The 110,031-nt window shown below is 35.3% G+C and overlaps 2 protein-coding genes across 2 annotated transcripts in view; both read left to right on the top strand.

Annotated features, from left to right (window-relative positions):
• Positions 1-34,576: 34,576 nt before the first annotated feature.
• Positions 34,577-103,762, top strand: LOC108732815. The gene is made up of 4 exons (XM_018463784.1): positions 34,577-34,888; positions 88,972-89,179; positions 101,263-101,393; positions 103,005-103,762. Exons 2-4 carry the CDS (start codon positions 88,978-88,980, stop codon positions 103,251-103,253), a joined length of 582 nt encoding a protein of 193 aa, XP_018319286.1. The 5' UTR covers positions 34,577-34,888; positions 88,972-88,977; the 3' UTR covers positions 103,254-103,762.
• Positions 103,763-104,688: 926 nt separating this feature from the next.
• Positions 104,689-110,031, top strand: part of LOC108744022 — a 69,708-nt gene continuing 64,365 nt past the window's right edge. The window contains exons 1-3 of the mRNA XM_025978443.1: positions 104,689-104,929; positions 106,456-106,793; positions 107,149-107,241. Of these exons, the coding sequence (XP_025834228.1) occupies positions 104,859-104,929; positions 106,456-106,793; positions 107,149-107,241 (502 nt within the window). The 5' untranslated portion in view covers positions 104,689-104,858. The remainder of the gene's footprint in view (positions 104,930-106,455; positions 106,794-107,148; positions 107,242-110,031) is intronic.

Genomic DNA, 110,031 nt, shown 5'->3' with positions numbered 1-110,031 from the left:
AACTCTTAACCGGTGAGGAGCGTACAATTCGTACAGTACTGCACGGAAAAATAAACCATTTTTTCTACTAAAATTGCATAGCTCGAATGTGCTGTTATTGGTACCAATTACTACTCAGAATATCAATGAGATGTGCATTTTTATTTGAAAACATATTAAAAGCTTCAACGCATGTTTTCGACTCGCACTACTATCCATAATTGAACAAAACTTTTGGCAGGTACTGTACGAAAAAATTTTGTTTAATGAAGAAGAGTCGAGAATATAATGAGCTTTTTTCTCCCTACTTACGATTTTGCCAGCGTGTATCCAAGACATTGGAACGGGCACATCGCTAGAGAAAGTAAACGAAGTATACCTCAGGTTAAATTTTCCCTTATTAACCTAAAGTAGTTTGTAGTGGATGGAAAATTGACAATGAATTTTCACATTAATATTTCATATTAACCACTATTAATAATCAAAAATGTCTTTATAGAAAATAGCCAAATTCTTTAAAACAATGTAACAAATAATATTCAAAAAAAATTTCATTCAAATTAAAACAAAGACGTTTATATTTAAATTTAAAAACAAACATAAAAAATTAAGAAAACACTGACATTTAATAGGGGTTAATATCAAAAATTAATGTGAAAATTTAGCAGCAGCAACAAATTTTCTCTCATGAATGAATTTTCACATTTATATAAAAAAATAAGACTAAATCTAATGCTATATACAATCTACATCCTAGAGCTTTTACAGGATTCAAGCTCCTACAAGGGGACATTAGAAAGACTGCATCAAATCAAAAAATTATTTTCGAAATAAGATTTTTTACGTTTTACTTTTAACCCAAAAGCTACCCTATCTTATCATTATCATGGTCCCTGGCTTAAAAGATTATATCTTTTAGCAGTAAGTGAGGGAAAAGTGACTTCTAAATGTATTAGGAAGCTTGGCAACGTAAATAATTAATGCTCCTTACAAATTTACGTTGTCGATTTTCGAATGTGAAGTGAATATGTTCGAACAGTAGTTATTTTAAATAAGGTTGAACCAATTTAGCGTAACATTGGCAATAAGTTATATTCCGTGGACATTCTCGTTTAGTTGGATTGCCCGAATTCCATTTTTCTTCACAGCGGGACATGTCCAGGGATATAATGTTAGTTCGTTAGAACAAGGAGATTTATACGCGTTCTGGAATTCTAACTGCAAGAATTCGAGCTAAAATGTTCAAAGAGTAATAGAATTGTTCTTGGAAGCTATAAATTCACTTTCAATTTCAAATAACGATCACATTTTTCTATAAAAGAAAATCAAATTGTATTTTACCGATTACAAATATCATTTTTCCTTCGTTTTTTCCTTCCAGAGATTCGAGTCTCTCGTTCAGAGACTGGATACGAAATGAGAATCTCTCTATGAGCGACTCAAGTCTCTCGTTTAGACTGGATACGAAATGAGAATCTCTCTATGAGCGACTCGAGTCTCTCGTTCAGAGACGTTAAACAGCTTTTTTGACAGTATCTCGACAGTCTCTCTCAGCGACACCAGAGAGACGAAGACTCGAGTCTCGCTTTCAGAGACTCTGATAGACTGAACATTTTCATCTCGGGACGTCACANACTAACTTCGTCCCAGGAGATTGACTCAGCAAGATCTTTACGTTTCACCCTCTCCCTCTTTGGTTACTCAACAACCGGCTGCGACCCCGTCAGAATTTATCGAGTTTAAAGCTCTCTTTCCAGAATTTAAATACCTACATAGTGACCCAACGACTAGTACGTATTACGATCATGGCGTCTGTGAAATATGTAAATCGTTATTAACATTTCAAGGATGTGCGCCATCGAAGCCGCCTTTATTAATTAAACCGTTCTTATTAATTGCACTCCGTTTTCGTATTATTTTAATTACGTATATATTAATATTAATATTGTGGTAATACTGAGCCAATCGAACAGTAACAAGTGCAGATTATTACAAATCATTACGTACAACTGACTTGTCTACGCATCAGCTGTTGGCGAAGGTCGCAAATAGGTATGTGTGTTTCAACGAAAGCCAATAATATAACGCGGTAGCTGTTTTTAACCATTGACGGCTCGTTAATTGGGGCACATTTTGAGCACGGGCACACACGAAATGCAGTGTACAGTGCCTCCAGATGTTACCCTTTAAATATTCCGGAATACTGATCAGACATAGTGTATGACATTGAAGAAGATTTTGAGTTGACAAATATCTTAGTAGTAGTACCAGAAGAAGATATTTGCTTTGCAAGTAAATACATTAATACATAACAGGAAATACGTCATTTCAAAATCATTGGACTGATTAATGTAGCTGATCTGAATAACCTGATGCTCTTCGCTTGATCACACGCTTCATGTCAATATCCTTTCAGATCACGTTATTCAATTTCATCGAAGCGTTCGCTCTGTTGTCGTGTTGCGCGCGTCTGACCCTTATCCACCGAATATCCGCTATTTGGGGCTTCGTTTATGTCAATTTATGTAAACATTATTTGGAAGGGAACCCGTAGCCGTTTCCATTTGAAAATATACGTTCGCTTTTCTTGCTGTATCGCTGGTTCGGTTCTGCCACAACCCGATGCGGAATTGGTCCGCAAACATCGTTTGAAATATGATAAGAAATGTTGCCTGGTGGCGTTGAGGAGGGAAATGTCGATAAATTTTACTAAGAAACTTCTCAAGTGAAACGGATACTAGCAAAGAGCTAAAGCAGATGTGTTGGGCAAACAAATTAGTAACCCCGTTCCTGCAGTAATTTGTCAGAGTTTAAAGTAAATAAAACTAATACATCAGACATTTACAGTGAGTCCAAGACGAGTTAGAAATTGTTGACACGCTATTTGGAGACTAAGTTGTCTTCGGCATGAAAAACTTAACAGAAATTGTACCGAATACTACACTAAGAGTGTACTGAATACTTTCTAACAGTTAATTGATACGGATATGACGCATTAACAGGTCACGTTCAATATGGCAGCTGTAAATTTTTTTTGTAGTAATACCGAATAGCACGGATTGATATTAATACCGGCGGGTTTCCATACGCACCCCATTCGGGGTGGATGACACATATACTACATCACCGCGTAACAAAAGAATTTCGAGAGTATTCCATATAAAAATGAAAAATTGTAGAGAAAGTTCTACAACCATACAAATGCTGACTGGTCAGCTATTGAAGCCAGTCGATACATTCCACTAGTATAAACAATCTGTATGTATTCCCTAATAACTATGAATTGATATGGATATGACACATTAATAGGTCACGATCAATATGGCAGCGGCGATGTCCTTTGTAGCGATACCGAAAATCACGGATCGATATTAATGCCGGCGGTTTTCCCTTTCGGGATCATAAATTATACGCTGGATGACACATATACATCATCGCGTAACAAAAGAACTTCGAGAGTTTTCAATCAAAATAAAGAATTATAGGCAAAGTTCTATAAACAAACAAATGCTGACTATTCAGCTATTAAAGGTAGTCGGTACAGACCACTGGTATAAAACATAACAATAATTGCAAATATAAGAATGAATATCAAATAAATAAGGTATAGTGCGAGTTCAATAACCATTCTTGCATTTAGAAATCTTTTTCCAATATCCTAGAGGAACAATACATTACGTGTAATGTACATATAATGCGAAAGTACAATTTCCATGTTCGCTTTGTGTAAATACATCAGTTATTTCTACGTTTTCCACCTCTCGTATGTATTAGGGGGCCGTTCCGGTGGTAAATTTGCAGCTTTTAAGTAAAATGAATAGGACGGTGGGAGGAGGGGTGTAGCAAGAGCGGCGAACAAATTAGTTTTCTTGCTGTAATTTGTCAGAGCAGTATGTTAATAAACTAACTTCGTCCCAGGAGATTGACTCAGCAAGATCTTTACGTTTCACCCTCTCCCTCTTTGGTTACTCAACAACCGGCTGCGACCCCGTCAGAATTTATCGAGTTTAAAGCTCTCTTTCCAGAATTTAAATACCTACATAGTGACCCAACGACTAGTACGTATTACGATCATGGCGTCTGTGAAATATGTAAATCGTTATTAACATTTCAAGGATGTGCGCCATCGAAGCCGCCTTTATTAATTAAACCGTTCTTATTAATTGCACTCCGTTTTCAGACAAATCAAGACGATTTTGATTCAATTGCTACACTCTAAATACATTTCTTCAAAATGTATTTAATTAAAAATTAAAATTAAAAATCACATTAATAAGGCGAACAAAATAAAGACCAACATAATCCAAGGAAATCATAGAAAACCATAGACCAGAGTTGGGTGACCCAGAATCACTTCCAAATGGTAAACTATAATCTAGATCAGTGATTCCCAACCGGTGGTTCGCGAACCCCTGGAGGTTCGCAGTGTTTGCAGAGGGGGTTCGCGAAAATAATATTGTAATGGCGGATTTTGTTCTGTTTGTTAAGAAATCTGTAATAAATTTCAATATTTTCATTTCTTTTTTCCTTATTTGTTTTTCAAAATTACTTCATCAATATCAAAATATATCAACAATTTTATACATTAAAATTTATTCCCCTTATTCAAATAATCAAATACTATTCTCTTTTTATTACAAGCATTTATTTATATTTAAAACATTTTATCAATGTGATTAGTGTCATGTTCTGCTTTACATTTAAAATCATTGCAGCAGTTTTCCCTTCTACGTAAAATCTTTTTTTACAATACAATTGGAAATCAATATCAAATTAAGACAGTTTACTACATTTACATCATTTTAGTCTTATTAATGTTTAAATATGAAGATTGGAAAAACTTCAGTCCCTGAAGAAGGTAACTTTGTTACCGAGAAGTGACTCGGACAACTACAGTGTCGTGTTTTGGCATTGGGGTTTTGAGCTATTCTGTTTGTTTTTATTAATGTTTCATTTAAATGTTTAAGGATTAATATAATTTATTACTTTTTTTTTTACTTGTCATTAACGATTACATAGGGGGTTCGTCAAATTTTTTCGGACCTTTCTTTTGGTTCGCGAGGAAAATAAGGTTGGGAAACACTGATCTAGATTATACCGATAGAAAAGATATGCGATGCGCTGCACTGATGCGCCTATATTAAGATAACTTCGTATGGGTCAAATTCGGAAGGCGAACCCGCCAATAAAAATTGTCGGTTTGGAAAGTAGCAGAGTACTTAGAGATCCAAAAAATAAAACAACTCCTTTCAGTAACCATCATGACTTATTCTTTTTAGAAACATGCGACAACAGAACATTTTGTATTTAATTTTAAAACAAAATTATACGCAAGAACAAAAAAATAATATTAAATCTGGATAATTATATTGGAATTCCTGTTTGAAAATTACTCCAGTCTTTGTCAGTTTTTTCTCATACACTCCGATGTTGAAAAGAAAATTATTTTTTGTAAATGTTCCTTTTGAAACATATTCTAAAGCTCTAAATTTAGGAATAAGAATCGTCTACCTATTTAATAGGGTCAGAATTTTTTCTATTTGACTATTAATTTCTTTATAATTTGGTTTAAATATTCAAATTATCCGATATTTGAATATTTGTAACTAAATAAGTATTGGTAGTCAAATATTCAATAAATCAAATATGATTTGAGTACACTAAAGCATTTTGTGAATGAAGGGGACATTTGTCGGCGATCCTTATTAAATTAAATATATTATATAATTAGTAGAATCCTTTCGTTGATGTTATTTCCGGTATATAGATAAAAATTTGGTTTGTTGTCAGTCACGAGTTGGGACAGCAATTTCGGGAATTAATGTAATAATAAAGACATTAGGGCGAAACAACGGACTGTTATTAATGGATTTATAACAGCGTTCGTGCATCGACCGCCCCAGTGAGACGCCCGAAAATAATGCGTCGAACGTGGAGACAAAAGGGTTTTAACGTTAACGAGCCAACTGGACCCTCGAAATAATAAAGGAGCAATACAATAAGAAGGAAAATGGCATTAGAATTTCGTGATTTTCTTTTCCTGACAAGATTTTTCAAGCGTGACATCATATCCTGGTAGAAAGCAAACGGAAAGGCCATTGGAAAGATACGTATAAGTTGAGCTGATATAGTTATGGTATATTATGTCATACTGTACGTTTTCTTTGGTATTAAGGACTATACGGACACCAACGGGAAGTTATTAGTTGCAGTATTACAATTACAAGATTAGTGTGCTTAGATTTGTAGATGATATACCAATATTAGTATCTAACAAGGAAGAGTTAGAGAAAGTTTTATAAACATAGGAGACGAAAGATTTTCGGTATCTAGGAGGTCAAAAAGTCAGGACGGAAGGAGTAGTAGAGATATAAAGCAGAGGATAGTGGAGGATCCAGTCGGCTCCAATAAAAAAAAAGGCACAAATCGAAAAAGATTGTTAAAGGTGTATGTTTGAAGAGCGGCGCTGTACTGGGCGGTGATGCGGCAGAAAAGAAAAGGTCAAAAACGTGTTTCATTCCTACCAGCCAGTAATGCTGGTGGGCGGGCAGTCCCTCCGGACTACGCCGGAAGGTAAGGCGGAAGGCCCTCTTCAGCCTGCTTTCAGGAATCGTGGGAATGGGTGGGTGGTGGTTCGGGTGAGAAAGATGAGACGGACGAAATGAAGACAGAAGAGAATGAAAGATTATTTATCTGTGAAATATTACTGCCCCAGCATTTGCCTAAGTGATCCAAGGAAACCACAGAAAAACTTGGACCAAGGCAGACGGACCCGGAATCGAACCGGCGTCGTCCCGAATGCTAAGCAATGGTCTAGATCAAAAACGTGATGTTACAGGCGAATGATGAGGATACCGCGGATAAAAAAGGATAGAAATGAAGGGGTATTAGAAAGAATAGGAGAACTGATGACTATGGAAGTTTACAAAAAGTAGACGAGATAGGTTGGTAGGACAGCTTCTCAGGCATGAGGGTCTAGTCAGAGACATATTAGAGGCAGAAACAGCAATTAAGAGACGTAGAGGTAGACTTAGATTAGATTTTTGTTCAAATAGTTAAGGATGTGGGATGTTCTAATAGTTTTAGGGAAATGCGAACATGAAGACAGGAAAAAGTGGAGGTACGTGTCCAACCAGTTTCAGGACTTACCACTTTATGATGATGATGCATGTTTAAATTTCTACTTATTTAAAGAAGGTTTATTACCCGCCCAAAATATAGAACGCTTAGATGGCATATAGAATAAGTCTTCGTCATCTTACAACACTGCAAAATATTGAGTGAACGAAAGTCGATTTAAATGAGACGTGAGCCTTCCAGACTAGGCAGTAGATGTGTTCACTTCTGATTTTTGAAGAACTTTATTGATGGATTTCAGGAAAAAATAATACTACTATAAACATTAAAAACCTGAAACAAGCTGAAAGAAAAACGCAGAGACGAACTCTATTAAAGATTCCTCCTGTTCCATGATAACGTACCCGTCCATATTGTGGAAGTTTCAAAGGCTGCAGCTACTGAGCGCAGTTTTATTGTTATATCAACTATCTCTCGTGTCGTCAGGACATGGGCTAGTCTGATTATTTCCTATTCACAGCCGTATCACACGACGATATCGGTGCGGAGTCGCAACGACAGCGTGTCGTTCGTGTGTATCCGGCCTAAGTCATTTTGAAGTTTGTAATACTGCTACACCAGAGGCAGCTATCAATTCGAATAAATCGCTACTTTCAATTCCGTTTGCATCGTAGAGGTACAAATGTGTTTGTAACGAAGGTAAAATTTAATTTCGTTTTCCGGTTTTAATTGGTTTTAAAAGAGATAATATAGGGTTGTTCGGAAAGTCATTTCGTTTTTTCCCGACAGAGGATTTAATTGTATTCTTTTGCACCCAACTTCACATTTAAGCCGTATAATTTTTATATGCTTTGAGAGCTCATATAGCAAGACTTGTGTGTGAAAAATTCCAATTAATTCTACGCAGTAGTTTTTGGTTGGTGCCCTTTTAAATATGGAGAGCGATAAGCAGCATTTTCGACATATCTTACTGTTTTACTACAGAAAGGGTAAAAATGCTGTTCAAGCCAGAAAGAAATTGACTGATGTGTATGGAGAAGGTGTGTTGACAGTACGCCAGTGCCAGAACTGGTTCGCTAAATTTCGATCCGGCAATTTTGATGTCGAAGATGCACCACGTTCGGGAAGGCCGGTTGAAGCTGATAAAGACGCGATAAAGGCATTAGTTGATGTGAACCGGCGAATAACAACACGTGAGATCGGATTGAGGTTAAATTTATCAAATTCAACAGTTTATGACCACTTGAAAGGCCTGGGATTATCCTCGAAGCTCGATGTATGGGTTCCCCATGTTCTCACAGAGAGAAATCTGTGTCGCCGCATTGACGTCTGCGATTCGCTTCTCAAACGTCACGAAAATGATCCGTTTTTGAAGCGCATCATCACTGGGGACGAAAAATGGGTTGTATACAACAACGTCAAACGCAAGAGGTCATGGAGCAAAAAAGATGAACCGGCTCAAACCATTTCCAAAGCCGATATTCACCAAAAAAAGGTGATGCTGTCTGTTTGGTGGGATTTTAAAGGAATCGTTTTTTTTTAGCTTTTACCGGATAACACAACGATTAATTCGGAAGTCTACTGTCATCAGCTGGACAAACTGAATGATGCACTTCAACAGAAAAGGTCAGAACTAATCAACAGGAAAGGTGTAGTGTTTCACCAAGACAACGCGAGACCTCACACAAGTTTGGTCACTCGCCAAAAGCTTTTACAGCTTGAATGGGATACAATGCTACACCCACCATATTCTCCAGACCTGGCACCATCGGATTATTATTTGTTCCGGTCACTCCAAAATTTTTTAGACGGTAAAACCTTCACCTCAAATGAGGAGGTCAAAAACCTCCTCGATCAGTTTTTTGCCAGCAAAGACCAAAAATTTTATGAGCGTGGAATTATGCTACTACCAGAAAGATGGCAAAAGGTGTTGGACCAGAACGGTCAATATATAATTTAATAAAGTATTTGTTTATTATACGAAAACTGTCTTTCATTTCCACAAAAAAAAAACGAAATGACTTTCCGAACAACCCCATATATAGAGAGAAATAAAATGTCGGATAAGTCTTTTTGTGTGTATTGATGCCGCGGTCTAGCAAAGGTGTAAATAGTTGTTTACTATCCTTATTTCGCATTGTACCTATGTGTAATGTAGGAGGATTAACCGCGATAATCCTTTCTCTCTGTGCACCTAAGCGGTTGTATGAAGCCAAATACCTACCACGAACCGCAAACCCTCGTATACTAAAGTGAGATGGTGGAAATCCACAAATCTATTCAGTTTGATGAAAATTACACATTTGTTGAAAGGATATTATTGATTCGAGAATGTTGGATGAATGTTTTTTTCTCTTTGCTCTACTTCTAGTGTAGATGGGATCGGGTATTAGTAGGTTAAATTAGTATCTGAAACTTCTAGTTATTCGTCATATGACAAGTGACAGAATTCAGTTAACTATATCTAACAGATAATATATTTTTAACTACAAAACTATTTGAATAAAATTTTAACACATTAAAACTAGGGGATGAAAAACTGAATTAAAATTTTTATATACTGATAACTGATAAGTATGTACAATATTTTTGATATAAATATTATTATTAACACTTGTGAGTTATAATAACTTGGAATTTGGAAAGGAATATTCAAGAATACGCGACCTTCTTCTGTGTGCGAATAAGTGGTCAAATATCTCTCTTTGTTTTAGTTATTATTGTACAACAGATAAATGGCAATTGTAGTAAAATTTTATTAGATATTTAAGGATAGAATCGCGGAAAATATACATTGGCTTCCTAACTGTGTTATTTAAACAATCGATGAACTACAAAGACACTTGTTCAATGTACCGAACGGAATCGTTTTCTTTTATTTAGCACATGAAGAATGCGTATTCAAACGATTTAACAAGATTTTGGGACATTTCCAAGCAATTGTGTTTATTTATATAGAACGCTTGCTGGCGAATGTTTTCAAACAAGTTAAAGTTGTCATTTTTGGCACAACCGAATTGCACCCCCATCTCGTAAAACTTTTGTAAGCTAAACAGCAGTTTCCAATAGGCTTAAGATTCAACAGGAATTGCAAAACTCGACTTGCACCTGGAAATTTTGACATACAACTCGAAATTTCAATAGGGAGTCAAAATTTTGAGTTTTAAGTCGAAATTATGAGCTAAATGCTGATGCCTTCCAAAGACTGCACAATTGGTCTACACCTGCTAGACTCCCCGTGCCTACGCCTTTGTTGTTTATAAAGAAAATTTCATTTAATTCATCCTAAACTTACACACTAACTCACAGCGAGTTTACCTAACAGTATTTTAATTTAATTAAGTTACTGTTAAGGTCATTAATATTATTTTATGTAGTTAAGAGCCTCGAAAATTAGGTGCTTCTTATAGCAAGCTACAGTTTTGTTTGGCACCGTTCAGGTAGCACTGCTGCGATGCTGGCCGCCCACAGGGTAATAATTTACTGTTTTAACCCCTTGCAAGGGCATGTAGAGGTGGTGTAGGCATCACCTGCAGAAGACGAATGAGCGGTGCGTTACAATCGGAGGGCTAACCATTGCCGCTACCGATTCGAAAGGGCTTTGTCATACAGATATATTCGTTTGCCAACTGGGCTGTTTTGACTGAGGTTATGTCTCGTTTGCGAGGGTGTGGAAGACAAGACGATGCTTTTCATCTCTCATTAATTACGAGACTGTCGAATGAGAAGAAGGTTCAAGAGATGTAAAATAAATCAGTAAAAGTATGTCACTCCTTAATCGAATTAACCGATCGATCAAATTGTGTCCTGTGATTGGATTGCGATCTGGTTTTGTGAAATTAGATTCAACAAGTGTTGTTAATAGCGCACTGGCATGAATGTTCGACGTCACTCCAAGCCGACTGGGGTTCAGTTCCCGGCTGACGCTACGCTTCTTTTTATACTTAACTAGCGACCCGCCCCAGCTTCGCACGGGTGCAATGCTGATACTAAATATATTTTTGTTTTGTTTAGATTAATATCGAGGAGGGGAAATCTCCAAAAGATACCCCCTGAACATACTAAATATACTACAGAATGTCTTTATATACAACATTCACAGTTTTTTTTGTCATTAGACAATACAAACCGGCCTCCCGGCCGGTACCGCCGCAACCGCTATGTCCCTGCATTTTAAATCTGTAATTTCTTCGAAAATATTCATTTAAATTACATGCTGTAAAGGGCCATATTGATCTATATTAAATGCACAATGTATTTAAGGTACTTAATTGGATAAGAATTAATGCTGTATTGCTTACAATCGCTTCGTAAATAAGTCATTATTTCTCATAAAAAGTAAAAGATAAAAAATGGTTATTGTGGGTTATCCCTAAGAGATAGACATATACCATCCCGGACTTTTTTGTAGACGCTTTTAAGATGTACAATAGTGTAGTACATTGTTTTGATCTATCTCGTAGGGTTCAGCCAGCGTTTGCAATGTAAACGCAAAAATGTGTTTATTTACGACATCACATTAGAAACCTCTAAAATTATCAGTGTTTCCTTAGTATATTATGCATGTATTATACATATAAACCTTCCTCTTGAATCACTCTATCTTTTAAAAAAAACCGCATCAAAATCCGTTGCGTAGTTTTAAAGGTTTAAGCATACATAGGGACAGACAGCGGGAAAGCGACTTTGTTTTATACTATGTAGTAATTAAAGTAAGCAATGCCAATGATAATTTTTCTTACCTTTTAGTCCCTAAATACCTAAATCCAAATTAAATATTTATAATTGTAATGTGCAATTCATCATTATTATGCTACATTTTCTTCAATGTTCCTAATCAATTTTCTACATACACGAATACATAGCATTCAAGTACGTGTATGGTGTTTAGTTCAGTACTTTGGATTATGAAGTCTGCACAACTAAGTTTATTATTAATTCGGGCCATTAATTCGGTGGAAGGAACTGCAGGAAGTAAGTAATCACGTTATCAGGCAGGGATGCATCGGGATGGAAATTTCACCCATGGAAACATCCTAGGTCGATAGGATTAAGCATGAGGTTAAGAAGCTTGCTTATAGTGTAACACGATGCGCCAGTATGAATATCTTAAGCACACAGTATGCAATTACCGAGGTCGTTCGCTCAAAAGTTACCTTTTCGGTAGAAAACTAATTAACGCTGATGTCACAGCATGCCAATTACACATCCCTATATAATTATTGAAAGTTAATTTGATTTAGGTTATTCCCGTTCGAAGACTAACGACAAATGCGACAAATTTTTGCCGAAAACAGTTTCGAGTTCTGACCCTCTTGGTCTTCAATCGAGCCCACCCAATTAGCGCAGTTTGCTCTATCGTTCGTTCTAGTGTTTCACAGGATGACCGCTATTTCCGGACTGAGTGGTCCGATCTCAATGGGAGTATTATAAAAATTTTCTAGATATAGTATGCTCTGCGTCAAGGATAAAAGCGCCCACCTACGGTGTTCCGTTTCGGAGTTGTGACTGTAGAAAGTTGTGGCCAAATGTTATTTTCGAAATCGAGCATTAAATGTTTAGGAGAAGATATCTGACGAACTTTAAAGATAGCGCAAAAATTCTATCACCAGCGGTTGGCCCGTGCCTAAGTGTACAGGAAAAATTTAATTTCGAGGAAGAAAAAAATTAAAATTTTTTAAAAATTTAGAATTTTTCATGCAGTTATGGCTGTCGGAAGTTGTGGCTAAATGTTATTTTCGAAATCGAGGATTAAATGTTTAGGAGAACATATCTGACGAACTATTAAAGATAGCGCAAAAATTCTTTCACCAACGGTTGGCCCGTACCTAAGTGTACAGGAAAAATTTAATTTCGAGGAAGAAAAAAATTAAAAATTTTTAAAAATTTTGAATATTTTATCAACACCGAATGAGACCGCATACGGCTTATATCGTTCGCACTGAGACGGGGCATCCGTCTGTGAAAGAATTTTTCCGATAGGTCCTACCGTTTTCCAGCTACAGCTCGCAAAACGTCAATCTTAGGAGCTGTGCGCTCGCAAATGGCCGCGGTTAAATATCCACAGCTCCGCAGATGTACGTCCGATCCGTACCAAGCAGGGCTCGTTCGAAGCGCAATGAATGCGCCAAGTTTTCCACGAAATCTGTTTTAAACTCTGACACTTCTGGTCTGCGCCAGAGCCGACCCAATTCGCGAAATTTGCTTTTTGTTCGTTGTAGTGTTTTTCTGAGACCACAAGATGACCCCTATTTCCGGACTGAATGATCCGATCTCAATGACAGTATTATCAAAATTTTCTAGAGATAGTATGCTCTGCGTCAAGAGTAAAAGCGCCCACCCACGGTGTTCCGTTTCGGAGTTGTGACTGTAGGAAGTTGTGGCCAAATGTTATTTTCGAAATCGAGCATTAAATGTTTAGGAGAAGATATCTGGCGAACTATTAAAGATAGCGCAAAAATTCTTTCACCAACGGTTGGCCCGTGCCTAAGTGTACAGGAAAAATTTAATTTCGAGGAAGAAAAAAATTAAAATTTTTAAAAATTTTGAATATTTTATCAACACCGAATGAGACCGCATACGGCTTATATCGTTCACACTGAGACGGGGCATCCGTCTGTGAAAGAATTTTTCCGATAGGTCCTACCGTTTTCCAGCTACAGCTCGCAAAACGTCAATCTTAGGAGCTGTGCCCTCGCAAACATGGCCGCGGTTAAAAACATTGTGATTTAACGCTGCAAGATAAATATTTGATTTTGTACGGTAACAGACAAAGGTTCACACTAACTCGGCACGTTTCTAGTTTTCAAAAACATGGTCATCAAAAGCTTTTACAGGTGCTTCTAATTAATGCTTCTTGCAGGACACGTATCTTCAATAGAATTTAAAAAATTAAAAAATGGCCTTCAACAAGCCTTAGAACAAAGCTTTATCTATCTTACTACAGAATTTCAAACCTCTATTCCAAAAATTAAACTCATGATACCTGGAACCGATAAGCATGTTTTTACTCTACGGCGCCTGTACTATTAAATCCCTTTAATGTATCGGCATCTTTTGAGTATGTACTGTACTATTAATTTTAATTGTTAATTTTTCAACAAATTGGTTTTATTGTGATACATTTTGGTTTTATTTTGGAATCTTAAAACGTATCCTCTATGATTCTATAGTAATTACCATTCCATATCCACGGTTTCTGTATTCGCGGCATATTTATGGAACATATACCCCGCGAATAAAGAGCTTTTACTGTATATGTTCATTTCTAAAATGGGATGCAGATTATTAATGCCATCGACTTTGGTAATCAGACTACTGATTGATTGGCAAAATAACGAACAAATTGGTTAATTGGTAGAATGATAAACTAATTGACAAACAAAGATTCTCATCTGTAGGCAGGTATGAAGAAAAGCGAAAATATTCGTTCATAAACAAGCACGCAGCTTCAAGACAAATAGAGCTGAGAGACAGACCATCAAAAAAAGTTAATTGGTAAGCTACTAGACACAATATTGTATCATTCAGACGAACACGAACGTATTGCAGGGCGTTATATTACTGTTTTTATATTAGTGCCTGGCATAGCTCAAAAATTTTCATAAATTTTAAATTTCTTGAACTCTTTAAAGACAATTTTCTATAGCTACGTAGTTCTGTATTTCTACTATTGATTTTTCTATTTCTTTCTAAATAACTCGTTCGTGCTTTGATTTTAGAAATAGACATCGAATATGTCTTTTACGTCAATTTCTTTGGCAACCTTTAGAACACTCATAAAATAGAAATATACGAAAGGCTTTCAGCAGTTGAATTTTTAATGCGTCTGTTTCGACGCTACATGCAACTAAGTACTCACGTCGTCGTTTCTAGTTCAATCCGATATAATGGACTTCTTTATAAACTAACGTATACTTAGAATAAATTAAATTAAGTCGAATCGAAGTTAGTTCACTTGAAATCTGGATTTTTGTGCAACGGATCGACTTCCTCATACACACTACAGTATTTATAATATTTTTCTACTTAACAGTTTTCGAAAGTTTGTGGTTTTTATTTCTCACTAACAATTGAATGCTGGACTTGCTCCGATTGGCTTCAAACAACTATTAACTAAATATTTGAAGACAGAGAAACCGTTATTCGTTCCTGAGATAACCTAAGAGATGTTAGTTCGTGTTATGTAAGACTAGATTAGTTAGATCCTTCCTGAAAATAGTTACTGCATCGATTGGGTTCAGAACCCGAGTCCACACGCATACTAGGCGAGTGTATTAACCATTGAGCTATTCACAATGTTGTCTAGATACCTTCTATTTCAGTTAGTTTAGTGTAAAGTGATCTAGAGATCTAGACCGCTAGACTACGTGTAACTAACCGGTTATTTTTTTTTTTAATTCAGTTGAATTCATAGCAGAATAAACTGACTTTTGTACGTAGTGTGCTATTGTAAGGAATACAGTCGGTAAAAATAGATTGACGCTATTAATAAAAGCAGAAATTCCTACAGGATCTGACTCCAAATGCATACAAAAAAGCTTTCACTGCATGAGCTAAGCCGCAAATGAAAGGTTAGTAGATAATACGATAATTAAGAGTTATTTATGTTGTTACGATTGATATTGAAATTTGTGTTTTTAATATCTGCAAGAAGATTGTTCGGTATGACGTGGCCTCGAGAATCTTTTTGACAGTTAGCATAAATCGGGGCGACATTTCGACGCGGAGACTTTATTTGGTCTTTTTATGACTGACAAGCGTGATGCTGAGTTCACAAAAATTCTGGTGAAACGTTTCGTAAACTTTCAAATCGCGTATGCATACTTTATGATTCAATATAAACTTATGCTCAAGTTGCACATTTTTCAAGAAGAATGCCACATCATTTTGAAAGAAAAACTATTCAAAAATAAGAAAACAAAAAACACTCACCATTTAAACAGTTTGATTCGTTGAAATAAACCAGTAACTGCAGTAGAACATTCTGAAACAAAAGTAAACACATTGTCAAACCAAACATTTCTTATAGTATGACAGGGCATGGAAAATAATTAATTAATATTGGTGTTGTCTGCTAGCTGAAGACTCATTTTTTCAAGGAAATTGAGTAAACAGGTGATTTACGACACCCTTGACATTTTTAATTATTTTTAGTGGTTAATACTATGAAATATTAATGTGAATTTTTTAATTTTCCATCGGTTACTAGCTATTTTATAGGTTAGGTTAATCAGAGAAATTTTTTCTTCTTGCTGTTGTCACACCCCCCGCCGAGAATCGAACCCGGGACCGTTGGCTTTACTCACCAATACTCTAACCATTAAGCTGCGAGAGATGACAACACCAACCACGACAAACCGAGCCTATAAGGTTACAGTTTCGTCGATTTTTTACTTTTAAACATTTTCCGTACGTGTATAGAAATTATTTTCAATACTTGGCAAAAAATTATTGCTAACCTTAAGTTCGTTCTTTTTTTTATATGGTCAAAAGTAGCGTTCAAAATAAATTAATAACAAAGTGATACTTTTCCTAAATATATGGTAACAGTAGATATATAATTTACAATCGTTAAATATCAATTTCCGGTTGACATTTACCATAGTCGCATATATCCATATACCATATATTTTAATACATGTATGACAGTGGACTCGGGATTGGTCTGTTTTATACGACCGCAGCAAAGGGTGCCGCCACGTTTGATGTAAAGTACGGGGTGGGAAACCAATAAATGTCAGTAATACAAGCATTCCGAAATATTTATTACATTTCAACCTTATTTGTTGTAAAACGGCTAAAAGGAAACCGTAAATTTAGGAAAAAGGACGCACGTTCAAATATTTGACTTAATGTACTGTGGAATATTTTGGAATGTTTTTCACTTGGTAGAATGTTACAGCCACTTTAGTTTAATAACATAAAAATTGGAAGCTCAATTGGCCCTTTAGGCCTTTATAGTTGTTCCATACTGTTTTTAGGGTTCGGTACGTCCGAATGAAAAAGGGAACCCTTATAGGGTCGGGTCACTCGTGTGTCTGTCCGGACTGGTTAAGTTCAAATTTAGTACACATTTGAAATTCTGTGATCCAAACGCGGACGTATAACGTAAATAAATTAATTTTGAACATAAGGGTCATTTTTAAGGGGGGGGGGGTCAATAGAAAATTAAAAAAAAGTTTTACAAACTGTACCGTGTGACATGTCAAATGGAAGGGCCTGTTGTAAGGGTGTTAAATATTCTTTTTTTTATAATTTTAGAATTAATAATCTTAAAGTTATTTTGGTTATCTCCGGAACAACTGAACCCGACACTGCAAAAATTACAGAAAATAGTTCTTTACTTACAGATTACATGAAGATTAATAAAAAGTCTATGGTCTGAACAAAAGCTGGTAAACAGAATGAAAAACAGAACCCTTGTAGGATCACTCGGGTGTTTGTCTGTCCGTTTGTTTATTTATCTACTTGCTAAAAATTCATACACTAAAAGCAATTAGGCTGCATGACGTCATATGTACACTAGTTTAGCGTGTAGTTTTCTTTATAAAAAACGTAATGAGAATTCTATAGTATGCACAGGACATAAGTTCATAAAGCTTACAGTTTGTCCAATTAAAAGTTTTAACAACTTCTTCTTTGTTAAATCTGAAGCTTGCTTTAAGGCAACAACCCCTGCTCCCGCGATCGTAACGGCGGGGCAAAATGACGTTTCATTAAAAAAATATTTTTTTTGCAATAAAAAGCGCGGAAAACAAGGGAAAAGTTTTAAATGCCTCTGGGTCTTGTTCTTACACCTGAGAATTGCTAAAATAACAACAATTCTTGAAACACGAACAGGCCTGTAATGTAATACAAGGGTGTCGGTTTTAACTCGAGTTTAATGTGATAACGTTGACGGTAAATGCGAAAAAAGCAGACACCTATTTCGAGAGTTTAGTTTTCTTTATTGTCGAGAAAGTTTTCGCGAAAAGGGAATTGCCACAAACAGACGAAAAAGGATTCTTGATGCTTTTAATGCTTTTACTTAACTTCATTCTACTACATGTACATATATGCTGACGAAGTTTCTTAAATAGAAGTAAAGGTTCGTTACTGGAACCATTAAGCTCAAACACAGTACTCTTAGGGTGCACCTTACGTTACTATATGTACATTCAAACTAATTTTCTCTTTCTTTTTTGTTTTTCTGTTAATTTAGTTCAGTGTTTTATGAAGATGTCGAAAAAGCCCAATTTTTGACGTATTCGAGGTTGCAAACTAGTAGACGGGTTAACATAATTGATTAATGCGCGCTGATGAGATCCAAAAAGATCGCGTCTGGCAGTTTCGACAGAATACAGGCCAATTCGAATTACTTTATTCGATTATGGTAACGTGCCTATCACGTTGAGGTTAGCTACGCCGGGATTCGTTTCAGGAAGTCGATATCCATATATTTAAATGGACCTTGTTGGAGCATACGTAATCCTAAAACGTAGCATCGAACTACAGATGGCGTTTACCGCGCCATTTGTGGTAGTTTCTAAAACGCACTGTTAAGACAGCAGATAAAAGTTGGTCTGTGTTCTGTTGGAGCTGCCTGCGACGCGCTGATGAGATCCAAAAAGATCGAAATCGCGATCCGCGTCTGGCTGTTTCGACAGAATGCAGACCACTTCGAATTATTAATACTCTTATTTAATTTATTTAGTCTAACCATTTGTCTAGTACTAAATTGTTTGTTTATCTTAGATGTTCGATAAATAATCGGCAATGTTTACATTCTCTATCCATGTAGCTGCAGAGCTGTCATTGTAGCACACTATTCGGAGTTACTTACGTTGCCAATTTACGCACAGGACCGGCTTCAGATTGTAAGTTATTCCAGTGACTATAATTTCATTTCAAGACCGCAAGGAATTTTCAAGTTAACTATCAGCAACAGTATATCGATTCGAAACGGAATTGGCTACGTAAGCAAATCGGAAATGGTCGTTTTCTTTGTCTATTTAACTACTACGATTACTGGCGTATGGAAGAGTTGATGCGCTGATGCGAATCTAAGATGATGAATTATTCATTTTCTTTATATTCGTTGCAGCATTCTATCGAGTGTAAGGTCCAACGAGATTTCTAAGAATAAATAATGCACATGTGCATGTCGCCGTTTCTTCTCTAGCGCCTTCGTTATCTCTTTAAAGAAATATTCGTTTTTCGCATTTTGATTTGACGCTCCTTTATACGATCAAATCAGCCGAAAGATAGATAGCACGTATTATTCGATTTTATTAAAGTGAAAGATATTCTTTCTAAATTTTTCCCATTTTTCTCTCTCCAAAATTATTTCGAAGAACTGAATTCATATCTTATTTAAATCAAACTAATAATATGCATGAATATTTTGCCCGGATATGAACACTTTCGGAGATGGACTTATAATTTACAAAATTTAGAGTTCTAGCATTTACCGGGACCTTCAATACCTTAACGGCATTAGAATAGACAATGTATCGCTTTTAGTTTCTCTGAAAGCATCTCTAGAATTCTCAAAGGGATGAAATGTGTAAGGATACGTTTATGTAGAAGATGCAAGCTGCGAGTACAGCAGAGCTAACAGCAACCTGTGAATAACGACGAAGTCAGAGCTTTTTGAGCTTTTTGAGATGTAAAGGTGAATGTACATGTAATGATGGATTTTGAAGACGAAATACTGTTTTCATTAGGAGCTTTTAAATTATAACTATAGAAAAAGTATCGATTAATACGTCGGTGTGTGGCACATATAATAAATAGGAATTTTTGGTGTAATCCCATTTCGTATTGCGTAAATATTCTACCGAAAACGACAGAATTGGGGATAGTTGGATTTGCTTTATAGAAAAACACCGAACAATTATACTTCATTTACTTTCTCTAGCGATGTTCCCCTTCCAATGTCTTGGATGCGCGTTGGCAAAATCGTAGGTAGGGAGAAAAAAGCTCATTATACTCTCGACTCTTGTTCATTAAACATACTTTTTCATACAGTACCTGCCAATAGTTTTGTTCAATCATGAATAGTAGTGCGAGTCGAAAACAAGCGTTAAAGCTTTTAATATGTCTTCAAATATAAATGAACATCTCGTTGATATTTTCAGTAGTAAATGGTAGCAATAACAGCACATTTGAGCAATGCAATTGTAGTGGATAAAATGGTCAATTTTTCCGTGCAGTACTGTACGGATTGTACGCTCCTCACCGGTTAAGAGTTTGGCCGAGAGTTGTCTCCTTCTTTTTCTGGCCTAGTGCTGTTCTTTTCTACTTTGCGCCGGTCAAACTGAAGGTCACATCGCTACAGAAAGTAAAAGAAGTATAACAGTCTAGAAGCACGACATATAGTAGACTGAACCGAGCCATTGGCAATTATGCACCTGATTATTTTAATTTTATCTTTTTAGGGGTAACGGTGAGAAATGAGACGGTACGAAGTGCCAATAAGCCGAATTTTTAACCGATTGTCGATTTACACAAAATAATAATTTTGTAGTCCCGATTTGTGTACGGATGGGAAACATGGACGGGGAGCGCGGCGGAAAAGAAAAGTGGTGTTACAGGCAAATTATGAGGATACCGTGGATAGAGAAGGTTACATATTAAGAGGCATTAGAAAGAACAGGAGAACAGAGGACTCTATGGAAGTCAATAGGCGAGATAGGTTAGTAGGGCACCTTCTCAGGCATGAAGGTCTAGTCAGAGACATATCAGAGGCAGAAACAGAATTTATGTAGTGTACAGGTAGGCCTAGATTAGATTACTGTTCACAAATAGTTAAGGATATAGATTGTTCTAGTTTTAAGGAAATGAGAAGATTAGCTTAGGATAAATAGGAATGGAGGTGCGTGTCTAACCAGACTGACGACCTGAAATGAGAATTCAGAGTTGATCTCCAAAAAGAATTTGGCAGCAGCTATATCACCGTATGCAAATTGTCGATTCTTGCAACGCCTTAAATTTAGGGAAGATATTTCCAGAGACAACGGCCAGGAAACCGGAGCTCAAAAATACATTTAAGAGCAGCCTACACATATTTACCTTCAATTTAATCTAATCCAACCTAACCTACCTTATTTATTGCAAATAAAATAGTTTTGGTTGCAAGTTCTAATTAAAGTTGAGACTCGTTCGTGTAATTTACGTCCTCGACATTCATTTTATTCGATGTTAATTTTGCGAATTGCAAAGAGTGTTACGTGACGTTTGGAGAGTGCAACTTTCGAATTTAATCGGATTTATCAGTCTGATGCATTCGTTATATTTGTCGGTTTCATTAGAGCCAAGTTCCGCGTCAGAAATTTTCCATACGATAAACATAAATAAAGTCACAATGTATGGAAGGCAACTGCGCCAGTTTATTAAAGTCATAGAGGAAAGCACCGATATAAACGCTCCAGTTGCTGTTGATTTTGCAACACGTTCCCTCTGCTGGAGAGTGTGTGTACGAAGGAGACAGAGCTTAAAAAGCCTTTAACCTAATTTGGCGCCATAAAACATATACAAAGCTGATGTGCATGGCTACCTAACCCATCTACGGATTATGCACAAACTGTCTCACTACAGCGATCAAAGACAGTCTTCAACAACCAACGAATTACGGCTAAAGTGTCTCGTGGTATATTATAGCACATTCTGATGTACGTAATGTAGAGCTATTTTATATAAATATGATGAGATTTGCACACGGTTGAGAATATAAAGATTGTCGAAAAACCCCAAATTTTGACGTATTCGAGGTCGAATAAAATAATTCGAAGTATTCTGTCGAAACTGCCAGACGCGGATCTCGATTTCGAACTTTTTGGATCTCATCAGCGCGTCGCAGACAGCTCCGACAGAACACAGGCCAACTTTTACCTGCTGTCTTAACAGCGCGTTTTAGAAAATACTACAAATGGCGCAGTAAACGCCATCTGTAGTAAGATGCTACCTTGTTGAAGCATACGTAATCCTAAAATGTAGCATCGTACTACAGATGGCGTTTACCGCGCCATTTGTAGTATTTTCTAAAACGCGCTGTTAAGACAGCAGGTAAAAGTTGGCCTGTGTTCTGTCGGAGCTGTCTGCGACGCGCTGATGAGATCCAAAAAGATCGAAATCGCGATCCGCGCCTGGCAGGTGCAGAGCATTCATTGTAGCACACTATTCGGAGTTACTTACGTTGCCAAGTTACGCACAGGACCGGCTTCAGACTGTAAGTAATTCCAGTGACTATAATTTCATTTCGAGATCGTAAGGAATTTTCAAGTTTAGTATCAGCAACAGTATCTGCTGACTATAGACACACTGTCTCACTACAGCGATGAAAGATAATCTTCAACAATAAACGAAGTATTGCCAAAATGTCTTGTGCTATATTCTGATTTATAAGTTAGGTCTTAAAAGTTACCCTGTGAGTACGCCCCTGTCTATTTTAGATAAATATGAAGAGATTTGAATACGGCTAGTAATCCTGTTAGAATTCTGGGAAAATGTCAAATTGGCACATATAGGTTCAGTAGTAAAAATTGCGATTGATTTATATTGGCCAAACGATACGTATGTTAAAAAATAGATTACAGGAGCTGCAACGTCGTTCGTTATCTCTCCACCTATCCTTCCTGCTATATTTAGGTAAAAGTTGTTAAATATTGTATAACATAACATATACAGGCACTTAATAATTACCGTTTATTATAAGAAGGATTATTGTTAAAAAACATTCAAAACAAATATAAAAGCTTTCAAAAAACTAAAGTATATAAGCCCTTTTAAATCATCGGGATATGCATCGTAAACAACAGGACAAACAGAGCAGATGTAAAGCCCTTTTCATTGTAATTAAACCGAGAGTTATAAAGTCAATTTAAATGCATCAAAAACTTGTCATGCCTTCCAGATATATTTGCAAAAAAAGAAAAACGTCAAACAGAACGTAAAACAACCAGCCACAAACAGACGTATAAGTATATAATATATGTACATAACGAATGTAGATAAGTCAGAGTAGAGGGTGCAGTGCCTGCATAGACTGACAAAAGCGACTACAAAGCACGATATCACATCAGGTACCCGTGCAAACACAAAGCTCGCGTGTTTAACCTTGTTTTCAGAATAAATGACACTTTTCATTCTTCCTAGGCCGCGTATTAACCATTGTGAAACGGGATTTGTGCGAGACATTTGAGCTAGGAAATTAACCTAAGCATACACACTAAATAGATTGTGCCACATGTTAGTTTTGAACGGTTTAAAGTAGTAAAAATAAAAGATTAATAGGGTTTTGTAACTTAAAAGATATTTATCCACAGATATATCATTTTTGAATAGTTACAACTAACAAACAAATCAAGCCTTTGAGACAAGAACACTCTAAAAACCTGAAACGCTAGCATCAAAAAAAAAAACTTTTTGGTGTCTCATTCCCACCAGCCACTAATGGTAGTGAGCAGGCAGTCCCTCCAGACTACGCTGGAAGATAGGGCGGAAGACCCTCTACAGCCTTCTTTCAGGAATCGTGGGATTAGGTGGGTGGTGGTTCGGGTGAGAAAGATGAGACGGATGAAATGAAGACAGAAGAGAATGAAAGATTATCTGTTGAATATTACTGCCCCAGCGTTTGCATAAATGATCCAAGGAAACCACAGAAAAATTTGGACTAAAGGCAGAATCGAACCGGCGTCCTCCCGAATGCTAAGAAACCTCTAGGTCGTGCCTAACGTCAAAAGATGACACTGAACGTTCGAAGTAGTGATGTGCAAATCAATACCAAGATTGACCCGGAAAATAGGGTGAATGGGTTCCTTTTGGAGATAGTGGGAATAAGTTGGTGGTGGTTGGAGTGAGGAAGATAAGACGGACGAAACGAAGGCAGAAGAGAGTAACTGAAATGTTCGGTGGGTCTTACTACACAACAATAACATAATTTAAATAGCGAAGAATTACCGTTAAGACAGTTCGATCGGTTTTTTTAAAACTATCAAGCAAGTAATTATTTATAAATTCAATGTTGATCTTACGGTTTTCAATAACAATATGATGAGTAACACTGTTTTATCAAACGTGGCATGAGGTAAATGTTCTTTGAACCTGTTGAGAATTGAGCGCCCAGTTTGTCTAACATATTTCATTCAACAATCTTTATCTATCATATATCATCATATACACCCGATTTTAAAAAAAAAGAATTTTATTCTTAGCTTCACCAACAAGAGTTTAAATGGAGTTTGAACTATACGCAATTCGATAACCAAATTTACCTTCGAGTCCTTTTGTTGTCCGTCTCTCATTGAGCCTCTCTGGTGTCGCTGAGAGAGACTGTCGAGAGACTGTCAAAAAAACTGTTTAGCGTGTCTGAAAGAGAGACTCGAGTGGCTCATAGAGAGAACCTCATTTCGTATCCAGTCTCTAAACGAGAGACTCGAATCTCTCAATAAGTGGTGTCTCGATAATCATGGTTAAAATTTTCCAAGTTCAACATACGAGGGTGGATTGATAAGTTTCCGGCCTAACCAAGAGATGACGCCACTAGGCCTACCTTGAGGTGACATTCTATAGTACCATCCTTGGATAGCTTGTAGCTATAGTTTCAGCCCGATCTCCTTGCTAGTGTAGGTTTGACAGCACGCTGAACAAGACGCCTCTGTGGTTTTCGTAAAAATGGAAAAGCAGGAAAATCGTGCTGTCATCAAATACTTTTATTTGAAGGGGTTAACGCCGAAGGAAATTAAAAAAGAGATGGACTCAACACTGGGGACATCCTCCCCGTCATATTCAACCGTTAAGCAGTGGGTTTCCGAGTTTAAAAAGGGTCGTGTGAGCACCTCTGATGGGCCTCGCTCAGGACGCCCCGTTGAGGTCACAACTCCAGATATGATCGAAAAAATTCATCAAATAGTGCTGGGAGACCGCAGATTGAAAGTGCGTGAGATAGCTGAGACCTGTAAGATGTCATATGAACGTGTGCAACATATTTTGCACCAACATTTGCATATGGAAAAGCTCTGTGCAAGATGGGTGCCGCGTTTGCTAACAGTCGACCAAAAATTGATTCGAAAAAACATTTCTACCGCAAATTTGTCATTGTATAAGCGTAATCCAAGCGAATTTTTGCGTCGATTCGTAACCGTTGACGAAACGTGGGTCCACCACTACACTCCTGAAACCAAAGAACAGTCTAAACAGTGGATTGGACCAGGGGAACCAACTCCAAAGAAGGCAAAAACAATTTTTTCGGCGAACAAGGTTATGGCTACTGTTTTTTGGGATGCAAGAGGTATTATATACATTGATTACCTTGCAAAGGGTAATACTATCACTGGTCAATACTACGCAGACTTATTGCAACGTTTGAGCCACGAGGTGAAAATTATACGACCTCATCTGGCGAAGAAAAAAATCTTGTTTCATCACGATAACGCACCAGCGCACACGTCAATCGTTGCGACGGCTAAAATCAACGATCTAAAGTTTGAATTGATGCCGCACCCTCCTTACTCTCCAGACCTAGCCCCGAGTGACTATTTTCTGTTCCCTAATCTCAAAAAATGGCTTGGCGGTAAGAGATTTGCGGACAATGAAGAAGTAATCGAAGCTGTAAATGGTTATTTTGAGGAGCTTGACGAATCAGTCTATAGAGATGGCATTAATAGACTGGAACACCGCTATGAGAAATGTATCAGCCTTGGAGGAGATTATGTTGAGAAATAAAAAAAAAAAATTTTTAAAAACCTTGTTTTCCTTGGTCAGGCCGGAAACTTATCAATCCACCCTCGTATTTCAAAGATCCCAATCTTTCTTGCGAGAGACTTGAGTCTCTCAATTTTTCAGTTTTATTCATTCAGTCTCTCTGTGAGAGACTCGAATCTCTGAATTACTATTTTATCGTTCGAGTCTCTCATACAGAGACTGTGAGAGATCCATAAAAACACCTAGACAATAACTGAGAGACTGTGAGAGACGCTGAAAGTCTCTGAGAGACTGAAAATTTTTGTCTAGGGTAAGGACTTTGAAACGAGATTCTTAAATTTTATTTTGTTGACTATTTTATCAATAATATAATATTAGAATTGCAGCTGTTGTCTCTGTACTTGAACGGGTCCAACTAGTAACTAAGTGAGACTATTGTTACGTTTTCTGTAGAAAGTTATTCATGCATTTCCGCCTTTATTATGATTATTAGGGTCAGCAACATAATCTCGTCCTTCCATTAGGACCGCAATTGATCCCGTGTACCTTTCTAAGTCTCCCGTGATGAGATAGACGTTAAATGTGGCGAAAGATGAGACAAGAACTCTTCTTACGTATATACATACGATTACAAGCATAATACCCCCTTTCCCAACTTATGGAATGCATAATTTTCCACATTCTTTACTTTTATTTCAGTCGTCATTTTAACATTTCTTGTACATTTTGATTACCAGGCTTTGCTCCCTCTGGACGCTATAGACCTGGACTCACTTTTATTACACGTTCTCATTAATTTTGTAAATGCAGTGGAATTTGAATAAGCTGAAGCTAACATTGTTCCAGGTCACAGGAACTGAAGTAATCAACATTTGATAAACTACTTTGTACGTTATGTTAATACAAAACTACTCAAATTTTTATGAAATTTAGTATCAATCACTATAAGAAATGTGAAAAATTATTGTTACGATGTTGTTTGAGAAAATACTGAGCAGGAATATCTAAAAGAAAAACAAGCATTCATTGCAAGTTAATTAATTTTTTCAATTAATTTTACCTACCACAGACAATCTCAAATTAGGAAACAAAAAATGTTACTGCTGTCACGCTGTTGCCGGGTATTGAACCCGGGTCCTAGGCTTTACGAACCAATGCTCTACGATTAAGCTACGAAAAGTGACAAGAAAAAGAACAGATATAGTCGGCACGATCAAAATTGGCAATGTTCGCAATAAACTCCCTGTGAGAATGTCCGCTGCAATTCCTACCTGACATCTCTTTTCTATGTTGTCGATATTCCTTACAACGTCTGTCGTGAGTAAAAGCAACCGCTCTAGTTTACTTATTTAGTAAATTGAAAGAAGAAAGTAAATGTGACAGTTTCATTATGGTCTATGCCAATTTTTAATGTCCTAACTATACGTATTTACAGGTCGGACGAAGGAAGCTGGCGAGCGGTCGCGCAGGTACTTGCCCATTTATGACTTATTTGGGTAAGTCACTTGGAACCGATACACAAATAAGCTTTCAGTAGGCGTAAATTATAGTATTAATACAGATAGGACAGTAGCGTACTAGAAAATAATGTAGAAACATAACTTACCAAAAAGAAAAAATAAACCTATTGCTTTTGTTTTATAGTTAGTTTTCACATTCACTCTCATCATGGGAATCTCTATCACTGTCACCAACATCAACAATTTGTTCTTCTGTTTGTTTGTCTATTACTTGTTCACGGATTCCTATTTTTAAATACTTAATCTACGCCCCTGATAGGGATACTGAAGAATGAGGGCTGCAATGTTTATACCTAAAACTGCCTACTTTTGCCACCGCGCCATTTTAAAATTTTCGCCAGCTTCCAGCGTCAGACCTGTACCTAATTGTGTATATAGGGCATAGAATGGTCGAACCAACGTATAACCATTATTAACAATGATACATTTTAAATATTTATGATCTGTAATGGGTAAAATTAATTAAAAAAAATAATTCAGATTAATGCATTGAAATTAATCCTACAAAATATTTAAAACATAAACACCTTTGAGTTTTCGGCTTTGTGCCATAGATACTGAAAGTTTTTGAGATTAACATGTCCTATCCAGATCGTGTTAGGTCTAATATAATTACTAATTTTCTGTTGTGCCTATTGGAATATGTATATGTATAAGCCTGTGATGTATGAAATGGGAGACAATAAAGGAATTAGTTGCTCATTAGATTTCTGCGTAATTATAATTGATAGAGACACAAGCGTGTGCCTTGACTAGCAAAGTTAAATTTCGCGCTGAATTATGTACATGCATATAAGTACTTCGAGCATGTCCCTACAGGCTATACAGGTGTATATATATACATATTTATTCCTTCGTTCCCCTATCGAATTTGAATAATTCCCGAACAGAATTTCTCCGCGCATTGTCGAGCAGCTTATTATAGAATAAGAACGTTGCCTACGCTAAGCAGATCGCTCCGACAATAATTATCTTGATTAAAAGCCATTTAAACCTTTAATTTTTTATAATTAACGTTACCTAACGCAATTTAAGTAACACGACGCAGGAATTATAACGAACTTTCGTGAAATCCAATCGAGGTACGAGCTAAATCTGAACGCGACCTAATCTCAATATTCCCTTCGGAGTAAATGAAAAAGAAGTGTCTTTAAATTATTTTTTCCTGGATCTCCTTTAAGCTCAGTCATTCTACATACATGTTGGGCCCGTTCAGATTTACTAATGCAGATCATACACGTTAGAAAATATTATTTGCGGGTTTGACTAATTTATTTAAATAATAATAAACCCATTATCTATCTATCTCTTTATCTATTCTTTTGTATAAAAATACCTGGAATGGAACCTGTTACGAGAGGTTCCATCATCCGCTAATAACAATTGCGTATTGCTAATTTGCGGTCGAACTTGTATTTACATAAGCGAAACTGACAGCGATTGCAGACAATTTGATCTGAATTTAAACCACATTTACCGAGCAAATGTTATCCGATACGATACACACTAGGACCCGTAATAACAATGCCTCTTGTTATGATTTTTGTCATTTACATTACGTTGTGCAGCATAATGAGCCCACGAGAAATCGATAATGCAATTAAATATGGTCATAAACGGCAGATTTAGTAATTAAAGTAGGCGGTGTTGCATATTTCAAAGTGGTCGGATTTAAAGTAGTCCAGCCGAATTTATGCAAGTTAATTTTGTACTAATTAATATTTAAGACCTTTTTAATCGCAATGGTGAAACAAAAAGTAGTTTAAATGAGTTAAAATTTAAATAATGTCCTTATTCTAAGCAGTGGCGGCTCGTAGGGAGTACACAAGAGAGCTCAAATTGAAAAGGAAACACATAAACCGTAGTAAAGCCTAATTTCAAGATTAATTTTCTATCTTAATTATTGAGTCTGTTTAGATCTTTGACCTTTAGATCGATTCGTCGAGAATGTTGAACTTTGTTTAAAGTCCGATGCTCGCAATATGTTCAAATTCTGCTTGTCTACATTTCTTTCTCTTACAAATTAATTGGTGTAATGTTATTCGTTTTTCTCTATTAGTGTCCGCTGCAATTCCTACCTGGCATCTCTCTTGTATATTTACGATATTCTATACAACTGCTCTAGTCTTGTTAGCATCTCATTCTGTTACACATTAATTGATGTAATGTTATTCCTTTTTCTTTATTAGTGTCCGTTGCAATTCCTACCTGGCATCTCTCTTGTATGTTTACGATATTCCCTGCAACCGCTTTAGTCTTGTTAGCAACTCCTTCTGTTACACATTAATTGGCGTAATGTTATTTCATTTTCTTTATTAGTGTCCGCTGCAATTCCTACCTGGCATCTCTTTTGTATGTTTACGATATTCCCTACAACCGCTTTAGTCGTGTTAGCATCTCCTTCTGTTACAAATTAATTGGTGTAATGTTATTCCTTTTTCTTTATTAGTGTCTGTTGCAATTCCTACCTGGCATCTTTCTTGTATATTTACGATATTCCCTACAACCGCTCTAGTCTTGTTAGCATCTCTTTCTGTTACACATTAATTGGTGTAATGTTATTCCTTTTTCTTTATTAGTGTCCGCTGCAATTCCTACTTGGCATCTCTTTTGTATGTTTACGATATTCCCTATAACTGCTCTAGTCTTGTTAGTTAGTTAAAAAAGGAAAGTAAATGCGACTTTATGTGTCAGATTAAATGAGCAAGGCCAAAACTTAACACGCAAGACCAAGATGAAGACCAAGACCACGAAATACGTATGAATATAATGTGTCTAGAGTCACATCAACGAAATTCTTATAGGTATGCATGATTCATACCGGATTCCCGTTTAAATGAACTGCTTTGTCTCAAAGTAATTTGAATAGATTATCATTTTGAATTAATTTCCAGTTAAGGGTGGGTACGTTCTACGTTTCCATTCGTTTAGTGCACCTCTTTCATTGAACAATCGTCTTATTCGAACGAGACAATACGACTACTTCTCCTTAAAAGGTGTACTATTTAGCACTCAGACTCTACAACATCCTGTAATTACATTTTCGTGCAAGAAAGCGAAGTCCTTACTCCCTCTCTTGTACTCATTTTGACACGAAGTAACTCCCGAATGGGGTTGATTCGTTTCTCAATTTATTGTTAGAAAACAATAAGAACAATACCAATTAAATTTACGTATTAATATAAATACATATTGATATACTCGCCGAACCCGTTTAAATTTGAACCGATTTTAATCGTAATACTCCGTACTGTGACCTAACCTAATCTCTTCGTTTAAGTGACTTTAAACTTAGATCTACCTTTTGATTAGATGTTTTAATAGTTCAGAAGGTCGTAACATCAGAGGAGATAGTTGCACCGATTTTCATTACAAGGATACCATATGTTATCGTTTATTATTTTAACATTCACTGCAGATTAAAGACATCAAAATAGCTACTGTAGAATCATTGGAGATAGTGCTTACGTCATTAACATAGAATGTACAAATCCAAAAAATAGTAGCAACAGTGAACTGGTGCTGTTGTGATTTGACATCCACATCTAGTATCGAGGCTGAAGATGATGTTATGTGGTCCTAGAACGGCCTGAGGTAGAGGGGTTTTAGTCGGTAAGCCTGGGGAAACCTTTCTGGGGAATCTGACACACCCAGTCGTACGGACGGCTGGGTGTCGTTTGAAGATTTCCCCTCCTCTACGAAAACATAAAAAAAAATCCAGCGTCGGAGATGGAGGAAGACCTCTGAAGAAGTTCGCCACTCGTGAGAGCGAAACGTTAGGAAGCAAATCCAAACCGACAACGATCTCTAATCAGTTCAACCCAGTGGTCCCGAAAGCATTTACCAATTGCAACAATGCATTGAACTTACTAGTAATTCACAGTTTTATGTGTAATCAAGTAGGTTTGCATTTGCATACACCCTGTATACATCTAGGTACCAGTAAAACAATAGCAAGGGCGTTAGTTCGTCGATCCCTTAAAACAAAAGCAAGTTACCGCTTAAGGTGAAGAGATCTTATTTCCCTCTCTCTGTTTCTCTATCTCTCAGCTTCTTGCCGTGAGCTTAACAGCCGTCAACCTTTTAATACAACGAAAGGATTGTCGTCACTTGTGATTGTTTATTGTAACAATAGCGATTAACTTCTGCGACGTTTCGAAAACCGAGAATTGTAATAACACTTGAGAACTCATTACGGTTGCGGTCTTCTGCAGCGGTTAAAGACAGCCCCCAGATTGAAAGCAGAAATCAGTTCGACGAACTAAATGAAAGGGTGAACAAGTTTGAAACATTCCTGGAGATTATTTGTGTAATGTTGTAAATCAAATCTGCAGATTACTAGGAACTACAATAGAAAGAATTATTAAAAAACAGGAATGGAGAATAGGGGAAAGAATTCTCAGAAGGTTGGGATTAAAAGAATGTACCTGTTCGGGATATTGGTAGACTGGACAATGTACGGAGTGGAAATATGGGGTAGGAAGAAAGAAAAGAAACCGAAAGGATTCGAGACAGATATAGATACAAGATGGGTTTTAAAATTAGGTAGAAATACACCGAAATACCTTCTACAAAAGAAAAAAAAAATGAAAACAGAAAAACTGGGCTTAATATATTCGTTAAAGTATGAAGAAAATTGTTAAATTTGGAAGACAATATGACATTAGATGAATGTTTGAAAGTTAAGGATAATATAATATATCGCATATTCAAAACGTAGAAAATAAAATCACAAGGGAAAGATCGAAGAACGAAATTTCTCAGTGGAAAGAGAGTGGTCAATCAAGCACTACAAATGGAAATTGGAAAAGATACAAGTGTATGGAAAGAGTTGGAATACAAGAAAATATGAAAAGAAGGGAAGAAAAAACCACATTATTTAAAACACGAAAGAGCAAACAGAAAAAAACGAATTAGTTTTTACAGCATGATTTAGACTGGGAAGAAGAAGAGAAGAAAATATGCTGGTTGTGTAAGTTGGAACGACAGACATTTCTACATAATTTCTGAGAGATGTGGAATAAGAGGAAGTGGTGTAAAAAATGGGAAATTCAAATGGAAGGAAAGGATGGTCTAAAAAGGAGAATGAAAATCTTACGGAATATCAGAAGAACGAGAAAATAGTATTGGTCAATCGTCGAATCGCCGTTAGAGAAGTTGCTAAGGACCTGGCTCCTGCCATTCGATTTTTACCGATGATTTGGGCATGAGATGGGTCCCTGAGAAATTTCTATCAAAATTGCTCAATTTCGACCAAAAACAGCATCGCAATTAACATTGCTAAGGAGTTGTTGACCACGGTGTGCGACGATCCAAATTTGCTCCAGAGGGTCATAACTGGTGACAACTCATGGGTTTATGGTTATGACGTGGAAACCAAAGCTCAGTCATCCCAATGGAAACTGCCGCACAAACCAAGACCGAAAAAAGCGCGCCAAGTTACGTCGAATGTGAAGGTTTTGCTTACAGTTTTCTTTGACTGCAGGAACATGATGCATCATGCGTTTTTGCCACAGGGTAGAACCGTCAATAAGGATTATTAACTGCAAGTTATGCGTAATTTGCGTGAAGCAATCCGCCAGAGACGCCCGGATTTGTAGAATAACAAAAATTGGATTTTACACGATGATAACGCCCTTGCACACATCGTTGCTTGTGCGCGAATTTTTGGCCAAAATCAACACCCTAATAATGCCGTAGCCACTGTAGTTCCTAGATCTGGCCCCCTGTGACTTTTTCTTGATACCGAAACTGAAGAGGCCCATGAAAGGACGACGCTACGCTAGGATTGAGGAGATAAAGACGGCATCGAAGAAGGAGTTGAATAAGATCACAAAAAACGATTTCTTGAAGTGCTTCGAAGATTGGAAAAAAAGTTGGCACAAGTGTATAATATCAGGTGGGGGTTACTTTGAAGGTGCAAAATATTCATGAATAAATAAATAATTTTTGAAAAAACACAACATTCGCGATACCATTTGAACAGACTTCGTATTATTTGATAACAAAAATATTAAACAATTTGTTCAAGCGACCCAATCTTTTATTGACTGTATACTCCTACGACGATATTTTTCAACTATGTTCGACATCATCGGGATGACCTATTTTAATAAATCCGAAGTACCGGTATAAGCAATATCGAAATGAAAACCAATAAATACAGGAAAACACAGTTCAAGCGTAGGCGGTGACATTTTCGTTATTGTGAACTTTCCTTCATTTTTAAACGTTCGAGAAATAGCAGAGGAAGTTATTTTGGAGATTGATTTCGATATAACATAAAATTATTATTCCTGAACTTGCTTATTTCACTCCTTCTGAAGTTATTTGAATTTAATTTCCTATTTTACCCTTTAGATGAATCAGTTTGACCCAATTCAACGCACAACCTATCCTAATCCCTACAGTTTGCATTTGCCTTTTTTCGTTAACATTTCCACTGTGTTAAACCCTTATTTTAATTCGTTTTTCTTTCCTTTTTTATGCGTTGCAGTTTAACGAATGTGTTGCATCCCTTAATCTTTTGTGGTAAATAAGAACAATAGGTAAATACCTGTATCTTTTTGGATGCTTTATTAGATATCATTGGCACGCTATAAGGTGTCTGTATAAATCATCGAGCCCATAAAAGCAAGTTGATATACTATCTACTAGTTATGGCAGTGTATTGCCACCTACTAATAGCTGCTGTTGTTGTTTCATATGTTAGGTAAGGCTTTAATAAGGGGTTAAGGGGTATCTATATGTCGAGATCCCTTATGACCTGCTGATGAGATCTAATAAGACCGAAATCATAATCACTTAAGATAAATTACTGATAAAATATGTTTTTGGGTTGGGCAAGTTTGAAACCTTAGTATTAACGATTTTTTAACAGAAAAACCTGTAGTATCAGCCAGGATTGGATCCGGCGACCTACAGCTTTCAAAGCAGTAGTCTTACCTCAGGGCTACTATCAATTGCCTGTTTATAAACTCCGTATATTTAATGATAAATCTTCTTTTGGAAAGAGAAAAATTGATTTAGCAGAAGTCAAAAATTTAAGGTGAGATAAAGATTTAAGGGGCGTCTTTTCTAGAAACTACGTAGTTAGAATCGATACCCAGCGAACTAATTTCTAATTAGAAACGGTGTCAAAAATTCAATAATTAATGGCCAACGGGGAACGCGGTAATTAAGGCATGCACTGAGTGAGTAAAAGTGTGGGCACTTGGAAAAAAGTTTGGCGTTTGCGCAATGGCCAATATCCTCCAAGTTCGATTTCCCTGGGACTGACTGGAGATTCGCGAATCGCGTTTAGTAGTTGGCGGAAACTTGATAGGAAAGAGAGGCGCGAGCGTTTCGAAACAACGGAAGTTGACTGACTAAAACTCGAGCGCGTGTCGTGAAAATTATTATTTGTTTATTTTACAAAGAGACAACTGAGACAATAAATTAATTCTGCAATAAAAGTGATCTATAAGACACAGATAAATAATAAGTGTGTGGTAAAAAAATTGAATTGATTATACAATGAATTATGTGCTTCAAAAGCAGGTGATTGTTAGTAGGAAAATGCCGAAAAGTTCCCAGCTGATAAGCCAAATGTTTGAAGACTTTTTGTGAGAAATTAAAATGAACCAAAGGTAAGAAAACAATAAGTTCTAGAAATCATATCTTAACAATAAGTAACAAATCTAATAAGACTGAAAATCTGGAATTGCTTGACTTAATTGCATTTCTCTAAAGAAAATTGATTTTGACTTGATTTTTGAATTAAATTTCAGACGCATTAACCCTTATTAAAATATATTTCTCCCTGAAGTAATATTATTAAATGTAAGCCATTCTGAACTCATAACAAATGAATTATTTAATAACTAAACGAGTTCAAAGTGTTTTACCATTAACTCGTTTCATGTAATGACTCCAGAGACCTCAGAACACCATTCTGTAGGCTCGTATTTTAATATTCCTATTATGATTCCAAAATAAACACTAAATAGTTTCATTTGGTTTCGTTATACGATTAAAACTTTTCTTTGTCTGTTTCATTAACTCTTTAAGTAGCTTTTCGGTCTCAAATGAGGCTTTTTGAAATGTGAACAAACATAAATATAATCTCATTGATACAGTCAGGCCTTTGTTCTTCTCCGGTCTCCATAAACTTTATGATGATAGATACACGTATATACATGAAAGGAAATCTTCGGGAAGTGCAAACTTTGGCAAAGATTGGGATTGGGGGAGAGAACTATTTTAATAAATCTCCATCAAAACCTCGTTTAGAAGATTTACTTTATGCGAATCTGTGCCGGCGCTACACGAGATATTAAAATGGCGAAAATCTCGTTGCTTTTTGTTAAATGGGCGGTTTCAAAAAACACTCGACATATAAAGCAGCCCACAGATTCGTTTGATAATATGAGGAAATTTAATCAAAATCCCAACACTTAATGGATACCTAAATATCAACAAGGACCTTTCAAATCTGCAGGATTTACGTGATTCATCCTCAACGCACTAGAACATTGTAAGGTTCGGTTAGGGTAGTTCAGATACAAAGTATCTATAACAATCTTTGAGTCCTTTTGTCAAATGTGGAATCGTTCTTAATCCCTAAGTAATGTAAAAAATATAAATTAATTGGGTAATTTGTTAGAACCGGATCTATTAAGTAATACAAAAATAAAAGTTACTATCAAACAGTTTAAGACAGAATGTATGTATTCTAATAAATTACCAGAAACAATTGACGGTTTTATTAATTTAGAAAGCATAATAAAACATTTAAAAAGTTTAAAAATTATTAATCATCAAAATATTGATTATGCTGTCCTATCAATTCAATATTTTTAACTTCGTTCTGATCTAGACGATTATTTCAGGGCACTGGGATTATGGGAGCTGTTTCAATTTTGAAATCGCTCCGTAAGCTTTTGATTAACTTTAAGAAAGTGTCTTAAGGCCTTAAGTTTTTCCCATGATTAAGTTGGTTCTTCTCTAACTTTTGCAGCATAATCTGCAGTTATAACTTCTAAACTTTTCTGATGAACTTTAAAGATAACTTCGCTCTCGCGATGAAAAAGCATTACAGATTGAGGAAAAACAGAAATAATATAAAAACAAAGTTCCATTTTCGAAAACAACGGGATGTAATGATTCATATCAATCAGCAAAAACAAAGAGCAGAAAAAACTATTTAAAAAGTCTTTTCCGTCGCATGGCGCGTAATACACTCGTCGTGTCGCGTCGAAAATCCAAAGAAAAGTCTTAGAATTCCGTTATCCATTCAACAGATTAAAAAACAGGGGGCTATTTTGTTTAGTGTTATCCTGTATCGTACACTAAGCTAGTAAACCGTCTTGGCGCATAACACTTACATATAAAATTGATTTACGACCGCTTGCGAAAAACGCCGACATCTTAAGTTAGATAAAAGGACTGATCGTACTGGATGGAATATGAGTTTTTTGACATATTTATGACATTCAAAATGTGTTAATATCTATGGTTCTTGCATGGAAACCTACTTTGTAATGAAAATTTGTGCAGCTATCTGCTCTACATGACAATATTCGATCATAGATACGCTGTAAGAGTGACTATGATCCAAATTTTGACGACTTAACCAGTATTGTTTAATAAATAATGAAATATAGGGAGATGTATGACAAAGAAGGAGACAAAGGGCCGATCTATTAAGCAAGTTTCGTTACGCCCTTGATTTCCCATGGCATCGTCGTACAAATTATGTTACAGAATGGTCGCAGTACGAATCTAACACCACCTGGAATACAAGGCCAAAATGTTGACATGTGACGTCACTACTGGGAGGCCCATGGTATTAGCTTCGTCTTTCAGCTAGTGCTGGCTAGTTACAGTAAACAGATATCAAGCAATGGCTAAATAGTTGCCGTTGCTTCCTGATGATGATACTGCAAATGAATGTTAAGTTTCTTTGACCCTTTTGAGATGCAATCAGCGACAAAGGGGGTTTATTAACGGGGTTAGTCGCGACACTCTAGGGTGCTCAAGGCGTATAGCGTCCCTTTCAACGTAACTCACTTGTACGCGCTTTCGACCTGAAACAAATTCCCGAATAAGGTACCGGCGAGCGAATGCTTTTGAAAGAAACGGAAAATCAAAAGAAATCGCTCGTCGACCTTACCCACACCTATGTATTTATTAAATCGGATCAGACTTTTAATGTGAATGCCAAAATATTTCTGCTCGTTTAGAGTAGCAATTATTTACTTACAAATCTGTGGTAAAAGTAACATTGGTCGAAATCACTTTTTAACATCCCCTATTTTTATATACACCTATTATGGAGATGAAATTTTCTGAATTTTCTCTTTGTCATTGGAGAAACAGCCAGAAGAATAAATACAAGATGTATTTTTCTTTTAGTGTGATTAAGATTATCTCAATTTAAGCAAGAATTCCCCGAGATAAAAATATTCAGTCTCTCAGAGTCTCTGAAAGCGAGACTCGAGTCTCCGTGTCTCATCGAGTCTCTCTGGTGTCGCTGAGAGACACTGTCAAAAAAACTGTTTAGCGTCTCTGAACGAGAGACTCAAGTCGCTCATAGAGAGATCCTCATTTCGTATCCAGTCTCTGAACGAGAGACTCGAATCTCTCAATAAGTGGTGTCTTGATAGACATGGTTAAAATTTTCTAAGTGCAACATATTTCAGAGATCCCAGTCTTTCTACGAGAGACTCGAGTCTCACAATTTTTCAGTTTTTTTCATTCAGTCTCCCTGTGAGAGACTCGACTCTCTGAATTAACAATTTTATCGTTCGAGTCTCTCATACGGAGACTGTGAGAGATCCATAAAAATACCTAGGCAATAACTGAGAGACTGTGAAAGACTGTGAGAAACGCTCTCAGAGACGCTGAAAGACTGAGAGACTGGAGAGAGACTGAAAATTTTTGTCTAGGGCAGTACAGGTGAATTGAGAACCAAACGTAAGAATATTCTATTAGACGCAGTCCATCCATTAAAAAAAAATGCCGATAAATAAAAGTGTAATATTCATGCTTGGTAAATATGTTTCCCCTATCTGTATAGGTACAATGTATTATTCGTAATACAGTACATACATAGTTTCGTTATAGAGAGTTAGAACCTTGTTTTTGTTATTCTACATCGATTGATATATAGACGGATACCTACATGCTTAAAAAGCACGAGAGACAGACAGACAGTTTTATGTCCCATGAAGTGTCGAACAGGGTCGTAAAACTACCTCCCGTAATTTATTGCTGACTTCGCCTTCCGAAATTGACCCAACCACACTTCCGAACGTTACCAGGGCTCGTAAATAAATATATATGTACATTGTAAAGTAGACGCGGTATTATTTAACTTAAAATTCAGTAAAATTCCGTTTTCGATTTGGTTAAACGTTACTGATACTAAAATAAACCATTGAAATAAGTGTATCAATCGTTGGAATGCCCACTAAAATGGAAACTAATGAGAGTCTTTCACTTAACATAGTCCGAAAGCTTCTAGAGCAAGATCCCAGAGCAGTCAGAGATTACTTACATTCTGAGTAACAAAATGGGTAGGATGGAATAGTGTTAGAATATACTTTGAATGTATGGATACCTGTTAACTTGGGTCGACAGCCCATTTACAGGTATTAGGTGGTAAAGGTATGTGAAAACATTACTCACTTTTCTCAGAATATTGTTAAAAATTAATAATCAATACTGCCCAACGTCGACAATTTATGCCTGACGCTTCAAAGTTCGTAAAAAATCCTAATTTTACTTATAGTATAAGCCTTCATTTTTAAATATGATACTTGAGGAATTATTTCAATATTTTTTTATAAGTAACCAGATGGCGGCTCTGGGGTCATAGACTAGATATTACTTTAAAGATTGAATTACAGAATTACGACAAGTGCTTTTAAGGTATGCAGAAGAAATTATTAAATTAAACAATGTTTTGATAACGAATTAAATGATTTGACATTTGACTAAATTTTTTCGCGCCTCTGTCCCACCCGTCGGTGACGCCCATGTGTACCGATATTAGATATTATTCGTTTTATAAACAGAGAAAAGAAGTTGTACCTATCTATTATCGAACGTAGGTAGTAAAAGTATATAAAACGAACGAAGCTAACGGTAAAAGCTAGAACTTTTAGAGAAAAACAACGGCTATTGTTTCGAAAGTTGAAAAGCACGGGATTCGAATGGATTTTGAAAACTCTTTAGAAATTAAGTTCTTAAACGCTTTCATAAACGTGAACCTAAAATATAAAAACGTCATGCTCCCTGTTAACTCACTCACTCAGTTCGCAGAGTTGTTGTAAACTTCACGACCTCAGTTTGTAACAACAACGAACTCCATCCGAAGGGGTAATATCAAAAATGAAATCTCAGTGACGTTGGAACATATACGTATGTATGTGGGTTCATTGTGTAATTTCCTACACTCACGAGAATTTTCTAGTGAACTTCTCTAACGAACGCTTTTATCAAAATTACCTTGCTATAATGTGCAGGTACTACGTAACATATGGCAAATAGAGCGTTACAGAATTATTGGAATTACCACTAACCAAATTAATTCCCTTCTGCTTTATAACCCGCAAAAATTGCCCACAAAAGTTATTCAACTTTAACGAACCCTTAAATGAATTGCTTCATTTAATTCACGTTGAAAACTTAGATAGTTAATTCGGTAACTAGCAATTACGAGTTATTACAGCAATTAACCAATTAAGCATCACTTATTTGCTGTAGGTAGAAGAATTGCACCAATGCAGCATATAAGAGGAATAATTAAATTAATAACATGTGAAACACCCTGTACTTATCATATAAATATCATTACCATATTAACTTAAATGCATTTAACGTTTCTTAAAAAAAATCACGCAGTTAATTCATATAAATTTATATCATTATATACAGAATCTGTTTTTTATTGCCTTAGATATGGTTTCAATTTGAACAATTCATTATTAGATTATGTGTTTATTATAAATACGCAGATAATATCAGTAGAAGTCCAAAGCAGCCATTTCGGCAAGACCCCGAGCGCCTTAATAATATACTAACTGCTACCAAAGATGTCGCAGCGGTGTCCTTACTGGGCAAAGTGAATAACGATTACCTACTGCTGTAAATCTGGGATTGTATTGATGTGTTAACGAAATTGTGTCCAGAAACTCGAATAGGTACAACAGTGATAAAAAAATCTGTTAAACTCTTGAAGAATTTAAACAAAACGCAATTTATTCGCTAGTATATTTTACAAAAGTGAAAATTTCATCAACCATTTTACGAAAGTATCACTTAGAGATGATCTTGCAAATTAATAAAATTTATCCTTGCTTTTTGCGGAAAATTCTCCCAGAGAATTTTCTCTCGCCGTAATTAGAAAGGGAAAAAATGGAGTCCTGTTTTCTTACACGTAAACCGCATTACTCGCTCCCCCAGGAAGTAGTCAGTTTTTCCCATTCGCCTTTCCTAGCAATATTCGTTCTTTAACCTCAAGCAACCATTATTCTCTGACGACGTCTTGTTAAAAGAAAACTAAGCGTAATCTAATATTTATTGAATTACCCTTATGAAAAGTCTTTTCCTTAAACAGGCCTACGAAAGGAACGTTTCTATCTATTATCTATACAATGGAGACTACCCACACATAAAGTATTTTCTGTGAAGTTTTGAAGAGATTTGATACGTACTTATTTCATAGGAGTATAGCTTAAATAGGTTTATATAGCATAATTTATGAACCTAGGTGGTTTATCATGTTACTTCACACGTTTATTTGTTTTCTTTTTTTACCACCTAGTCACCATAAAATCAAGTTTCATATACAGTGTAAACTCTATAGGTATAAAGACACTTAAAGGACTGAACATTTTTCGGCGTTATAAAGAGTGGTCGTTAAATGGAGAAAAATAAAAGATATTATTTTACTATTCTATAATAATATGCATTTACCGATATAGTACACATCTTGCACACGAACATTATTATAATCATACATTGCGTATAGCTTGTTATCTTCGTCTGATGTTTAATGCTGCTCCAATATTTTAATTGTATTTTGTTACGTATCTTACTCATATCTTAAGATACTGCTGGATTAATTTGATTACATAAAAAGTATTTTTTTAATAGTTTCGCTGCATCAAGTGCCTGTTTGATGCTTGGTGGAGGGACAGGATCGTCTTCTTCAACAACGTTGCACAGCTGCAGTTCTTATCTATTTCGGCAACTTAGAAAGTACTGCTCAATGATTTATAATGTCGCATTGTTGTCGTTAAATAGAGTGAGCGCGACGCTATATAGAGTGTAATATTGTATAGAAAACAATGTAAACCAACCAAAGTCAAGCAATTTCGACGTTTTAAAGAGTTTGTCGTTAAATCGAGTGACGTTATAAAGAGTTTACACTGTACTTAATTATCATTAGGTTGTATTTATAAGCTTTCTAGGTTTTAGAACCATTGGTTTAATCAATCTCTGCTCTGGTTTAATCCAAAACTATCTGTAATTCCCATCATAAGCTAACCTTCGCATTTCCCTAAAACTAGAACAACCCAAATCTTTAACTATTTGTGAACAGTAATCTAATCTAGGTCTACCTCTACTCCTTTTAACTCTTGCGCTAAAATCTGTTTTATATCTCTACCGTTGCTTCCATTCTGAGTTATCTGACTTCCTAGATCTTTTCGTCCTATCATTAACTTCGCTGTTTCCCTACCTTTTCTTCCCTTGCATACTAGCAATTTTTTTTACTTTTATTTACTTTCATATAATAAGTACTATCTTTTCAATACAGCTTCCATCATAGGTACCAAAAAAAAAACTCCTCGACTAACCGAGATTTGGACCTACAACCGACCGCATACAAATTTAATTATATAGTTTCTCACGGGGTTAGTTACCTCGTAAACATACACCCTGGTAAGACCGTTTACAATACCACGTTTTACGGGCATACATGTACATATACACGACTAATTTGGCGTAATTAGAAAATAAACCACGTTTAAATTCTGATGGGTTTGTTTCGTCATTAATGCAATGTAAGCAACCAGTTACGAATTCACAAACGCCAGTAATTAAAACTTAATGCTACTGCATAATCTGTTTTAATTAAACGCATAAATTTCTATATTTACCTTTATTTACACGTACGTTATTTTTTATGCAGCATATACCGATAGTAATTTTGGTTATTGTGGTCGACAGGTGAGGTAGATATTAATTTTTTTATTCGACCAATGTTTGATTGATATTTGTCTGATGGCCACTATCATTTATTAAATACCTGACTTTATGCATCTTTTTTGGCAAAAATATGATCATAAATATGTCAATCGATTCTTTGGGAATTCTTTCTGGGAAACTTCTTCCTGTAGGCATAAGGCTTTGATAGGAAAAGCGATCAATTATACAACTATTAACAATTTAAAAATTGTTTACCTGCTGTTTACTCCATGAGTGTAGCCGCCAGATTAAAAAATATCAAAAGAAAATCGAAATCAATTAGTAATTTTCAAGAATCATCCATCCTATGCATATATGTAAGTAAATTAACAAGAACCAATGACTAGTTTGATTAAAAGCAAATTAACTGTACAAGTGAGGAATTTCGTAAAGGGTACGTAAGTATTTCCGCGATTTTCTTCTGTTTCCAATGGGCGATAGGGTGAAGTACTACTTGGAGCAATAGCAAACGCTGGAGGCAGTAGTTAATAGCCTAATAAGTAATTAAACTACGTGGTTCGTGGTACCATTTGGCCGTCGGTATCAAGAGGGCCATGTCGAGGTCCGCTATTCACAGCGTCGAATCGATCGAATGTATAAATTGAGCACCCTGCAGCAACGGTAGATGCCATGAGTTAAGAGTTCGCAAAGTGGCTGCAGATCCGTTCACTCATTGAGTTGATTAATGCAATTCGTTAGGATTGAATTTAGTCACAATTATCGGCTGGAGTCAGTCCCGATGTCGCGTAATTCAAGGACATGATTGTGAATTTATCTGCACAAAGGGAAGCGTGTCAGGGTATGTTTGGAAAAAACGGTCTGACACTCTCTTAATTGATCCATTGTCTCATCTAACTCCGCAAAGTACCAAAGAATCATGAAACTTGAGAATAGTTTGTCAGATTTTTAATAAATTGTACCTTTTCTTTTTTAATCCATATATCTGACAATGCGATCAACATTATTAAAGACAGTACAACTGTAGAGGTAGATATAGAGGAGCAAAACATTAGTATGCTTAGATTTGCAGATGATATAGCAGTATTTTAGTATCTAGCAAGGAGAACTTAGAGATAGCTTTAAATAAAATGGATGCGAAACCGATAAAACAGTACTGTATGAAAATAAATTAAAGTGAAACAAAAATACTGGTATGCAAGGGAAGAAAAAGTAGGAAAAGAGCGAATATAAAGATAGGAGACAAAAAATTAGAAGAAGTGGCTGATTTTAGGTATCCAGGAAGTCAGATAAGTCAGGACGTAAGGAGTAGTAGGGATATAAACCAGAGGATACCACAGGGTTGTGTCGCCTTCAGTTAATTTAGAAATTCGAAAAAGATTGTTAAAGATGTATGTTTGGAATGAGAGCTGTATGAGTGGACGGTGGGCGAGGCATAAAATAAAAGGTTAGAAGCGTTCGAAATGTGGTGTTATAGGCGGATGATGAGGATACAGTGGATAGATAAGGATAGAAATGAAGAGATATTAGAAAGAATAGGAGAACGGAGGACTCTTTGGAAGTCAGTAAGAAACAGGCGATAGGTTGGTAGGACACCTTCTCAGGTATGAAGATTTAGTCAGAGACATATTATAGGCAGAAACAGGAATTAGGAGGGGTAGAGGTACACCTAGATTAGATTACTGTCCGCAAATAATTAAGGATGAGGGTTGTTCTAGTTTTGGGGAAATGCGAAGATTAGTTCAGGATAGGAAAGAGTGGAGGTGCGTGTCTAATCAGTCTTAGGACTGACGACGTTATTATGATGATGATGACCCTGTATTTATAAATTTTGAAAATCTAATCAATTATTTATTTATTGGTTTTCAATCCCGATATAGAACGTAAAAATGTTAAACTTGGAAAGAACCCGTAGGTAGTTGTTGCCGCTAGGTAAATGTAAAATGTAATTTTGAATGATTAATGAGAACCTGTATCGGTTACCACTTCGATATGGTAATTTATACATGTCACTAAAACTGACGACTCATCCCTTTATATAAGGCTAATATCCTTCATGGACATCTCCCTCATACAAAAGATCTTTGAAAAAACATGCTAAGAAAAAGTTATTTAAATACCTCGCAACTTCGGATCGCATGAAATATTTAATCTTTTTTTATTAGAATGCTTTATTATGCTTTTAAACAACTGAATTTCGTTTATGTTTATGCTACTCATATTGAATTTATTGTAATACAAGTTGCTTAATTTGATTTCATAAAGAACAATACTTGTAACAGTATAACCTGCAACTATTGCCATCCCGACAGACTAAAGTCCATTTAGCAGGCAGAAAATTTAAAATGGCGTGGATGCGCGGTGACAAAAGTAGGCAGTTTTAGGTATAACGATTGCAGCCCTCTTTCTTCAGTATTCTTATCAGGGGCGTAGATTAAATATTTAAAAATAGGGATCAATGAGTAAGTAACAGACATACAAACAGAAGAACTAATAGTTGATGTTGGTGACAGTGGTAGAGATTCTCATGATGACAGTGAATGTGAAAACTAACTATAAAACAAAAGCAATAGGTTAATGTTTTCTTTTTGGTAGGTTATGTTTCTACATTATTTTCTAGTACGCTACTGTCCTATCTGTATTAATACTATAATTTACGCCTACTTAAAGCCTATTTGTGTATCGGTTCCAAGTGACTTACCCAAATAGATCATAAATGGGCAAGTACCTGCGCGACCGCTCGCCAGCTTCCTACGTCGGACCTGTACATAGTGCAAATTTTAAACGGTATACAAACTTGCAAAGAAGATGGACGCTTTCGCGAAACTTCTAGAACATCTAATGGACGTATTTTTCATACGAATTGCAAATAAAATGGAGCAGTTAAACTAGTCACTGTTTTGTTTGCATTTTACGGTCCATAAAGTTTGAATGTAAAGTGGGCATAAAATAGAAATCAGAAACCGGATTTGCTGTACATTTACAAACGTAAAAAAGCCCATTTTTACACAATAGAGGCACAAATTTAAACTGCTACTTTTGACCGTTCAACAACTACAAATAAAGTTTTAGCGTACTTTCGTATATTTAGCCACAGAAAACAACCCTTTGATATTTCATCATGCACATGGTTGAACATGCACCTCCACTCTTTTCTATTCTGAGCTAATCTTCGCATTTCCCTAAAACTAGAACATCTCACATCCTTAACTATTTGTGAACACTAATCTTATCTAAATCTTCCTCTACTCCTCTTAACTCCTGCTTCTGCCTCTAATATGTCTCTGACTAGACCTTCATGCATGAGAAGGTGTCCTAGCAACCTATCTCACCTATTTCTTATTGACTTACAAAATGACCTCTGTTCTCCTATTCTTTCTAAAATCTCTTCATTTCTAACCTTCTCTATCCACGGTATCCTCATCATTCCCCTGTAACACCACATTTCGAACGATTCTAACTTTTTCTTATCCGCCGCGTCCACTGTCTATGTTTCGAACCCGTACAGCGCCGCGCTCCAAACATGCACAATAACACTCTGTTTTATATCTCTACTGCATCTTCCATTCTGAGTTACCTGATCTCCTTTTAGATACCGAAAATTACCCCCTTCTTCTAATTTTTCGTCTTCTACCTTTATATTCGCTCTTTCCCTAACAATTGATAAATAAAATAATTCCAAGTGGCGTTTACTGCGCCATTTGTAGTATTTTCTAAAACGAATTGATAAATAATTTATGTAACTTTTTAAAAAATTTTACTGCTTTACTTAAATTTATTACATGCATATAAATACATACGATGGAATTCTCATTGGATCAGTGTCTTCAAATAGAACTTGGAAAATGCATTCGGGATTAATATTCGCTCTTGTGATGCTAAGATAGTCTGAAGGAATGTTTATTAATTTCAGATAAGGCAGTACATATTACTGATGTCTTTCCACAAGAGCGGGTTAGATCAAGCTCAAACTCAGTCAGTCCTGAAATCCACCACTATCCTATATTTGTTTTATCTGTTGTTTGCAATACTGTAATAACTTTAGCAAGATAAAGCTTCTGAAAGCGTAGTTTTGCAACAATTTATTCCTTGAAATAGTTCTCATTCAACTTTAACTGAACCTGACTTGAAAGACGAGAATATATGACTTTGCTAAGATTAAGATTTTTAAGATTTTTATAGCCATCAAATTCCAAACAACTGTAAATTTTACAAAACTGAATAAAAAATACCTTAAATTTAAATTGTTATTATGTCGTTAATGGCACTGTTACAATTTATGGTTATAATTTGTTTTGCAAATCATGCACAGTTGAAAAATCTTTATAATTCTGTAACTGGTCATTATTAAAAACAAATATGAGACAAAACTAATCTCCTGCACTTCGGGGAATTCACTTCTATCGGCTTAATTAAATTTCTGTTTGCGCAAGAGGATTTGAAGAGAGACCTTAATTGTTTTCAATGTCAACGTAAAGTACACGTGAAAATTAACTTATCCATGTTACGTAAATATAATCTAGCGTGTTTTAAAAGCTGCTGCACTAAGGGATTAAACTGTCTCATATTTTTTAAAACTTAACAAACCGGATATTATACGGGTATCGTTAAGGAAACATTTGGTCTACTAATTATGAAGTAGTGAGGTAAATGCATATACATATGGGGCCATTTTTTGACCCCGGTTTCTTTTGAGATGCCAGAGAGAAATGTTAGAAACGTGTTGTCAGTCATTTTTGACAGCTGTCAATGTTAACCATCTTTTAGGGCTTCACCACTTGGTCCGGTTGCTCTACTCTTTCTGTAAGTGTTTCACACACCCTTAAACCCCTTGAACCTGTTGCTCCCTGGCGTCTAACGTCTGAAGTGTCTACGGATGAGATATCACAAACTGCAGGAGCAAAGGAGTATCTTGTGATCACGCAACAATAGAGGAAGAAGGTCTAAGTGGGGGTAGAGCACCTGCAGAAAAGGCTGACGATGACAGCTGTCAAAAATAACTGACAGCAGTCGAAGATGGTTGATGTTGTTAGCTGTTAAAGATGGCTAACAACAGCTGATCGCTATGACCTCTTAGTAGACATACAGAGGGGGGGGGTAAATTTGGATGTAAAGGACGAAAACACCTTCATAAGGAAATATTTGGGATTTTGAAGGCGAATTGTCACAGTTTATCTACTCACTACTAAAAATTGAAAAGAAGGTAATTATTTTTGACGTAGTGCAATATTTATTGATAGTGAACTGAAGTCTGGCCTTAAAACGAAAGAAATTAAATTAGCATCAGTAGACATTGAGCTTAACACTGAGACACTTCTGAGTAAATTTTGTCCACTACTGTTCGTTTTCGACCCCCGATTATTTTGGCCTGTGATATTCGAAATGGTAATTTAATATTTCCGTTATTCATGACCTAAACTAGTTTTCAAACTAAAAAGTATAGAAAGGCTTCTGATTTATGAGCTGTTTGCATCCATTTGTGTCCGGCATGAAGTCACGACGTTATACCTAGTGCCTATAAATTTTCACATTAAAGATTTAAAGCTTTACGAACTTGGGTTATTCTCACACATGCGGCGAACGAAAATTCAACCTAAGCAATTTTTGATAGGTTGATGGTTTCGTAACTGTTGACATTCTTTTTTTTTTTTTCAAATTTCTACTGGGTTACATATTGATACAGGTTGTAACAGAAACAAATGCAAGACGTAATAGAACACTATAAAACATGAAAATTACTTAAATGACTGTATGTCCAGTTTCACCGTTTTCGAAAAAAACGTAGTTGAAAGTAAGATAAATTCAATTCCGGTCCTGGTAAAGAAATACGACTCGCGACGCTGCACTCAATCAACTGGTGATTACTATATCGCCGCTGTAGAGACGAAATCCTCGATTTCAAAGAAGATAATCCCCAAAATACTACACGCAAAATAACAGGGAACCTTGGTTCCTATCATGTAACCGTGTGGCACATTTTTAAAGGAACAGCTGCTGTAGCATTGTCATTTGCAGCGAGCTCAAGCGAAGCTTGAAACTGACTTTCAACCGCGATGGATTTAGCTGTTTCAACCAGAAATATTTAAAAATTGATAGTATCAGGATATAGAACCTGCATCAGTTATCTTGAGTGGATTAATTCGTATCCCTAAATATTTCCATGTACAGTATCAATTCACAGTTTGAGAAGTGCGGATACATTAGAATCGTCGCAAATGGAAAATTCGATGTATGTTTTTTGCAACACCTGACAGAATTCACAAAGTTTTTAATAGGGTACTCGATTATTCTAAGCTGCTCTTTGTCGAACCTTGGTGTGTACCAGAGCATGTCTGGCGTTTGAATTATTCATTATATGCTTATTGGAACGTTGCTGAAAGAGCGCGACTCTACTATCCGGCAACATCATATCGCCCTCTCAATGAGGAGCAACTGCAAGAAATTATTAAAACCGGGTAGCTACTTTTCAACTGAAAGAATGGGGAACGTCTTTAGACTAACAATTAGGAACGACGGCGTTTTTCACGTTTCCTTTTCAAATTGAAAAACAGTAGGAATAATTGCAAATTCTTTTCAACTTATCTGGGAGCTTATTGTTAGGCACAAACACAAATATTATTTGTATGATATTTATAGTAGAATAGAGGATGATTATTTTATTAAAATCATCATTTTTTACGGAAAATTATTTGAAATTAAGCAGTTTTCACAAAATCGATAGAAGGGTGTTTGATTTTCTTATTTCTGATGACATGTGGGATGAAGGAGTCTGGGTGGTGATTACGTTTTTACGAAGATAATGTAGGGAAAGAGCGAATATATAAAGATAAAAGACGAAAGTGACTGATTTTAAATATCTAGGAAGTCAGATATGTCAGGACTGAAGGAGTAATAGGGATATAAAGCAGAGGATAGCGCAGGGTCGAGTCGCCTTCAATAAAAAGAAGTCACTTCTAAGCTTGCCAACCGTTAATTTAGAAATTCGAAAAAGATTGTTAAAGGTATATGTTTGGAGTGCGGCGCTGTACGAGTGCGAAATATGGACAGTGGTCGCAGCGGAAAAGAAAAGGTTAGAAGCGTTCAAAATGTGGTGTTACAGGGGAATGATGAGGATTCCGTGGATAGAGAAGGTTAGTACAAAGAATAGGAGAAAAGAGGACTCTATGGAAGTCGATAAGAAATAGGCGTGATAGGTTAGTAGGACACCTTCTCAGGCATGAAGGTCTAGTCGGAGACATATTACAGTCAGAAACGGGATAGAATTAGACCTAGATTAGATTACTGTTCGCAAATAGTTAAGGATGTGGGTTGTTCTGGTTTTAGGGAAATGCGAATTTTAGCTCAGGATAGGAAAGAGTGGAGGTGCGTGTCCAACCAGTCTTAGGACTGACGACCTTATGATGATGAGAGAAGGGTACAAATGAGAAGGTGTTAGAAGAATAAGGGAACAGAAGGCGTCATGAAAATCGATAAGAAATAAGTGAGATGGGTTGGTAAGACACTTCCTTAGACATATTAGATGCAGAAACACGTGTTATAGAGATATATTAGATTACTGTTCGCGAAAACTTGGAGGTCCAGGTTTCGAAAAATATGGAGATTTTGAGTCACAATAGGAAGAACTGGAGATGCTTATACATACAACCATTCGTTGGGCTGAAGATCTTACGATGATGATGATGATGATATTCTTATGGAATAAATCTAATAATAAGAAATTAAAGCAGCAGCACATCAATTTGATCAGAAAATATCAGTAACGAATAAACCCTAACACCGCAACCACAGGATTAACCAATAAGGACTTTGTTTTCCACCTGCTAATCTCATCAGTGACCACGTCACTACGTCTGTTTTTTTTGACGTGACAACGTCTTATAATTCGATGGAGCCGGCTGCACGCACGAAAAAACATGACTCATGCGGCGTTACCTCGCTCTGAGGCGTTCCATTTAAGGCTTGAAGTGCAAGCGAGAGCGCGGAACGAGCGACAAAGAGGCACAATCGGCCTCCGCGTTCGGCAGCGTTCGACATCTGTCTCTCTCCTACTTGAGTGAGCGATGCGTCCGCGTGGACAGCTGCTATACAATAATACATTTCCATTTACCTCCTTCTCTATATCCATACAAAATATCTATCAAACAAATAAAATTAAAATTTTCTTTTGAAAAATGAAACCATTCCATCAGTATTTTCTTATGACGTTGTCACGTTCGACTATCGTCAGTAAACCGACTTTACAGACAACCGATTTTTTTTTTGGAGCTTGAAGTCCTCAAATGTTAATAGATGTCATAATTCTTTAAAATTTAGTAGTAACAACTGTGTCATTAACTGTAAAATAACTCATCAACATTCGTTTTAGTACAGGCAATTTGGAAACGTACGGAGTAAATGAAACGAAAGCAGTAAGAGAAACTATTAGTACCGTTAACGACCAGGTCCGTAATGAAACGTTTCGGTGAAGTGTGCATTCTATTTAAATAAATAGTTCTATTAGCATTTTCATTAACCGGTAACATCGAGTGTTGCCGTTTACGAGTTAAAACAACCCTCTTGGGGGAAAACAACCGTTCACGTGGAGTCTTGATGTAGGCAATCGTTTTCCGTTCATCCCCAACTTTGAATACGTAATGGTCCTGATTTAAACGGGTTATACCAACTTTTCGCTGAATTTTCCGGCCGAACGGGTCACATATTTCACGCTTTAATAAAACAAAGTTGTTTTCGACATCTGTTCTCATCGCAGCTGGCCAACCGTTGCGGCTTGTTAGTCCAAACTTCATTGACGCCATTGTAATTTGACTTTTATTCGGATTCTTCATCGTCGTTTTTTTACTGTCGCATATTTTTAACCTCGACCTTCCTCATTCACATAACTTTATACGTTTTACCAGCGGATTTGCTCGCGATGAGGTCTTATATATACCTATATGTGAAACCTCATCGACGACCACATAAAACTAATTCTTCCGTCGTTCAGGAACAGTATTTTTGAAGTGAAACTTCTTTACGCACGGTAGGGTAAAATCGTTTAATGCGAGTTGCTATGTAACGAAATCATGCAACGCATTTCTCCCCGCTGTCTGTCCCTATATATGCTTAGATCTTTAAAACTACTCAACGGATTTTAATGCGTTATTTTTTTAATAGATAGAGTAATTCAAGAGGAAGGTTTATATGTATAATACATGCATAATATATTAGATAAACACTGATTACTTTAGAGGTTTGTAATGTGATGTCGTAAATAAACACATTTTTTGCGTTTACATTGCAAACGCTGGCTGAACCCTATGAGATAGATCAAAATAATATACTACGGTATTGTACACCTTAAAAAGGTCTACAAGAAAGTCCGCGATGGTATATGTCTATCTCTTAGGGATAACCCACAACAACCATTTTTTATCCATTACTTTTTACGAGAAATAATGGCTTATTTACGAAGCGATTTTAAGCAATACAGCATTAATCCTTATCCAATTAAGCACTTTTAAATACATTGTGCATTTAATATAGATCAGTATGACCCTTTAAAGCATGCAATTTAAATGAATATTAAAAGATATTACAGACTTAAAATGCAGGGACATAGCGGTTGCAGCGGTACCGGCCGGTTTGTATTGTTGTTGTATATAAAGACATTCTATAGTAAGTATATTTACTATTAGCATTGCACCCGTGCGAAGCATAGTGTACAAATAATACCACTAAACCAATTCCTTAACCCCTATCCCGGTATGTTTGAGTGTTTGAAGAAGTTTCACTTCAGCAGCCTGTTGTATAATTACACGTTGTATTTTTTTTCTGAATAAAAGGTACCCTTTGCCTTTTCTATATCCCAGACAATGGATACCAATTTTTGAACATGGGAATCCTTTTGTTTAGTTTACGACAGTTATATATCAATTATCTACCAAAGAGAACATTATTTTTCGATCGATTTGGTATCAGTTGACGACTATTAAAAACCCATGAGTATTGATTTTAAAGTCGATCTCTGCATAATGGATTATTTCAAAAACTTTTTAAACTTTAAATAAAATTGTCAGAATTGAATCATATTTTTGTCACTCCATCAACTTACCGTACATATTGATTTGTATATTGATCAGAAATGGTTTGAATGGTACCTACAGAGTTTGCAAAGCTGGCAAACAAGTTATGAAATAATACACAGGTCAGTGGGTGGTTTTGTAAATTGTGAGAGAGTAAAACTGGAGTGCCTTTCTCCTAGCTACAATGTTTCATGAATTATTGAAACCTTTGTATGCTTGAGGTCGGAAAATAATATTACCAGCTACTGTTTCGGGGTAGTATGTTTGCCATAAATTCATACGCGGAACACTGCGACTGTGACTTGTTCAATAAACACACAAGCAAGTATTAAATTTCAATCCAAATTGCTTTGGGTAATCCCCAATGCAGCGGCGTTAGACTATTCAACAATAATTGTTATCATACTATCAATTATTACTTCATCACGATTCTACTAGTTTTAATGCATTTATGTTAAAAGATGAACGCATATCCAAACTGGTGGGTCTAGATTTGAAATTTCATAGAGTCCGTTCCTTATACAACGCAAACGAGTACTAAAAAAGGATTTTTTAAAATTCAACCCTTAAGGGGGTTCAAAGTTTGTTGAGTTTATCAACAGTTCAAGTCGCTGAACTAGGACAGTTGAAATTTAGAAGAACGGTTAGTTACATCAGGTACAACGGTTTCATCCACTATAAAAAAGCACCCTTAAAAGGTGTAAAATAGGACTTAAGACGTCAAAAAATTCGAGCTATAGAATTTTCGACTTATGGTAGATTTTGACTTTGAAGAGGTTAAGACTTGGTGTACTTACATTGCCGGAAAATCCTTAAAGACAATAACTTACATTTCTTCGAAATAAGTTTCAAATTATCGAGTTGTAAAGATTGTAAAATAAAACATTGCTATGTTCCAGATACAGAAGTCAAATTAAATTTTTCGAGTTATAAAGGGATGATATGTACCAAAATGTCTTGCAGGGACTCGCTGATTATTTCGACTAATAGAGGGTTGAGATTTCGAGTAGTGGCGGTTTTGGGGCTTGAAGGGAAGGAAACAAAACATTTTTTCGACTTTTGAAGGTTTTCGACTTATCAACGTTCGACTTAAAGAGGTTCTACCGTATTAATGTAAAAAAAACTGATGTTAGCTAGACAGAATGCGAAGAAGAGGGTAGAAGTTCCTAAATGGAAGAGGCAGGAGGCCTATTGGCTCATGCTACTGTTTACTGGAATGAACAGTAGAATTACACCCTCCAGCCGCGCATCATTTGCGCGAGCGAACCTAACGATGCGTCGTGTGCATCTACGTATCTCGCCAGGTGAAGTCGCCGTAAAATAAATTATTTGATATTGAGATATTGTACCGGCATACACGCAATTTTGTTTACCAAGATGTAATATGCACAATATATGCATGTAAATATTTAATGTAGTAGGAACTGCTGGAATAAGTAATGATGTCAAAATTGACAATACAAAATTTATACCACCTCAGGGGTAGATTTCATGCTAGTAATACCCGTAAAATAGATTCGCTACATGCCTGAAGCATGAGAAAATTGTACCGTATTTTGCATCCGTACAAATGGCTTAATTAATGTATGTATCAAATTACTGTAATGCATCTACTTGTTCTCATTATAGTCCTATTTATACAAATGAAAATTTGTTTATGTATTGATACTCCTTGCTTAAGAGAGGGCTCGGCAAGTAATTGTAGGTGTGCTACGACAGTTTTTGAAATATCTACAAAAAGGGGCACAACCACTTGCCTTCGGATGACTTACCGCTGTTACATTTATGGTCATGCCGTTCGGTGTATAACTTTAGCAAGTGACAATAAATGGGTTTATAGTAACCTAGAACATAAAGATGTCTACAAGGTGTTGAGACATGAAATATACGTTTACAGGGCGTAAACACCTCCTAACTACCGTTTCTGCTTCTAATATGTTTTTGACTAGACCTTCATGCCTGAGAAGGTCTCCTACTAACCTATCTCTCCTACTTATTGACTTCCATAGTGCCCTCTTTTCTCCTATTCTTTCTAATACCTCTTCATTTCTAACCTTCTCTATCCACAGTATCCTCACCATTCACCTGTAACACCATATTTCGAACGCTTCTAACCTTTTATTTTTCGCCCCGCCCACTGTCCATGTTTCGCACCCGTACAGCGCCACACTCCAAACATCCACCTTTAACAATCTTTTCAGAATTTCTAAATTAACCGTTCGCGAGCATAGAAGTGACTTCTTTTTATTGAAGGCGACTCAACCCTGCGCTATCCTCTTCTTTATATCCCTCACTATCCCCCTCCGTGCTGACTTATTTGACTTTTTTTTTAAGTTTAAAACAGCGTATTATGTATGTAAATTATTGGTCGCACGTTTCCTTCCAATCAGATTAATTTAATGCACATTTCGTGTGTTTAGCTATTTTACGAGTCAAAAAGCATCTAAAGGCCTTCCGAAACTTGAAATTCAATTTGTTGTGTTCGAGATAAAAGTAAATGGAAAGGCCAAGTCTGGTAATTGACAGGAAATCGATAGAAAACGCTGCTGCCGACATTTTCTTATAGACATCTTTCAAGTTCTCCGTGTATGTTTTTCCGCAACGAAGGCTATGCAAAGAGAAGGAAGGACCAGTTAACGGGTCGAAACTTTCTAACTATTCGCTGAAAAGTTCAACAAAGTTCTGAAAGACGTACTAAAGTGGAACAGTAACGTCTTTTCACACGAATAACTTTATAAATAACATTAACATTTCTAAAAAGAGTTGTATTTACATACCAATGAATTTAAATAAACATTAATTTTATATTAGTAGAATGAACCGTGATAGCAACAGCTAAAAATCAACATTGACCATTAAAATTCAATAAGCTAGGAATTACTGGAAAAGGATACAGATAAAACTGTAACTATACCTATACTTCGTTTACTTTCTATGGCGATGTGACCTTCAGTTTAACCGGCGCAAAGTAGAAAAGAACAGCACTAGGTCAAAAAAGGAAGGAGACAACTCTCGGCCAAACTCTTAACCGGTGAAGAGCGTATAATCCGTACAGTACTGCACGTAAAAATTGACCATTTCATCCACTACAATTGCATTGCTCATATGTGCTGTTATTGGTACCATTTACTACTGAAAATATAAACGAGATGTTTATTTATATTTGAAGGGATATTAAAGGCTTTAACGCTTGTTTTCGACTTGCACTACTATTCATGATCGAACAAAACTTTTGGCAGGTACTGTATGAAAAAGTATGTTTAATGAACAAGAGTCGAGAGTATAATGAGCTTTTTTCTCCCTACCTACGATTTTGCCAGCGCGCATCCAAGACATTGGAAGGAGCACCTCGCTAGAGAAAGTAAATGAAATATACTTGGGATGCCCAACATTGGCAAAATTTGCAAAAAATTATCTGCGAGATGCTTTAATATGTAAATAGTTATGCATAGAACAGTAACTGAGAACGTCTTTCTATTGAAAATGGGAAAATACATAAATCAGAAGAAGAAGAAGATTAAATTGGAAACAAAGTGTTTTACTGTTAGAGAGAGAGAGAGATCTTATTGCAGATGTGTCACGCTGGCAGTTAGAATTTAGAGCCTCCGCTTCTGGAATTCCATTCCAGGCACAAGAACGGATCAAAAATTGAAATATGATGCACATTTAAAACGGAATATTTTATTAGCTGTTGCATTCAATTTCACATTGAAACGAATATTTGCAACATCCCTGGTCTTTATTACGAGAAACTACCTATGGCGTAGATGTTACATGGAGCATCCTGACTTGTCTGACTTCCTAGATATTGAAAATCAGTCACTTCTTCTAATTTTTCGTCTCCTATCTTTATATTTCCTATATCCCTACTTTGTCTTCCCTTGCTTAACTACTAGTAGTAGTATTTTTGTTTCAACTGTATTTATTTTAATAGAATACTATTTTGAGAAATATTGTTTATATCCATTTAATGTTTAGAAGAATTAGTTTGTTTTGTTGTTAAAATAGTGCATGTATATTAGACAGCTTCGTGTGTATCGTATTTAGGGTTTATCATGTTCTGGCAGATGACTAACGTGGTGTATAAAACGAAATTACCTACCTACCAAAATTAATTAATTTCCATCCAGATTTTGCTGTGAGAGAGAAAGCAGCGGCGCTTCGCGATACGACGAACGACGCGGCGTCGCGACGAGGAGCAGGTTCGTCAAACTGGGATGCACAGAAACGTATCAAGCGGCTCATTGTCCGACAGATTATTGGGATTACCGCGAGCAACCGTGACAAACCGATTCAGATTGGATGTCGAATTGTCAATGTAAAATAGCGGGGAAATACGTGTGCGTATGTGTGTTTGCAATTGTGTGTGCTGCCGAACACCTTCGTCAATTAGAAATGTCGACATTGTTGCAGTTGCACGCGAGTATTTCCGAATTACATGTCGGTATTGAGGAAGGAATTGCAGCGGACACTTATAAAGAGCAGGCAAGCAGAATTTGATCATGTCGCCAGCATCGGACTTTCAAGAAAGTTCAACATTGTCTGGAGTTTAAGAAAAGAGATGTTAGGTAGGAATTGTAGCGGGCAGTAATAAAGAAAAAGGAATAACTTTATACCAATTGATGTGCAACAGAAAGAGACGCAGACAAGCAGAATTTGAGCATGTTGCCATCATCGAACTTTAAAGAAATTTCAACATTCTCTCGAGTTTAAGAAAAGAGATGTCAGGTAGGAATTGCAGCGGGCACTAATAAAGAAAAAGGAATAACATTACACCAATTGATGTGCAACAGAAAGAGATGCTAACAAGACTAGAGCGGTTGTACGGAATATTGTAAACATACAAGAGAGATGCCAGGTAGAAATTGCAGCGGACACTAATACAGAAAAAGGAATAACATTACACCAATTGATGTGCAACAGAAAGAGATGCAGACAAGTAAAATTTGAGCACGTTGCCAGCATTGGAATTTAAAGAAAGTTCAGCATTCTCTCGAGTTTAAGAAAAGAGATGTCAGGTAGGAATTGCAGCGGGCACTAATAAAGAAAAAGGAATAACTTTACACCAATTGATGTGCAACAGAAAGAGATGCTAACAAGACTAGAGCGGTTGTACGGAATATTGTAAACATACAAGAGAGATGCCAGGTAGAAATTGCAGCGGACACTAATACAGAAAAAGGAATAACATTACACCAATTGATGTGCAACAGAAAGAGACGCAGACAAGCAGAATTTGAGCATGTTGCCATCATCGGACTTTAAAGAAAGTTCAACATTCTCTGGAGTTTAAGAAAAGAGATGTCAGGTAGGAATTGCAGCGGGCACTAATAAAGAAAAAGGAATAGCTTTACACTAATTGATGTGCAACAGAAAGAGACGCAGACCAGTAAAATTTGAGCATGTTGCTAGCATTGGACTTTAAAGAAAGTTCAACACTCTCTGGAGTGTAAGAATATAAAGACGCTTGTTATATATATAATATAATTCCAACGTGACAGTTTTAAAGCCGACCCTGACTTTTTGCATACCTAAGCAACCTCTAACAGCTGCACCGCTTATTATTATTAGGATACCTTTTTCATTTTGTCTGTATTCCTCACCAAGCATTTCCTAATTTAACAAGGGCGTGTTCAAAACGATTCAAATGACTACAGTCCCAAGTGGAAACAAGAAAGAAGATACGTCCATTATCGCAGATTTCACATCCCTTCTATCTTTAATTCGTCCATCCTATAGTTAACAGCATTTGTCTATCCCCAACCCTGACTCACTTCCACTGTTCTTGAAGGCCTTACACTGCGACTTTGAATTACTAGTGTGTAGGTTGAGGAGACTGCCCAGCGTTAGTATGAAACACATGAAAGTTCTTTTACAAATTTGTTTAAAAATTTAATACATTTACATTTTTTTAGTCTAGGCGGAAACCCACAAGGGGAACGTTAATAATTTTAAAAACAGTGAGCTTCCCGAGCCACACCCTTGTTTTTCCTGTAGGGAAGAATCCCGCGGGAAATATTATTTAAGAAAATGTATTAAGTTTCAACACGCCCGCTGCACATGAAGAATAGATATATTTGCATACTTGTACAAACATGAACAAGAACAACACTAACAACAGCAGTAGCAGCGACACGAAACAAGAATCCCAAGCTCAGCGCGACGCTAGAGACACCAACCGCTGCTGACGTCGCCTTTATCGTATGGTATACAGTACACACTACCCTAATATGTTTATGTACGAATGTATGTATGTATGTATGCAAACAAAGATCTGAGATGCAATTTCGTTATTCCACTTGTGCATGCTATATTTCGTTTAAAATGGACTTGTGCAAAGATACATAAGACTCAAACACCACTATTTTATCATTGTTTATGGGAATTTGTTAGGACAGCTAAACCACTTATGGGATTATCACCAAGAGGACTTGACTCTGTACGGTTCTACTTTTCTGCACGTTGAGAAAACGCATTTACAATTTCAAGGGTTTACATAGTGGAATATTTTCCAATTTGTATGTAAACATTTAAGGAAAACATTTCTATTGGTTTGGAATTTCGAAAAGTTCACCGGCTTGCAAATACACACAATCTTGAAATTGAATGTAAGAAAGGCAAACGAATTTTGTGGGTATTAGAAAATTTGAATAAACCGAAATTGAGATTCCAATTCCAATTTAAATTTGGGGTCCGAATTGAGGGTATTTTGTAAAGTGGCAATTGTTGTATCTATTAGATTAACATTAACTTTGGTCTTGTGTATCTTTATTTTCAATATTTTCGATTAAATCTGAATCATTCTGCAAAGCTTCGGTTTATGGTTTTATTTGAACTATAGCAAACAAATAAGAAGGTTAGAATCAGAATCAGTTAGAACCAACGGTGAAATTAGGAACTATCGAAAGGTAGAAGAAAATTTAAGGTATTAGTGGACCAATAAATTCGAAAACTGTAAAATATAATACGTAATACATAAATAAAATTAGGTATTACGAAGCCAAAAAAACAACAACTACTAAACCCAATAGAGGTGATAATGATGATGATTAAAAATTAAAAAATTGGTTGGATCACTCAGAAATGAACAACCTAAATTGAGAAACGAAACTAAAAACCTCCTTTGTAATTACTTATGGATAATCCTAGCATCAAGAATTAATTTTATGTTTTGAAGAAAATTAATTACGTTCCTGTCTACTATTAATGAAAAGCAATAAACGTGTCATTTCCCTGGCCATTTTTAATGATAAATTATAATAGATAAAACACGGTACGGAATTTATCGACTACTCATGTTCAGTAAAACCGGCGCGGCATTTGTTTGTTTTGCAAAAGAAAAATGATTTATGAACGAAATTCGTACAACCAGCGATGCGCCGATAGAATTCATCCCTACTAAACATTATCTATGATATAAACGATAGAGCATTGACAATGCTTTTAATGAAACAAGGAGGGCAGTCGGCAGTATTACTTTTTCTAACCAAATTTCTGATTTCCGAAAGCAGTTAAAATGCCCATCTATCCACTATTTCCTATCCTGAGCTAAACTTCGCATTTCCCTAAAACTATAACAACTCATATCCTTAACTATTTGCGAGTGACAGTAATCTAATCTAGGTCTACCTCTACCCCTCCTAACTCCCGTTGCTGTCTCTTAATATGTTTCTGACTAGACCTTCATGCCTGAGAAGGTGTCCTACCAACCTATCTCGCCTATTTCTTATTGACTTCCATAGAGTCCTCTGTTCTCCTACTCTTTCCAATACCTCTTCATTTCTAACCTTTTCTACCCACGATATCCTCATCATCCGCCTATAACACCACATTTCGAACGCTTCTAACCTTTTCTTTTCCGCCGCGTCCACTGTCCATGTTTCGCACCCGTACAGCGCCGTGCTTCAAACTTATACGTTTAACAACCTTTTTCGAATTTCTAAATTAATCGTTCGTGATCATAGAAGTGTCTTCATTTTATTGAAGGCGACTCGACCCTGCGCTATCCTCTGCTTTATATGCCTACTACTCCTTCCGTCCTGACTTATCTGACTTCCTAGATACCTAAAATCAGCCGCTTCTTCTAATTTTTCGCCTCCTACCTTTATATTGGCTCTTTCTCTACTTTTTCTTCCCTTTCATCTACAAAAATGCATCGCTACATTTTTAAAAAAATGCAGTATTATAAGTGTATTGCAAAGTTGTTATAAAAAAAATTGTAACTTGGTCAATAATGATAGAAAAGAATCCAATTTTGTTGCTCGGGGGTTTTGAAATCGCTGAACACGACGAGGCAATGACCTTCGAGGTACCCCGATGATCGATGATTTAATATGATACTGATTAAGTTTTTTCTAAAGATGCATTAAATAAATGAATTTTTTGAATACATTACGTTTTCTTGATACTTATAAGTTCACAAGTACTTAAGAATCTTGCGGAGAGGTTAGAAAAGTCAAATTATTATTAAATTAAAATTAGATGTTTTTACCTATTACAGAAATTTCATTTAACAACTTACTCAAAGTCGCTAGAATCGTTCTATCAGTATCAATCAATTATTTTTCTCTTTTCAATTGAAAGTTCAAAATCTGATGCAGCGAATTAAAAGCTTTTGAATTAATAACTGAATATAAAAACTTGGTTTGATTTATCCACAGACACAAACAACGAAATGAATGATCGAAGTATGTACATCAAAAAAATATTTCGAACATGCAGTCATTTTCATTGCGTTTTATATTTTCGATTCTGATGGAAAATGAGATTGCATACCAACACAAATCAAAACAATAAATTGTTTCGCCGATAGATGCAATAAACAAAAAGTGAAATGATTTAAATGTAACTTTTAACTACCGCGTTTGTTCATCAACTGTAAAAAGCGGCATCACCTTTTGAAAAATAGTATTTTAGGAATTCTAGCAATTTAGCCGCTCCAAGCAAAAAATATTATTTAACGTCCTTTTTACAATGACATTTTATATATACAGTAGAATCCGCTTATAATGACATCGAATGGAAATGACAAACACATCATACTAAGCGGGCGTCATACAATGCATAGTCTTGGAAAATAATCAACTTTCTATTTTGGTTAGTTATTTAGTTTAATAGAGAGAAAAACTACAAATTGTATTTATTTATTAACAGAAAAAGAAAAAGAACGATGAATTGTGATATCAATATACATAAGAAGGGTCAGAAAAATGAGCGAAAATGTTATTATTAATCTTTTGGGTTACTATAGCCGGATATCATTTCTTGAGATTCAGTCATCATAAACGATATGTCATTTTAAACGGAGTCATTATATCCAAACTTTCCTATAGAGAATTCAATATGAAAACTAAACTTAACACTGCACATACTTCATATTAAGCGGTTGGTCAATATAAGCGGGGTCATAATAAACGAATTCCATTGTATGACCTTGTTGAAATTGTATGATATAAAAAAAATATTTCTTTTTCGAGTTGTTGAGCACTAATTTTTATGAATTCCACTCGGTACAACCGCCCGGCGTCCTAAATTTTGCCAGAATTCCCTCCTCCCTTTAGATCGGGCCCTGTGTACAATTTCTACGTTCGGTAAACTTTTTGCCTTATCTGAATATAAAATTATACTCCATTAAAGTATTATTTTGCTAAATTAATTAATCAAAAGCTTTCCATTATGTGTCAACACCTCCGTGCTGAGTTCTTTTACTGAAAACATGTTTCCGGAAAGCTTTCGCTTTCTTGTAACGCCGTTTATTTGTGTAGATTTCTTTCAAACTTCTAATTTATAACTTTCCGCTGCTTTCTTATATTAGATAACGTTCAAGAATTTACATAAGCATCTTCTTTTTTTTAGAAAAGTCGGAGTGTTTACCTTTCATTAATGAAAAAAGTACGAAATTGAATTACAATTTAAATGCTTCATCCCACTTTACGATCTTCCGTATTTCACTGAATCTTTTCAACTGTTATAATCGTGTTTTCTTTCGTTAGTTATGTAAAAGACAACGACTTCTGATTATATAAGGTTCAACTGCCTGATGAGTACCTAACAAGTATTTTCGTAAGTAATTAATTTTTTAAGCGTAATATTAGAAGTACACAAAATTCTTTTATGCGAACATCAAACCACATTCAGAAAATTTTCTTGGTAGTAATGAAGGGCAAAAAACACGAGTAGATACCCTTTCTCATTTGTCACTCAGGACATGTTTCGACTTCAAATAAATTAACAGGATATAGTAACCATACACAATAAAAGCACCAAGTTTATTCCTTCAAATTTTATGGACAAAATCGCTAAACGTCCAAATAAAGTTTTATTTTTAATATCCTAGCAGAAAAACCCTTCTACTGAAGCAACAACCTCAGAAAATATTCGATTTGGTTACACCAGAATGTGATATTACATTTAAATTAGGTTTATCTTAATATTACATTTGCTCACATTGTTCCTACTTGTCATTGGTTAATTATCGGCTTTTAGTTCATGTATACGCTAAACAGTAGTTGTACTTACAATTTTTAAGTTGTTTGGATGGGCGGAGTTTAAAAAGTATGGCGGAAGCAAGTATGTACAGGCCTGGCGGTCGAAGCTGGCGGAAATTTTAAAAGCAGGGATTAGTGAGCAAGTTATAGACATACAAACAGAAGAACCAATTGTTCATGTTGGTAACAGTGATAGCGATTCCAATGATAACAGTGAATGTGAAAAATAACTATAAAACAAAAGCATTAAGTTATGTTTCTATATTATTTCCTAGTACGCTACTGTCCTATCTGTATTAATACTATAGTTTACGCCTACTGAAAGCTTATTTGTGTACTTAATTTTTATACGACTAGTGAAGTTTACAGCCTGTGACAACGCAATTCAATCCGAATTTTGGTTTATTCATTGTGGACGCTTATCTACTTATTGTATTTATTAATTTTTTCACAAAAGGACTACTAATTTAACATGCTGCATACTTGTCATAGCTTACATCTTGCACCAGCAGATGTCGCATTTTCATTTGATAAACTCCTAATAGAACAGTATTTACCGTTAAAAAACGTTTGTAATATACGGTCAATTTACTGAATTTTATACGCGATAATCTGACAGTCCTACGGCAGAAATTCCAGAGCGGTGGAGATCATTAAATTAAACCCATCGAGCCGGAACTTGGCAAGGTGCACTTTAAAATTCAAAACTGGGTTGCGCTTGATGTTAGTGGTACTCAGTAAGCACGATTTATCAGCTTTTGAAAGCTGTTTATTACCCACTATTATTGTACTGCATTAGTGAACAGTAATCTGATGTAACTCTACCTCTACTCCTCTTAACTCCTGTTACTGTCTCTAATATGTCTCTGACTAGACCTTCATGCCTAAGAAGGTGTCCTACTAACCTATCTGGTCTATTCCTTTCCAAATCGTCCAAATTTGATCTAGTTAAGTAAACGTTATTGTATAAAATGATTATGGGCCGTCCTGTAAGTGCAATCAAGCCCCAAATCAGATAAGACAAAGAAAAATAAAGAAAGGGATGTAGCGTGCTCAAACGAATGCCATTTTTAAAAACGTTTTAGGCCCTAAATTATAATAAAATTGAATTATCGTTGACGCATCCATTAGAGGGTGGCATTAGCAAGATCCATTTGCTGACACCATCACCTAATCGAGTTCACCCCCACCACACTGCCACAGACGAATTAGATTTTAGGGCGAAATACTCAACTCGACCGTTCAAATTCAAATGAATGCCAACAAAGGGAAAAGGGACGACGATCACGTGAAAAGGGAAAACACCTTTAGAAGCAAAGCAAAACCACGCACTCCTGAGGTTAAGTTTAATATAAAGGATCTTCTTTTGTCGTTGAAGGTTTAAGGAAGTTAGAGAATAAGTAAGGACCAAGTGTCTTTGAGGATTCACGAAACAAATGTGCAATTGATATTGTCACGTAAAAGTGAAGTATCTTTCGCCTTCTGACTAATTTATTTAACTAATTAGTATTTAATTAATATCACTATTATTAAGGAACCATTCGCTCACCACTAAAATCTTCTACTGTGTCTATAGCTTCTTCGCTCCGTTTATTGCACCTTCAATCGCATCGTAACTATTACTGAAGTTTTCCGATTTTACGGCAGCTATTTAATACGAGCTGGCCTTGTTCTAGAATGATTCCAAAATGTGTAAGTTCTAGGAAACTCTGCACTTCTTTATTACCAGCGCAATCCCCAAAAGTTAGTATATATAGAACACCCGCTAGATTATCTAGATGTGACGATATTTTTAGACAACAAATCACTGGGTCATGATTTAACGATAAATTTAAAAGATGCAGGCATGATAGAATGTCTGAATCGTGAATATGTTGAATAAAAATTACTTTAGACTTCAAGGGAAGCTACAAAATTATAATTTTTAATGCAACATCAACTACTTTATTCAATAATTACATCATAAACATTATTAGATGTCAGTTCTACAAGAAGCGATAGGAAATTGTGGTCGGAGTCAGCGAGCTGTAGTGTTTAGATCACTTAAATATAGTTAATAAAAACAAATCTAAATATCCATCAATCATCATGATGTTATTAAAGTCTTGATAGCGAATGCACCGAAGATTCCATCTGCTAAACACGATGCTAAGTTTGTAGTTAAGGATGTTTGGGAGGTACAATCGGAGCCAAGAGTACATAACATTAGAAATTCGTGATTAATTTGGTCTTGCAGCATATCAACAGGTAAATAAATACTATCGATACTAAAAAAAAGTATACGGTTTGAGAGAAAATTTGGAATTTGACCAAAAACTTTTAATAAAATAAGAATAATATGGAAGATTTTTAACTGACTTTTGGCAGTGAATATGCCTTGATTTCAACTTCGAAAGAAAAAAATATTTAGTTTCAATCTTTATTAATAATGAGCTTATAACTTTTTAATATGTTTAAATAATAATTAAAACTTTAAAATTGTATTTATTTCAGACAATTATAAATATTATCATTATATTATCAAGTAAAAACGAGATTTTCAGCTAATTTTTCATTTTTTCCTCGATAACCATTTAGTGAATTTGAATAACTAATCTCCATAAAATGACGTGTAAAATTACAATTTTTTAAAATTTCAATAACTTTTTAACAGTTTAGTGAATCGATTTGTAATTTTTTCAGGAGTTTTAGAATTGAATGAGGAACGTTCTTCCAAATTTTTATTTTTATCGTAGCATTTTGACATACCTCCCAAACATCCTTAACTAGCTAAGTAAAGGACACGGCAGCGTAATCCGTTTTTCCTTTTTGGGATACCGAACACAAAAGAGCAATTTTCCCTAAGGATAAATAATCTTTTTGAAAAAATGTACAAAGGCGTACTATTGTGGCACTCTGCGTCGTACTCATTCATCTGTCAAAAAGTTGCCAGTAACTATTCCCTTTATTCCCCGAACTGGACTCGAAGTCATTTAAAATTAAAGGAAAAGTGAAATTAGAGGAGGTTGAAAATGTGGTAGCTGCCGTCAGGAGTCCGTCATCATATGACGGGAAATAATAGGGAACAGTCATGCGTTATTAAGTACCCTTTCAGATGCTGCATTAGAGAACTGTTGCCACATGTTGGGGTCGCTTTTAAGGGAAGCGGTAGAACGATCGTGGCCTATTAAATTCTTAAGAGAAGTCGAATAGAATAACCGCTTCCGTTTCCGCAGAGACGCTTAGACATCGCTGCTTTTCAAAGGGCTACTTGTATTAAAAGCGACCAGGCGAACACTAAGTGAACCGGATAAATTTTTAAACTGATTTTTAAAACGCATTATAATCGCGTACCTACATGTACCTTATCAAAAGTATGTACGTCGTGTTTCAAAGTAACCATGAAATATTCATACCAAAGAAGAATTTATATGAAGTTCTAATTCAAAAGAATCCAAGAATACCCGGCATCTATTAAGCTTTTTAAATTTAATTTCAGAGAGTACGTATTACAAGATATGAAGTTAAATTACATAGCAACTAACTGAAAGGTTTAAATAAAAGCGTTTTTGTAATTAATTACATAAATAATTTTCCTATTGTAAAGTGTACTTAAGAAAAGAAAACAAAATTTATGCTGGGACACATAGTAGGAGTGAAACTTCAACATACAAGTGGAAAAACGAATCGCAACAAAATTTTCTTTTCAAGTTTTACTGGCAGATCGTTAATGTATTTGTCCAATTTGAAAACCTGCCCGTAAAATGTCAAGTAAAAATTTTGTTGCGATTCGTTTTTCCATTTGCCCGTTGCCATTCGTTTTTCCACTTGTACGTTGACGTTTCACTTCTACTGTGTGCAGGAACATTTCGTTTTCACAGGTTTACTACAAATTATGATTTGGTTTTTACACAGATCGCAAATAGAGGTAATGATGCTCAGCCACGTGGAGAGCAGATGTAGGAAAACAACAGCTGAGCACAGCACACGCGCCGGGACTCTAGCGGACTTCCCGCTCTCCGCGCGGCTGCCCATTGTATCCAACTAATACAGCCGTCGCCCTCTCTGCGTCACCTCCAGCCTTTACCTCCCGCTGCCGCTGCCGCTTCTTACTACGCGATATACCGTCTATCCCCTCCATGAGACCGTAACGCTTTTTCGTGACGGAAAAAATCGTAATACACCCCGTCTATATAGAAGTTTTATTTAAAAACAAAATCGATGACTAGGTCAACTGAATAAACAATAAGTGAAGGAATCATCACAAATGTCAACGACCCCGAAGTAGTGACTACAGATAGGTACTTTTAGTAGAATAAGCATCCTAAAAGTTTTCATTGCGATCGACTATTTATTTCCTTTATGTACGTCCATTCGTCGTAATGTCCCTGTGTAGGAATTCTCCCAGATGAAACCCGACGGAGTCTTCCGGTGTTATTTGAACAATGTGCTGCCTCAGTTTAACACGAAATGCGAATATATTTCTTTCGGAACAAATCCCTAACGGCATCAACACCTGCGGAAAGCTGCCCATTTGGGAACGGTTCCCGGGGCTATTTTCTAACGAAAATCACCTCTTGCATAAAAGTTTCCCTATATAGGTAACAGCCGTGAAAACATTACAATGCCGTTACAAATGATACACATTAATTACTTATATTTAGGATTATAACTTGTTACTGTTACCATCATAATAGGGTGGTCAGTCCTAAGACTGGTTGGACACGCACCTCCACTCTTTCCTATTCTGAGATAATTTTCGCATTTCCCTAAAACTAAGAACATCCCACATCTTTAACTATTTATGATCTAGTAAGTAAGTAAGTTTATGATCTCATAAGTAATCTAATCTAGGTCTAGTTCTACCCCTCCTCCCGTTTCTGCCTCTAATATGTCTCTGACTACATTTTCATGCCTGAGAAGGTGTCCTACCAACCTATCTTGCCTATCTGATACCTCTTCATGTCTAACCTTCTCTATCTACGGTATCCTCATCATTCGCCTGTGACACCAGATTTTGAAGGCTTCTAACCTTTTATTTTCCGCAACGCTTACCGTCCATGTTTCGTACCCGTAAAGCGCTGCGCTTCAAACATACACCTTTAACAATCTGTTTCGAATTTCTAAATCGATCGTTCGCGAGCATAGAAGTAGCTTCTTTTTATTGAAAGCGACTCGACCCTGCGTTATCCTTTGCTTTATATCCTTACTACTCCTTCCGTCCTGACTTATCTGACTTCCTAGATACCTAAAATCAGTCATTTCCTCTAATTTTTCGTCTCCTATCTTTATATTCACTCTTTTCTTACTCTTTCTTCCCTTGAATACCAGTATTTTTTACTTTTATTTATTTTCATACTTACAATACTATTTTGTCATTACCGCTTCTATTTTAATTTAAAGTTATCTCTAACTTCTCCTTTCTAGATGCTAATACTTCTATATCATTACTGTTAGATAAATTCTTAATATCATGACGAAATCTTCTTATAATTTATGTTGCTAAAGACTTTCGTGGTGGTAGCTGAACTGAAGGTGTCTGGATTCGCGTCGGTTGTCGGTTGGAATTCAGAGGTTCTTCCACCTTCGATGTTAGATGTCGGCCACATCTCTGAAGAAACTCGCCACTCGTAATGCTAGCGAAACGTTAGGAAGCAATTCCGACTGACGACAGTCTTTAGATTCAAATCCGAACAGCATCAACATGTGTTGCATATAAATTTTAAATTTGGCATGGGTGTTTCCCTCGTCTTCTGAATATTCACTAATAAAAGGATTCTGACAATGATAATTTACATAGTTTGTACCAAATTACCATGTTCATATTCGATGTGGTTTAGTAAAAACATCGGAGGAAAAAAAGGGTAAATGTGTGCGTTGTACTTCGAGGACACCAGCCCTACAACCCTGGGTTCACTAATTAATGTAAATAGATCCAGACCTTTTCCTAATGGACTCCATTTTCTAGATTTATAATCCGTAAAATTGTCCCGTAACAACTACGCGTGTTCATCGTTAATTTGGTAAAAGAGAAAATCCTATACTGTCAATGTCGTAGACTTGATTAGACAATTAAAAACAAATGTCAAATATCAAAACCTTACGCTAATTTATTAATTTTTGATTAAAACACTTAGAGAGGTAATTCGTAGTAGACTTGGGTTACCGTTATTAATATTTTATTCAACCTTTGTTGAACTATAAAGAAGGGCACAATTTTTAAGGGTCGATCCACACTATCGGACCGCTCTCGACACGCATTCAGTTCAATACAAATCAGAAGATTTATATTCACACTACTAAATCAGGTTTCGACCGCGGTTCAGTCTGTTTTCGTCAATCGAGGTGTAATGTCGTTCAATTTTCTTATATAAAAATTAGCTGTGATAGGGACTGTATTGGAGGAAATTTATGAGTCTAAAAACGGAAAAAAAATCGGTTGTCTGTAAAGTCGGTTTACTGACGATAGTTGAACGTAACAACGTCATAAGAAAATACTGATGGAATGGTTTCATTTTTGAAAAGAAAATTTTAATTTTATTTGTTTGATAGATATTTTGTATGGATATAGAGAAGGAGGTAAATGGAAATGTATTATTGTATAGCAGCTGTCCACGCGGACGCATCGCTCACTCAAGTAGGAGAGAGACAGATGTCGAACGCTACCGAACGCGGAGGCCGATTGTGCCTCTTTGTCGCCACTTCAAGCCTTAAATGGAACGCCTCAGAGCGAGGTAACGCCGCATGAGTCATGTTTTTCCGTGCGTGCAGCCGGCCCCATCGAATTATAAGACGTTGTCACGTCAAAAAAGAAAATGTGTGTGCAGCTATATTGGCAAAAAGGAGAATTGAAAGCGAATATTACACGTTTAAACTTTAAATAACAATATGCTATTCATTTTTAAATAATAAATTCACTCGTATTCGTCAGATTCAGACACAATAAAGGTGATCAAAATACATGTCGATACAATCCGAGACAGGCCCGATCTCACTTCGATAGAAAATTGTTTGAAATATATGGGTGCGATAACGTCAGCGTAAACAGGCTTCTGTAACAATATTTTTTCCGGATCGAAATCGGATCGAGATCGTTTCGAGAGCGGCTCTAAAGTGGAAACAAAGCCTAACAGTATCTCTTCTTCCAGAAATTGGCGAAACAACAATATTTTTTAATTTAATTTTCAGTTATAGTAGGCATGTATAGTTAGCGATTTATTAATTTGACGTATATATATAAATTGATGGTACCATTACGAAACAATATTAAGTCGTAAATTTTGTTTCATACGGAAAAATTTTTGCAAACTTTTCCCATTAAAAATTCCTTTTCCGGCTTTTTCCCTTCATCATCGTGTCAAAAACTTTAATGCGTTACTTTCAGGTCAAAGAAAACATTACATAACAACGATGGCTCGCCAAAGCTTTGAGTAAGCGTAAATTTGTTGAATTTATTAGGTGAAATATTACCGACATAAATCCGTGTTAGTGAAAAACGCCTAAAGGTTATAGTTTAATTGCCCTCATAATATTGCACATAACGGCACACGAATGGGTATATTCCCCATAAAAAACCGCCATTACTATCACATAAACGTAAAATGCAAAATAACTCTTTAGTACAGAGGGAGGTTCCACATACATATTTGCCGATATTTAAACTTAATGTTCCTTTAACAAGTTTAAAAATTAAAAAGTTGAACGTAAGTACTTATTATTATGTTATATTAAATGACCCATTGGTAAAAGAAAGGATAATTAAGTACATACTTAGTTTGCGTTTTTATCTATAAAAGCTCCAAAAGGACAAATCCTGACAGTAACTTAAAATTAAAATTGACTTCAATGTAGAAAATTCAATGCCAATTTGAATTATTACCTACAAATCTTTAAATCTTGAATAGATTAACAGCTTATTTAATTGGTTTTTGTCACTATTATACTACTTTTGATTCCCTGTTGTTATTTACGACACAATTGTGTTGACATAACCCCATTCCCATCTACAGCTGTCAAATAATCATATTGTATGCATCTCGCCATCTAGCGGTTTAAATTATGCACTATAAATGTATTATCAGCGAACACAGATTTTATAGTTTGTATTCCCTAACATTACCTACGTGCTACTGATAAATGCAAGGGAAAAAATGAAAATGTTGTGTTCAAACTTTCAATATACAATAATATTGTAGACATTTCCTTAAATACCTTTTTATCCCAAATATTGTAATATAAAAAAATGTGGTTCTAAGGTTCATAACAATTTAAAAAAGCTTGCATGAATTTAATCCACTTTTATCTAGTATCTGGACGTGTTAAACCTGTAGTTGCATAAAATTTATTCAAAGTCGCTGCACATAGTTGAGACCGAACACAAATATTTGTGTTGATAAAGCCCCAACGGAGGCAGTTTCACCCTTCTCGGGTTGCCTCCCCCGGACGCTAAAGTTCATGTTTCTAATTCTTAGAGCGTACATAATCTTACACTACGTATTATTAATCTTACCTTTCTCGACGAAAAATCGGAGGCATAAATCATGTCACATTAAATTAAAAATTACGTTTAAAGCAAGCAAAACATGCTTTATAACATCATTAAGTCAATAACTGTTGCTTATTCAGGTAATTAACTGACAATAAAGAAGTACCTACCGAAAAATCACGCCCATAAATACGATAACCATAAAAAATTTTATTAGAAATGAAAAATTCAACGAAAAATCGAAGAAAAGGAAATACAATCATTGAAGTAGCTTCACAAAAATTATTCATTGTAATACTTCACAATTCTTTCGACTTTTTACTATATTATAGTAATAGTCTTGATGATGATTATCTTATCGCCCTTTTTTTTTTTTTTTTTGAAACGAAGCTGCTTCCTAAATACCATCAAGGGACAAAATATTTTTAGAATAACCGAAGGATTAATCCCTTCAAGTAAATTATTTGATTTGAGAGCAAATTGGCCACTCAATACGACCATTAATAAAGGTGCTTGTGTATCTAATAAACATTTTAAAACAACTTTAATTTAGCCGAACAAATTAGTTCTTGATGTTCAGTATATTCTGCCGAAACTGTCAGACGCGGATCGCTATTTTGATCTTATTGTTTCCTTGACACAGCGGTTTATAAAATCATACAAACGGCGCGGTAAACGCCATCTGTAGTACATCTTTATTTTATTCGTTGTTCATTGTCTCCCTTACAAAAAAACCTACTAGCTAACACTTACCACTTGAAGACATTCCTAATTCATTCTGTAGGTACTTTTTTCTGAACATCAAGGATCCTTTTTGCTGCTTACAAACCCATCTCGAAAAATATGCAACACTTGAAAGGCTTTGCAACTTTGCTGCGGCATCTCGAAGAAACAAAGAAGTCTTTCTGGCATGCACATTTTTCTATCCTGTAACAAGTAGAAGGAAATAAATTAAACATTAATAAATAAATTTGAATTGCTAATAGATTCTGCTTACATTTTACAGTTATCTTCTTTAGCAAGATATTTACATAATGCTTCTAACGAGAAACTCCGATAAAAATTTGCATTTTAATGTGCGAAACTTAAAACGGATTAAAGAATTTAAAAATGCAGTGCAGTTATCTAACGGTTAATGAAGGGGTTGCTTTAATTATGCAACGTACCCACTCGATTATAAGGAATTAAAAAAAAATTTAAAATAGTCTAGATTAAAACTTAACGACTGCGAAAAATGATGAACTATCAATTTCCAGAAAAGAAAACAATTACGTTTTTCATTACGAATTTCCACCTAAATAAGTATATGTTATCTGACGCAAAGTCGCTTTTATAATATGAGTGAATATATTAATATTGTATAAAATACTATTAGAAACTTTTAATAGTAATTAGTATTAAGTATTAATGTGAAAATTAATTTAGTTTGTTTTTTTCCTACCACAAATTACCTCAAATTAATAAGAAAAAATTGTTGCCACTGTCACATCCTCGTCGGGAGTCGATCTCGCGCGCTCGGTTTTACGCACCAGTGCTGTTACAATAGCAACAACGACAAAATGTAGTTACTGTCGCGGGTTCAGTTCCCGACGAGGATGTAACAGCGGCAACAATTTTTCCTTATTAATTTGAGGTAATTTGCAACAGGAAAAAAGCTAAATGGGTTTTCACATTAATATTAAGTAAGTATATGTTTAATTTCCATCTATTTTATTAATTTATTTAATTGTTTGCCATGAATTTTCTTGAACTTGATTTATCATGGACGAACAGAGAATTGCCAATACTATATATATATAACACTGATAAATATTTTACATCCGATACACGCAACATATACATCCCTTTTTATATTCTTCGACCGCTTCGTTTTCTCTTTTACAGCATAAATCTTAAGGAAGAACAATAAATACTTGGGTCGATTTATCGTTCTTCTTCAGGTCCACCTGTGTATAATTCCCGATTTCTACCATGCAATTTTTTTCATCCTTAGTCAGAATGAGAGTAATAAATTTAGATGGGAAAAGCTAGAAAGGCCAGTCGCAATTCCCAAAGTTTTCCTTCGTTCTCATCAAGTGATTTTACTCAATTTCTACCACGTTTTCTTTGCTTATAAGCTCGGTATTATACAATTAATACGTTGCCGATTGTTTACACTTGACATTAGTGTTAATAAAATACCCTAAAACTATTAAACGCAAAATCCTGAAGGAAGACAGTTATATATCGGGTTGTTCGGAAAGTCATTTCGTTTTTTTTTTGTGGAAATCGTATAATAAACAAATACTTTATTAAATTATATATTGACCGTTCTGGTCCAACACCTTTTGCCATCTTTCTGGTAGTAGCATAATTCCACGCTCATAAAATTTTTGGTCTTTGCTGGCAAAAAACTGATCGAGGAGGTTTTTGACCTCCTCATTTGAGGTGAAGGTTTTACCGTCTAAAAAATTTTGGAGTGACCGGAACAAATAATAATCCGATGGTGCCAGGTCTGGAGAATATGGTGGGTGTAGCATTGTATCCCATTCAAGCTGTAAAAGCTTTTGGCGAGTGACCAAACTTGTGTGAGGTCTCGCGTTGTCTTGGTGAAACACTACACCTTTCCTGTTGATTAGTTCTGACCTTTTCTGTTGAAGTGCATCATTCAGTTTGTCCAGCTGATGACAGTAGACTTCCGAATTAATCGTTGTGTTATCCGGTAAAAGCTCAAAAAAAACGATTCCTTTAAAATCCCACCAAACAGACAGCATCACCTTTTTTTGGTGAATATCGGCTTTGGAAATGGTTTGAGCCGGTTCATCTTTTTTGCTCCATGACCTCTTGCGTTTGACGTTGTTGTATACAACCCATTTTTCGTCCCCAGTGATGATGCGCTTCAAAAACGGATCATTTTCGTGACGTTTGAGAAGCGAATCGCAGACGTCAATGCGGCGACACAGATTTCTCTCTGTGAGAACATGGGGAACCCATACATCGAGCTTCGAGGATAATCCCAGGCCTTTCAAGTGGTCATAAACTGTTGAATTTGATAAATTTAACCTCAATCCGATCTCACGTGTTGTTATTCGCCGGTTCACATCAACTAATGCCTTTATCGCGTCTTTATCAGCTTCAACCGGCCTTCCCGAACGTGGTGCATCTTCGACATCAAAATTGCCGGATCGAAATTTAGCGAACCAGTTCTGGCACTGGCGTACTGTCAACACACCTTCTCCATACACATCAGTCAATTTCTTTCTGGCTTGAACAGCATTTTTACCCTTTCTGTAGTAAAACAGTAAGATATGTCGAAAATGCTGCTTATCGCTCTCCATATTTAAAAGGGCACCAACCAAAAACTACTGCGTAGAATTAATTGGAATTTTTCACACACAAGCCTTGCTATATGAGCTCTCAAAGCATATAAAAATTATACGGCTTAAATATGAAGTTGGGTGCAAAAGAATACAATTAAATCCTCTGTCGGGAAAAAACGAAATGACTTTCCGAACAACCCAGTATATATACCCACCATTTGATCCCATGATAAATTTCAAGAAGAAAAAAATAGTTGTAAGAAACGGTTGGAGATATAGAAGGTAAAATTGAAAAATAATGTTATGGAAATGGTTAAAAAGGAAATAAGGGATTTAGAAGATAATAAGGAAGATCGTGGGACAGAAGAAGAGAATTAGAAGCTTGGAAAAGGTAATGGAAAAGAGAAATAATGAACTTGGTTGTTGGCTTGAAGGTGGTGTTAAGGGATTGGACCGTAAAAACGAAAAAAGATATGATGGAGAAAGTGAAAATTGACGTATAAGTTGTGGGGATTGGGAGGGTGAAAAGAAAAAGTATTTTGGGTGAACTTAACAATAAGATGAATCTAAGCGGCACAAATGTATACATTAAGATGATATGACAACATGGGATGAAGAATGATGGAGAAAGTGAAAGTTGATGTTGACAACATGGGATGAAGAAAAATAAGATGATGGTGGAGGAATCTGGAAGCAAGACAGTTCAAATTTAAGAGGAAGAATAGATTGAAGCGAGTGAGATCAGGGGTTGGAAACAATTTGAAGCTAACGTGAAATGCGGTTGGTATAAAAATAAAAACTCATACGTCAAAGATTGGAAGAATATGAAAGAAAATGTTAGTGAAAGTATGATACATAAGGGAAGCATGTTGGAATAAACAGTGAATTTAAAAAAATACCCAACTCTACAATTTTCTTGAAGCATTTTTAACTCGAGTTAGATAATATCGATGATAGCCGAAAAGTCTATGTAAACTTTTTTAAAAAAACAACCTCCAGTATCAATTTTAATAAAAGTAAATATTTTTATATGAACCCAAAAGAAAAATAAAAGCTTATATCAAGTGTCTATCGTGTTGAGTAACATTTCCTGTTCAAAATTATTTCGCGATGATGATGGCACTTGTTTCCGCCAACAAATTTTCAGGCCACAAAGTGGCACTTGATGCAACGGTCAAAGACAACTGTAGAGTTTCAACAACCCACTTTATTCAACCATTAAAACGCTACCGGCACTCACATTCTAAGATCAGAGGCCCTGCGAAGCAAGATTTTGCCATGCAACATTATAAATGACATAAATAAGGTCGAGCAGTTTGTTCTGTACAATACATATCTTGCACTGCTCTTATTACAACTTAATTTATTTGTATATTTATATAAAGACGCAGCTTTTTGTAATAATTAGACAAACTGTAAGATGTTTTGAAAGATATTTAGTTTATTAATCGTTCCACAACCGTCACTGTTTACATTTGTTATCGATGAAGTAGCTACATTCTTATTGCAATTACTATACCTAACAGGTCAATTGAAAAGTCCCCGGCCTAAAATAGTAAAACACATTTTTTTTGCAAAATTCGTTTTTTTTATTCAACATAATTCCCTTCAAGGGTGATACACTGATTATAGCGATCCTCCAACTTTTCGATACCATTTTTGTAGTACGATTTGTCCTTTGCTTCAAAATAGGCCTCAATTTGGGCGATCACCTCTTCATTCGACGAAAATTTTTTCCCAACGTGCATTCTTTTGAGATCTGAGAACAGGAAGTAGTCGCTGGGGGCCAGATCTGGAGAATACGGTGGATGCGGAAGCAATTCGAAGCCCAATTCATGAATTTTTGCCATCGTTTTCACTGACTTGTGAGACGATGCATTGTCTTGGTGAAGCAGGACTTTCTTTTTCTGCAAATGCGGTCGTTTCTCGGCGATGACTGTCGATTGGACTTCGGAGTGAAATGATGGAGCCATGTTTCATCCATTGTCACATATCGACGCAAAAACTCGGGTTTATTACGCGTGATCATCTTCAAACACTGCTCTGAATCATCAACTCGTCGTTGTTTTTGGTCAAAAGTGAGCTCGCGCGGCACCCACTTTGCACAGAGCTTTCTCATACCCAAATATTCGTGAATGATGTGATGTATACGTTCCGTTGATATCTGTAGAGTGTCTGCTATTTCATTCAATTTCAATTTACGGTCATTCAAAATCATTTTGTGGATTTTTTTAATGTTTTCGTCCGTAACAGCCTCTTTTGGGCGTCCACTGCGTTCACCGTCTTCGGTGCTCATTTCACCACGTCTAAACTTAGCATACCAATCCTTGATGGTTGATTTTCCTGGGGCAGTGTCCGGAAATTCGTTATCAAGCCAAGTTTTTGCTTCAACTGTATTTTTTCCCTTCAAAAAGCAATATTTTATCAACACGCGAAATTCCTTTTCATCCATTTTTTTCACAATAACAAAAGTTGCTTCACTAAAAATGCTATAATTCACAAACTAATGATCCGACAGCCGTCAAATTTATAGACGCGTCTTTTGAAGGTTAGAACTAACTGAAAATCATATGGATTTAGTACATGTTGTCAATTCACGACCAGGGCCGGCTTCAGATTGCAATTTTGTGCGGTTCTCTTACAAACAGAACAGACTGCATGAATTATTTATCATTCCTTATTGTTAAATTTTCTATTAATTTAACATTTGATCCCTTACGTATGATGGTATAAGATGACATTTATTGCACGAAACAATGAAGTCAATACAGTTGAAAATAGCCTCGTATATTTATGCTTTCATGTTAGCTCGTATCAAAATATATAGATCGGCAGTCCAAGTTAAACTTCTTGGTTACTAATTACGCAATATCTCCCTTAAATTTTCCCCAATACGGTCTCAAGTATCACGTAAATCTGTTTAATAAATTTCCCGTAGATTACAAGAACGTAATGGGGTAATTTAAATCCACAGGTTGATTCATTGGTGAATCGAATGAAGCGAGCGAATAGATAAACACATAGCAGTGTTCCAAGTCAATTTATTGTTCCTTAGAAACAAGCGTTGGGAGTTAAATGCAACTTTTATAATTGAGGGAAGAATAATTTCGGAAAACTAAACCAATATAAGTGAGATAACAAGATAAATAGGATGAAAAAGTATAGTTGGGACGCTCAAAATTGGCATAGATGTCAATAAAACAGTCGCATTTACTTTTTTATTTCAACTTACTAACTAAACGGTTGCGGTTGCTGATTGAGCGCCCACTTCTACTCACTACAAACGTTGCAAGGAATATCGTAAACATAGAAAAGAGATGTCAGATAAGAATTGCAGCGGGCACTAATGAAAAAAAAGGAATAACCCTACACCAATTTATGTGTAACAGAAAGAGATGCAGACAATCAGAATTTGAACATGTTGCCAGATTCGGACGTTAAAGAAAGTTCAACATTCTCAGGAACTCAGGAAAGCAAAGACGTTTGTTTGAAGATGTAATTGCAACCAGGCAGTAATACGACTCTGATTTTTTCGTACCTATAAGAAATCTCTAACCACTGCACTGCTCACTGTTATTCGGTTTTAACTTTGTTTGTACTCTTCATGAAGCATTTCCTAACTTAACAAGGGCGTGTTCAAAACGCAGCAAATGACTACAATCCCAAGTGGAAGCAAAGAAAGAAGAGACGTCCATTATCACAGATAATTCATTGCGGGCTTTGCCAATTTTAATTGTCCCAACTATAGCTACTTAATGTAAGAAAATGATATTATCAAGGCTCATTATTACATATGGCATTACAACTGTTTTTGGTCCAGTAGATTCGAAGGAAATTGGCTGTAACAGGCGAACAGACAGACACACGAGTGATCCTATTAGGATTTCATTTTATTTGGACGTACGGAACCCTATAAATTAATATTTTCTCAGTATTTGTTGCAAAAATTTGGCATTCTAATAATAATTTAACATTTAACAGAAAGAAAAATGACGAAATTAGTAAAGTTCTTTTCGATTAATTAGAATTGTTAAAACAATAGGTCGTGGATATATATTATACGTAAAAAACTTTGGAAATTTCTATCTTTATTATTCGATAAATCAAACGGCTGACAAGGGCGCGATGGAGTCTCCAGCCGGTCGGATAAAGAATTCGAAAACGATTACTGTCATCGGCAAGCGAAAAAAAGACGCTGAAGGAGGGCAACAACTTTTTGTTGATTTTGCCAGATTTGTAGAAAACGCCTTGCAAAAAAAAAGAATTATCGGATCATCCACTCTCGAAGGTGGAAACAAGAGACAGGATTTAAGGAAGGGGATGACTAGCAACTTAACACTCCCATCTAATCTTTCTAATGGGCGTGAATGAAAACAGAAGAAAAATTACCCTGAATCGTTTTATCAAAGATCAATTTTTGCACCAACAACAAAAGAAGTGATGATAATCTTTGGATTTTGTGCGTTTATAAGGAAATTGTAACGGAAAAAACAAAAAATGCCCTATATTAAGAAATCTAGTAAAGTTCAAAAGTATTTACCAAATACAATGGATACTTTTTGTAGAGGTAGTTCTGAATGTCATGAGCCTTGTTTTTCGATTACTTAAGTGAGAAACCCTGTTCGTCTATTGTATCGGATATTGTTATGTAGAGATAGTTCTGAATGACATGAGCCGTGTTTTTCGATTACTTAAGTGAGAAACTCTGTTCGTCTATTGTATCGGATATTGTTATGTAGAGGTAGTTCTGAATGTCATGAGCCTTGTTTTTCGATTACTTAAGTGAGAAACTCTGTTCGTCTATTGTATCGGATATTGTTATGTAGAGGTAGTTCTGAATGTCATGAGCCTTGTTTTTTGATTACTTAAGTGACAAAACTGTGTTCGTCTATTGTATTACAAATAATGCTTTAGTTAGAGAAAGATAGATATACAGAAATTGTAAGTAATTCAGTGTTCTACGTGAAAAGAGATTCACCAAATCATAAATAACACAGCTTAACCTAAACTTGGTAGAAAAATTGTAGTTCAATAATTTTTAAAAAGTTAAAATATAAATAAAGCACATCAATATATCGTAATATTATCGCACCTCCACCCTTTCCTATCTTGAGCTTATCTTCGCATTTCCCTAAAACTAGAACAACCCACACCCTTTAATATTTGCGAACAGTAGTCTAATCTAGGTTTACTTCTACCCCTCCTAACTCCCGTTCCTGTCTCTAATATGTCTCTGACTAGACCTTCATGCTTGAGAAGGTGTCCTACTAACCTATCTCGCCTATTTCTTATTGACTTCCAAAGAGTCCTCTGTTCTCCTATTATTTCTAATACCTCTTCATGTCTAACCTTCTCTATCTACGGTATCCTCAGCATTCGCCTGTAACACCACATTTCGACCGCTTCTAACCCTTTCCTTTCCGCAGCGCCAATCGTCCATGTTTCGCATCCGTACAACGCCGTGCTCCAAACATACACCTTTAACAATATTTTTCGAATTTTTAAATTAACCGTTCGCTAGCATAGAAGTGTCTTCTTTTTATAGAAGGCGATTCACCCTTGCGCTATCCTCTGCTTTATATAACTATTACACCTTCCGTCCTGACTTATCTGACTTCCTAAATACCTAAAGTCAGCCGCTTCTTGCAATCATTCGTCTCCTATCTTTACATTTACTTTTTTCTTCCCTTGCATACCAGTATTTTTCTTTAATTTTTATTTATTTTAATATGATACTGTTTTGTCAATACCCCCACCATTTTATTTATTATAATCGACAAAAAACAAACGTCTTGTGTAATTGAGAAACCAAAAACAACAGAAACTTTTAATTGTTGTTTTCATTTATTTCTGAAGTTTGTCGACTACTAGTTGAAAGCAGAGTGAATTAAAGCAAGTATGTTTTAGAAACCAGCTAACTTAAAAATAACTGATCATTTTATTAAGTAAACACTTCGAATTTTCTAAAAATATCTTATCTTAATCCACCCTGTGCATACTTCAATAAAAATCTCTTCAGCAGTCGGCAAGTGATAGAATTTCTATAGATAGAAACTTCGTGCCAAGATTGCTTACATAGCAAGCAAAGATCTTTCAAACTTTTAATGAAATCGTCCTCATTCTTACAGTCTTAGTGTTATTTGCTTCGCTTACAGTGCCAACGACATTTGTTTCACGATCTTTTCCTTGTAGACAGTGACACAATTGACAGATGCCTGAAACCTAATCAAACAATTTTCTTGCACAATCAACGCCTTTAAACCTTCAGCGACAAATCGCAAAAGTTGTTACAGAAAATCGAACAGTTCTCAAGCTTATTGTCAGAAAAGTGTCAATTATTGCTTTTAATTAAAGTCATTGGTATTTGTAGCTACAGATAACCCTTGTGCTTATTAAAATAACCCTTGTGCTTATTGAAAGGGGTTTGTTAAACAAAAGAAGTATCAGACAAGGGCAAGTTTGACCTCGTGTTCTGCATATTCGTCCTACAACAGTGAAATTCAGGATTTTCGACTTGGATCACCTTTATCACGGTGGAGTTTTTCAATAAAACTGATAATCTATTTTATTCTGATGATATCGAACACGAAATGTTGATATGATGCAAACCCAAAATCCTGAATTTCACTGTGAACAACATCAACATCTAAGGAATTGTTAAGTTCAACCACCTCACGAACTCAGACATATTAGAAGCAGAAACAGGCGTTAAGATGTAGACCTAGACTACATTACTGTTTGCAAATGGTTAAACATGTCTGTAGGTTCCTCATGATATCTTATGTTATCGAGAAGAAAATGTTGATCTAATGCAAAACCAAAATCCTAAATTCCACTGTAACCAACATCAACATCTAAGGAGTTCTCCAAAAGCTGACATTGTTAAGTTCAACCACCTCCAAGACTCAAACATATTAGAAGCAGAGACAGCGTTAATATGAAGGCCTAGACCACATTACTATTAGCAAATGCTTAAAGATGTCTATAGGTTCCCCATGATGTCTTATGTTATTGAGGACGAAATGTTGGTAAAATGCAAACTCAAAATCCTGAATTCCACTGTAAACAACATCAACACCTAAAGAGTTCTCCACAAGCTCAAATTGTTAAGTTGAACCACCTCCAGAACTGATGATACTGCATTGCAACAAAAAGCACAGTTTTGTCCCTTAACAATCTGATGTAAATTAATTATTTAAATAATTAATACAAATACAAATGTGTTAATTATTTAACGGATAAATAGACGAATCAATATTTTATAAGTTGACATCACAATCTCATAAAAGAAATTTCAAAAATCCAATGAATTCATTAAAAGAAATAAGCTATTAATATTTGAAATAATAATAAGATGATTAATCGTAAGTAAAAACACATTAACAAATTAGCAAAGGCAAATATGTTTGATAAGAACAAGTTATTAGATTTACGCCCTTTACAAGATGTTTCAATTGTATTTCTGGGATAATTTGACCATCGTTAAACTAATTATAAGTGCAATAAAAAATATCTACCCATTTTCCAAACATTAAATTTCACAAATCAGCAAGCAATAATTAATTAACTTTACTACAATACATCCACTTTTATACGTATACTTAAATTTTTATTTAATATAATGCATCACCTGCTGTAGTTTCTAATTTATTATTATTATTCTTGCTGCTGTAAATATCTAATGTACAAACAAACAAAATATAGTTTCAAAAGCATTACAATAATTTACCTTGCATTGTATTGTATTGCAAATTCGCTGGTTTATTATCCTTCTAGTTAAAGGCCGCGAGCGAAAGATTAATTTTTAAGTGTTGCACCATAATTATAATTTGCACTACACGCGTACTAACAACCACAATAATCCAACGTCAAACAATAACTGAATGTGGCAGGCTACAAAGCTCGGAAGGATTCGGAAAACGCCGAAACAACTACGAAGATTTTCCTTCAATATTACTGATCGTACGCCTACTCGTCCAATGATAAATAAATAAATAACCAAGAAATAATAGAAATACAGTAAGAAACAAAGAAAATGAAACAGCTCGTTTGTTATATATGTACACTATTATCTTTTGAAATATTTAGCCATTAGATTAGTAGCTGCTTTTGTTTTCCAATTTAATTTTATAACGCATTTACCCTTTGCTAAGAAGAATAAAAATGTCCTTTTCCGGTCATAATGAAAATTAAAATTTTATTTTCAAGAAAAATTGAATTTTTCATAGTCGGTTGTACTTGTAAAAGAAATAACATTAAATTTCTTTTTTTTAAGTGGTATGCCAGTGTAAAGAAAAGAAGCTTTAGTTGTAAAACCGTTGTGAAACAAATAGCAAGCACCCACATAAGGGTGGAAAGTGGGAAATTTTAATTTTCATTTGAGATGGTTCATGATTACAGCTAGTTCTTCCACCCTTGTGTCAACGAAAAGTAATTTTTAGGGTTCCATACGTCCGAATGAAAAACGGAACCCTTATACAATCACTCGTGCGTCTGTCTGTTCGTTTTTTAAGGGTTTTACAACTAAAACTTCCTTAGTGATTACTACCTATAAAATATTTGAAGGAAGTACTTTTGCGTTAAGTGTCTTCAGATTGTTTTTAGTATAAAAATTTAAAAATAACCTGAAATTTATGTTTTAACAATCAAATTTCATAGTGGAGCATATCTATAAATTCCAGCAAATAACAATGAATTGACTTCTTGTGAGTTATGTATCTACTACCTACAGTATTCGTACCAGTACTTAATAGCATTAAAAAACTATAAAAGCTTATCGTATATAGGTAGAAAGAAATACATTCGTTTGTAGGTAAAACGACTATTTTAGTATCGCAAAGGTTCTTTAGTTTTATTTGCTTAACAAAATCCTCATTTAACGCTACCGTGGTTTGTCCCATTCGCGAAAACTATTCCGAATCTTAATTACAAAACAGGGAAAGTAATGGGTTCCCAGCAAAAAGGACGTTTTGTTACAACCAATGTCTCTTCGAATTTAATTTTCAGAAAACTGCTACTAAACTATTACGAAGAACAAGAAGGTATTACTTATAGGAGCTTGTTGTATAAATAAGTAATAAACAATTAAAAATCGTAACATCAAAGCGAATTGATTCCACCATCATATTTTACAGCATTTCTTACCCCTAATAGATGTGACGGAAGGTGTCGGATAGTTTGTTTAGCAACCGGAAACTGAGATCTGCTGTTTAAAAACGCGAAATTTTTAGGTGTTCTAACAGTTTATCGCCTGTAATATATTTATGTGAAGGGCGATAGTCAAACAGATAGCACCATCAGATTTTACAACATTTTTTACCCCTAATAGATATAACGGAAGGTATGAGATAGTTTGTTTAGCTAACGGAAACTTAAATGCGCTGTTTAAAAACGCGAAATTTTCAGGTGTTTATCGCCGTAACATATTTATGTGAAGGATGACGATCTATCTACACTCACTTGTATTTTATTGCCTACTTGCTCATCTTATTTCGACTTAACTATATCATCATCATCTAAAATTTGACATACATACATCAACAACAAAAAAAGAGACACCTTTTCTTTAAGACAAAAGGTATCTCTTTTTTTTTGTTGTTGATGTATAAGTACCTACGATATACCTATTCACCTAAATTTTTAGATGACGAACGACCTCTTTAGAGCTTATAGTTCCCTTAGGGACAATAAAATTTGAGTAGCTTGCGAGAAGTTATGAAACTAATTGACGATTAATTAGCCCATTTAATTTGCATCTCCATCTTTATGGCTCGCATTTTCGCAACGGTCCCGTTGCGTTGGCAGAGTACAGAAATTCCTTTTGCCGTATAAAATAGGGAAGAGGGAAGGAAAACGTGCAATTTTCTCCCGGAGGCTTCTACCGATTGCGAAATACCTAATACCTAAGTATAATTTATTTTAATTTCCTTCGGCAAAATTGATTCAGGAAATCATTATTATTGAAATAAGCAGGATACTTATGGGTATACATATTTGAAATAGTTATTAATTTTATTGCAAAAAATTAAAAGTATTAAACATACATTTAATTGCAATATATTTTTCACTAGATAGAGCACTGAAAAGTGCATCTATTCTTAAGAATGTTTAACATTATCAGCGCGCCTTAGGCATTGCATTGCCATCTAGCGGATATTTACTGCTACTGAAGTATTTTCAACGTTAGACTAGAACTTACTCTACATTTAGAAGTTTGTCTAACGTCCTCATCCCGTGATTCTTTTGCTTACATTCAATTAATTACAGACAACAAAAAGAGTATTATTTTGAATATATTTACACAGTACCATTTGATGTAAAAATTTATTAAAAATCAATTACTGTTGTCTATTAAATCACTAATTTATTCCATCTAATCATCGCCTGTCTTAAACAGAACCAGCTTCATTTATCGTATACATACATACATACATACATAATATTTTGTGGATAATTTTATTTTATGGTGTAGTTTCAAACGGTTTCTGGATTCAAAATGTGTTTTTGTTTTTTGGAGGCACTACCAATTGTATTGACATTCAATTTAGAAAATGAATTGGGCATTCGTTTAATATTTATTGAATGAGGTATAGTTTTTGTACCTGCCGAAATTTTTATCGGATCGGTTTTAGTCATTTTAAAGTGTATGGCTAAATGAGTAAAATCCATCTCTAAAGCCAGACAATAGATATTAACATGGATTCTGTTCAAATAGATTAAACTTAATGGCGGCTCCCATTTTTAATGCTCATGTTAATTAACTAATTTACGGCATACTGTTGAAGTATTTGTTAAAAGTTCGTTAAATGTAAATGAAATTTTAGCACATAATATACTTATATATTATACCTAGATATTACTGTTGAATATTACCTTTAACTAGAAAAATCATATTGATTGCAACATTCGAGAAACAATTTTCATGTCCTTTAAAAGGTAGATCGTAAATTATTTCTTAAATCATTTTATTAAAGGAATTTTTGTTTGTAGAGGTAGGTACTCGAGGTGCCTCTTAGAGGTATATTGTCATTGATTTTCCGGATAAAAGAGGACGCGGTTAAAAAAAAAACGAAAATTATGCGCTTAAAAGGATGGAAAAAGGCGACCAAAAAGTTAGAAAAACATCGCCGTCTCCCTTTCAGTTTCCGCTTTGTGCGGCAATGCAAGATTAATAAAGTCTTTGTTAAAGCTTCTCCTCTGTAAATTCGGACGTCTGACGGCGACTCATTAATAATTTTTTTTACGGCCTTTTAGAAAAGGAGCCGGTGCGAATGTAGTCATTAAAAGTTTCTCTAAGCGTGCCTAATTTTGCCTTTTTTACGTTAGTGCCAAAGAAAAAAGTTGTTCACAACTAACGGACTCTAAATTGCTCGGCAACGGCTCGCTGTCGTAATTAAATAACGATTTGAATACGAAAAGGCACCTTCTCAAAGGGATAAAACAGCTTTAGCCTCTCAGTAAAACTCACAACTATTAATAATTATCAATAAATCAATTATTAATGTGAAATCGACTTAATTTCACCCTACTACCTTAAGTAAATGCAGAAAAATTTGTTGCTGCTGTCTCACCCTCGCCGGGAATCGAACCCGCGGACACCTGGTTTTACGCACCAGTACTCTTAGCACTAAGCTACGAAAGGTGACATCAATAAGCACAACAAAACGCACTTTTGATGAGTTGTCGTTGAAGCGGGCATGTCACTTCACCATGGGAATATCAATAAGGGGAGACAGAGACATGTCCCTCTATTATCCTAATCATTTAAATGTTTCCTGTTTTACTATGTATAAAAGAATCATTCCTATTAGATAATCACCAGTTTCGGTAAGACTCTTGACATGCCCCTAAGACTAAATTGTTCCTTAAATTTCTCCTTTTCCCAAAGTACCAACCTATTCAACTAGCGTAACAGAACGAAGACAATTTTACGTGAAGAGTTTTCAGAGAACCTCTAAAGATAAAATTAAATTTGTTCCCGAAGAACAACAGAATAAATTATGACGACAAATTTGTCTACGCCACTTGAATTTTCATCGTTTACTGCTGACATTTATTTAAAGTTTTCTTTTAATTAGTAGGTAAACTTTACTTATAAAACAGCAATTACGGCGGTAACGTTCAAAAAACTGCCTCACTGAGAAAACGTCACAAAGATGAAGATCACTCAGCTCGTCTACTTTGACCTGGCAAAAGATTAAAAGGAAAACCAGGAGTGGCAACTTCAAAACAGACTGCTAATCATGTTACACTCCCCTTTATCCATTTCTGTTTTCGTTGCTTTTTTATTATAATTTCTTTTTTTCATAACCTAAACAAACATTAAACTTAAAAATAATTGCATTCTGTTTTCATGTTTTCATACAGCAGGAATCGTGTGGACTCATCTGTATTCACATTGGGCTCGCGCGTACTCTCATATGACATATACAGTCCATTTCAATTTGTTAGAATTGTGACCTTGAAGAAATCTGCGCGAAGATAGAAAGAATACACACGAGGCGTGAGCAAGACAGACATAATTGGAACAAGCTTGAACGAGCAGAGCTCTCGATGGGCGGTCTCAGGAGTACTAGACGAAAATGTTTAGCAATTTCTTAATGTATATAAATTAACAATAGAAAACAAAGCAAAAGTTTTATAGGTGTGTAGAGCGTTAAGTTATTTCACTTGTTATTATTTTTGGCTAAATATGCTTTTAAATAGCATATTCTTAAATTTTAACGAGACACTAAATAATTTTGCAAATGGTACTGTACACTTTTGTCTAGTTCTCGCTCGATGATCGGTGGAGAAATGAGCTCCGCAGACAAATATGATTGAATTAGGAAATATGCTACGGCGCATCCTAATAAAAGGAAGGGGCATATCTCTAACTTCCTGAAACGAACAGTACACTGTCTGTCGCATAATGAGTACACTTTGAGTATAACGTATCATTTCCGGTTTGACGTATCGGTTCGAGTATTGTAAGGATTTCTTATGGACACTTAATGTTATTTTACGATTTTAACCTCAAAAATACGCCTGTCAGCAAGTAAGACATCTTCGTTTATAAACGATAGAATTGCTTTCATTTTGATAACCGACTTTATTAAAATGCAAGACTAGAGAGAACTTTATCTAAGAGTTTTTAGGCGGTTCGTTGGAAGCTGTCAAACATTTTGAATTATCTTCCAAAACGTTTTCCATATTTTCCCTTACCTAATTAATCCTGATTGTTAAATTACTTCGCAAACTCGAAAATATGAAGACGAACACAAGTGAAAGCATTTCGGAGAAGAAACACAGTTGCCGCACCTGCCTTTGAATTAAATCTGACCCTTAAGGATTAAAGATAATCTCAATTATCATAAAAAGCTTATTGTCAAGGGGTATGGGTAGGTACGTGTTACGAACCGAAGCAGAAACTTTATAATATGGTGGGTTTAGTCTCGGTCTGGTCCTTTTTCAAACTATAAATTCGTTCTCGGAATTTCGCCGAGGTTAAATTCATTCCTTCGGAGAAATTGATTCAATAAAACCCACTTGGAAGTTTTTTATCTAAGAGGTTAAAGTTGTTTGTTCACTTTAATAGCACTTTAACTTTAGACTTGGGGCATTACATCGAAAATTCCGAACGTACCTTTTAAGGTGGTTGGCGTTACAGGGTGCGGGCAAACAGTACCAGCAAAAAGCGTCTCTGTGTAAGGATAAAAAGATAACAGTTTAAAATAACATTATGGTACTTTTCGATTAGAGTGCGCGTGTATTATTAACATTAAAATCTTTCTATTACATCTCTGTCACCTTTTCCTACCTAAAAAAGAAATTAACGTATGAAAAAAAATGTTGTATTAGCCGAGCACAGATACCGGGCCCGTTTGTATGGCAGTTGGCCGTCGATACCAATGGGCCATTTCCGCTTCTTGAGACTTCTTGCATGTTTACAGAATGCGACGCCATTTGTCATCTAGTGCAGAATTGTAAAATGTATAAAAATAATAAATCCGCTGTATAGACGATTAAAATAACAACATTCTTTGAAGTTTTATAAAGCAATTTCAGTTATTTTCATGTCAAAACTTAACATAGGTACCAACGTAACGTGTTCATGTTCATGTTTTCTACTTTAAATCTGTGTTTTGAAGTGGCACAATAGCAATATGTCAATAACAAATGCGATTTCGTTTGTTCGTCAATTCACATATGTATGTTTCATTTCAGACTGATATGTTGAGACTCAGCATGCTACTGAGTTGCATTTTTATGACGAATACAGCGCTAAACGACAGGTCGTACCGAACGATATCGTTTGGAAAAAGGGAGATAGCCGACGACTTCGACAAGTACGCGGTCACATGCTACATCTGCGTAAACGTCTCTGATAATGTCATCTGCAACAGATTTGCAATAGACAGGCCTTGTAAACCAGGTAAGCTCATACAATTTTCCTCTTTATTGTTCTCGTCTGATGTATAACTTTACAGAAATACAATACGCGACTTTCTGTGTTAAAATATAGGAATATTGAATATAATCGTGGGGGTAGGTAGGTAGGGGGCAAGGAGAGTAGTGTCACCTCTTGTAAACTCCATGCCCCCTCCTCTAGAAAAGGCTTCTACGAGTCACAAGGTTTTCATAGCTTTTAAATCTTTGGTTTTTGATCAAATTATTAAAACAAAACACCACTTCACTCAAATTAGTAAATTGTTAATATTGGCGTTTTACTGTTTGATAAATGAAACATTATTAATCCAATAAATCGCGCTGATGTAACATATTATCATGTGTTGAAACACGTTTATAAACTATGCCAGTATTTCAGAACTACCTACGTATTTACTAGAAAGATACGTATCATTAGGCAAAATACACCATTTATATATCCATGAAATTATGTATATATAGCGATTTAGTTTTTGGATGTTCGATTTATCCGCCTACGTTTCGTTGAACGTGAAATTTCCACGAGGAAAATAAATATTAGATATCTACATTGATGCTGAAGTGACAAAATGTGTCAGTCAGCAAAATGTTTCAATTAGTTCAAATTAATAAAAGATATCGCATTCAGTTCGATCATGTATACATGTGTATGTATGTGTACCGCGTTTATTAACTAATTTATTGAATTGTTTATTTAGACTACCAGATTCGTTTTATAAACGAACAATGTGAAAACAGTTCATGAATTAGTTTATTTCTGAAATTTTGCAAATAGAGAATTAAGGCACAAGTGGATTTACAACAAAAACATCTTCTTAACGAATACCATTTGGATTTTTCGAAAACATACATGTAGCTTTCTGGAGTGGAATATTTTTAAAATTTATTTGAAAATTTAATTTACCCTTTACTTTAACTTAACCTAAAGTATTTTTGAAATGAAACTTCTTTACGCACGGTAGGGTAAGTTCGTTTCATGCGAGTTACTATGTAACGAAATCATGCAACGGATGTCGCCCCTCTACTCGGCCACGTAGTCGAGTTCGTAGTGGGGATCGTTTGAGCCGTGAGCGCGCTTCAAATCAACGTTCGTTACAGGCAACTCCGGCATGTATAGCGTAGCCCTAAAAAATGTATGAATGTATTTGTGTATGTGTGTCTACAGTCTACAGTCGAAACGACACCACTAACGCCAATTCCTTAACCCCTATCCCAGTATGTTTGTGTGTTTGAAGAAGTTTCACTTCAGTACTGTGTTGTATAATTACACGTTGTATTTTTATATGCTGCATAATAAGAGTAGGTTAAGTTAGGGTTTAAGAAGATTCGGCATTTTTTTTAACGAATTTCAAAACTTAAAAAAGCATGATGATGATGATGATGAGGATGATTTTCAATCCATGTTAATTATTATTTGTAACCAGGTAACTTTTAGTTGTTCTTATTCTTCTTTTGTTTTGGTCGAATTTAATTTGAAATACCTCCAATTTGTATCCGTTTAGCTAAAATTTAAATGTACGGGTTACGTCCTTGAGAGGGTCTATATTGATATTGTTCGGAAATAGTGAATGATCCCACATCATTATTAACCAACTTAGAGCCATCTGACAGAGGCGACACCAATTTATTTCAAGGGAAGCGTCGGCATTGATTGTTCGACTTAGAGGACGAAGAAAACAGTGATGTATTAAGGCTCATTTGTTGTCTAGAAGGTCTTTATCACTATCTTCATTGTTTCTGCTTCATATTCTACACATTGTAAACTTTTTCTACTTTTTCCTATTATCCTAGACAGAAGAAAAGACGAAGAATGATAGTTCCAGAAAACTTTTTAAACGTTTAAGAATGCAGTTGTTCTTATTCTTCTTTGCTGCTAAAACGGATGTTTATAAACAATTAAAAGAACCGGACCTGAAACACGAACCGTTTCAGTGTAGCTAAGTATTGGACAAATGGAATTCTTCAACTTAAATGTAGCTACTTCTTGTCTAAGTGTAGACTACTCAGAAATATGTGAGGTGCTTGTGTTACACAGAAAGTGGTTCAGGTAACTCTCTCGTACGCCTTGAAATCACGAATAGTGTTTTCTCAAAATATTTGTTTTAACAAAGCGAATGAAGCTCGATATAAAACACTACATACAGACTTTATTTACAAATGAATTATTAACTATGAAATAACGGATTAGAACTACAGGCACAACGAATAAAATACGAATTCAAGACCCAAGTTGCCAATTCACGCACAGGGCCGGCTTTGGATTAGAAATGATTGCAATTTTCCTTAACAACGCTGCTGAGCGATTGTTTATTGTAACTCCAATACTCTGAACTTATCTCTGTTACACCCTATACTGTAAAAGTGACGATCAAGACTCATGTCATTTTAAAGTACTGTTTTTTTTTTTTTAATTATATTCAGGTAATAAGATCTTTGCGCTTTGGATACTGCAAAGCACTGCTGAAAACAAACATGTGTAATAAAAAAATTCTTTGCATTGTTTTCGTTTTCATCTAATCCTGTACCTCGGGAAACAAACCGAACAAGAATAAAGCAATTTTAATGCGGAAAATAAGTGAATATGTGGAATATTCTAGACTCATAAAGTTTTATTCAAATACCAACTGCATCAAGAATCGCTATAGAAACAGGCTCACCTAATACGTATACAGTACATAGTACTAGATACTTATATATTTCAACCGGAAACTGCAGTATTTTCTAATTCATTACCACAACTAATTTATTGTAACCAAGTCCTTTAAGCCGATAATCTTGAAAAATACATTGTGTTGGTTTAGAATTTATGCACAGTTCTTCCATAAACATTTTCCGATAAAACTTTTATGAAATTTCTACTAATTAGGAGGTGGATTACAGATAATATTTAGTTTTTTAGCAAATAATAAAGGATAAATAAGTAGGTTCCATTTCTAATAAATCAATGAAGAGGTATTAGAAAGAATAGGAGAACAGAGGATTCTATGGAAGTCAATAAGAAATAGACGAGATAGATTGGTAGGACACCTTTTCAGGCATGAAGGTCTAGTCAGAGACATATTATAGGCAGAAACAGGAATTAGGAGAGGTAGAGGTAGACCAAGATTAAATTACTGTTCGCAAATAGTTAAGGGTGTGAGTTGTTCTAAGTTTTAGGAAAATTAGCGCAGGATAGGAAAGAGTGGAGGTGCGTTTCCAACCAGTCCTTGGACTGACAACCTTATGATGATGCTACAAATCGAACCTTAATAATAACCCCAGGTAATGCCAAAACGTTTTTTTTTTCAAGAAGCATTATATCATCGAAATAATCGGTTCCATCAGTAGCTAATGGATGATGATGGTGTTGATACAATAACGAAAAGTCTGGCAGATCCTTACATCTGTTAGAAAAAAACGTGTCGGTACTTTTTTATCCTTTAGGTAGCAATATCATCTGTTCATCCTGATGATGTCCTGCCATCAGACATTTACCCAGCAGCATCGCCTATAGAGGCTTAGACCATTGCTTATCATTCGGGAGGACATCGGTTAGATCCGAGTCAGTCTGCCCGCGTCCAAGTTTTTCTATTGTTTGCTTGGATACCAATATATGTATAACTGAAATAATCATCTAAATATAAGCGATATTCCGTTTCTACGTAGTTCGTCGATTATATTTGTTAAAAATATGAATTTTGGGATGATCGATTTCATGTAATCTAAAAGTGTTATTTGAATTTCCCTTATTTCTACCTGCGTAGGTACATATTTATAGACTCATTTTGTTGTCCTTAAAGTGAAGATACAATAAACAAGCAAACAAAGTTAAATTCATTATACGAACGTTTGTTAAATCTGTCAACGATAAGATTAAAGCATTAAGACAATATGCCTGACGAGGTTGAAGGTTGAGTATCACTTTATATTTAAACGAGTCGTAGCAGCCGTCGCTAAATTATCAATTAAATAATTTATAATAAGGGAAGCAGGGAAATTCATCGCACTCGGTAATAACCCGTCGCTTTGTGAGACTGCGACTGTTCACTGCTGTCTCTTGTTTAATTATTATCTTTATCTGAGAGTCAGGACGTTCATTTTCACATTATTGTTTACTTTGATCTCGTTGAACAACGCGAGTCGACTGTAAGAGACAATGGAAATTTAGATGTAATTAAAATAACTCAGAAGTTGTGCGATGCCTTGCAAACGGAGAATTTAGATTATAACTTTTGCGACTCTCTAAAAGAGCTGTTGACTGTATTTCAGATGTTATTTCAATTACTTACTTCTACAGACAACCAAAGCAAAAAAGAAATTTAAACTATTCTCTTTATCTCTTAACAAATGCTCCTCCTCTACATAATTGTATTGCAAAAGATAAAATATAAGCAGCAGTGGATTCAGTACGAAATTCTAAGAAATTTTCATCTTTGCAGTTTTCTTGACGGACGCATAGTTGCGGAGCTGTCAACAATTAAAGATGAACCAATTAGATCGTGCTATTTTTGCTGCATACGGAAGCCAGCCAATAGGCGGGCGCTGACAGTTTAGTTTGCAGCAAACAAAAGACTTTCTGATTGGTTGATTTTTAACCGTTAATTACTCCATAACTATAAATCGTATCACAAAACTGTAAAGGGAAATAATTCTTAGATTTACACGAAGAATTGAATGGTATTTGTTACATCTTTATCTGGAACGTTTTAAAAACTCAAATTGCAGCTTCTAATAGAAAACAAAATTAAATTTAAACATGATTTAGAGTTAGGGATACTACATTCATTTCAAGACGTAAGTAGCAGTTACAGAAGCCAAATGTTATTAACTGTTAGTCGTTCTGTTTGTTTTCGTCGTAAATTTAAACAGGACCGTGTATTATTATTTAAAGTTGGCGTGGAAAATATATTAGCGTATGAATGTATTTAGGGGCTCGAACCTCGAACACTTCCAGTTAGTAGCGTTTTGGCAGAGATTCTCGCAACCGAATGAACACCAAAAAGCGGTCGTTGCATTCAACTAATTCGACTAAAAGGATTGCGGGATTCGCGACTCAAAAATTACGGGATTATAAATTTTAAATTCCGCGCACACATCGCGATATAATTTGAAACGGATTTTAACACAAGACTGAGCAACCAATTAAATTTAAAGTCGGCTGCTATATCTACGGATAAGCTATCGAGTAGGTAACGGTACGTAGCGTCCGTTTCTCTTGTTCTAAAATGGTTTCATTTCCGTTACGTATGTACATACCTACGTCCGTTGGGATCACCGTGTAATAAAATACAGTAGGCAGGGTCGTCACGCGTCACCTTCCTATATTAGAGTAAATACTATAACAGTCAAATGAAACAGATGATTAAAATTATTGTTCACTAACCGAATCACTGAAATTGATGAAAGATAAATACTTAAATACAAATTCAGAAGAAAAAATAATTGAAATCGGCCTGGAATTGAACCTAGGTCCGTCCCTGTGGCATCAAGAAACAATTATATCAATGAACAAGATAAATACTTAAATACAAATTCAGAAGAAAAAATAATTGAAATCGGCCTGGGATTGAACCTAGGTCCGTCCCTGTGGCATCAAGAAACAATTATATCAATGAACAAGATAAATACTTAAATACAAATTCAGAAGAAAAAATAATTGAAATCGGCCTGGGATTGAACCTAGGTCCGTCCCTGTGGCATCAAGAAACAATTATATCAATGAACAAGATAAATACTTAAATACAAATTCAGAAGAAAAAATAATTGAAATCGGCCTGGGATTGAACCTAGGTCCGTCCCTGTGGCATCAAGAAACAATTATATCAATGAACAAGATAAATACTTAAATACAAATTCAGAAGAAAAAATAATTGAAATCGGCCTGGGATTGAACCTAGGTCCGTCCCTGTGGCATCAAGAAACAATTATATCAATGAACAAGATAAATACTTAAATACAAATTCAGAAGAAAAAATAATTGAAATCGGCCTGGGATTGAACCTAGGTCCGTCCCTGTGGCATCAAGAAACAATTATATCAATGAACAAGATAAATACTTAAATACAAATTCAGAAGAAAAAATAATTGAAATCGGCCTGGGATTGAACCTAGGTCCGTCCCTGTGGCATCAAGAAACAATTATATCAATGAACAAGATAAATACTTAAATACAAATTCAGAAGAAAAAATAATTGAAATCGGCCTGGGATTGAACCTAGGTCCGTCCCTGTGGCATCAAGAAACAATTATATCAATGAACAAGATAAATACTTAAATACAAATTCAGAAGAAAAAATAATTGAAATCGGCCTGGGATTGAACCTAGGTCCGTCCCTGTGGCATCAAGAAACAATTATATCAATGAACAAGATAAATACTTAAATACAAATTCAGAAGAAAAAATAATTGAAATCGGCCTGGGATTGAACCTAGGTCCGTCCCTGTGGCATCAAGAAACAATTATATCAATGAACAAGATAAATACTTAAATACAAATTCAGAAGAAAAAATAATTGAAATCGGCCTGGGATTGAACCTAGGTCCGTCCCTGTGGCATCAAGAAACAATTATATCAATGAACAAGATAAATACTTAAATACAAATTCAGAAGAAAAAATAATTGAAATCGGCCTGGGATTGAACCTAGGTCCGTCCCTGTGGCATCAAGAAACAATTATATCAATGAACAAGATAAATACTTAAATACAAATTCAGAAGAAAAAATAATTGAAATCGGCCTGGGATTGAACCTAGGTCCGTCCCTGTGGCATCAAGAAACAATTATATCAATGAACAAGATAAATACTTAAATACAAATTCAGAAGAAAAAATAATTGAAATCGGCCTGGGATTGAACCTAGGTCCGTCCCTGTGGCATCAAGAAACAATTATATCAATGAACAAGATAAATACTTAAATACAAATTCAGAAGAAAAAATAATTGAAATCGGCCTGGGATTGAACCTAGGTCCGTCCCTGTGGCATCAAGAAACAATTATATCAATGAACAAGATAAATACTTAAATACAAATTCAGAAGAAAAAATAATTGAAATCGGCCTGGGATTGAACCTAGGTCCGTCCCTGTGGCATCAAGAAACAATTATATCAATGAACAAGATAAATACTTAAATACAAATTCAGAAGAAAAAATAATTGAAATCGGCCTGGGATTGAACCTAGGTCCGTCCCTGTGGCATCAAGAAACAATTATATCAATGAACAAGATAAATACTTAAATACAAATTCAGAAGAAAAAATAATTGAAATCGGCCTGGGATTGAACCTAGGTCCGTCCCTGTGGCATCAAGAGGCCGTTATATCAATGAACCGGCTAAAGATTCAAAAAAATTAGTTAAAGGATTAAAACCATTACAAGTTTTAAATTGTAGTACTAAACTATCAGACGAATTAGCAAAAAATGCTGATTTCACAATGAAATATTTTGATTATTGCTTTTTTATTTAAAAATTATCAATTTATTATGAATAACAACTGCTTAATATCAGGAAGATTTTTCACAATTTTTCTGTTATAAAGTAAACAGTCGGTATCCTTTCCAACGTCCCGCTCCGTTTTTTTGAAAATACTTAAAATCTAACATGGTGGACGTTTCTAAGATGGCGAACAATTGTTTTAGTTGTAAATTGTTTGATATACTTATATAGGCATGCCAAAAATCAAAATGTGCCAAATAAATTTAGAGAAATTGATTTGTTCGTTGTTCAAAATGATTCCATCAGAGGGTCCATTTTCAACCAATAACTTATGTAAGTTATAGAAGGGGCTTAGTAGGCTACGCCCAAAGTGAGTTAGTAACTGGTGGGGAAGACAGAAATTCAGTTCCCCTCCAGTACCTTCATCGGTTTATGCCATTGGTACAAGCGACAACCAATGACTTGAGCTTTACTACAGATACTAATTTTTCGAGTTATTAAACCTTTATTAATCGTCCAGAAGCTTTTTTTTTAAATAATTTTAAAATTAAGTAAGTCTTTAGATTTTTCCATTTGCATGGTTAAATATAAACCTGTAAAGTCGTTTCAATTTTGTCTTTTTTATTCTTTTATTTCTTTGTCCTAATTAAAGGGAAAGTTCGCAGAAGTCAAAGTGACAAAGAACTGACAACTTCAGACTTTTTAAAGGGTTAAAATGTGTTCCAGAAAGTTTCCTTGTTTTTATGCTCAAATCGTTTCGGCTCATCATCATTGTATATCACAAGCCCACATTGTAAAGATTATTTCACTGAATTAGTATAAACTTTAGAAATCCAATAAAAAAATATGCCTACATAGGCATATTTAAAATCTATTAGTTTATAAAACTCTATTGGTCGAAGATTTCTACATGTCTACATATCTCTTAGAAGTATTGTAACTCAATCCCAATAACAGGCGAGTCAAAACAAAAGCAGGACCGCCTCTTGCGCACCTGAAGGTTCATGCCATTCTAAACTACCTTTACATAACTCGATTGATGAGTACAGCTGGACAAATTTTTGTTAAATAAAGGTCCTCACAACGTTTAGGCTGTGACCTCATAAATGTCACTGACTAATTTGGAAAAACGACAAAAAAAGGACGAATAAAGGAAAATAACTACCTACTCGGAAATCCAGAGAAAAATAAAACTGATTTGAGCCGCTAAGATTAGTACCAAGTGAAGCCTGCTCTATTTACCCTTAAATTAGATTATTTTCGGGTTCACTAGATAGTGGTAATGGCGGTTTAAATGAACCAGAATAATTTCATTCTATTCAGCTTTTATCCTTCTAGTGTATGTTTGCTGCATTTGTGAGTTCTTTTGGACGGTTTCTTTAAATTATTTAAACGTACATAATACTTATCGAGTATAAAATTAAGTAGATGTATATAGATATAATTTCAAATAAAGAAGTTATTGAAAATATTGAAATTAAACAGTACAATTACCTAGTAAATGTTTCACGAATTTGTAACTCGCAATCATGTTGTTTTGTTACACATCTGCTTCTTCTGGTTTAGTGAAGATAACGAAGCTTTGTGACACTTTTATTACCTGATTAGTTTGAGCCATCCTAAAGTTTTATTATAGCTTATTAACAGTTTTGAATAACGTCGAAAATAAATAATTTATTTGCATTTAAAGTAATGATGAAATTAAGCAGAAGTTCTGCACACAAACTATAGGGTTGTTCGGAAAGTTATTTCGTTTTTTTTTATGGAAATGAAAGACAGTTTTCGTATAATAAACAAATACTTTATTAAATTATATATTGACCGTTCTGGTCCAACACCTTTTGCCATCTTTCTGGTAGTAGCATAATTCCACGCTCATAAAATTTTTGGTCTTTGCTGGCAAAAAACTGATCGAGGAGGTTTTTGACCTCCTCATTTGAGGTGAAGGTTTTACCGTCTAAAAAATTTTGGAGTGACCGGAACAAATAATAATCCGATGGTGCCAGGTCTGGAGAATATGGTGGGTGTAGCATTGTATCCCATTCAAGCTGTAAAAGCTTTTGGCGAGTGACCAAACTTGTGTGAGGTCTCGCGTTGTCTTGGTGAAACACTACACCTTTCCTGTTGATTAGTTCTGACCTTTTCTGTTGAAGTGCATCATTCAGTTTGTCCAGCTGATGACAGTAGACTTCCGAATTAATCGTTGTGTTATCCGGTAAAAGCTAAAAAAAAACGATTCCTTTAAAATCCCACCAAACAGACAGCATCACCTTTTTTTGGTGAATATCGGCTTTGGAAATGGTTTGAGCCGGTTCATCTTTTTTGCTCCATGACCTCTTGCGTTTGACGTTGTTGTATACAACCCATTTTTCGTCCCCAGTGATGATGCGCTTCAAAAACGGATCATTTTCGTGACGTTTGAGAAGCGAATCGCAGACGTCAATGCGGCGACACAGATTTCTCTCTGTGAGAACATGGGGAACCCATACATCGAGCTTCGAGGATAATCCCAGGCCTTTCAAGTGGTCATAAACTGTTGAATTTGATAAATTTAACCTCAATCCGATCTCACGTGTTGTTATTCGCCGGTTCACATCAACTAATGCCTTTATCGCGTCTTTATCAGCTTCAACCGGCCTTCCCGAACGTGGTGCATCTTCGACATCAAAATTGCCGGATCGAAATTTAGCGAACCAGTTCTGGCACTGGCGTACTGTCAACACACCTTCTCCATACACATCAGTCAATTTCTTTCTGGCTTGAACAGCATTTTTACCCTTTCTGTAGTAAAACAGTAAGATATGTCGAAAATGCTGCTTATCGCTCTCCATATTTAAAAGGGCACCAACCAAAAACTACTGCGTAGAATTAATTGGAATTTTTCACACACAAGCCTTGCTATATGAGCTCTCAAAGCATATAAAAATTATACGGCTTAAATGTGAAGTTGGGTGCAAAAGAATACAATTAAATTCTCTGTCGGGAAAAAACGATATGACTTTCCGAACAACCCTATAGCTGCGTCGAATGCAGCTCACACGTCTGTCTAAATTCGCAATTTTAAGTTAGCAAATGATGTAGTAGCGGCCCTGTTCAATAATTAATTTAAAAAAGTTTTCTGGGAACCCTACAGCAGTTATACATCAGCCGCCCCCGATTCGAAATAGAAAGTTTCAAAATCAATGTTAAGCGAATAGGAAACGTTATTACCAACTATTCTATCCGAGCTGTTGAAATATGGGGTGCCAAATAAAAACAAGAGCGATAATTCGTAGGGATGAAGGGAAGCGACAGGATTAGGACGTTTTTGCTACGATTGTGATTATTTGCCACTAAAGCAACCCTAGTTTCAAGATGGTTTTTGTCACCAATTTCCGTTTCCTGGTTTGTTTACGAACGGTTACATATGTATGTGAGAGACGTCGCTGAATAATGGAGAATGAGCAAAACCTAAAATATGAATCGCTTCTTCATCATATCTACCCCTAAATGCCCACCTAATGTTTTTATGAAGAATTGCCTACGTATTCATCTTCAGTATGTAAGAAAACACGTTAAAGTGAAAAGCGATCGAAGAAACACACTCTTTCATTCGAAAAGGCTATAGATAAACATAAACNAATGTTCTCGTAATAGTAAAAATTTGAAAAATACAAGTCACACAAGCATGAGCCGTGTGGCCTGTCGCCCCGCACTCTTTTTTAATGAACGTAGCATGTTGAGATCTTTAACTTGATATATGCCGCATGTATCTACAATTTGCCATAATTGGCGAAAAAAAACAAAAAATTACCGATTTTAATGATTCTTGTTTTATTGAATACTAGCGACCCGTCCCAGCTTCGCAAGAGTGCAATGCTGATACTTAATATACTATTGAATGTCTTTATATACAACTTTTTTTTTTGTCATTAGGTAATACAAACCGGCCCCCCGGCCGGTACCGTCGCAACCGCATGTCCCTGCATTTTAAATCTCTAATATCTTCGAAAATATTCATTTAAATTACATGCTGTAAAGAGCATATTGACCTATATTAAATACACAATGTATTTAAAAGTACTTAATTGGATAAGGATTCATGCTGTATTGCCTACAATCGCTTCGTAAATAAGTTATTATTTCTCATAAAAAGTAAAGGATAAAAATGGTTATTGTGGGTTATCCCTAAGAGATAGACATATACCATCACGGACTTTTTTGTAAGCCCTTTTAAGATATACAATTGTAGTACATTAATTTGATCTATCTCGTAGGGTTCAGCCAGTGTTTGCAATGTAAGTGCAAAAAATGTGTTTATTTACGACATCACATTAGAAACCTCTAAAATTATCAGTGTTTCCTTAGTATATTATGCATGTATTATACATATAAACCTTCCTCTTGAATCACTCTATCTTTTAAAAAAAACCGCATCAAAATCCGTTGCGTAGTTTTAAAGATCTAATCATACATAGGGACAAACAGCGGGAAGCGACTTTGTTTTATACTATATAGTGATTACATTGCTGGTCAGAACTCCTACTTTCTAATAATATTCTGTGTAAAATACATTTAAACATCCGTCAAGTAAAAAAGATGGTCACCATTCTGGTTCTTCAATAATTAATTTAATTTAATAACTGGTTGAATTAATTAATTTCTATTTATTTTAGGAGAAACGTTCTGTCATAGCCTCCACATAATGGATTCGAAAGGTACGACTGTGCTGGTCAACAAAAAATGCACGACTGATAGGGAGTGTTCGAGAACCAAAGTTGGCTGTGTTGAAGTTGATAATCAAACTGTAAGTGCTCAATAATATCTATTAATATATGAATTTGAAAAGTCAAATAACAATAAGTTTTGAGGGTAGCACACACTTTTACCGCTCTGTTCAATATTACAAATTCTGACTTTGTTAGGTCGTAATTTATAAGTTCTACTTGCTATTAAGTTCAACCAGTAAGTGGAAATAGCGTAGTGAACGCCATCTGCTGAGATTTGCTACTTTTTGTTTCGTTTATATTCAGTATCTAAAGTCCTTTCAAAATTAACAAGTCGATATTCTAAATTAGAAAGAATATTGTTGAACATTATTAACGAGTCCCACAATGAGTAGCGGATCTCCATAGATGGCGTTTATTACGTTTTCTAAACTTATTGTCACCGTTGCTTGTAAAATTAATGTATGCAAGGTTTTAAGTACAATTAATTTGAAAAATATGTACCTATAGGTTGATTTGTTTATCACAAGATATAACCAACTAAACCAGCATTATTAGCTAACCTATAAAATAGTCCATTTTGTTTCTCGTTCCTGTTCAATTTCTCCGACTGTAGTTTATCTAAAGTATGAAAGGACGATTTAAATGAAGAATTGTAACGGAGAGTACCTAAGCGAACGAAGTTTCTTATAAAAGTTTTGTAATAAAACTAGTCTATAATATAAAGAGGTTCTTTATGAGATAGAGGAACTAAGCCCGTCACTTTTTGTTATTTTCAAATGGGAAATGACTTTATCATAAAGACGTTGATAGATTTTCCGTTTCTAAAGCCGTTCGTGATGAAATATTTTCAATTTTGTTTTTCATATCTTTCCTCAATCTAATAACAAAATAACTTTTTAGCGTTAATACAATTGCCATTCTCTCTTTTAATGTCAAAGGGGCCAGCCAATTATTTTCGGGGAATAAAACATTTCAAATACAACCGAAACTTATATTTAATTGACTCGAAAGGGAGACATGTTTATGGAGTATACATTCAACAATATATTTATCTAAATAGCAACGTTTAAATTTGTGGAAAGTACCAAATACGTATCGCGATTTTGAGTTCAGTTATTAAACCTCATTAGTTAGACGGTCTTAATAATTTATTGGAAAATGTTTCACTCCCATCAGTCAGTAATTCTGGTGGGCGGGCACTCCCTCCTGAAAGGGGGAAGAGGGCGTAATCGGGTGAGAAAGATGAGACGAATGAAATGAAGACAGAAGAGAATGAAAGATTATCTGTGGATCTAAGAAAACCACAGAAAAACTTGTAGATGGACCCAGAATCGAACCAGCGTCCTCCCAAATACTAAACAATGAACTAAACCTCTAGGTCATGCCGCTCGATAATAAATAAATTATTGACCTAACCGAAAATGCTTCTAAAGAGCATGTTGATGTAATATCTAAATAAAGATAGTGCATCGCCATCTGTAGGGTATTGGTGGCTACTGAAGTCGATTCAGTCAGACACGATTTAAAATTCCGACAAAAATATTTTTCAGTTTCTTATTACTTGACGTTTCAAACGATATTCCCCTTAAAGGAAAATAAGTTACCACCACGCAGTGCTATGCAAATGCTAACTCAGTGTTAGTATTAGGTCGATCGGATGCTAATACCGGGTTAATGTTTTGTTGCAGATGTGCGTCTCTTGTTGCGACCAGAACTACTGTAACGTCAACATACCCACAAACAACAGTAACGCCATCTTCGATGACAAAATAACGAAAATGCGGATGCATGCCAAGAATTTGTTTCGGGAACGGGAGAAGGCGCTCACTACAACAATAAGGGAGGCAAGTGGTGCCAAAAGGACTGATATATTAGGCATAAATCAATGTACTTTATCGCTCTTAGCCTCGTTAAGCTACTTGTTTCGGTTCTCTTAGTTCCCGATACATTCCCATCCTCTTTACCCCTAACCCTCCCGCTTCCTACGTACACTACTCTTATCCAATGTCTCTCGTCTTGTTTCTCATAATATCTTTCTATAAGAGCGTCTAAATCGATTCTTTGCCAAAGCGATAAACGACAGATATCAAATGGAAAAAATTATAGGTTATGGCACCTGTGCTACGTCCGGTTCTGCCCGGAACTAAAATTTTATTGACAACATCCTGTACCCAGCATATTATTATTATTATTAATATAACTATAATTCAAATCTAAAATCAAATAAGAATTACTTTGTACGAATTTACATATTCCAAGATAATCAAATGAGCTTTGGAAAGCTTTCGAAAATAATGGGAAAACTTAATTCGTAAAATATAACGATTATAATATTATAGTGTACAATTTCTCTTACAAATGGAGAGTGCACACTTTATATCTATCAAAGTAGCCAAGTTCAATCAATTTAGATAAACTTTTTATATCAATTCAGTATGCAAAATTAGACGAAGGTAGGTACATTTAATTTAATTATCTATATCAAAAGAATTTTCACTAAACTGCCATCCAATTAAAATTTTATTTTTACGGAAACTACGCCACTGGAATTCACATAAGTTTTCCAGATTTTCCTATAGACAAAATATAAGCTAATCAAAAACTTCACCTGCATACCATCTAAAGTTGTATTTTTGGGGCTTTTTCTTTTTTTTGGTACTATATAGGCATAATGTGACTTAGTTACTGCATTTTGTATACACACGGACTGAAATTCATCATGTACTAGACACATTTAAAAATTATTTATTACATCAACACTATATTTTATGATTATTTACAAAAATGGCAGAAATTGATAATTTGCTACCTATTTCAAAACGTGAAGACTAACTACTACTTAATTAAAGCACTTATAAAAAATATCTATTGTAATAAATACGATATCTAACGTACGAATAATTTTCCTCAACCCCTTATGAATAAATTTTAATTATCTAGCTTCATGTAATAGATAAATGTTATAAGCAAATTCCTGATGTTTATTTTATGTTTAAATATATATTCTGTTATAATGATTAACATTTTAAAAACGAATATTGATTGGTTAAACTCGAATTTTATGTAACTATCTAATTATATAATTGTTTAATATTTAGTTAATTAAAAATGTTTTTATAAAAAAGGTTGCTTTTTATCGAACCTACTAAGTGACAATATTTGAATTCAAATTTTGTATGGCGTCGGTCAAGTGATCTGGGCCGGAAACAACGACGACTAGTCAAGCGACTGTCACTCTACTAAAAAATATTTTTGAAAAGACAGTTAATCGGCAGTTTTTGTTTTTAAAAAAAGAATAAAGATTTCAAGGAAGAATTAATTTTATAAAAATCTAATAATTGATTTTGTTNAGATTTCAAGGAAGAATTAATTTTATAAAAATCTAATAATTGTACAAACAAAAAAACACCGCAAAATTGTGCATTTGAATCGGGAAGTGCAGCGCTTACATGTGCAACATGTTATTTTTTTGATGACCGCATCCACGCCCATCGACGCCGACAACGTTTTTGACCTCGTTCGCAAATAAGTAAACGAAAAATATGGATAATGCCCATTACATCTTCAAAGACGTCGATTTCACAGCAACGAAAGACAACAATTTACCTTCAAGGTAAGTAAAAATAGTACGCAATGTAAACTTTTCGTTTAGCAACGCGATAGCCATTTTAAATTCCACGTAGAAAGGGACCGTTTATTAAATCCAGGAGCAAGGAATTTCAGTTTCAGCATATTAATTTCTAATTTACCTCTTGTTTTACTCAAGAAACTATTTTTGTAACAACTTTTGCTGAAATCCCAAGTAACATGGTAACTTTCCATGCGAAATCTGCATAGTAACAACACTAAAAACACAAACTTTCATCTTTGAACTCACTTTGCATCTTTTAAACTAAACAATCACCGACTTTTAATTAATGAGGATTGCATTTACTAATAAGTTTCAAATTTAAGATAAAGAGAACATCATAACCGACTGTAGCTTCCATAAATACTGCCCTAAAAGTCAATCTGTTTGCTATGTTCGGTGATATTTCAATGAAAACGCCTCGCCCTCAGCTTCTTAGAAACAGAGGAGAATGTACAATTTTAAATGCAGATACACTTTCATGGAACTGCATTGATTTTTTTCGCATACATCTGCGAAAAACGTTATCTTTGAACCGACACATCAGTTGAAAGTGTTTTGCTTATGTGTAAACGTACTTTTAAAACTGTTTAATACCTGGTGGTTTTGTTGTTCGCTTTAGGGAAGTTTTTTTGAAAATGAAAGAAAATTATCTAACAGTATTTGTAAGTACTTTTACTTTATTGTAATTAAATAAATATAATTCTGTTAAAAACGTAAACATAGTTAAAACATACAAAATACAGTAATTAAAGCATTTAGGTATTTACATTAATTGTTAACTGTTTGCAAGAAATTATTTTACAACACTTTCTCTACACTCTTCCTCATTTAATTGGTTGAGTATGACAGCAATTCAATTTTGGCAATAAAACGCTTCTTACCCAAAATTAGTAGGGTAACACGCTTGTAATTAGATAATTGGGGTTTGGAGTGAAAGAGCTGGGGTAGTTCATGACGAATAGAAGGCTGGGACTATCTTGCACAATTTACTTATCCCTTAATAAAGACTAATGACATCAGACATAGGTACTCTATTACATAAGGTGAAGTGTAAGGTACGAACATAAATTGGACAAGAGGCTACACCGTTTTAAAGGATGTAATTGTTAAGAAACTTGAAAAGGGATTTTAGATTCAATAAAGTGTTGGATAATTGAAATAAAGGTAGAATGTAGTGGTACTTGTCAAACATGTACAGAAACAGCAAAGAAAGTCCAAGTAAATATTCTGTCTGTTGTAGACAGCAAGTTAATTGAATAATCTCTTTTGGCAAACTAAAGCACTGTTGTATTGTAGTAACTGTAGGTAATAATTAGGGTTAAAAATAGTGATGTAGGGCAACAAATCTGCACCTAGATATTCTCATTAGGAATCAAATTATATTTAGGGGTCTACAACAACTAAGATCTCTCAACTGGATTTAATCCCATGCTCATTCTTTTTTCTAAAATCCTGTTTTATTCCTGCCCTTTCCATTATCAATTTTCTTTGTTTGCTTCTCCTTTAAGCGATGTCAATATAAAAGAAGAAGCAATAGTGGATGAAGATATTCTTCTACTGACTTCGGCTGAGATGGAAGAGTTCTCCAGAGACTCCAGCAACTTTCGGATGGTGGAGGACATTGTGGACGGTGACGCTTTGATGGAGAACTCTTCGTTCAACATTCAACAATTGAATGACCCTCAAATGAATCAAACGCTCACGGGGGAAAACTTCACCAAACTCCCCATTGACGTTGGAAGCTTTTATAAAATGGACCAGATGAAAACTGACAGGAATATGACCCATTTTGTCAAGTACAAAATACAAGATGGGAGGCATTCCAAAGTTTACGAATGCGGAATTTGTAAGTTGAGCTATTAATGCTAAAATTTAATCCTTAATCCAAAGTAATGCAATCAAAGGTTAATATGACGCGAATAAAATATTCTCATGACAGTTATTTCTTTTTGGTTCTCCGAATTTAATTTTACGCTGTTATAAAGTTTGATGTTTTTCCACTTTCAAGCAATCTGAGTACAGAAGATTTATCTCATTCGAACTTTTATCATCGCTCCATTTCAATAAGCATTTAATTTATAATATCTGCACCTTATTCTTTTCGATAAAAGATTTTCAAACACTTCTTTATAGATCTCCTATTGGTCTTTAAAATGTATATAACATACGATGCTTGAAAAACAATGTTATTGATAATATAGGTTCGAAAGAATTCGGTCATCAGTATACCCTCATGAGACACCTCCCGACCCACACCGATGAAAGAAAATTCCAGTGCAACACCTGTGGTAAAGGTAAGAATTTTGTTCTATTCGTTTCTTTTTTTTTGTATGTGCAACCCCTGTTCGAAAGAACACTACCCAGTGATAGGAAGATTAAAATTATTTTGAACTAAGTTTTCAATGTGGTCATCATCATTATAAGGTCGTCAGACCTAAGACTGGTTGGACACGCACCTCCACTCTTTCCTGACCTGACCTGAACTTGGTGTTTCCCTAAAACTAGAACAACCCACATCCTTAACTATTTGCGAACAGTAATCTAATCTAGGTCCACCTCTACTCCTCTTAACTCCTGTTTCCGCCTCTAATATGTCTTTGACTAGACCTTCATGCCTGAAAAGGTGTCCTACTTACTTATCTCGCCTATTTCTTATTGACTTCCATAGAGTCCTGTATTCTCCTATTCTTTTTAATATCTCTTCATTAGCCTCACCTTTTTTTTCCGCCGCGCCCACCGTCAATGTTTCGCACCCGTACAGCGCCGCGTTATAAATACACACCTTTAACAATCTTTTTTGAATTTCTGAATTAATCGTTCGCCAGCATAGAAGTGACTCCTTTTTGTTAAAGGCGACTCGACACTGCGCTATCTGGTCTATCTGGCAATATAGTCATAAAATTTGTACTGACCTATTCGTAAAAAAATATCAAAATAATGTTTCTACGTAATTGTATGTAGACATTATTTAATAAACCACTTTTGCTCTTACTTTACTCTGATATAACCCTTTCAGTTCAATGCAAAATTTTTACAATTTTTATGACCGTATTTTAAACCTCGTTGGATATAATTTTGTCTTTATCACCATATGTATTATTATGTATGAATTTTTATAGTTTTTAAGTAAAACTGATTGAATTAAACCCTACGAAATTATTACAAAAAAATTATATATTTAATACTGAGCGATAATTTCAAAATACGAAAATTCAACTTACGGTAATTATGACTAGTATGTGACGGTGAAATCGACATTACCTAATATTACACCAGGTCTTCTCATTTATTTAATTCAGCAAATAACATATTATTAAATTATATATTGATATGCATTTTTATGACTGGTCTATTACATTTAAGTTTACCCTTATTATGGTCGACTAGAAGCACTAAAAACCCCTTAAAAAGTTAAGATGAGTATGAATAAATAATACGCGGAAGTATTTAATTTTAAAATAAAAAAATTCAACTTTAGGCAAAATCATAAACATAAAATTAGTACATACAATTGTTTTTTTTTTGTAGATACGATTTTTCTCTGCAATTTCTTCATCATAACCGCGAAAACGCACCACCCACTAAAACACAATTTTCGATTTGTCACTACCTAATTCTTAGACAAAAATTTTCAGTCTCTCTCCAGTCTTTCAGAGTCTTTTAACGTCTCTGAGAGCGTCTCTCACAGTCTTTCACAGTCCCTCAGTTATTGCCTAGGTGTTTTTATGGATCTCTCACAGTCTCTGTATGAGAGACTTGAACGATAAAATTGTTAATTCAGAGATTCAAGTCTCTCACATAGAGACTGAATGAATAAAACTGAAAAATTGAGAGACTCGAGTCTCTCGTAGAAAGACTGGGATCTCTGAAATATGTTGAAGTTAGAAAATTTTAACCATGTCTCTCGAGACACAACTTATTGTCAGATTGGAGTCTCTCGTTCAGAGATTCGAGTCTCTCGTTCAGAGACGCTAAAAAGTCTCTCGACAGTCTCTCTCAGCGACACCAGAGAGACTCGATGAGAGACGGAGATTCGAGTCTCGCTTTCAGAGACTCTGAGAGACTGAACATTTTTATCTCGGGATGTGACCAAACTAAAATACTTGCTCTTGTGGTATTGGTTTTTGTTTTGTTTAAAAATTCTTGAGGGTGCAATTACTCTCATTACAGCCACCACGGAGAACGGATAAAGTATTACTATTGCTACCACCGCATGTAATATGCATATATACAATCACGTGATAAGGTTATCGGGAAGCAGCTTCTTTTGTTTTATTTTGTCGGGTAAGGAAACGCCTACGGGAAACTCAAACACGCTAAAGTTTCTGACGAATGGGAAGCAATTAGCGAATTTGAGTTGGAGACTCGTCCTCTGTCTAGAATCCCGGGGAATCCTTGCAAAACGCGAACTTGGCACATTATAAGGACATACGTTTACATCAGTTTACTTACGTAACAGATAGAGCAACTTTTCTTGATCGTTACTAAAGGAATGAAATTGTTTTTGTCTACGTTACTGCAGAATTGTCAAGTGTAACATGACACCCGCTTTCATTAGCGAAATTAAAGATTTGAGGATTATCTAGGTACATAAGATTAAAATCAACATTACAATTTTATTTTGTTGCATAATCTTTAGCCAGTCTTTATTTAATTCCTTTGGAAATTATAAATTTAATAAGTATTGCACAGATTATTCAGTAAAACATTTACAAAACTTTTTGAATCTACCAATTTCAGGTAAGGAAAGGAGGGGGTAGTGTTTTTAGCATATTGTCTATTGCTAATTAAATCATAAGCTTCTCTATCACGTACGTATTTCCCGTCATGCCTAGGGTTGCCACCCGTACTTTATTATAGAGTATTGTACTCTATTTCGACTGTGCGTACGTTATACTTTACAAGACACATAAAGTACGCAAAAATACTTTATTTAAGGCCTTAAGTAAACATAGTAATTTTGTAAGCGATTATTCTAAATTCAGAGTATTTTTACATCAATAATATTGCACAGAAAAATGGCAAGCGATATTTACGGAACAACCTGATTTCCCAAATCTGTTCAAAGTAGTGTCACTTTTGCT

Source organism: Agrilus planipennis, unplaced genomic scaffold (assembly GCF_000699045.2).
Source record: "Agrilus planipennis isolate EAB-ADULT unplaced genomic scaffold, Apla_2.0 scaffold6, whole genome shotgun sequence".
Lineage (NCBI taxonomy): Eukaryota > Metazoa > Arthropoda > Insecta > Coleoptera > Buprestidae > Agrilus > Agrilus planipennis.
The sequence above is the reverse complement of the archived record's forward strand: the minus strand, read 5'-3'. Positions and strand labels throughout refer to the sequence as shown.

What these genes read in the sequence shown, in the direction of transcription:
- LOC108732815 (XM_018463784.1), top strand. Translation starts at nt 88,978, where the DNA reads ATGTTGAGACTCAGCATGCTACTGAGTTGCATTTTTATGACGAATACA. An exon ending in AGACAGGCCTTGTAAACCAG is followed by an intron (nt 89,180 to 101,262) that starts GTAAGCTCATAC and finishes TATTTATTTTAG; the next exon opens with GAGAAACGTTCTGTCATAGC. An exon ending in TTGAAGTTGATAATCAAACT is followed by an intron (nt 101,394 to 103,004) that starts GTAAGTGCTCAA and finishes GTTTTGTTGCAG; the next exon opens with ATGTGCGTCTCTTGTTGCGA.